Below are 144,179 nucleotides of genomic sequence, written 5' to 3'. Positions count from 1 at the left end.
ATAGAGCACAGCCTTGCAATTCCAAAGGTTATGGGTTTGATCCCTGCTGGAACCCACCCAACGGTAAAATGTATGTATACGCGCATGACGCTCAGTCTTTTGGATAAAAGCGTCCGCTAAATGGCACGTGAAATATATCACCTCGCTCCATCTCTCTTAGCTGTCTGTCTTTCTCCAGCCATAACCTTCCTATCATCTCAAAGAAAGGTGCACAAAACATCTCAGAACATCAGACACACACACACCACCACCAGCACACACACACAAACAACACATACACACCTAATCTGCTCTGTTTCCAACCCCCTTCTAATAAAGTACATTTCTGGAGCCTTGGATGTATGAGGCTAACATGATCGGATCCTGAGCGTCTGAGAGAAAGATCAAAAATGAATTGCTTCCTGTTTGTGTCTGTGAGACGACGATGCAACGACAAACCGAACCAAGTACAACAAACCCCCTCCCCTCCTTCTCCCTCCCCAGCGTTCTCTCCCTTACTGTTGCGGTTGTCGCTGACGACTTGGCATGTATATAAAGAGCAGTTTGGACCAAAGCAATTGTTTCCTTTCTAGTCAAGACAGGGGGGTATAGGCTATGACACTAAAGCTGCGTTTCACAGCATTTTCACATTATCAGAAACATTTGATGATGATGAATTGGTGACACAATTTTGTTTACTCAATGTCCCAAAAACAACTATTATTTACCAAATAGCCACAGATTAACTAGCTATTACAAATAGTGTATTCCTACCTAAATTTATGCCACTAAAAATGCTTGCAATCCTCTTTATGCTTTTGTGCAAATGTTTCTCAGCTATATATTCACTCAAAAGCATGAAGGCCCCCCCTTGACTTCCGATCCCATTAAGTATTCATTTTGTTATTGACAGGACATACTATGTACAGATTGGGAGACAGACATAGAGAGGGGTATAGAACATTGTTAAAGTAACTGACCAGTGTTTCCAGATTTCTATGAAATATGACCTAGTTACTTACAATATGAGTGAAATAGTTTCCTGTCCACGCAAGTAGACTGCTGATTGGCTAGCTCATCCTCCTCTAGACTGATGATTGGCCATCTCATCCTCCTCAGGGTGATTACATCATGTTCTATGAGGAAATTGCAAGCATTTTTTAAACGGTCTGTTTTTTTTCCTCCAATACATTTTTGGGCCACAAATACAAGCAGAGAACAAGTCAACAACATTATTTGGGATATGAGTAACCAAAATGTGAATTATTAAGAGTGAGAGTTACACTGGGCAGTTACTTTAAGGACACAGACAGTAAGCCAAGCAAGGGCTCGAACCCCTGTCACCAGGTGAACATATGTGGTACGAAGTCGGGAGCTTAGACGACCTAGGAAAATAATGGTATAATTAATACATAGAAAAAGGACAAAAACAAAAAGTTTCAATGAGTGATAAGGGATTTCATCCCTCACTTTTGGTAAAACCATCAGAATCAGACAGGTCCTGTTTAGGTCAAAGACAGGGTCAAAGCCACCAGCAACTTCGAATGTCACGGCCAGTGAATCCTGACTGTTTCTGCTCCGTTTATTAGCTGTGTGTGTGTGTGTGTGTGTGTGTGTGTGTGTGTGAAAAAAAAGAGAGAGTGTGTGTGTGTGGGTTGTGAAATGCTTTTACAATTGGATTAGGGCTGTGTTCCTTCTCTCCCTCTCTCTTTCTCTCTCTCTCTCTCAACAACAAGTGCTGGTGAGCGGGTCGCCAGCCTGTTGGGGAGGCAGTTTAATGGGCGACCGTTTGCCAACTGTTTCTTTGAGGGATGGCGGTGACGGCAGAGCCAGGATTTGGGAGGGAAGGACGGTGCCGACGGATCAGACACAGGGGGGACCAGCTCCATGTGAACAACAGCGCCCCTACTTCAAAAACAAGCACTGACTCTCTGCCACTACTGGCCACAGTCTACACACACAGACATACACACACAGGCAGGCGAGCGAGCATGTAGGCATGCACACATGGACAAGCATGCGCATCATTTTTTGGGGGCCAAGGTGTTATTTACTATTTTACGATGATAGTCCTGTATGACTCAGTTGGTAGAGCATGGCGTGGGTTCGATTCCCGGGGCTTTAGAAAAAAAGCATCTGCGAAATGGCATATATAGAGCTCCAAGAGAAATGCTTTTTTTTATCACAGCAACAGCACCTACCTTCACTATAACTAGGGTCACTAATTCTATACAATATCATGCTACTTTCACTATGACTCTTACTGCTACGCACCCCCCGTTGTGTGTGTGCACACAGACACACAACGCCTAAAAACAGAGGCTCCACTGCTGCAGACACCCTCTCCTCTCTGGGAATCCCTCCATACACCCCCCCCCCTCTCCCTTAATCCCTCCCTTCCTCTGAATTCACTGGCACTTCCAGAAAGCTCCGAGGCGCCAGTGGAGCGGGTCTCATCTCTGGGGAACAATAAAGCAGATCTTCATAAAAACTTCAAAAAGTCCTTGCCAAGTGTTTTATAGGTGCTTTAAAGGTTTATTGGCCCTGGGGAGAGAGAGCTGAGTGATGCAGTAATCTAAGCACCGCAGCCTGTTTTTCCACCCACTGCACTGCTGCTGCTAATGCTAATGCTAGCTGTGTGTGTGTGTGTGTGTGTGTGTGTGTGTGTGTGTGTGTGTGTGTGTGTGTGTGTGTGTGTGTGTGTGTGTGTGTGTGTGTGTGTGTGTGTGTGTGTGTGTGTGATGTACGGGGCTGAACTGGGGGAAACAGGTGATCACAGGATGAAGGAATGACATGGAATGAGAGGGTTTCTCGTCTGTCACTGGCACAACAGACACCCTCTCAAAACAAATGACATAATATATCAAATATATGACAGCATGTATTTACTGTCCTAAATGTTCATATCCTTCAATAGAAAGGATGTATTCATTTTATATTCCAAAGTGTGTGTGTGTATGTGCGTGTAAGGTCAATTATAAGGTAATCTGATCACTACACCCTTGGGCTGCTACCCTGAGGCAGGGGGTAGGGACCTTCATCAGGACATGCACACACACACACACACACACACACACACACACACACACACACACACACACACACACACACACACACACACACACACACACACACTAGAATGGCCCGGCAGCAGTTCTTCACAGGTGTCTGCCTCTGAATCCTCACTTTCGGATCCAGTAAACAGTGTAGAAAGAATATGATCACATTAATCTCCCAGATTATGTCTCTCTCATCACAGCCAAGTCTGGGGGGACAGAGACACTTCATGGCCCTTCATATTACTGGATTCAGCTATTTTATATATTGCCGACAATAAAAAAAAAAAGCCATGCAATCTACAAAGAGAAACATTTTGAGTAGAATGGCCTTCAGCTCAGTGACTAAATTGGAGAAAAGAAACCCAACTCAAACTTGTATCTCCAACAGACCGTTTCAAAAATGCTTGCTATTGCCACATAGAACATGATGTAATCACCCTGAGGAGGATGAGATGGCCAATCAGCAGTCTAGAGGAGGATGAGCTGGCCAATCAGCGGTTTACTTGCATGAATTGTTTTTAATGAGTGGTATATGCCTACACCATTCTGTTGTTAGGGTACGCCTACACAATTCCAACACAAACATAATAAAATAATGAAAGGAAACTATTTCAATCATATTGTAAATAATTATAGGTCAAATTTCATAGAAATCTGGAAACACTGTTACTTTAACAATATTCTGTACCCCTCTATACAGTGGGGGCAAAAAAGTATTTCTGTCATAGTTGAAGCAATTATTAGGAAATGGAAGACATACAAGACCACTGATAATCTCCCTCGATCTGGGGCTCCACACAAGATCTCACCCCGTGGGGTCAAAATGATCACAAGAACAGTGAGCAAAAATCCCAGAACCACACGGGGGGACCTAGTGAATGACCTGCAGAGAGCTGGGACCAAAGTAACAAAGCCTACATCAGTAACACACTACGCCGCCAGGGACTCAAATCCTGCAGTGCCAGACGTGTCCCCCTGCTTAAGCCAGTACATGTCCAAGCCCATCTGAAGTTTGCTAGAGAGCATTTGGATGATCCAGAAGAAGATTGGGAGAATGTCATATGGTCAGATGAAACCAAAATATAACTTTTTGGTTAAAACTCAACTCGTCGTGTTTGGAGGACAAAGAATGCTGAGTTGCATCCAAAGAACACCATACCTACTGTGGAGCATGGGGGTGGAAACATCATGCTTTGGGGCTGTTTTTCTGCAAAGGGACCAGGACGACAATCCGTGTAAAGGAAAGTATGAATGGGGCCATGTATCATGAGATTTTGAATGAAAACCTCCTTCCATCAGCAAGGGCATTGAAGATGACGTGGCTGTGTCTTTCAGCATGACAATGATCCCAAACACACCGCCCGGGCAACGAAGGAGTGGCTTCATAAGAAGCATTTCAAGGTCCTGGAGTGGCCTAGCTAATCTATAGATCTCAACCCCATAGAAAATCTTTGGACGGAGTTGAAAGTCCGTGTTTCCCAGCAACAGCCCCAAAACATCACTGCTCTAGAGGAGATCTGCATGGAGGAATGGGCCAAAATACCAGCAACAGTGTGTGAAAACCTTGTGAAGACTTACAGAAAACGTTTGACCTCTGTCATTGCCAATAAAGGGTATATAACAAAGTATTGAGATAAACTTTTGTTATTGACCAAATAATTATTTTCCACCATAATTTGCAAATTAATGTGATTTTCTGGATTTTTTTCTCTCATTTTATTTGTCATAGTTGAAGTGTACCTATGATGAAAATTACAGGCCTCTCTCATCTTTTTAAGTGGGGGAACTTGCACAATTGCTGGCTGACTTAATACTTTTTTGCCCCACTGTATCAGTCTCCCTATCTGTACCTACAGTATACAAAGTATGTGGACACTCCTTCAAATTAGTGGATTAGGCTATTTCAGCCACACCCGTTGCTGACAGGTGTATAATATGGAGCACACAGCCATACAATCTCCATAGACAAACATTGGCAGTAGAATGGCCTTACTGAAGAGCACAGTGACTTTCAACATGGCAGCTCGTCAAGTTCCTGCCGTGCTAGAGCTACCCCGGTCAATTGTTATTGTGAAGTTGAGTTCCAAACCGCCTCTGGAAGCAATGTCAGCACAAGAACTGTTCATCGGGAGCTTCATGAAAATGATTTTTTTGTCCGAGCAGTGGCACATAAGCCTAAGATCACCATGTACAACACCTAGCGTCGGCTGGAGTGGTGTAAAGCTCACCACCATTGGACTCTGGAGCAGTGGAAATTCATACTCTAGAGTGATCAATCACCCATCACTATCTGGCAGTCCGATGGATGAATCTTGGTTTGGCTGATGCCAGGTAAACGCTACCTGCCCCAATGTATAGTTCCAACTGTAAAGTTTGGTGGAGGAGGAATAATGGTCTGTGGCTGCTTTTCATGGTTTCGGGCTTGGCCCCTTAGTTCCAGTTTAGGTAAATCTGAACACTACAGCATACAATGACATTGTAGACAATTCTGCGCTTCCAATTTGGTGTCAACAGTTTGGGAAAGGCCTTTTCCTATTTCATTATGACAATGCCCCCGTACACAAAGCGATGTCTATACAGAAGTGGTTTGTCGAGACCAGTGTGGAAGAACGTGACTGACCTACACAGAGCCCTGACCTCAATTCCATCAAAAAACGTTGGGATTAATTGGAATGCTGACTTCGAGCCAGGCCTAATCGCCTCACATCAGTGCCCGACCTCACTAATGCCCTTGTGGCTGAATGGAAGCAAGTCCCCGGAGCAATGTTCCAACATGTAGTGGAAAGCCTTCCCAGAAGAGTGGAAGCATCAAAGGGGGGACCACGTCCCTATTAATGCCCATGATTTTGGAATGTCCTCATACTTGTTAATGTATTTGACGAGGCATTGCACCAGGGCTAAATCCACTCCCCTTCAATGTCTTTTATGAGTGTGAATTGCCACTATTCATGGACATTACTAAAACATTTTTTGAAAGTATTTCCAGATTTGTCACGGCCTAAAATTAGCAATGGTCTTCGCAGGCTTTCCAGGTTTAAAATGACGAGGTGTCAGAATTCCAGGACAATTCTTAAGTTACTGTCGATAAACGGTCAAAGAACTTATCTTAAAGATGCCGTGTGCTTGTGTGTGTGTGTGTGTGTGTGTGTTTCAAGTGTGTCATGCTGTGTGTGTGTGTGTGTGTGTGTGTGTGTGTGTGTGTGTGTGTGTGTGTGTGTGTGTGTGTGTGTGTGTGTGTGTGTGTGTGTGTGTGTGTGTGTGTGTGTGTGTGTAAAGGCATAAGGGTCTCTGTAAGCATGTGTATTTGCATGAATATATTAACGCTGAGTGTGTATGTGTATGAGGGTGATGTGTCCAGTTGCATATTAGTGTGTAGTATCTGTTGGTAGGGAAACATGCAGCTTTTTCTTTTCTCAGGGGGATGTAGAGAGTTTACAGTTGAAGTCTGATACATACACCTTAGCCAAATACATTTAAACTCAGATTTGTACAATTCCTGGCATTTAATCATAGTAAAAATGCCCTGTCTTAGGTCAGTTAGGATCACCACTTTATTTTAAGAATGTAAAATGTCAGAATAATAGTAGAGATAATTATGTATTTTAATGATTTATTTGAGCTTTTCTTTCTTTTTTCACATTCCCAATGGGTCAGAAGTTTACATACACCCAATTAGTATTTGGTAGCATTGCCTTTAAATTGTTTAACTTGGGTCAAATGTTTCGGGTAGCCTTCCATAAGCTTCCCACAATAAGTTGGGTGAATTTTCGCCTATTCGTCCTGACAGAGCTGGTGTAACACACTTTTTCAGTGCTGCCCACAAATTCTCTATAGGATTGAGGGTCAGGGCTTTGTGATGGCCACTCCAAATCCTTGACTTTGTTGTCCTTAAGCCATTTTGCCACAACTTTGAAAGTATGCTTTGGGTCATTGTCCATTTGGAAGACTCATTTGCGACCAGGCTTTAACTTCCTGACGGATGTCTTGAGATGTTGCTTCAATATATCCACATAATTTACCTCATGATGCCATCTATATTGTGAAGTGCACCAGTCCCTCCTGCAGCAAAACACCCCCACAACATGATGCTGCCACCCCCATGCTTCACGGTTGGGATGATGTTCTTCGGCTTCTAAGCCTCCCCCTTTTTCCTCCAAACATAATGATGGTCATTATGGCCAAACTGTTCTATTTTTGTTTCATCAGACCAGAGGACCTTTCTGTCCAAAAAGTATGATATTTTTCCACATGTGCAGTTGCAAACCGTAGTCTGGCTTTTTAATGGTGGTGTAAGAGGAGGATAAGTCGATATAGGACTCGTTATACTGTTGATGTAGATACTTTTGTACCTGTTTCCTCCAGCATCTTCACAAGGTCCTTTGCTGTTGTTCTGGGATTGATTTGCACTTTTCGCACCAAAGTACATTCATCTCTAGGAGACAGACCGCGTCTCCATACTGAGCAGTATGATGGCTGCGTAGTCCCATGGTGTTTATACTAGCGTACTATTGTTGAACGTGGTACCTTCAGGAGTTTGGACATTTCTCCCAAGGATTAAGCAGACTTGTGGTCTTGGCTGATTTCTTTTGATTTTCCCATGATGTCAAGCAAAGAGGCACTGAGTTTGAAGGTAAGCCCTGAAATACATCCACAGGTACACCTCCAATTGACCCAAATGATGTCAAATGATGTCAATCAGAAGCTTCTAAAGCCATGACATTATTTTCTGGAATTTTCCAAGCTGTTTAAAGGCACAGTCATTTTACTGTATGTACACTTCTGACCCACTGGAATTGTGATATATTATAAGTGATATAATCTGTTTGTAAACAATTGTTGGAAAAATGTATTGTGTCATGCACAAAGTAGATGTCCTTACCGACTTGCCAAAACTGAAGTTGGTTAATAGTTGTGGGGTGGTTGAAAAACGGTTTTTAATGACTCCATCCTAATTGTATTTAAGCTTCTGACTTCAACTGTATATGTATGTAGCCACCCTTTCCCTTGATGACAGCTTTGCACACTCTTGGCATTCTCTCAACCAGCTTTATGAGGTAGTCACCTGGAATCCATTTCAATTAAAAGGTGTCCCTTGTTAAAAGTTAATTTGTGGAATTTCTTTCCTTCTTAATGCGTTTGAGCCAATCAGTTGTGTTGTGACAAGGTAGGGGTGGCATACAGAAGATTGCCTTATTTGGTAAAAGACAAAGTCCATATTATGGCAAGAAAAGCTCAAATAAGCAAAGAGAAATGACAGTCCATCATTACTTTAACACATGAAGGTCAGTCAATCCAATTTTTTCAAGTGCAGTCACAAAAACCATCAGGATCTATGATGAAACTGACTCTCATGAGGACCGCCACAGGAAAGGAAGACCCAGAGTTACCTCTGCTGCAGAGGACAAGTTCATTAGAGTTACCAGCCTCAGACTGCAGCCCAAATAAATGTATCACAGAGTTCAAGTAACAGACACATCTCAACATCGAGGAGGAGACTGCGTGAATCAGGCCTTCATGGCCAAATTGCTGTGGAGAAACCACTACTGAAGGACACCAATAATAAGAAGAGACTTGCTTGGGCTAAGAAACACAAGTAATGGACATTAGACCGGTGGAAACCTGTCCTTTGGTGAGATGAGTCCAAATTTGCGATTTTTGGTTTCAACGGCTGTGTCTTTGTGAGACGCAGGAAAAAGTCAACGGATGATATCCACATGTGTGGTTCCCACCATGAAGCATGGAGGAGGAGGTGTGATGGTGCTTTGCTGGTGGCACTGTCCGTTATTTTATTTTTTATTCAAGGCATACTTAACCACCATGGCTACCACAAAATTCTGCAGCAATATGCCATCCCATCTGGTTTGTGCTTAGTGGCACCCCTCCAGGCTGCATAAGGGCTATTTGAAGTGCAGCATCAGATGTCCTGGCCTCCACAATCACCCGACCTCAACCCAATTGAGATGGTTTGGGTTGAGTTGGACCGCAGAGTGAAGGAAAAGTAACCAACAAGTGCACAGCATATGTGGGAAGTCCTTCAAGATGGTTGGAAAAGCATTCCTCATAAAGCTAGTTGAGAGAATGCCAAGAGTGTGCAAAGCTGTCATCAAGGCAATGGGTGGCTGCTTTGAAGAATCTAAGATTCATTTTGATTTGTTTAACACTTTTTTGGTTACTACATGATTCCATATGTGTTATTTTATAGTTTTGATGTCTACTGAATTCTACAATGTAGAAAATTGTAAAAAAATAAAGAAAAACCCCTGAATGTGTAGGTGTGTCCAAACTTTTGACTGGTAACGTATGTTTGTGTGTGTGCGCGAGTGTGTGTGTGCGCGCGCGTGTGCCTGCGTGCGTGTGGAAGGGGGGAGTGTGATGATAAGTTATTGCAGAAAATAAGCAGCAACATACGGTAGGTGTTAAATATGAATTATTCTTGTTCATGTAATGATATTCGATAATGAAGATAATAGATCAACTCATAACTAGGGCTGTGGGGCTCAGAACTACGCTGACCATATTACTGTCACACCGGCAGTCACAAGTCATGACTGTAGTCCATGTGGCCTTTGAGTCACGATAACTAGGCTTCTCCAAAACTCTGATGCTGCTGATGGTCATTAGTAGCCTACTAAACTTGCTAAAGACCAGTCGCTAATGGCCTGGTAATCAGCGCTCTATTGACTCTCCAATCACTCGGACATCAATGCAAATGCAATCAAAAATCTAATCAAACAGTTCATGAGAGCACTACCATTCAGCATTTGAGCTGAATAAAATGACTCGTTGCGCAGTGAGAGCCAGCTCCTCATAGCTGGTTGATGCATGAAATGAAATAAGTGTTCCTATAAACCCATGTTGCACAACATTCCTATAGGCTAAGCTATGCAATTGTGGGGGGAAACAGAGTTTTGTTTTTATTTGTATTTATTATGGAGCCGCATTAGCTGTTGCCAAGGGAGCTGCTACTCTTCCTGTGGTCACCAAAATGAAGGCAGTTATATACAATGAAAAAAATAACATTGCCCTCAGGCCACTACTCTGCTACCACATACAGTATCTACAACACAAAAGCCATGTGTGCGTGTATGCAAGTGTCTGTACCTGTGTTTTTTTTGTCTATGCACAGTTCCATAAGGGGTATTTGTATCTGTTTTTAAATAGGATTTTTCTGCTTGCATGAGTTACTTGATGTGGTATAGAGTTCCATGTAGTCATGGCTCTATGTAGTACTGTGCGCCTCCCATAGCCTGTTCTGGACTTTAGGACTGTGAAGAGACCTCTTCTGGCATGGGTGTCTGCTATTTTCTTTACTTTAGAACCAGAACCCCTAACAGATGCTAGGCAGGTAACTAGCTACTAGTCAGCTATCCACTGCTAGCGGTCATCAGCTAACCTGGTTCATAAATGACCAGCATGGTCAAATAATAATAATCACAGTAGTTGTCAAGGGTGCAACAGGTCATCACCTCAGGAGTAAATGTCAGTTGGCTTTTCATAGCCGATCATGAGAGTATCCCCACCACTTCTGCTGTCTCTAGAGAGTTGAAAACAGCAGGTCTGGGACAGGTAGCACGTCCGGTGAACAGGTCAGGGTTCCATAGCCGCAGGCAGAACAGTTGAGCAGCAGCACGGCCAGGTGGACTGGGGACAGCCAGGAGTCATCATGCCTGGTAGTCCTGAGGCATGGTCCTAGGGCTCAGGTCCCCCGAGAGAGAGAAAGAAAGAAAGAAAGAAAGAAAGAAAGAGAGAAAGAAAGAAAGAAAGAAAGAAAGAAAGAAAGAAAGAAAGAAAGAAAGGAGAGAGAGAAAGAAAGAAAATTAGAGAGAGCATAGTTAAATTCAAACAGGACACTGGAGAAATAATCCAGATATAACAGACTGACCTTAGCCCCGCAACACATAACTGCTGCAGCATAAACTTCTCAGCACTGGAGGCTGAGACAGAAGGGGTCAGGAGACACTGTGGCCCAATCCGATGATACCCCCAGACAGGGCCAATCAGGCAGGATATAACCCCACCCACTTTGCCAATGCACAGCCCCCACACCACTAGAGGGATATCTTCAACCACCAACTTACCATCCTGAGACAAGTCTGAGTATAGCCCACAAAGATCTCCGCCACGGCACAACTCAAGGGGGGGTGCCAACCCAGACAGAAAGACCACGTCAGTGACTCAAACCACTCAAGTGACGCACCCCTCCTAGGGATGGCATGAAAGAGCACCAGTAAGCCAGTTACTCAGCCCCTGTAATAGGGTTAGAGGCAGAGAATCCCAGTGGAGAGAGGGGAACAAACTAGGCAGAGACAGCATGGGCGGTTCGTTGCTCCAGTGCCTTTCCGTTCACCTTCACACTCTTGGGCCAGACTACACTCAATCATAGGACCCACTGAAGAGATGAGTCTTCAATAAAGACTTAAAGGTTGATACCGAGTCTACGTCTCTCACATGGGTAGGCAGACCATTCCATAAAAATTGAGCTCTATAGGAGAAAGCCCTGCCTCCAGCTGTTTGCTTAGAAATTCTAGGGGCAATTAAGAGGCCTGCGTCTTGTGACCGTAGCGTACATGTAGGTATGTATGGCAGGACCAAAAACGGAAAGATAGGTGGAAGCAAGCCCATGTAATGATTTGTAGGTTAGCAGTAAAACCTTGAAATTAGCCTTAACAGGAAGCCAGTGTAGGGAGGCTAGCACTGGAGTAATATGATCAAATTTTGGGGTTCTAGTCAGGATTCTAGCAGCCATATTTAGCACTAACTGAAATTTATTTAGTGCTTTATCCGGGTGGCCGGAAAGTAGAGCATTGCAGTAGTCTTACCTAGAAGAAACAAAACACAATTACTTTTTCTGCATCAATTTTGGACAGAAAATGTCTGATCTTTGTTACGCAGATTGAAAAAAGCTGTCCTTGAAATAATCTTGATATGTTCGTCAAAAGAGAGATCAGGATCCAGAGTAACGCCGAGGTCCTTCACAGTTTTATTTGAGACGACTGTACAACCATCAAGATTAATTGTCAGATTCAACAGAATATCTCATTGTTTTTGGGACCTAGAACAAGCATCTCTGTTTTTTTCTGAGTTTTAAAGTGGAAAGTTTGCAGCCATCCACTTCTTTATGTCTGAGAAACAGGCTTCCCACGAGGGCAATTTTTGGGCTTCACCATGTTTCATTGAAGTGTACAGCTGTGTGTCTGTAACCGTAAAAGCCTTGGTTTCATGCATGTTAACCTGCTTCATTATTTATGTATTACAAGTTGGAGAACAACTCCAATTTCATATGTCATTGAACATTTGTCTACGAATAAGTAAGAGTAAAAAAATGAATTAACTTCTTAGATTTGATGGAGACATTATACATCTTAGTACCTTATCAATTTATGATTTGTATCAATGCGGACGAGAGACCAGGTAGCAGGAACAGAGTATTTTTGCAGAGCAATGCAACGAAGCTGGATCATTCTGGCAATGATACCAGCTACATGCTGCAAAGACTCTTCGCCATTGTACATGGTGGCCCATTGTTTGGAGACTTCCTTTGAACATTCTAAAGCCCGCATGGGACATCCTTGCCATAATGCCTCTGACTTTCTGGTCTAACTCTTCATCTGACATATCAGAATAGCATTCCCTGACAGACATAGTGTTCTTTCATCCTTCTGTAAAAAAAAAAGCTAACCGTTACACTGTCATGAAATATGATTATACATCGACTATGAAACAAATAGGATGACATGGCCTGCTTATGAGTTGCCATGAAAGAAAGTTAGATTGATTCAACTGAAAATGGTGAGAACAAGCATTCAAAGCTAAATGTTTTTGGTTAGCTTGAGAATAATAATTGCATGATTAATCATTCTACGGTATGTATGTATCTATGTAATATAGTAGAATGTTATGAACCCGACACTGAATCGTAGGAGCTAACTACTAGCTATATAGAATTTGGACGGAAGAACGCCGAGTGCTGCTTACCTGAGATGCCATCATCACACTGTCCTTCTTCGTAGGTGTCCACTATGACTTCCTTTGTGTCAGAAAGAAAGGCTGAAGAGTATTGGTTGTAGCAAAAAGGACACTCAAAAAATGCCAAAATGGAGGGTGGTTGATAGCGAAATTAAATTGGAGTTTTGTTTTCAAATAATTTTTTGGTTCTCTAATATATTTTTGGGGAATAATACGTTTTGCGCTCTCTTCCAAAATATTTGATCGCCACATTTGTTTTTTACTTTAAAGCCTGATTTTTGGTTTCAGAACAATTATTTTTATTGAAAAAAAAGTTGTTTTCAGGAAAACTATTTTAGTTTGAAAATAAAAGTTTTGCTCTCGACAAAAAGACATCCATTTGTTGCAAGTTGGGCAGGGGCGCCAATAGCTGAACAATAGACTATTCAACCTTTACTAAGGAATATTCTAATAGCCAGGCTAGATGTGAAATCCCCCGTCCTATCACAGACCAGATTTGCCTTAATGACCAAGCACTGATTATGCTTTTGGGTCCCAATGCAAGTCTCTAACTGACAATGAATGGGCAATATAAACCAAATAATAAACTGATAATTGTGCACGACTTCAAATGAAACAAGCAGGGAGCAGGTTTCAAACCCTCAACCTTCATGCCAGAAGTCCAGCTCCTTATCGAGTGTGCACTAAGAGTATGCTCAAGCCGCTGAGTCGACAGTAGCCTGCTACTGCTGTAATAAAGTAATGGCTTTTGAAATAAGTTACCTTAAACGTTATGTTGCCTGAAAATGTGTTAGCTACACTGTCCTTACGAACCACATAGCATATCATTAAAGCAGTATGTACTGGTATGTTAGCTACCTACCTAACATTAGTAGTTATACATCAAACTTGACAGTATATTAACTATAGGCTAACTACCCATAGTTTATTGACTTGGTTATTCCCATCATTCTTAACTTAGCTAAATGGTATAGTCGTTGTGCGTACTCGGTGGACATTCGAGTGCTTTCATAAATTCACTCTGGCTATCTACTCTGATTTCAGAGCACTCTTGCCTGAGTGTAATAGAGCGCAGAATAATGAATTTACAAGCGCTCAACACCTGTTGAACATGTCCGGTGTCAGTAAACGTTGCCAAAAAAGCATAATTAAATTGTTTCCAGCAGCACAGTTACAATCACCAACGCTCTGGTTAACACAAAAACTGCATAACCTGCTCCATTAGGGCGGGTAAAATGGTCAGAGTGGTCTCATTTGTATCTGGAAGTAGCTAAAACTAAGCCAACGTGAGCTTGGGTGCTTATCTATCGTTGTAAGGCCAGAACGCTCAAATCAACCCTACTCCTCTGCCCAAACGTCCAGTGTGCGCTCCAAGAGCGAAGCGGTCTCAATTTACCCAGAGGGTTTTTTCGTTTCTCATGGAATAGAAACACCATAATATTAATACAAATTAATTAAGCAAGTAAAACGTTTTTCACACACCTACTCATTTCAGGATTTTTCTTTATTTTTACTATTTTATACATTCCACAGTGAAGACATCAGAACTATGAAATCAGTTAAGAACAAATTATTATTTACAAGGACAGCCTACTCCTTCCTCCCCATCGGGGAATTAAACCAAGGTCTCCCGTGTGCCTGCAATATGGAAGACTATCAAATGCTTCTCAAAGACTCCCTCTGGTGGTCAAACTAGCAATAACTTGCATTAACAGAAAAAATGGCTGACCATTAGATAACGTGCCAAAGAATGCTGCAGCCCACACTTTAACCTATTGAAGCTAGGGGGCACTATTTTTACGTTTGGAAAAATAACGTTCCCAAAGTAAACCGCCTATTTCTCAGGACCAGATGCTAGAATATGCATATAATTGACAGATTAGGATAGAAAACACTCTAAAGTTTCCAAAAACGGTCGAAATATTGTCTGTGAGTATTACAGAACTGATATTGCAGGCGAAACCCTGAGGAAAATCAAACCAGGAAGTGGCTTCTATTTTGAAAACTCCATGGTAGCGTCAAGAAGTTAAAGGAGGAACCACTGTAGGTAATCCTGTCTAACGCAGATTTTTCTTAAATGTATCGCGTAGTTGCTCTCCACCTTCTGGAGGACAGAGTTTTGAAATCAGTGGAATTTGAGGATGATAGCTAAGGATATGGAAAAAAACACCTGTCTCCGGATTACTTCTTCAAACTAAGGGCAACCATGGCATCTGACAGGAGATGTGTCCATCCTTGATGTATAAGGGTAAGATAGACTAGCTAGCTACATTTTCAGATATTAAACATTTCAAATTTTGACAAGAAGACGTTTCATTTCAAGTGAAAGTGCACTGTTAGCTAGCTAACGTTAGCTGGCTGGCTCACTCGCTAACATTACGTGTACGATCTTATTTTTCGTATGTCAGAGCCATTTGCTTGGCTAGTTATGTTAATGTTAGCTAGCTAACACTGAACCTGGTTGGTTAGCTATCTGCAGATTCATGCAGGGTAGTAACGTCTGAGTTGGGATTATGGTTCATTGTTTACCTACCTAGCAAGCTATGTCTTAACAAAAGACTCCACTATGCAAGTAAACATTTTGGGTGTGTTCATAAATTCAGTCTTGCCATCTACTCTGATTTCAGTGCACTCCCGTCTGAGTGTGCCAGAGCGCAGAATAACTGATGAATTTACGAACACTCAACATATGTTGAATATGGGCGGTGTCAGTAAACGTCGGTAAAAAAGCATTATATAATTGTTGCCAGCAGCAGAGTTACAGTCACCAACGCTCTGGATGACATGAAAACAGCCTAACCAGCTCTGCTAGGGCGAGAAAAAATTATCAGTGTGGGGTATTCTCTCATTTCTGTCTGGAAGTAGCTAGCAAGCTAGCCAATGTTAGCCAGTTATCTTGAGTGCTTGACTGCCGTTGTGAGGTCAGAACATTCGTATCAAACGTACTCATCGGTCAGACCGTCCAGTGTGTGTGTCACGGTTTTCTTCTATCTCCTCCTCTGACGAAGAGGTGTAAGCAAGGATCGGACCAAAATGCAGCGTGGTAATTTTCATACATGTTTAATAACGAATAAACACGAACAATACAAAACCAAGAAACGTAACACGAAAACCGAAACAGCCTATACTGGGGGGTGGGGGGTCCTGTCACGCCCTGGTCTAAGTATTTTGTGTTTTCTTTATTATTTTGGTCAGGCCAGGGTGTGACATGGGTTTATTTATGTGGTGTGTTCAGTCTTGTTTTTTTTTTAGGTATTGGGATTGTGGTATAGTGGGGTTTTCTAGAAAAGTCTATGGTTGCCTGAAGTGGTTCTCAATCAGAGGCAGGTGTTTAACGTTGTCTCTGATTGGGAACCATATTTAGGCAGCCATATTCTTTGAGTGTTTCGTGGGTGATTGTTCCTATCTCTGTGTTAGTTTGCACCAGCATAGGCTGTTTCGGTTTTTCACGTTGTTTGTTTTTTTATTATGTTCATGTTTGAGTTTTTCGTTTATTAAAGAACATGAACACCAACCAAGCCGCATTTTGGTCCGATCCTTGCTACACCTCTTCGTCAGAGGAGGAGTTCGAAGAAAACCGTGACAGTAAGCTCTGACTCCAAACACCCAGAAAAGGCTACTCTCCTCGATGTTATCCTCACAAATCATACTGATAGGCATCAGTCTGGTGTTTTCTGTAATGACCTTAGTCATCAATGTTTTACAGCCTGTGTTCCTAATGGCTGCTCAATGAAATGACCTGTCCTGATTAGGCGCTTGCTAAAAAACTTTAATGAGCAAGCCTTCCATGAACTGGCCTCTGTAAAATGGTATAGAATCAGCTTGATCCCCTCTGTTGAAGACACTTCTTATGGTATAAAGGACGTTTGCGTCCCCACTTGGGCAAAAACTGGGAAAATGCGGCGCGTCAAATATATTTTTTTTATATAAAAATCAAACTTTCCTTAAATCACACATGTAAGATATTCAATTAAAGCTACACTCGTTGTGAATCCAGCCAACATGTCAGATTTTTAAAAGGCTTTTCGGTGAAAGCATAAGAAGCTATTATCTGATGATAGCACAACAGTAAACAAAGGTAGCATATTTCAACCCTGCAGGCGCTACACAAAACACAGAAAAAAAAGAAGAAAAAAAACAAGCTTCTTTTGTTGGCACTCCAATATGTCCCACAAACATCACAATTGGTCCCTTTGTTCGATTAATTCCGTCCAAAATGACAATTTATTTGGTGCGTTTGATCCAGAAAAAAACAGCTTCCAAAATGCGCAAAGTCACCACAAAATATTTCAAAAGTTGACTATAGACTTTGCCAAAATATTTCAAACTACTTTTGTAATACAACTTTAGGTATTTTTAAACGTTAATAATCGATCAAATTGAATACGGGTCTGTGTTCAATACAGGAACACAACAAACCAAGCTACTATTCACGTCTTGCGCAACTCTCAACAGTGTTATGCCGTTCCTAGATGGCCTACTTCTTCATTGCACAAATCAATAACCTCAACCAAATTCCAAAGACTGGTGACATCCAGTGGAAGCGGTAGAAACTGAAAACAAGAAATAAGAAATATTGTTTGCCAACAAGAATTCACTGAACAGACAGAGAACTAAAAAAGAAATATCTGAACGGTTCGTCCTCTGGGTTTTGCCTGCTACATAAGTTATGTTATACTCACAGACATGAAACTTCAGAGTGTTTTCTATCCAAATCTACTAATATGTATATCTTATATTCTTGGCATGAGTAGCAGGAAGTTGATATTGGGCACGCTATTTATCCAAAAGTGAAAATGCTGCCCCCTATACCTTTAGAAGTTAACAAACAAGCCACCACAAAGAAAATTAGAATGAAATAGGTTCAGCCCCTGGTTCGACCGTGAACTTGCAGAGGTAATCCACCTCAAGAATTGCATTTGGCGAAAGGCTTCTAAAACTGTTTGAATGATGTCGGTGAGTTTAACTTCTTGCGACTATCAATCCTGGATCCAGGATTGTAATCATAGCCTCAAATTAATTAGCATAACGCAGCGGACATGAATCTTCCTACAAAATCTTCTTATTCATGAAAATCACAAATGAAATATATTGAGACACAGCTTAGCCTTTTGTTAATCACACTGCCATCTCAGATTTTCAAAATATGCTTTACAGCCAATGCTAGACACGCATTTGTGTAAGTTTATCATGGCATAATGCTATGCTAGGCTCTGCTGGCAGCAGGCAACATTTTCACGAAAATAAGAAAAGCAATCAAATTAAATAGTTTACCTTTGAAGAACTTCGGATGTTTTCACTCAGACGACTCTCAGTTAGATAGCAAATGTTCCTTTTTTCCAATAAGATTATTTTTGCAGGCGAAATAGCTCCCGTTTGTTCATCACGTTTGGCTGAGAAATCGACCGGAAAATGCGGTCACTACAACACCAAACTTTTTTCCAAATTTGCTCCATAATATCGACAGAAACATGGCAAACGTTGTTTAGAATCAATCCTCAAGGTGTTTTTCACATAACAGTTCGATAATATATCTGTCGGGACAATTGGTTTCTCATAAGAAGCGATTGGAAAAATGGCTACTTGTGTACTTTACGCAAGATTTGCTGCGGGAGCCATCATGTGACCACTTGCTAAATGTGGTCCCTTACGGCTATTCTTCAACATAAATGTGAAAAAGACGTCACAATGCTTTAGACACCTTGTGGAATACGTAGAAAATGTAAGCTCAGGCCTCTCGGGTGGCACAGTGGTTAAGGGCGCTGTACTGCAGCGCCAGCTGTGCCATCAGAGTCCCTGGGTTCGCGCCCAGGCTCTGTCGTAATTGGCCGTGACCGGGAGGTCTGTGGGGCGACGCACAATTGGCCTAGCGTTGCCCGGGTTAGGGAGGGCTTGGTCGGTAGGGGTGTCCTTGTCTCATCGCGCACCAGCAACTCCTGTGGCGGGCTGGGCGCAGTGTGCGCTAGCCAAGGTGGCCAGGTGCACTGTGTTTCCTCCGGCGCATTGGTGCGGCTGGCTTCCGGGTTGGATGCGCACTGTGTTAAGAAGCAGTGCGGCTTGGTTGGGTTGTGTATCGGAGGACGCATGAATTTCAACCTTCGTCTCTACTGAGCCCGTACGAGAGTTGTAGCGATGAGACAAGATAGTAGTTACTACAACAATTGCATACCACGAAATTGGGGAGAAAAAGGGGTAAAATTCAAAAAAAAAAAAAAAAAAAAAAAAAGTAAGCTCATTCGTAGCTCATTCACAGCCATATAAGGAGTCATTGGCACGAGGCGGTTTCAAAAAATGCGGCACTTCCTGATTGGATTTTTATCTGGGTTTCGCCTGTAACATCAGTTCTGTTGCACTCACAGACAATATCTTTGCAGTTTTGGAAACATCAGAGTGTTTTCTATCCAAAGCTGTCAATTATATGCATAGTCAAGCATCTTTTCGTGACAAAATATCTTGTTTAAAACAGGAATGTTTTTTATCCAAAAATGAAAATACTGCCCCCTAGTTACAAAAGGATTACAGAACTCATATGGCAGGCGAAACCTGAGAAAAATCCAACCAGGAAGTGGGACATCTGAGGTTGGTAGTTTATCAAAGCCTGGCCTACAGAATACACCTTAAGATACGGCTTCCACTAGATGTCAACCGTCTTTAGAAACATGAATGAGTATTCTACTATAACGGAGGGGCTCATGAGACCTCTTTGAGTTAGTGGTCTTTTCTGAAGACAATGGAATTCTCCGGTTGGAACATTATTGATGTTTTATGTTAAAAACATCCTAAAGATTGATTCCATACATTGTTTGCCATGTTTCTAAAGGACTGTAACGGAACTTTTCAAGTTATTGTCTGGATGAAGTGCCTGCGCCTCTTGAAGAGGGATTACTGGACTGAACAAATGGCTATTTGGACATAAATTATGGAACTTTATGGAACATATCAGTCATTTATTGTCGAACAGGGATCCTGGGAGTGCCTTCAGATGAAGATCATCAAAGGTAAGTGAATATTTATGGTGTTGTTTCTAACTTTGTTGATTCCAAGATGGTGGATATTGCTCTGGCTGTTTTGGGTTCTGAGCACCTTTCTCAGATTATGCTTTATCTGTAAAGTTTTTTTGAAATGTGACACAGCGGTTGCATTAAGGAGAAGTCTATCTTTATTTCTGTGAATAATATCTTTTATCAATGTTTATTATGAGTATTTCTGCAAAATCACTGGATGTTTTGGAATCAAAACATTACTGCACGTAAGGCGCCAATGTAAACTGAGATTTTTGGATATAAATATGCACATTATCAAACAAAACATACATGTATTGCGTAACATGATGTCCTTTGAGTGTCATCTGATGAAGATCATCAAAGGTTAGTGATTAATTTGATCTATATTTCTGATTTTTGTGACTCCAGCTTTGGCTGGAAAAATGGCTGTGTGTTTTTTCGACTTGGCTATGACCTAACATAATCATATGTTGTGCTTTAGCTGTAAAGCATTTCTGAAATCGAACATGATGGGTAGATGAACAAGATGTTTTTCTTTCACTTGCTGTATTGGAATTGTTAATGTGTGAAAGTGACATATTTCAAAAAAATATTTTTGAATTCCGCGCGCTGCCTTTTCAGCGGAATGTTGTCGAGCGCTAGAAAGGTTAAACGCTCTACAACAAAGCTTTCTTGGTGTCCAAACAAGCTTTCTCTGCCCTTAAACTTGTTCTGAACACCTCCAAAATAAAGGTCATGTAGTTTGGTAAGAAGAATTCCCCTCTCTCCACAAGTGTGTTTACTACCTCTGAGGGTTTAGAGTTTGAGGTAGTCACCTCATACAAGTACTTGGGAGTATGACTAGATGGTACACTGTCCTTCTATCAGCACATATTAAAGCTACAGGCTAAAGTTAAATCTAGACTTGATTTCCTCTATCATAATCGCTCCTCTTTCACCCCAACTGCCAAACTAACCCTGATTCAGATGACCATCCTACCCATGCTAGATTACGGAGACGTTTATAGATCTGCAGGTAAGGGTACTTTCAAGCGGCTAGATGTTCTTTACCATTCGGCCGTCAATGCTCCTTTTAGGACACATCACTGCACTCTATACTCCTCTGTAAACTGGTCATCTCTGTATACCGGTCGCTTATTTAAAAAACCCTCTTAGGCCTGACTCCCAGCTATCTGAGAGATTTACTGCAGCCCTCATCCTCCATATACAACACCCATTCTGCCAGTCACATTCTGTTAAAGGTCCCCAAAGCACACACATCCCTGGGTTGCTCATCTTCAGTTCGCTGCATCTAGCAACTGGAACGAGCTGCAACAAAATCTCAAACTGGACAGTTTAATATCAATCTCTTCATTGAAAGACTCAATCATGGACACTCTTACTGACAGTTGTGGCTGCGTTGCGTGATGTATTGTTCTATCTACCTTCTTGCCCTTTGTGCTGTTGTCTGTGCCCACTAATGTTTGTCCCATGTTTTGTGCTGCTACCATGTTGTGCCGCTGCCATGTTGTATTGCTACCACGTTGTTGTCATGTTGTGTTGCTGCCATGCTGTGTTGTTGTCTTATGTCTCTCTGTATGTAGTGTTGTGTTGTCTCTCTTGTCGTGATGTGTGTTTTGTCCTGTATTAATTAATTAAATTACATTTATTTTACATTCTAATCCGAGCCCCCGTCCCCGCAGGAGGCCTTTTGCCTTTTGGTAGTTCGTCATTGTAAATAAGAATTTGTTCTTAATTGACCTGCCTAGTTAAATAAAATCAAATCAATAAAATATACTGCGTTTTCAAAATACCCCTCCATATACTCTTCAAAATTCCCTGCGGAACCACGTCATGTGTTGTTACCATGTTGTGTTGCTACCATGTTGTTGTTTTGTTGTGTTGCTACCATGATGTGTTGTCATGTGTTGCTGCCTTGCTATCTTGCTATGTTGTTGTCTTAGGTCTCTCTTTATGTAGTGTTGTGTTGTCTCTCTTGTAGTGATGTGTGTTTTGTCCTATATTTTGACTTTATTTAAAAAAAAATGTATCCCCGCCCACATGCCCGCAGGAGGCTTTTTGCCTTTTGGTAGGCCGTCATTGTAAATAAGAATTTGATCTTAACTGACTTGCCTAGTTAAATATAGGTTAAATAACATAAAACAGGGTGTGAATGATGCTGAATGGGTGTAGACAACGAAGGGCTCTCCAGTAGCAGTTCCAAAACATTCAAAGGCCATTTCTCAAATGTGAGTTTACAAGTTTATCAATGTTCAAAGCAGAAATACTTTCCCTTTGTTCCGCAACTGTAGTTTATGACATACCATTTTGTAGCTCTACCTTGATCTATTGTAAAAAAAAACACAATTTCAAATTTTGCTAAATAAGACCAATTTGAGCCGGTCGCTCACATATGTAAAGACCAGATTAAATGAGAATCCTCTAATGGGTGAGAATATTATCAGTGCTTTTCAAAATGCGAATGAGAGACTGAAGACCGAAGAAGTGTGTGCAGCATGCGCAAGAAACAGAGCAGAGCCCTCGCCTTTCATTCAACGTTTTTCAAATCATCATTAGAGTTGCATCATGCAGCATTAGAATGCATTACAAATCAACTAAAATAAATCAAGCATATTGGAGGACCTGTTTCAAATGAACACTTTGTTTACTGCTCAATAGGTGCATGCAATATGGCAGAGCCAGATCAGGGCCTAACCCAAGGATGACTCTGAATATGCTATTCTGTTATTCTGAAATAGGCTATATTTTCTTCATATCATGTTTCTTTAGACCTGCCTAAAATAAATAATGGATTTATTGTGATGGTGTATACTATATTCAATGGATTGATTAGACTTTTTAAAATGTAGATGTTCCAAAAGGTCAGCATCAGTGGCTTGTAGGCTGTGCGTGGAAGTCTGGAGACGCTAAATGTGTTTACCAGTTAATTAACGGCCAATTACCGTGAGACCGGAAGTTATTTGCATGACAGTTACCAGCTGACAGAATGTCATGACCGCCACAGCCCTACTCATCATAATATGAGTACTCTTTTTCTACACACTCAAAATGACAATAACTCATTTTGATATCATTATGAGATGATACTGTCTGACATCAGAGGATGTCGTAACAATGCATTATAAATGCATCACAATACACATCAGCTTTAAGTAATGTGTTGCAGATGTTAGCACTATGACAGTTTGAAGGTCAAAATGCCAAAGCCATTCCCATAGGCTGAAATGCTAGTGGAGCTGCTTACCATTCCTTTTTCAGTGTCTGGCCAGCTCATAAGGATTAGACCGTTGCTATATAGCATATTTAAAAACAAGTGAGCTCTATTTGTCACTCATTCTCCTACATGTCAAGCCACTAGACTGGTCTTTGGTTGCGTATGCTCCTTAAAGTCGCTCCAGTTTCATTTCATGTGCTCTGCTGACATTTGGCAGGGCACCCGTTTTGTAACCGAAATTGGATTTCCTCATGTATGATCCTTCTGATTGGAACTGGTTTGCAAGTGGATGTCTTTATTAATACAAGATGCCCTTAAAACATCAAACATGCCTAGTCTGAAACATGGTTAGGTTTCTTGGAGAACACTGACGAAACTCGATGACATCTCGAACACTTTCAAAGGGTTAATCTCGAAGACATACTGTAAAACTTTTCCCTCTAAATTTACAGCATTATACTGGCACCACAGTTGCTAGCTTTTTACTGTAATTTTGCTTTACAGCAGAGATGCTGTAATATGTTTTACAGTACCCTTTTCCTTACTGTAATGACATATTACAGCATCCTGGATGTACATTTAAAGGGATGTTTTAATGTTTTACAGTAAGGTGTAACGGCTCTCGTCGAAAGGAGTGGACCAAAGCGCAGCGTGGAAAGTGTTCATGATATTTTATTTCCTAAAAAACACTCAAACAAAATAACCAAAGTGAAAACGAAAGTGAACAGTTCTGTCAGGTACAGACACTAAACAGAAAACAAGATCCCACAAAACCCAAAACGATAATGACAACTTATATGTGATCCCCAATCTGGTGCCAGGATAATGCTGCACATTTACAGTGAAATTCTACCTGAACTATAAATGTAAGAAAAACAATACTTGTATACCTAACATTTAAGTACTCAAATTGGTAACAACAATAAAATGAATTAACAACATAATTGACAAAATAAGTAACAAGAAGTTAACGCATATTGCAACACTAATGTAAAAACTATATTGTGTGCCTGTGTGTGTGGATAGTTTATGAAATCAATTGAGGCATTGAACAAATGGAAATTTGACAGCTAGATACACCTACAGTGGCTAGCGAAAGTATTCACCCCCCTTGGCATTTTTCCTATTTTGTTGCCTTACAACCTGGAATTAAAATTGATTTGTTTGGGGGGATTTGTATCATTTTATTTAGACAACATGCCTACCTGTCAGGCCCGGGTCTTAGTATTTTGTGTTTTCTTTATTATTTTGGGAAGGCCAGGGTGTGACATGGGTTTATTTATGTGGTGTGTTTTATCTTGGTTTTTTTGTAGGTATTGGGATTGTGTATTAGTAGGGTTATCTAGAAAAGTCTATGGTTGCCTGAAGTGGTTCTCAATCAGAGGCAGGTGTTTATCGTTGTCTCTGATTGGGAACCATATTTAGGCAGCCATATTCTTTGTGTGTTTCGTCGGTGATTGTTCCTGTCTCTGTGTTATCAAGAAATAAGACGAAAAACCTGAACTTGAGCGTGCATAACTATTCACCCCCTCAAAGTCATAACTTTATAGAGCCACATTCTGCAGCAATTACAGCTGCAAGTCTCTTGGGGTACGTCTATATAAGCTTTGGTAGATCTAGCCACTGGGATTTTAACCCATTCTTCAAGGCAAAACTGCTCCAGCTCCTTCAAGTTGGATGGGTTCTGCTGGTGTAGAGCAATCTTTAAGTCATACCACAGATTCTCAATTGTATTGAGGTCTGGGCTTTGACTAGGCCATTCCAAGAGATTTAAATGTTTCCCCTTAAACCACTTGAGTGTTGCTTAAGCAGTTTGCTTAGGGTCATTGTCCTGCTGGAAGGTGAACCTCCGTCCCAGTCTCAAATCTCTGGAAGACTGAAACAGGTTTCCATCAAGAATTTCCCTGTATTTAGTGCCATCCATCATTCCTTCAATTCTGACCTGTTTCCCAGTCCTTGCCGATGAAAAACATCCCCACAGCATGATGCTGCCACCGCCGTGATTCACTGTGGGGATGGGGTTCTCGGAGTGATGAGAGGTGTTGGGTTTGTGCCAGACATAGCGTTTACCTTGATGGCCAAAAAGCAACATTTTAGTCTCATCTCACCAGAGTACCTTCTTCCATATGTTTGGGGAGTCTCCCACATGCCCCTTGGCGAACACCAAACATGATTGCTTATTTCTTTCTTTAAGCAATGGCTTTTTTTCTGGCCACACTTCGGTAAAGCCCAGCTCTGTGGACTGTACGGCTTAAAGTGGTCCTATGGACAGATACTACAATCTCCGCTGTGGAGCTTTCCAGCTCCTTCAGGGTTATCTTTGGTCTCTTTGTTGCCTCTGATTAATGCCCTCCTTGCCTGGTCCGTGGGTTTTGGTGGGACGCCCTATATTGGCAGGTTTGTTGTGGTGCCATATTCTTTCCATGTTTTAATACTGGATTTAATGCTGCTCCGTGGGATGTTCAAAGTTTCTGATATTTTTTACAACCAAATCCTGACCTGTACCTCTCCACAACTTTGTCCCTGACCTGATTGGAGAGCTCATTGGTCTTCATGGTGTCGCTTGCTTGGTGGTGCCCCTTGCTTAGTGGTGTTGCAGACTCTGGGGCCTTTCAGAACAGGTGTATATATACTGAGATCATGTGACAGATCATGTGACACTTAGATTGCACACAAGAGGGCTTTATTTAACTAATTATGTGACTTCAGGAGGTAATTGGTTTCACCAGATCTTATTTAGGGGCTTCATAGCAAATGGGGTGAATACATGTGCACGCAACGATTTCCTTATAAAAAATATATATTTTTCATTTCACCTCACCAATTTGGACTATGTGTATATGCATTACATGAACTCCAAATAAAAATCAATTTAAATTAATGCAACAAAAAACACCATGGGGGATGAATACTTTTGCAAGGCGTTGTACTTCACACCCTAGCAAACTATTACTACATTGCTATATATCCTACACAATATCACAGATTATTTGACCAGAATCACAACATTTTCCCTTCTAGCTCTGCCACCAAATGTGGCAAAAGTTCAGCTAATATTTTAACATTATGGAAGAATGTTTTTTAAATTAAACAAATGGCGGGAGAGGCTATACAGACACTCCTGGCCTGCAAAACGATGACTCATATCACGCCAATGAGAGACAAGTGAACTGAATCACACAGGGTTGTGACAGCTAAGGAGGACACTCTGTCTCACTGTTTTTGACAATAATGCTCTCCCCATTGACTAGAATATATCACGGTGACATCTAGATTGCTACCAATATGAGTTATTTCTTGTGTAGGCTGCTACCTTCCTTGAAATACTATATAATCCTGGGAGGGGACAGCTGCCTGGTGACTGCACCTTAGGTCGACAGACACCTTGGTGCACTGGTCATTCGCATGGGCTTTAGCGGCTTGCGAGTACAGCCCACATCATGGTTTGTGTCAAATGCTGCCTGGCAAAAATATATTTTGAACTGCTAGAAACAAGCCATTTTCTCTGTGATAATGGTGGAAACATAATGGTCACGAATCTGCACTCAATGTATCTATGTAATCTATGGCACTGCGATACAGCCTATAATCTCAATGATTATTCTCTGGGTGATGTTTTTGTAGGTCATTTACGAGCAATTTAGAGCAGAACGAAATGGCTTTTGTCAACTAGAGCTAGCTGGCAAACGTTAATCAGCTAGCTAGGTTGGCTAAGGAAACATGCAGTAATTCAACGTTGGCTAGCAATACATATACTTATGAACAAGTCAAGGTACCTACCCAGCAGCAGCTGAAAATACACTTCCACTTCACAGCCGCTTCAAGAAGAGATTTACTGAAAGTAGTCTGAACTTCATGTGTCTCACCTGACACGATGAGGTTGGTGACTGAAACTGATTTGAATCTACAGTAGGCATAAGCTATTACTGTAAAGAAATACCGTATGTTCGAGTGATTTTTACAGGAGGCTTCCGAATTACAGTTAATAACAGTATTTTTCAGCATTTTACCCACAATGCAGTGCAATCTATGGAATGAACGCTGTAAAACACATGTATGTTGTTATACTGTGCCTCCTACAGTGTTTCTCTGTTGAAATTACAGTAAAGTCTTAAAGGGCAGAATGTGTTAAAAAGGACTGACATCACATAGAAAAAAGCCTCTCCAAACTTTGAGCATTGTGAACGTGCTCCCATGTCTACTTCTACAACCGTTCACAGTGATCTGTAAAAGAGAAACTCAAAAGGTTTTATTTGATAATATTAATTTATATATTGTTTTCATGACGTGATGCCTCCTTCATGACTGTGCCCAGTGGATCTGCCAAAGGGTCCTTGTAAAGACCCGGCTTTTCTTCTCCTTTGGCAGGTGAGGGACTTGCAAACCCCCTCACCCTCTGCCCTTTCACCCTTCAGAATTGACCTCTGACCTCTATATTGTTGACAGACCCAGTAAGTAGCCTGACGTCTAACATTAGATACATTTAGTACTGTTTTCTTTATGTCCAAGTATTTTTTTGCAGCCTGCCCTTGTAAAAACAGTTTTTAACAATCTGAATAAAAGATACATCTAAGCGCTAACACAAGAGTTCAAAACATCAGTAAAACCAAGACTTAAATAACACATTTTTTTATATGTAAACACACATTGTTTGTAGGGGAGGGTAAAGGAAACTAGAGAACCTGGCTCAGAGAACCCAACCACGTCTAAGGGAAGGTTCTAGGTCTAAACTTTTCTGGACCAACAATGTCAGAGTAAGTGCAGGCTATCATTCCAGACATCAGGGCACCATACTCAACCAGGGTCCTTCACACGGGGCTGAAATGCCTTCTGTTTGAACCCTTTCAAAGACCTTAGGAGTGCCTTGAAGGTTTTGCTACATTGGATTTCCACCAAATGAACACAAAGATGAGTGCTTGACTAAAACCAAATCCTGCAGCCACTGTGAGCTCAAAGAGCGTACTAGTATCACATTGAAGAGCAACTTGGCCATTACTATTTCCATTGGAGTACTTACAGTACTGTAATGACTAACAGACCACAAATTAGGTGACAAACACCTCTTACTGGTCAGATAACACAAAACACTGCACTGACTAACGGTTAGCACATAACTAGTATGGCACAGTCTTCAGAGGAATTCTGGAAGATGTACAATTGTCTCGAATTACAAAGAAACAAATGGGAAAAAAACTTTGCGGAAGTATTGCTTCTCTTTCTTTTGTTCCTGTTTGGGTTTCGTAAAAAAGTAAATACAAATCTGTTGTCTTTGCCTTTCTTATCGATAGCTGCGTTGGATGACATGATGGTTTGTTCAGGAGATGCCATGCACAAAGTATTTGTTCTTGCTCTCAGGAAGAAAAAGAAACACCAGAAAGTAAGTGCCAAGATCCCAAAGAAATAGCATCCCCCTTTCTCCCATCCCTCCCTCCCGAATGTAGCGCACCGGGCTGTGCATGCGCGCACCTCCCCACGGTAAGCACGGGGAGTTGGCTCAGGTCTATAACCTGACTCAGCCAATCTCACCGTGTGCCCCCCCCCCCCAAAAAAAAATGTGGGGGCTGCCTCTCGTGCATGCTTCATCGTGCCAACTCCTCGTATCTTCGCCGTTCCGCTTTTGCTGCTTCTATTTCCTCCTTTGGACAGCGATATTCTCCTTTGCCTTCCAGCATCTCCTCCCATGTTCACTCCTCCAGAAAACGCTGCTCGGTCTTTTTGTGGTGGGATCTTCTGTAACGATCGTCGTTGGTGGAATTAGACCAAGATGAAGCACGGGGTAGGTTAATCATATTCTTTACTGATAACCAGAAAACAAGAAAGAGAGAACCAAGGACATGTACAGCCTTGTAGGGCTCAACAGAAACAACACAAGGACAAGATCCCACAACATAGGTGGGGAAAAAAGGCTACCTAAGTATGATTACCAATCAGAGACAACGATGGCCAGCTGCCTCTGATTGGGAACCACACTCACATGTTTTACAGCGAAAATACAACATATTTATGTTAGACAACCAAATCAACAAAAAAAACACAGCCATTTTTCCCAGCCAAAGATAAAATCACAAAAGCAGGACTAGAGATAAAATGAATCAGTAACATTTTGAAAATCTTCATCAGATGACACTCATATGACATGTTACACAATACATTTTTGTTGTGTTCGATAATATGCATATTTATATCCAAAAATCTCGGGTTACATTGACGCCATGTTCAGAAATGCCTCCAAAATATCTGGACGAATTATAGAAAGCTACGCCAGATAACAGAAATACTCATCATAAACTATGACTAAAGATACATGTTCTACATATAATGAAAGATACACTGGTTCTTAATGCACCCGCTGTGTCAGATTTCTTTTTAAATATTACGAAAAAAGCCTACCATGCAATAATCTGAGACAGCGCTCAGACGTAAATATATTTCTCCGCCATGTTGGAGTCAACAGAAATACAAAATTACATCATAAATATTCCCTTACCTTTGATCTTTCATCAGAATGCAGTGCAAATGAGTCCTAGTTCCAGAATAAATTGTTTTTTTTTTCCATAATGTCCTATACTAGTGTCCAATTAGCTGCATTTGCTAGCACTCTCAGCTCACATGCCCAAAAGCTGACGCTGGTCCAGGAGAACTCGGACGAAAACTTCAAAAATATATATTCCAGGTCGAATAAACTGGTCGAACTAAGTAGAGAATCAATCTTCAGGATGTTATTTTCATATATATCCAATAACGTTCCAACCGGATCATACGTTGTCATCTGCAGCCAAATGGAACGATGGTGACATCAACAGACAAATACGCCACAGGGAAATTGCATTCTGCCAAGACCGTGACTATTTCCCCTCCCATTCGGTCAAAGTTCACACCAGAGGCTCCATTCCACATTCTACTGAATGAGGACATAGGAAGTAGGCATAGCAAGGCGTAGGAAGTGGTAACATATCCATATCTTATTTGGAAAGGAAGGGGTGATGACGTAAAATTTTACCCACATTCAGAATTTCACTTCCTGTTTGGAAGATTGCCTGCTCTGTTATACTCACAGACATAATTCAAACCATTTTAGAAACTTCAGTGTTTTCTATCCAATAGTAATAATAATATTCATATATTAGCAATCTAGGACAGAGTAGGATGCAGTTCACTATGGGCACGCAATTCATCCAAAGTGAAAATACTGCCCCCTATACCCAACAAGATTTATTAACAAAAACAAAAACAAATAAACAAACATAAAATTATTAACTAGGCTCTGTACAGTAGTTGGTCGGAAAAGAGAGACAAAGAGAGGGTGAAAAGGAGAGAAAATTCCAGTAGAAGTTCCAGTTCATCCTAGGTAGGGTGCCTACCTTTGGCTCATGTGAAACATTCGAAGTTCATGGTCCCACATTTCTAAAGGAGAAATTTCCCTCTAATAGTCCAGACCTAAATTCCATGATTGGGGGGACCACCCCAACCCCCTCCCCACCCCACCCCATAGTTTCAGACAGTAGTCGCCTGGCTGTACTGCAGTGCCAGGGGTGAGTACTCCTTGATGTGGACGCACAGCTTGCCCCGGAGCCAGGGGTTCTGTACCTCCTATCACTATTGAGCACCTGGAGACTAAATCCATATCAAGATATCAGGGTTATGGTTATATCAGCTAGGAATTCCATCTACCTGCATGTGCTCCTGGATCTGATGGTGTTTCTGCTTGGCAGCATGGAGCTCCGTCTCGGAGAAGGCCTCCCTCAGGGTCTGCTGGGACATGAGAAACTCCAGCTCCAGCAGGGCAGACACACGGCAGTACTGCCCTATAAAGCTGGGGCAGTAGGCATCAAAGTGAACTGTAGAGGGGACAGGATTGAAAAGCATACAAAAATAGTAAATAATTCACAGATAAAAATGCTAACACCTTTCCAAATGTCACCAGAACCGGCTGGTACCCCACTACGCATTGGAAGGGAGTGAGGTTAGTGGAGGAGTGGGAAAGCGAGTTCTGTGCGATCTCTGCCCAGGGCATGAACTCCGCCCACTCCCCCGGCCGGTCCTGGCAATAGGACCGCAGAAACCTGCCCATATCCTGGTTCACTCTCTTCCCCCGAACAAGGAGAAGGACCAACTTCGGCGGAAGTCGTGACACTGGATGTGGCTGGGGGTTATAGCATTTCTTTCACATGACCCATCAATTTATGACAAGTGTGTCTGGGTGAGCGTCATCTAATATTTATAAAATATTTTTATCTGGACACTTTCTGTTTACCTGGAATGTTTCCTTGTTGTAGGCTACTACCACTTTTAGTCTTAATCTTTACTACACTACTCACTGTTTAGCACATGACCTCACATGTGAATCCTTAAAGAGATGAGGGGCTGGTGGAGCTGGTTTAATAGGGTGTTAACAATGCTGAATGTGTGTACACAAAGGAGAGCTCTCCAGTATTCAAAGGCCCTTTTCTCAAAAGCGAGTTTTCAAGTTTATCAACTATCAAAGCAGAATTACTTTCCCATTGTTCCTCAAAAATGCAGTATGTGATATACCATTTTGTAGATCTGAGTCTCTAGTTTTATCCAATGTAAAAAGAAACAATTTCAAATTGTGCTACGTAAAACAAATTTGAGCCGGTCTGTCACAAATGCACTTTATGCAGTTGACTCCTGATCAGTGTACTTCAGATAAGTTTCACATAACTTTTTAATGACATTTAATTGCTTTGGGTTTAGTGCACACTGTCATAACAGTCTCAAGCATTCATTTGGAGTCAACTGCACAAACCATTTTAAGTCCCAATAGGCCAACTAACCTGAGGTCAACTGAAAGTACATAGTTGAATAAATAACAGTAATGGGAAAAAATAAGGAAATCCTACTAGACAGAGCAGTACTGACCCAGCTCAAAGACCTGCAGAGGCAAGGTGAGAAAGCCTGATCGGGGGGAGTAGGGGTAGAGGGGGGCAGCAGTAGCAGGAAAGGACACCTTGTCCCCAAACTCCAACACTTCCTGGGCATAGATACAGAATTCTTGTGCCTGGAAGAGGGGGACAGCATACTGAGTCCCAACTATGACATTATTGCCATGTAGTAGATGGATATACAGCATGGATGTAAGAAATTGATGGCTGGAAGGATGGTTAAAATGTATTACAACTTCAGTACAACTACAGATCTTTACTGTGGTCATCTTTGGGTGTTTCTGACATTTTATAATTGTTTTAAATGCTCAGGATCTACAATGCTTATCCAGTGATAATAAGCAATAGTTGATGGATGGATGGATGGATGGATGCGGACCTGGCTGACGGGGATGCTCATGTGGGTCATGAGGTCCTTGGCAGCACGGCGTAGGTCCTGTAGGAGACGGTGTGGAGCGCTCTGGACATCCTGGTCCATCTCCAGAGACTCCAAAGAACTGAGGGCCTGCAGCCACTGCCACTCCTACCTGACATGCACACGCACGCACACGCACACACACACACACACACACACACACACACACACACACACACACACACACACACACACACACACACACACACACACACACACACACACAAATGTATTACAGACAACAGCTAGTATTTCAATAACAATACTGTAACACGAAGTCAATAAATTCACTAATAAACCCAGATATCCAGCTACTTTAACTAGACACATTACAGTTGTTTCGTATCTTGGTGTGACAAAGGACGTTGTGGGCAGCTTTTGAGGCACCAGGGCTCTGCTCTGGTCCATGGCGCTACACAGCTTCAGGTAGCCCAGGTACAGTTCTGGGCAGAGGAGCTTCCTGCTCCGTCTGTGGTATGCCAGCTTCTCCTGAAATAATGACGGGAACCAGATGGGGAAGACATGAGACTGGGATTGCCTTTGATATTGTTGTTGCTTTGAGGATCGGGTTGTTTCCAGTCTATGGTATTTGGGGTTTTTAAGTTCATATTAAATAATAACCATATAATGCATTTCACTTTTGTTCAATTATATAATTTGTTCATATTTGGAATCATAAACTATATTTATACTGTATCCAATACATCAATGGAGTTGATCGTGACCGCCAGAACTCAAGCTCCAGCCATTGTTTTTGGAATAAAAACCCCAAACCAACATGCAGCGCAAACAAAGGAACATCAGATTGCTGGTATTAGGTTCACCAGAAACAAAAATGTACTCTAATTCATATTCAGAGAGCATTGGTAGTGACAAGCTGAATGTTTATTGGATTTTTTTATTTCTAGATTTTTTTGTGTTTGACATTTTACTGCATCGTTAGGAGCTAGGAAAATGAGCATTTCGCTGCAACATCTGCTAAACTGTGTACGCGAACACTGAACTTTTATTTGATTAGCCTTTCTGGATATGTACAGTAGGGCCTATTGCAATGAGCAGCGCACTAACACAAGGTGTTATCTATCTCTTGTTAAACAATCAAACCATGGTAAAATCACACTCACAGCTGATCTCAATTGCCTCCATCATTGGCCACCGATTTACCGGTCCCTAAAGCAGATGCTTGGGGGAACTTTTAGTTTTGATTGCTGCCAATATTTTTCAAGACCTCTGGTGGGTATTACCATCGGAACAAATGAATCTTGCTTTTTTAGCAGACTAAGGGCAATTTATCTATTTGACAATAATTCCGTACAATTGAATTTTTTTTGTTTGTTTGCCATCTAAAGTACCAATTTACCGGACACCTCTTCGTTTCCAATTCATGTAATCCATTAATTAAAACTTGTCTTTAACCTTTTCACGTGTGAGTTCCAAATATCTCTAACGGTCACCCCAGCGTGAGTTTATTTATGCACGTGATGTCAAAATGCACTCACTGTTCCCAAATGTGATTGTTAAGAAACAGGAGAGTTTCTCTACACTGTCCTCAAATCAAGGCACGCTGCCTGTTAATTATCTATAGACCATGTTTCAACTTGTCAATTTTTTTACATTTTCTAACAACAGTTTCAATTGAGATGTGTTCCACCTCATTAATTCACATAAGAAGTAGTCCATTTCAAATCAAGTCATATTTGTCACGTACACATATTTAGCAGATGCTATTGCTTGTGTAGCGAATTGTATGTTTGAGGCTTTACTGAGCTGGGGAAAAGCTTCACTCTTCAACGAGAGCCCAATCACTTCCTCAGTGTTTCCCCAGATCAAGAATGAAGACATTGCACATCTCTAGTCAGAACCGGCCCTGTACAGACTTTTCCCCACAGCGCATTTTCTCCCTGGCACCTGCATTGCCTTCATTGTTTTCCTTACAAATTGGACTTTGGACATGTATACATTCCTATCACAGTAAGTGGCTTATTTTCTGTATATCGTGTTGTCGTTTCTACTGTAGCACACAGTATGTATTTTTTTAAATTTTACCTTTATTTAACTAGGCAAGTCAGTTAAAAACAAATTCTTATTTACTATGGCGGCCTATCCCTGCCAAACCTTCCGTTTCCCCAAAAACAGAAGATGCTGAGCCAATTATGAGCCTGTAGACCGCCGTTGGTATTCCGAGTTGGATGTCCGGAAAAAAGAAAATCCCAGTCGGAGCTAGTTTTTATCCGAGTTCCCAGTTGTCTTGAACACACTGAAGTCAGAGATTTACGAGTTCCCAGTTGTTTTGAACACGGCATCAGATTGTAACGTTGGTATGTTAGGGTTGCCAGCTAAGACGCCCCTTTCCAGGGGTTTCATTTTTATTTAGTATATAAACTTCTCCTGTGTTTGCACCCCATTTATTGATAAATCCCCCATTATTTCCTGCATCATATGCCCCTATGATACCTTTCCCCATTTCTACCCCCATGGACTTCAACATCTCTACGGTTGGTGAGAGGCTAATGTCCCACCAGGCCATTATCCGGTGAAACTGCAGAGAGCTAACATTGTAAATAAACCATTTGTCATAGTAAACATTCTTGTAAATACATGTATCTTACATAATTTAAAAGATGAACATCTTATTAATCCAGCTGCTGTGTCAGATTTCAAAAAGGCTTTGCTGCGAAAGCAAACCATGCGATTTTCTGAGGACAGCTCCCTTACACACAAGTATTACTAGCATTTTCCAACCAAGCATTAGCGTCGGAAATAAAAGTCAGAAATAAAACTAAAATAAATCGCTTACCTTTGAAGATCTTGCTCTGGTGGCAATGCCAAGTGTCCTAACTACACAGTGAATGTTCATTTTGTTTGATAACATCCATTTTTATAGCCTAACACGAAACATTTGTAAACCGCTTGCGTCGTGATTTCCGTCTCATTTAACTTTGGACGAAGCGTTCGTGGTAATTACGCACACTAAACAAACATTTATCCAGTCATGGTTGGTTTCATTGCAATCCTCTGGTTGTTACTAACACAACCATACTTGATGGTTCTTTTCCCGGGACGTATTGACCAAAATAAACCGATTTGAAGACACCAATCAATGACCTCATTGCGCACCAATGGTAGGACCGGTCTATTGTTGATTGACTGTATTTTGGCCCAATAACCACTGATCATCTTGAAATCTAGCTTGGAAGATAGCCAATGAGCTGAGGAAAACGGCAATATGTAATGGTTATACATTTGAAGACCAGCATTTGTCATAAACTCTGGCGTAAAAGAGGTTCATTCGCAATTACAAATCCTACTTGATGGAGCCACGAGTGTTACGCGTAGCAGTACATAGTCAATAGCATTTTCAGAAAGTTTATAGATTTAAATTATGGCGAATAAATCAGGAAAAGCTAAAACAAAGTCTAGGTATACATATTTAACACAAATTATAGAGGAAATTAATAGAGAAAGCGAAACCGAGTAAATAGTTACCCTTGTTATTTTTTTATTGTTTTATATATATACTTTTGGTGTGTGTTAGAATAGCATTTATGTATTTTGTATATAGTTCTTTCCTTCAAAATGTATCACTGTACCAAATCGGCCACTTGGGTACATTTGGGTACATTTGTGTGGGACACCTGGGTGACTTCATGCTCAATGTCATGTAGCTCACTCATTTTTGAAGTTATCTGTCTAAAACTTTGCTCAGCTATTTCTGCCATCGTATGTCCTTCATTCAAATAATCTGCAGCATCCTATCTGTATGTTTGGCTGTTTTTGGTCATTTGAAAGATGATGCAGCAACAATAAAAAACAGAAAATGTATGTTTATTTCCTTGTATTTACTTCTACCAAATCTATTGTGTTATATTCCCCTACATTCAATCACATTTCCACAAAATTCAGAGGGTTTCCTTTCAAATGATACCAAGAATATGCATGTCCTTGCCTCTGGGCCTGAGCTACAGGCAGTTAGATTAGCGTATGTCTTCAGGCGGAAATTGAGAAGAAGGGGGGTGTGGGGGGGGCCCAAAGAAGCTAATACCCCCACAAACCCCCATAACATGGTTTCATCCCTGTTTAGCTTTCACACTATGGCTAGGCAGTAGGCTTGTATTTGGTGTGATGATCTGTGAGGTGATAAGATTTTATTTTCTTTGTGAAAAACTGTAAACGACTTGTCAAGTCATATGCTCCGGTTCTTGTATACACTGTAACAAGTACATCGAAGATTTGTTATATGCTGAAAAGTGGCTAAACTAAGTAAATATTTTTCAGAAAATGGGCGCAGCCATCTTTGATTTTGTTTATTTGCGTTTTATAGTGAAAGGCATTCTGGGATTAGGGAGTTTTCGCCAAGTCAAACATAAACAAACATCGCTAAAGAATTTACACATCTCCTTTCTAAACAATTTTGCATTTCTCCCTTATGTTCACCAGAGATTTGGTACATTGTAAACACGTCTAGCTGTTAAATTGCTAACTTATGTTGTTTTTTTGTCAGCCCAAACTGTTATTTAAACTGGTTTTGTCACATCTGCTTCACCTCTCTTGTGCTTGTCTCCAACCCCTCCAGGTTTCGGCCATTTTCCCCCATTATCCCCTGTGCATTTATACATGTGTTTTCTATTTGTCTGTTGCCAGTTTGTCTTGTCTCGTCAAGCCTACCAGCGTGTTATTCTGTACTTCTGCTCTCTTTAGTCCCTGTTTTCTAGTTCTTACGGTTTTGAACATTCTGCCTATCCTGACCCTGAGCCTGCCTGCCGTTCTGTACCTTACGGACTCTGCCCTGGATTACTGAGCTCTGCCTGCCCTTGATCTGTCGTTTTCCTGCCCCCTGTTTTGTAAAGAAACTTCTGTGATTCGAACTGTCTGCATCTGGGTCTTATCCTGAGTTCTGATAGGTTTATGGAAAGAGATGAGCTGTGGATGTGTTACTTGTCATGTTTGGATGAGGAAGTTCGCATTTATCTTTTACAATAAAAGGTGAAATTGAGGAACAAAGTTGTGGAGACCTTCATTTCCCATCAGTACAAAACATTGTTTAGGTGATTTTCAGAAAACGATGCTGTTAAAGATGCGTTTGTTGCATCATACGTTCTGTTGTTACTGTTCCAATCACATATTTGTGATCATACGCTACAAGGACCCCTCAACAACAATCACAAATACGTGATCGTACACGTCAAAGGGTTAAAAACAAAGTTGTCTTTAAAAATAATGGTAATGTCTTATCAAGATCTGGGGGAGTTATATTATCTACTAATATTTTTTTAAATCAAATGTAGTCTAATACATCTATTTCAAATAGCACATATTATATTATTTCGCCATTTGAGGTGAAACATTTAAATGAGATACAGGCTTACTACTTATATATTCTTATTATACTTGAAGTATTTTTACATTCACCAGTCTTATGGTTTCCGATACACCTGTCAATATTTCCTTGAGGGCGGGAGTAGAGAACCTAGTTGCAGCTGTCTAGTAGCATAATCACTTGATATGGTATCAGCAAGAGATCAACTGATATGCTGTTTTATTCTTGTGGGTTTTTGGTTGCAAACACATTTGTTTTAACATTCAGGTCCAGCGTTGACCTGCAGGTGCACGTTAAATTCTGCTTGTCCGTTGCAATTGACCCAATATGTCTGAAAGACTCCAATCTTCGAATTACTCTCATTTAAATGAATGGTGTTTCAGGGAATTTGAGCATAAGAGATTACGGGAGCTGTTTTGTTGGCATGGGTCCGTTGTCTATAGCATTTACATGTCTGCTGTGACTGTGAGTCAACTGGACTTGCTTGATAGACTACTTAGATACAAGTGACCAGTAGGTATGACAGGCAGGGAATTGCCATGTGTGTTTACAATGAAAATAATCACATGCAATGTGGTTAAGGGTAAATGTAAGGAACAGTTTAAACATTGCTATTTTGGTTTGGCATGAATGGAGCCTTATCCTCTGTGTATGCTGAAATGCAGTTACTGTAAGTACTGGCAGGAATCCAAATAGCTACAATTCATATTTTTTTATCACTATCCTCAGATTCAAACTCGATCCGAATTCAATCCAATTAGCTATTAGAAATGATTCCATTTTAGTCCCTGGGGATTATGCAATGCTTAAGGAAAAGGGTGTCAGTGTCCCTACAGTGTTAAGATACAAACACCAGTGATTGTAATGGGTTGGGACCGACATAGAGGGTGATGAGCAGCATGTCCAAAGCCGTGGGCTCCTTGGGGGACGATATTAGACTTTGATTGGCTCAAAATAAACTTGACCCAGCTCCTGAGTTCCCAGCATGCCCTGCAAAAACATCCCCAAAAATACACTTTCAAAGAAACATTAACTTTGATGGTTTCGACCAGAATCTGATGGTTCCAATTAATATTTGATGGTTCTGACCAATTTTCAAAAATATTTAATGGTGTTGGCTAAGAGTTGCTTGTTTCGATGAAGATTGGATGATTTTGACCACGTTATCAGTCGTAACCAGTCATAAACAACCATGAGTGTTTCTAAGGTGTTATTAAGGTGTTATGTCATGTTTATAACAGTATTGACGTGTAAGGAAGAACCTGGAGCTGGGAGATGGCCTGCAGCATCTTGAGGCGTGTCTGGAGGGTGCATGAGCAGAAGGACTGGGAGGGGCTGAGACACTGCTGCAGCCACGGAATCTCCTCCCATAGGTCGGACACCTGGGGATGGAGGATACACAATCACTTTCTTTTACGCTACAGAATTGACCAGTTATTAGAAAGTAAAGTATTACTGCAACTCGCTGTTGGCTGGGCTCCCTGCCTGTGCCATTAAACCCCTACAACTCATCCAGAACACCGCAGCCCGTCTGGTGTTCAACCTTCCCAAGTTCTCTCACGTCACCCCGCTCCTCCGCTCTCTCCACTGGCTTCCAGTTGAAGCTCACATCCGCTACAAGACCATGGTGCTTGCCTACGGAGCTGTGAGGGGAACGGCACCTCAGTACCTCCAGGCTCTGATCAGGCCCTACACCCAAACAAGGGCACTGCGTTCATCCACCTCTGGCCTGCTCGCCTCCCTACCACTGAGGAAGTACAGTTCCCGCTCAGCCCAGTCAAAACTGTTCGCTGCTCTGGCTCCCCAATGGTGGAACAAACTCCCTCACGACGCCAGGACAGCGGAGTCAATCACCACCTTCCGGAGACACCTGAAACCCCACCTCTTTAAGGAATACCTAGGATAGGATAAAGTAATCTTTCTCACCCCCCCCTTTAAAAGATTTAGATGCACTATTGTAAAGTGGCTGTTCCACTGGATGTCATAAGGTGAATGCACCAATTTGTAAGTCGCTCTGGATAAGAGCGTCTGCTAAATGACTTAAATGTAATGTAAATGTAAAGCGTCAAATGGTAATCGCACAGTAATAACTTATACTTGTTTATTTCTCCAGGACTCATTAAAACAAGTTGGTTGCCCAGACAGAGGTTGAGTTTATGAATTCCCGGTTTATTAATCCAACTCAACACAGACTACTGTTTGGCCGTAGCCCACGCCAAATAAATTAAGGATACCCATATATAAACAACCGTGACCATCTCTTATTAAGACCAGACGTAAGAGAGAGAACGGCTAAACATGGTCTGAAATTTGCGATGCTCCACCCCCCGCCACTCCACCAACCACTAGGATGCCCGGCACAAGAACATTCCAGGCATTCCCGTGGTTGGCAGACAGCAGGTTGACTGGCATGTCGAACACCACGAACACTGGGTAGTGGTAAGTACAACACAACCAACGAACAGCATAACACGTAACACACAGCTGTCTGTGCGGGTCTCAATACATAGAGGTGTAAAGGGAGATTGAACAGTGGTTATGTACCGTTTCAAGCTTTTGACAAATTTGCTGTTGGGCTGGAAGAGGTGGCGCAGGCTTTTGGATACAGTGTTTCCTCACATGTGGAGGGGCTTGCGCTGCTCTGGAAGGACGAGACATTCAAGACAATGATTCATAGAATACCAAGCCAAAGACACAGTAAGAATGTACAGTAAGAATCTATTTTCCTCGGTGCATCACTGTTAGGAATGGGATCCTGTTGTCCCACAATTTAGATGTATGTGGTGTGGCGGAATGTGTTGTTCTATTCAGGTTAAGTTGACACAGTCACTCACACTCTGCTGCAGATTATAGGGCCAGAGGGAACCAGTCATTCTCAGTGCATTCCCAAAGGGGGGCTGGATGTGTGAGTGTGTGTTTTTTTTGGTTTTATTATCCTTGTGGGGCCCAGAAGTGGGACATTTCAGAAATAAAATGCTATTTTAGGCGTAGGGGTTAGGGTTAGGTTTAAGGGTTAGGAGTTAGGTTTAGGGTTATTGGGTTTGGGGTTAAGGTTGGCATTAGGATTAAGGTTAGGATTAGGGTTAGGCTCAGGCCATTTAAGTCAATAAATGCCCTATTCAGGAGAAATTAACTCATTTTCTTTTCATGAGACGAGTCGAGGTGGAATAACACGAAAACGAGCTGCAGCTCAACTCGCCCCCCCACTAACCCCCCTTACCGCCCTGACACTGAGTAAGACAGACAGGTATAGCCGTCCGCTGGGGTGCCAGTGTTAGTCAGGGCCCCTTTCACAGTTTAATTAATAGTGTTTGGAGAAGGGGTGCCGGCAGGGCGGGGGGTGGGAGGGTGGTAGCAGACAGCGGTCCTGGAGGCCTGTAGAGGGACCGGGCTGCAGCCAGTCAGTGCTAATTTATACCCCTTAAACTAGCGTCAAGCCTCCGTCTCTACAAGAACAACAAACATGACCCGGTACAGACGATCTTGGCTACCGTGCATGAACTTGTGCTGCGTACTCTGGAAAAGCCTGGCCAGGGGACTGAATGCTGACTATTATATAGACTATTACTGATGACTATATGTCATGTTGCATTATATCATTATGCTATATGTGTATATAGTATACATTGCTACCCCTCTGACTACTATACATGACGTTACATTATGTCATTACACTATGTATATAGTATAATTATACACAGTATACTATATATATATGCACATACTGTACAACTACTACAATTACTATGGCATATGACATATACAGTATCATTGCACTATATAAACTATATAGTATAATTATACATAGTACACTATATATACAGTATCTGCATATATTATCTCCGACCGTTACACTATTGGGCTGAGCTGACTGACTGACTGACTGTTTGGTTGTGAAACTGGATTCACAACCAACAGTGAAAATCTTCTGTGTGATCTGGCCTTGACATTCATGGAGCCAATTTACTGTAAGGGGTATTTTAGAAAGAAATGCAAACCTGGGAGCCAGCTAATGGTGAAGCATTGAACAATATCCCCAAGAGATACTTGGCATTTTATATGCTCCTACTCCAAGTGAATGACCCATTATTCATTTTGGGAGAACGGCTGTCTCATGAAAAGATGGTGGCTCATTTCAGTGTGGCACACAGTATGACTCACATTTTCCCTATCCAGATTAATATAGCCCCAATCTAACCTTAACATCGAGCAGGATTCAGAACGGTCTGATCCAATATCAGTGTTGAGGTGAAAGAGAAGAGAAGATAGAGAGAATGTTTATACCATGGTACACACAGTGAAGGTGTGCCTCTTTAATGTGTCCCAGTAGCTGGTCTAGCGCCTCCCTCTGGAACCGCTGGCGAGGTGCACAGCCATTAATCTCCCTCCAACCTGCCGATACACATACATTTTTTAAATATAATTATGAACTTTATCAAACAAAGCATACATGTATTGTGTAACATGAAGTCCTATGAGTGTCATCTGATGAAGATCATCAAAGGTTAGTGATTCATTTTATCTCTATTTGTGCTTTTTGTGACTCCTCTCTTTTTTTCTTTTTCTGTGAGTTGGTGGTGACCTAACATAATCGTTTTAGGTGCTTTCGCTGTAAAGCCAATTTGAAATCGGACACTGTGGTGGGATAAACAACAAGATTACCTTTAAAACGGTATAAGATACATGTATGTTTGAGGAATTTTAAACATGAGATTTCTGTTGTTTTGAATTCGGAGCCCTGCACTTTCACTGGCTGATGTCATATCGATCCCGTTAACGAGATTGCAGCCCTAAGAAGTTTTTAAGACTAAAGGTGGTAGTAGCCTACAATAAGGAAAAATGAGACTTTATGCATTTTATTCCAAAATATATTTATAGAACAAAAAATGTACTTGAAAACAAAACTCCTATTTAATTTCGTTATCAACCACCCTCCATTTTGGCCATATTTTGAGTTTCAGTTCGGTTACAACCAATACTGTTTAGTCTTAATTTCCAACAAAAAGGAAGTCATAGTGGACACCTACGAAGAAGGACTGTGTGATGATGGCATCTCAGGTAAGCAGCACTGGGCGTTCTTCCATCCAACTTTTACAGAGCTAGTAGTTAGCTCCTACGATTCAGTGTCGGTACATAACATTGTACTATATTACATAGACATACATACCGTAGAATGATTAATCATGCAATTATTATTCTCAAGCTAACCAAAAACATTTAGCTTTGAATGCTTGTTCTCACCATTTTCAGTTGAATCAATCTAACTTTCTTTCATGGCAACTCATAAGCAGGCCATGTCCTATTTGTTTCATAGTCGATGTATAATCATATTTCATGACAGTGTAACGGTTAGCTTTTTTTTTTTACAGAAGGATGAAAGGACACTATGTCTGTCAGGGAATGCTATTCTGATATGTCGGATGAAGAGTTAGACCAGAAAGTCAGAGGCATTAAGGCAAGGATGCCCCATGCGGGCTTTAGAATGTTCAAACGAAGTCTCAGAGCAATGGACCATCATGTACAATGGCGAAGAGTCTTTGCAGCATGTAGCTGGTATCATTGCCAGAAAAACGTTCCTACACGCCCATGCCTTAGTTATCTTTGTTTTCTGTATTATTTTGGTTAGGACAGGGTGTGACATGGGGGATGTATGTGTTCTGTCTGGTCTAGGGTTTTTGTATGTTTGTTTGTATAGTGTTCACGTTATCGTCTTTTATTTAACATGTTGAACACGAACTACGCTGCATTTTGGTCTTCCTCTCCTTCGATGGAAGAAAAGCGTTACACTCGTCCACATTTATAAAAATCATAAATTGATAAGGTAGTAAGATGTATAGTGCCTCCATCAAATCTAAGTAGTTATTTTAACTTTTTTTATTCTTACTTATTCCAAGGCAAATTTTCAATGACATGAAATCGGAGTTCTTCATAACTGGTAATGCATAAATAATGAAGCAGATTAAACATTTCACCTTGAATTCCAATGTTTTTATCAAGATAAATAAAAAATACAATTATTTTGTATGCATTTTGCATATGTCCCATCACGTAATGAACAACTACAATATCAGTATGGTGTTAAGCTTTCTGGGCTGTGTTGACGTATCCTGAAAAAAACATCTGCTGCTTTAGATTGAACGGTCATATCTCAGTTATTATTTTCATATCTACAAAAAATAAGCTATTTTCTTTACTTTCAGAGTGCGAGCTGATCAAGGGGTCGAACATGTAGATGTTGCCAGATGTTCCCTGTCCGAGGAACAGGCCGTGGAAGATGTATTGCTGTCAGCGGTGTTCACATTAACCTCTTCAACCTATTGGGGCGCTATTTCATTATTGGATAAAAAAACGTGCCCGTTTTAAGCGCAATATTTTGTCACGAAAAGATGCTCGACTATGCATATAATTGACAGCTTTGGAAAGAAAACACTCTGACGTTTCCAAAACTGCAAAGATATTATCTGTGAGTGCCCCAGAACTGATGCTACAGGCGAAACCAAGATGAAACTTCAAACAGGAAATGAGCAGGATTTTTGAGGCTCTGTTTTTCATTGTCTCCTTATATGGCTGTGAAAGAGCCAGGAATGAGCCTGCCCTTTCTATCGTTTCTCCAAGTTGTCAGCAGCATTGTGACGTATTTGTAGGCATATCATTGGAAGATTGGCCATAAGAGACTACATTTACCAGGTGTCCGCCCGGTGTCCTTTGTTGAAATTGCTGCGTAATCTCCAAGCTGCTCGCATTCATCCATGTGATTGAGACAGAGAGGATACTAACAGGAACGATATACCATGAAGAGATATGTGAAAAACACCTTGAGAATTGATTCTAAACAACGTTTACCATGTTTCAGTCGATATTATGGAGTTAATGTGGAAAAAAGTTTGGCGTTTTGATGAACGAATTTTCGTTTTTTTTGGTAGCCAAACATGACGCAGAAAACGGACCGATTTCTCCTGCACAAATAATCTTTCAGGAAAAACTGAACATTTGCTATCTAACTGAGAGTCCCCTCATTGAAAACATCCGAAGCTCTTCAAAGGTAAATTATTTTATTTGAATGGTTTTGTGGTTTTTGTGAAAATGTTGCCTGCTGAATGCTAAACGCTAAATGCTAACGCTAGCTATCAATAGCTATCAATACTGTTACACAAATGCTTGTTTTGCTATGGTTGAGAAGCATATTTTTGAAAATCTGAGATGACAGTGTTAACACAATTTCATTTCATTTGCGATTTTCATGAATAGTTAACGTTGTGTTATGCTAATGAGCTTGCGGATAGATTTACACAAGCTTGAGGCTGTAGTCACGATCCCGGATCCGGGATGGCTCGACGCAAGAAGTTAAACTGTTCTGTGTTCTTTTTCTCTCTTCCCCTCTGCCTGTCTTGGTGTACATGGAACCTGTCTCACATGCACAGTCTGGAGGAAGAAGGATACCTTGACTTGTCAAATTCTATCCACCTCTTCTGTGCGGGATATGTGTTCAGATCTGTGGGCAGATTGGTAGCATTTCACAGAGAGTTGGAATAATCACCCGATAAGTACGGAGGCGAACCTGACGCCTCTCCAGCTGTGGCATATCGGAATGCTCCAAACACCTGTGTATATATATTTTTGCCTTAGCACTACACAGCTGATTCAAATGATCAAGTCATCATCAAGCTTCAAGTGGTATGTATGTCTAATAATGACATTATCTTCTATTGTTTGTCCTCATGTGTCTGTTTTTCAGCAAACAGTACTCTTTGGCCACTTAGTGTGGACACCAGGTGAGACCACACACACACAATAACTGTCTCTCTCCTTCACTTCATCCCTCTCCCAATTCTCCCAAAATCCTCTAGGTTATATCAGCTGTGTCGGTGAACCCCTCCCGCATCTGATCTGGCTGACACAGAGGACACAGCATGATCATAGGTGAGAGGTCAGGTCACCAGGAAGTATTATTAAAGAGATGCTTTACATTGAAATACAGATAGAGATGTAGTAGTCCCAGAGTTAATGAGCCACGGTCAGTTTTGAGTTTCACTTCCTGATGATTATGATGACTGACCGCGTTAGAATAAAAAAACAATGCCTAATCATGCTCTCTATCCATCTTCGGGCCAACCGGGGGCTGGTTAGGAGACACCGCTAGAGACAATGTGAGAGAATATTAGGGTAGCACTGTAATTCATGAATCATATGCTGCCTGCCTCTGTTTTGCCTCTTTCCCTTTCGGTCTTCTACACCTCTCTCCCCACCTTGTCTGTCTTACTCGTTTTATAATGCACACCATATGTGCATTTAAGTACAGATTGAACTTGTATTTATAATATAACATTACAATTTTCATAATTATAATGCATTATGTATTTATAACACCTGGATAATGAACCTCTTTCAAATAAAGCGTTTCAAATTCTCCACTGGTTAAGTATCTTGTTGAAAAACTATCCTGTGTCCTCAGATAAATGCAGATAAAGGGAGTTAGATATGCATAGTTTTCTTCTTCTGGATATGTGAATTACAAATCAGCCTTTACTTTAAATCATTTTTCTAGTCTATTGCATAGTTACAATGTGTAATCATTGATGTCCCAGGAGCAGGATTGGTAAACACTGTTGAAGTGTATAATTGTAATACATACATGCAGACACAGCATCATTCAAATAATGGAGTTTGATACACCTGGTATTGGATATGACTGAAAAATATTGTCTCCGAGATTTATACCTGAACCACACCTTTATTTGCCAAGGAAGAGTAGATGATCAGTGAATATATTCAATGTACAGGCTACAATGTGGGAATCTCATGCGTGGTAATAACTACATAACATGTATATAGGACTTGCGTCCTTGGCACAATAAAGTTATTATATTCTACTCAATCTATAGGCTTCATTAATGCCACTCAAAGTTTTGATACAACAACTTTGATAGCTGAGGTTCATAGATTGGTATGAATATTAGTTCAGAACCTAACGTTTTAGGGTCCAAACACAGATCGGCAACATACTGCTAGCTACAAATCCATAGGCATAAAGTAATTTTTATCCTCCACTACACAATAAGCAAGTAAATAGTTAGCTAGCTATGTTACTTCAGCTGCATTGGAAGGCAAGCTTACGTATTTGTACTTTTCAATTTGCAGTAAATGCTTTAGCTAGCTAGATTCTTTACATCCACTGTTTCACAAGACGACAGCCTGGTTTTCACAGAATTCCCTAAAACATTAAACAACATGAATTACAAATTCAATTTAGCTAGCTAATTGTAGCTAGTCAGAACATGCTAAATAGCGATTTTCGTAAAATAACTTTATGACAAAAAAATGCAATTTGTACATCAATTGTACATCTTTTGCTTGACTTATGACGTTATAACAACTTACATTTGGTGACACTTATGTTGTGTCAGCCATCTTTGCTGAAGAAAGTCACCAGGGACCGGTGACTCGCATCAAAATTCGTCATTGGAACCACTCGATATGATTGGTCATATAAAAACCTTGGGACCCAAATGCATAATGGGTGCTCTACCTCCCCCTTGTGGTTGTCTGGAGCAATGAAGCCATGATGCAGGGTACCTCTAAGTCCCTCTGTGTAAGCTCGCAACTTTTAAAGGAGGAACTACTGTATGTTATCCAAAGCGTTGGTGACTGCGACTGTGCTGTCAGATTCTCCCCTCATAAATTCAAAACGTGTCCCTCTCGGAGCGTTCAGAGCGCACACCAGACGCTCTGGCAGATGAGTAGGGTTGATCCGAACGTTCTGACTTCACAGCGGCCATCAAGCACCCAAGCTAACTGGCTAACATTGGCAAGCTTGTTAGATACTTCCAGACACATAATGAGAGAACACCCAACTCTGACCATTTTTCTTGCCCTAGCAGAGCTAGTTAGACTGTTTTCATGTCATCCAGAGCGTGACTAACTGTGCTGCTGGCAACAATTTAAACACGCTTTTTTGACAATGTTTACTGACACGGCCATATTGAACAGGTGTTGAGCATTCGAAAATGTGTCAGTTGTTCTGCGCTCTGACACACTCAGACGAGACTGGTCTGAAATCGGTGTTGATAGCCAGAGCGAATTTACCACCTATGTCAATCAACAGTTGTCTCGGTGACCTCATGAACATTCTATTGAAATGGTTACTTGCATAGTGGAGTCTTTTGTTAAGAAATGTAGATAGCTAGCTAGCTAAACAATGAAACATAATCCCAACTCATGATGTTACTACCCTGCATGAATCTGCAGGTAGCGAACCAACCAGGTTCAATGTTAACTAGCTAACAATAGGCTATAACTAGCAAAGCAAATCGGTCTGAGATACGAAACATATTACTACACAGATCATACACGTGATGTTAGTTAGCGAGCCAGCCAGCTAACATTAGCTAGCTAGCTAGCAGTTTGCTTTAACTGTAAATGAAAATGACTTTCTGACTAAATTTGAAATGTGTGATTTCTGAAAATGTAGCTCGCTAGACTATGTTACCCGTATACATGGATGGACACTTCTCCCTCTCTGTCACGAATGCCATGGTTGCCCTTAGTTTGAAGATGTAATCTGCAGACAGGTGTTTTCTCCATCTCTTTAGCTATCATACTCAAATTCCACTGATTTCAAAACCCGGTCCTCCAGAAAGTGGAGAGCAACAAACACTTATGCAGTTCTACTATGTGATATCTTTAAAAAAAAAGTCAGAAAGAATTACCTATAAATACCGACCAGCTCAAATAAAATGGCGCACGACATAGCAGGTGACCTTAATCATACATTCAATTAGATTGACAGATGCAGCAATAAAAGAGGCAAATTCAAGCAAATCCAAAGTGCAATCTAAAACGTGACAATTTGAGATTACTCCTCCCAACTCAAAAAGACTAGTCCTTTTTTCTCTCAAAGTGAAACAAGCTGTTCAAGAATTGACTACATTTTTATTTCCAAAAATGCTCTGAACAATTTACTGAAAATGCTCTGAACAATCATGCTTAACTATACCAACAGAAATTACACTTAGCGACAGAATATAGAGAATGAACAGAGCATCTTGAAGACCCGAAATGTATGAATTAAATACCTAAATTAAAAAAGAAAATCTTTACCAATACAAATGTAGACATAGAGAACAGTGAAAAGCCACCCCCCAATATAATTTGTGATTCTATTAAGGTGTACATTAGGGGAATGATCATCAAACTCTGCAAAAGTTCGATTTAAATTAGACGTTTTAATTAAAGAAAAATAAATCACTATTTTAGAAAAAGCACACAAAAAATGTTACAAGGTGAAGAAGAAAATAGCATTTCTGAACTGATTTTTTACTTTTGAAGAGAGCTAACATCTACAGGTTAAACTCAAATAAAGAAGAGTGAGTTCATGCAACTTATTATGTGACCTCTTAAGCACATTTTTACTCCTGAATGCATTTATGCTTACCATAACAATGGGGCTGAATACTTATTGACACAAGACATTTCAGCTTTTTATTTTTTATTCATTTGTAAAAATGCCGCTTGCAGAAAGAATTAGACAGGACCAAAAAATATATAAAATACTTAAGATGCTTAATAAGTAACAGGAAACAATATAAATATAATATAAATATACTTTTTCCCCATTAATCACCAAAATGAAAGCAGATCTAATTAAACGGAACATTATTTCCATGAATCTTATAGGTAGAATAAATCTCTTCAGAATCGCTTTACTCCCAAAGTTTTTACATTTATTCTGGGTAATCCCAATTAACCCACTGAAGACATTCTTTCAAAAAGAATATTCAATCATAACAGTCTTTATCTGGACAAATAAAAGGAAAAGGAAAGTTTTCCATCTTCCTAAATCAGAGGGTGGTTTTAACCTTCCAGTCTTTGAATTGTATAACTCGCCACCCAGGGCTTTTACTTGCAACATTTAGTTAAATGCAATAAAGAGGAACAATGGGTAGATACTGAAGAAGCGCATTCTCACCCACACAATCGTTTTAATTGTCTATTTTCTAAGCGCAAAGCTAAGAACATGAACAACTTTATAGTTAAAAATCACTATAACAATACGGAAGGAAATGAAACATATTCTAAAAGAACCAACATCACTCCCTAAAAACACAACCATATGGAAACATCATTTGATAGCTTTTCAGAATTCACCAATAAAATTGGTTTCTATGGATAACTAAAGACAGAGAAACCGTAAATGACTTGCTAACAGGAAATATATGTATTACTGACCAATGCAGATCTTTTCAAATACATGCAACTTAAAGACATTTCTATTTGAAATCTTTTGGACATCAGAGTAATCTTTGGAACCCAATTTGAGTCAGAAAAGAATGTACATGTCATAGGTAAGATATGCAAACCTTGCAGAGAGCCTATCCAACTGACAATCTCAGAGAAAAAAATATACCCGGAAAAAAATAAATGCAACATGCAACAATTTCAAAGAATTTCCTGAGTTACAGTTCATATAAGGAAATCAGTCAGTTGATATAAATTCATTAGGCCCTAATCTATGCATTTCATATAAATACATGGCGACGTGCATTATCATGCTGAAACATGAGGTGATGGCGGCGGATGACTGGCACGACAATGGGCCTCAGGATCTCGTCATGGTATCTCTGTGCTTTGAAATTGCCATTGATAAAATGCAATTGAGTTCGTTGTTTGTAGCTTATGCCTGCCCATACCATTACCCCACCGGTGCCATGGGGCACTCTGTTCACAACGTTGACATCAACAAACCGCTAGCCCACACAACAGCATACTGTCTGCAGTTGTGAGGCCGGGTGGACTTCCTCCCAAATTCTCAAAACGATGTTGGGGGCGGCTTATGGTAGATAAATGAATGTATTGTCCCCAGCACAAGGTGCACCTGTGTAATGATCATTCTGTTTAATCAGATTCTTGATATGTCACATTGTCAGGTGGATGGATTATCTTTGCAAAGAAAAAATGCTCACCAACAGGGATATTTCAGCTCAGGAAACATGGGACCAAAGCTTTACCTGTTGCGTTTATATTTTTGTTTAGTGTTCAAACTACTGGAACCAAGACTAAGAAATAACTGATATTGGCACAAGATGGAGAGAATGTTGGAACATAACTAACAAAGTTACAGTTAACGAAAGTGTACGCTTAATCCAGTATGAACTATTGTATTGAATTTATTATACAAGAGTGTCACGATCGTCTAAGGTGAAAACAGTGGACCGAGGTGCAGCGTGGGGAGCGTACATACTTCTTTATTGTAAGATGTCACCAACAAAACAATAAACATCAAACGAAACCGTGACGCCAACGTAGTGCTCACAGGCAACTATACATGGGCAACTATACATATGGACAACTACCCACAAAAAAAGGTACCTAAGTATGGTTCTCAATCAGACAACGATAGACAGCTGCCTCTGATTGAGAACCACACCCGGCCAAACACACAGACATACAAATCATAGAACAAGGAACATAGAATGCCCACCCTAGTCACACCCTGACCAAACCAAAATAGAGACATATTAAGCTCTCTACGGTCAGGGCGTGACAAAGAGACAAAATTCACAATTTTACAGCACAACGGCAGAGTCATGTCTGAAGTGTAAAGCTAACAATGACTGAATAATCCATGCCTCCTGGAATGCTATGAAGTCCAAAAGTTATGGGTGGAGTTAGAAATTTGGCTCTCAGAAGTATTACAATGTAAATGTACTTTTAATCCATCTGTCTGTAAATTTCAACACAAAAGCTAACGGGGATCCAAATAAATAAATACACCCCCCAACACACACACACACACACACACACACACACACACACACACACACACACACACACACACACACACACACACACACACACACACACACACACACACACTATACAGTCAAACACAGTACACATCCCATCCCCCCTCCCCCAGTCACACTGTATACACAGGGGTAAACAGGTTAGTATAGACTCTCCCTCTAAATAGAGAGAGCATGGCAGCAGTGTCCCGCAGAGGAGTAGAAGAAGGAGGGAGGACGATGTGCTGGTGATAAGACGGCAGCAACACGGGCGTCTTGGTTATCCCCCGTGGGCCCCTGGAGGCTGGGTGAAACACCGTGAGCTCTATTCCCGGAAAGGTTCCTGTCCTGACTGGACAACTAGCCTCTTTAATGGCCCCGGGCGGAGAGAGTGGTCCTCGTATAAGGGCCTCACTGTTGGGCCTTTACGGCCCCAGCTCTTACTGACATGCAAATATTTCCAGTGGTGGCCCAGATAGAAAACACAAACACGCAACCGTTGAAATTAGCTCGGAGGGAGGGGGAGAGAGGGGAGAGAGGGGAAGGAGGGGGGGAGGGGAAGGGAAAGCCCTGCAGTTTCTCTCTCTCTCTCTCACGCTTTCTCTCTCTTTCTCTCTCACGCTTTCTCTCTCTTTCTCTCTCAGTCATGTATACAGAGAGATATACAAACACTCACAAACATTCTGTACAGTGTACACACACTATACAGACTTGCACAGACAAATGCATACACTCATTGGTTTATGTCTGTATGTGTTTTAATATTTTTAACACGAGTACGGAAATAAAGAAACGTGCTTAAAATGAACACGAGCCCGCACACACAAACGTGCAGATAATCAATTACATATGTTACATATACAATAACGTATACATATTGAATGTGTTCTAAAAGCCAGAGTACAAACGGTCTATTCTCCAGTCATACACTGGAGTTACATCTCCCTCTCTTTCCTACCATGGACATTCAGGTCAGGTATTGAGAGACCTAAGAAAGTCAACACCAGTTGACGCACTGAGGTTTTTAGGCACACACTCTAAAACTCATCCCACACCTTGCCGTCAGGAATCCCACTCAGAATGTGGAAGCGACTGAGGGCCGGGTACATCTAAATAGCCTAAATGGGCTTCCTCTCCTTGTGTCCTTACTGAGAGAGAGAGAGATTAAGGGAATGAGAGAGAGGAGAGGAAGAGACAGAGCTCGAAAGAGAGTGTGCGAACGAAAAAAGGAGATGAAGGAGATAAAGGAAGAGAAACAGATATCGAAAGATCGAGAGAGAAGAAGAGAAATAGAGAGCTGTTCTGGCCACTCATCTCTTCAGCTGTTGACTTGGATGACTTCACACCACTGATCTCATTGGCCCAAACACACGGCTATGGTTACACACACTGACATCCGGCCTGGATGGGGGGTCCAGCTGCCAACCACCACCCACCCAATACCATGGAAGACGGAAAGTTGAAACAACGTTGGCATTGGAAATTCTGCTCAGAGGACACATTAGATGGTTCAATGAGAATGACACACACATTAATGGACACATATGCACGAACACACACACACACACACACACACACACACACACACACACACACACACACACACACACACACACACACACACACACACACACACACACACACACACACACACACACACACACACACAAAGGAGGGGATAGAGAGGTGGACTTACTGGAGGGGGAAGCGCAGGACAGGGTGGAGGTCTGGGCAGGGCCCCATCCCTTCATGTTGTAGGCAGAGACCTGGACATAGTAATATGTCCCCTGTCACAGAACAACACAAAGAGATGGCATTAGCACAATGCACTATGAAATACAATGTAATTAAATAAATTAAACTAAATTAATTAATAAAATGTTAACATTTTAATGGGTCTTTTTAATTATTACTTGAGTGTCTCTAATAGTGATAGAGTTGACAAATGAAATATTCTCTTTCATAGCATATACAGTGCGTTGGGTGGCAATGTTTGTCCCTGTATGTCTTATACTGTGTGTGTGTGTGCTTTGGTGTAACAAAGCCCAGCGGAAAAGCATTGTAGAGATTGTATTTAATATGCGTATGTGCTGCTTACTATCGAGTGCCTCCGCAGCTGACCATAACTCACTGAGGCCAGGCCCAACATCAGGTTTCCTTGACCCCTCGATGAACTACAGCTATTACAGCATGACCCAACAGCCACTTCCATTTCCATGTCTCTATGCATCCCTACGTGTCTGTGTTGCAGTGTGTATGTGTTTCTATCGCCATCTCTATGTGTGCAAGCGTCCCTATGTATCATGCATCCCAGTGTGTGTGGGAGGCTCCCATTCCATGTCTACAACAGCCTACCACCACAAGTAACACGACACATGGTCTTGCTGTGGAACCAGCCTGCCCTCCCCTTTTCAGCCAGATCAATCAGGCAGCCGCCAGCCACTTCCTGACCCCACGCTGACTGCTGTCATGTGACAGTGGCTCCCGGGTCATACTGCACTGTGCCAAGGGGCGGCATGGTGATAGGAGACACTCTTTTCACACCACTTCGATACAGCCATGACAGGAAGTGATTTTCTTGGCAGGTGAGTAGAGAATTTTCAAAATCAAATCAAATCCAATCAAATTTTAATGGTCACATACACGTGTTTAGTGTAATGCCGGTACAGCGAAATGCTTGTGCTTCTAGTTCCGTCAGTGCAGCAATATCTAACAAGTAATATCTAACAATATCACAACAAATACCTAATACACAAAAATCTATGTAAAACAATTGGATTTAAAATATATAAATATATGGATGAGCAATGTCAGAGCGGCATAGACTAGGACACAGTAGATAGAATGTGTAGAATACAGTGTAAACATATGAGATGATAATGCAAGAAATGTAAACATTATTAAAGTGACTAGTGCTATTATTTAAAATGACTAGTGATCCATTTATTAAGTGGCCAGAGATTTGATTCAGTATGTTGGCAGCAGCCTCTCTGTGTTAGTGAATGCTGTTTAACAGTCTGATGGCCTTGAGATAGAAGCTATTTTTCAGTCTCTCGGTTCCAGCTTTGATGCACCTGTACTGACCTCGCCTTCTGGATGATAGCGAGTTGAACAGGCAGTTACTCCTTGGTGATCTTTTTGGCATTCCTGTGACATCGGGTGCTGTAGGTGTCCTGGAGGGCAGGTAGTTTTCCCCCGGTGATGTGTTGTGCAGACCTCACTACCCTCTGGAGAGCCTCACGGTTGTGGGTGGTGCAGTTGCTGTATCAGGCGGTGATACAGCCCGACAAGATTCTCTCAATTGTGCATCTGTAAAGGTTTGTGAGTGCTTTTGGTGACAAGCCAAATTTCTTCAGCCTCCTGAGGTTGAAGAGGCGCTCAGGGTCCTGAAAAAGGGACGTTTCTTTTTTTGTCAAGTTTATTTTCAGATGTTATCGCAGGTGCAGTAAAACGCTTGTGTTTCTAGTTCCAACAGTGCGGTAATAATACCTAGCAATACAAAACAATACAAACAAAATCCACAAAGTAGAAAGAAAGAATATTAAGAATTATCGGAATGAGCAATGTCAGATTCTGGAAAGAAATATACATTGAGTATACAAAACATTAAGGACACCTTCATATTGAGTTGCGCCCCACCATTTGCCCTCATAGACTCTACAAGGCGTCGAAGGCGTTCCACAGGGATGCTGGCCTATGTTGACTACAATGCTTCCCACAGTTGTGTCCACTTGGCTGGATGCCATTTTCTTGACACTTGTTGAGCATGAAATCCCAGCAGCTTTTCAGTTATTCACACAAACCAGTGCATCTGGCACATACTACCATACCCAGTTCAAAGGCACGTAAATAGTTTGCCTTGCCCATTCAACTTCTGAATGGCACCCATACACACTCCCATGTCTCAATTGTCTCAAGGCTTAAATCTCCTCCCTCTACAAATCAAATTCAATCAAATCCCACTTTAACAGACCTTACCGAGAAATGCTTACTTTACAAGCCCTCAACCAACAATGCAGTTCAAGAAAGAATGAAGAAAATATTTACAAATGAAACTAAAGTAACCAATAATAAAAAGTAACACAATAAAATAAAAATAACGAGGGTATATACAGAGGGTGCTGGTACTGAGTCAAAGTGCAGGGATACAGGTTAGTCGAGGCAATTTGTACATGTAAGTAGGGGTAAAGTGACTATGCATAGATCATAAACAGCAAGGAGCAACAGTGTAAAACTGGGTCAATGTAAATAGTCCGGGTGACCATTTGATTAATTGTTCTGCAGTCTTATGGCTTGGGGATAGAAGTTGTTAAGGAGGCTTTTGGTCCTAGACTTGGCCCTCCGGTACCGCTTGCCAATAAAGAGGCTTGGACTCTTTATTGTCGACACGGAGCCCCGCAGATCCATCACGACTGGACTGCCGACGTGATCGCTCAACAGGCTATTCTGTTACGATGTCGGCGAAGAAACATCTACTAGCCCTGGCCCGCTAGCTTTTCTGAACGCTGTGTCCCCTGCTCGCCTAGTGTAGTAGTGACCCGCTCTGCCCATTCATCGCCATGTACCCGCTGTTGTCTTAGCTCTCCTGATCAACACCTGTGATTGCTGTATGCCTCTCTCTACTGTCAATATGCCTTGTCTACTGGTGTCTTCGCTAGTTCTTATTGTTTTATTTCACAGTAGAGCCTCATTCCTGCTCAAAATGCCTTAGATAGCTCTTTTGTCCCACCCCACACACATGCGGAGACCTCACCCGCCTTAACTGGTGCCTCCAAAGATGAAACCTTTCTCATCTTCACTTAACGCCTAGGTTTACCTCCACTGTACTCTCATCCTACCATACAATTGTCTGTACATTGTGCCCTGAATCTATTCTACCATGCCCAGAAATCTGCTCCTTTTATTCTCTGTTCCAAACACTAGACGACCAGTTCTTATAGCCTTTAGCCGTACCCTTGTCCTACTCCTCCTCTGTTCCTCTGGTGATGTAGAGGTTAGCCCAGGCCATGTAGCCCCCAGTTCCACTCCTATTCCCCAGGCGCTATCATGTGTTGACTTTCATGCATGTTAACATCAGAAGCCTCCTCCCTAAGTTTGTTTTATTCACTGCTTTAGCATCCTGATGTCCTAGCCGTGTCTGAATCCTGGCTTAGGAAGGCCACCAAAAATTCTGAAATTTCCATCCCCAACTACAACATTTTCCTCCAAGATAGAACTGCCAAAAGGGGTAGAGTTGCAATCTATTCCAGAGATAGCCTGCAGAGTTCTGTCCTACTATCCATATCTGTGCCCAAACAGTTCAAGCTTCTTCTTATAAAAATACACCTTTCCAGAAATAAGTCTCTCACTGTTGCCGCTTGTTATAGACTCTGCTCAGTCCCCAGCTGTGCCCTGGACACCATATGTGAATGAATTTCCCCCCGTTTAGCTTCAGAGTTTGTACTGTTAGGTGGCCTAAACTGGGATATGCTTAAATCAAATCAAATCAAATGTATTTATATAGCCCTTCGTACATCCGCTGATATCTCAAAGTGCTGTACAGAAACCCAGCCTAAAACCCCAAACAGCAAGCAATGCAGGTGTAGAAGCACGGTGCCTAGGAAAAACTCCCTAGAAAGGCCAAAACCTAGGAAGAAACCTAGAGAGGAACCCGGCTATGTGGGGTGACCAGTCCTCTTCTGGCTGTGCCAGGTGGAGATTATAACAGAACATGGGCAACATGTTCAAATGTTCATAAATGACCAGCATGGTCCAATAATAATAAGGCAGAACAGTTGAAACTGGAGCAGCAGCACGGCCAGGTGGACTGGAGACAGCAAGGAGTCATCATGTCAGGTAGTCCTGAGGCATGGTCCTAGGGCTCAGGTCTTCTGAGAGAGAGAGAAAGAAAGAGAGAAAGGGAGAATTAGAGAGAGCACACTTAAATTCACACAGGACACCGAATAGTACAGGCGAAGTACTCCAGATATAACAAACTGACCCTAGCCCCCCGACACATGAACTACTGCAGCATAAATACTGGAGGCAGAGACAGGAGGGGTCATGAGACACTGTGGCCCAATCCGAGAACACCCCCGGACAGGGCCAAACAGGAAGGATTATAACCCCACCCACTTTGCCAAAGCACAGCCCCCACACCACTAGAGGGATATCTTCAACCACCGATTTACCATCGTGAGACAAGGCCGAGTATAGCCCACAAAGATCTCCGCCACGGCACAACCCAAGGGGGGGGCGCCAACCCTGACAGGAAGATCACATCAGTGACTCAACCCACTCAAGTAACGCACCCCTCCCAGGGACAGTATGAAAGAGCCCCAGTAAGCCAGTGACTCAGCCCCTGTAATAGGGTTAGAGGCAGAGAATCCCAGTGGAAAGAGGGGAACCGGCCAGGCAGAGACAGCAAGGGCGGTTCGTTGCTCCAGAGCCTTTCCATTCACCTTCCCACTCCTGGGCCAGACTACACTCAATCATATGACCCACTGAAGAGATGAGTCTTCAGTAAAGACTTAAAGGTTGAGACCGAGTTTGCATCTCTTACATGGGTAGGCAGACCATTCCATAAAAATGGAGCTCTATAGGAGAAAGCCCTGCCTCCAGCTGTTTGCTTAGAAATTCTAGGGACAATTAGGAGGCCTGCATCTTGTGACCGTAGCGTACGTGTAGGTATGTATGGCAGGACCAAATCAGAGAGATAGGTAGGAGCAAGCCCATTTATGCTTTGTAGGTTAGCAGTAAAACCTTCAAATCAGCCCTTGCCTTGACAGGAAGCAAGTGTAGGGAGGCTAGCACTGGAGTAATATGATCAAATTTTGGGGTTCTAGTCAGGATTCTAGCAGCCGTATTTAGCACTAACTGAAGTTTATTTAGTGCTTAACACCCCGGCCGTCCTACAATCTAAGCTAGATGCCCTCAATCTCACACAAATTTTCAAGGAACCTACCAGGTACAACCCTAAATCCATAAACATGGGCACACTCATAGATATCATCCTACCCAACCTGCCCTCTGAATACACTTCTGCTGTCTTCAACCAGGATCTCAGCGATCACTGCCTCATTGCCTGCATCCATTATGGGTCAGCGGTCAAACGACCACCCCTCATCACTGTCAAACGCTCCCTAAAACTCTTCAGCAAGCAGGCCTTTCTAATCGACCTGGCCCGGGTATCCTGGAAATATTTGGACCTTATTCCGTCAGTAGAGGATGTCTGTTTATTCTTAAAAAAGTGCTTTCCTCACCATCTTAAATAAGCATGCCCCATTAAAAAAATGTAGAACTAAGAACAGATATAGCCCTTGGTTCACTCCAGACTTGACTGCCCTTGACCAGCACAAAAACATATTGCGGTGTACTGCATTAGCATCGAATAGCCCATGCAATATGCAACTTTTCAGGAAAGTTAGGAACCACTTTATACAGGCAGTTAGGAAAGCAAAGGCTAGCTTTCTCAAACATAAATTTGCATCCTGTAGCACAAACTCCAAAAAGTTCTGGGTTACTGTAAAGTCCATGGAGAATAAGAGCATCTCCTCCCAGCTGCCCACTGCACTGAGGCTAGGAAACACTGTCACCACCAATGAATCTACGATCATCGAGAATTTCAATAAGCATTTTTCTATGGCTGGCCATATTTTCCACCCAACCCGGTCAACAGATCTGCACCCCCCACAGCAATTTGCCCAAGTCTCCCCCATTTCCCCCACTTCACCCAAATCCAGATAGCTGCAAAATCTGGAGCCATACAAATCAGCAGTGCTAGACAATCTGGACCCTCTCTTTCTAAAATTATCTGCCCCAATTGTTGCAACCCCTATTACTAGCCTGTTCAACCTCTCTTTTGTATCGTCTGAGATCCCTGAAGATTGGAAAGCTGCCGCTGTCATCTCCCTCTTCAAAGGGGGAGACACTCTAGACCCAAACTGTTACAGACCTACTGTATATCTATCCTACCCTGCTTTTCTAAAGTCGTGGAAAGCCAAGTTAACAAACAGATCCCAGACCATTTCGAATCCCACCGTACCTTCTCCACTATGTAATCTGGTTTCCGAGCTGGTCATGGGTGCACATCAGCCACGCTCAAGGTCCTAAACGATATCATATCCGCCATCGATAAAAGACAATACTGTAGCTCCAACTCCAAAACGTTCTGGGACACTGTGAAGTACATGGAGAACAAGAGCACCTCCTCCCAGCTGCCCACTGCACTGAGGCCACCGATAAATCCATGATTATCGAAAACTTCAACAAGCATTTCTCAACGGCTGGCCATGCCTTCCGCCTGGCTACTCCAACCTCGGCCAACAGCTCCGCCCCCCCGCAGCTACTGGCCCAAGCCTCTCCAGGTTCTCCTTCACCCAAATCCAGATAGCAGATGTTCTGAAAGAGCTGCAAAACCTGGACCCGTACAAATCAGCTGGGCTTGACAATCTGGACCCTCTATTTCTGAAACTATCCGCCGCCATTGTTGCAACCCCTATTACCAGCCTGTTCAACCTCTCTTTCATATCGTCTGAGATCCCCAAGGATTGGAAAGCTGCCGCAGTCATCCCCCTCTTCAAAGGGGGAGACACCCTGGACCCAAACTGTTACAGACCTATATCCATCCTGCCCTGCCTATCTAAGGTCTTCGAAAGCCAAGTCAACAAACAGATCCCAGACCATCTCGAATCCCACCGTACCTTCTCCGCTGTGCAATCTGGTTTCCGAGCCAGTCACGGGTGCACCTCAGCCACGCTCAAGGTACTAAACGATATCATAACCGCCATCGATAAAAGGCAGTACTGTGCAGCCGTCTTCATCGACCTTGCCAAGGCTTTCCACCAACCTCTCTCATCATCACCCAGTGCCTGGGCTTACCTCCGCTGTACCCGCACCCCACCATACCCCTGTCTGCGCATTATGCCCTGAATATATTCTACCATGCCCAGAAACCTGCTCCTCTTATCCTCTGCCCCCAACGCTCTAGGCGACCAGTTTTGATAGCCTTTAGCCGCACCCTCATACTACTCCTTCTCTGTTCCGCGGGTGATGTGGAGGTAAACCCAGGCCCTGCATGCCCCCAGGTACCCTCATTTGTTGACTTCTGTGATCGAAAAAGTCTTGGTTTTATGCATGTCAACATCAGAAGCCTCCTCCCTAAGTTTGTTTTACTCACTGCTTTAGCACACTCTGCTAACCCTGATGTCCTTGCCGTGTCTGAATCCTGGCTCAGGAAGGCCACCAAAATTCAGAGATTTCCATACCCAACTATAACATCTTCCGTCAAGATAGAACTGCCAAAGGGGGCGGAGTCGCAGTCTACTGCAGAGATAGCCTGCAAAGTAATGTCATACTTTCCAGGTCCATACCCAAACAGTTTGAACTACTAATTTTGAAAATTACTCTCTCCAGAAACAAGTCTATCACTGTTGCCGCCTGCTACCGACCCCCGTCAGCTCCCAGCTGCGCCCTGGACACCATTTGTGAATTGATCGCCCCCATCTAGCTTCAGAGTTTGTTCTGTTAGGTGACCTAAACTGGGATATGCTTAACACCCCGGCAGTCCTACAATCTAAGCTAGATGCCCTCAATCTCACTCAAATCATCAAGGAACCCACCAGGTACAACCCTAACTCTGTAAACAAGGGCACCCTCATAGACGTCATCCTGACCAACTGGCCCTCCAAATATACCTCCGCTGTCTTCAACCAGGATCTCAGCGATCACTGCCTCATCGCCTGTATCCGCCACGGAGCCGCAGTCAAACGACCACCCCTCATCACTGTCAAACGCTCCCTAAAACACTTCTGTGAGCAGGCCTTTCTAATCGACCTGGCCCGTGTATCCTGGAAGGACATTGACCTCATCCCGTCAGTTGAGGATGCCTGGTCATTCTTTAAAAGTAACTTCCTCACCATTTTAGATAAGCATGCTCCGTTCAAAAAATGCAGAACCAAGAACAGATACAGCCCTTGGTTCACTCCAGACCTGACTGCCCTCGACCAGCACAAAAACATCCTGTGGCGGACTGCAATAGCATCGAATAGCCCCGTGATATGCAACTGTTCAGGGAAGTCAGGAACCAATACACGCAGTCAGTCAGGAAAGCTAAGGCCAGCTTCTTCAGGCAGAAGTTTGCATCCTGTAGCTCCAACTCCAAAAAGTTCTGGGACACTGTGAAGTCCATGGAGAACAAGAGCACCTCCTCCCAGCTGCCCACTGCACTGAGGCTAGGAAACACGGTCTCCACCGATAAATCCATGATTATCGAAAACTTCAATAAGCACTTCTCAACGGCTGGCCATGCCTTCCGCCTGGCTACTCCAACCTCGGCCAACAGCTCCGCCCCCCCGTAGTTCCTCACCCAAGCCTCTCCAGGTTCTCCTTTACCCAAATCCAGATAGCAGATGTTCTGAAAGAGCTGCAAAACCTTGACCCGTACAAATCAGCTGGGCTTGACAATCTGGACCCGCTATTTCTGAAACTATCTGCCGCCATTGTCGCAACCCCTATTACCAGCCTGTTCAACCTCTCTTTCATATCGTCTGAGATCCCCAAGGATTGGAAAGCTGCCGCAGTCATCCCCCTCTTCAAAGGGGGAGACACCCTGGACCCAAACTGCTATAGACCTATATCCATCCTGCCCTGCCTATCTAAGGTCTTCGAAAGCCAAGTCAACAAACAGGTCACTGACCATCTCGAATCCCACCGTACCTTCTCCGCTGTGCAATCTGGTTTCCAAGCCGGTCACGGGTGCACCTCAGCCACACTCAAGGTACTAAATGATATCATAACCGCCATCGATAAAAGACAGTACTGTGCAGCCGTCTTCATCGACCTCGCCAAGGCTTTCGACTCTGTCAATCACCAAATTCTTATCGGCAGACTCAACAGCCTCGGTTTTTCGGATGACTGCCTTGCCTGGTTCACCAATTACTTTGCAGACAGAGTTCAGTGTGTCAAATCGGAGGGCATGCTGTCCGGTCCTCTGGCAGTCTCTATGGGGGTGCCACAGGGTTCAATTCTCGGGCCGACTCTTTTCTCTGTATATATCAATGATGTTGCTCTTGCTGCGGGCGATTCCCTGATCCACCTCTACGCAGACGACACCATTCTATATACATTCGGCCCGTCATTGGACACTGTGCTATCCAACCTCCAAACGAGCTTCAATGCCATACAGCACTCCTTCCGTGGCCTCCAACTGCTCTTAAACGCGAGTAAAACCAAATGCATGCTTTTCAACCGATCGCTGCCTGCACCCGCATGCCCGACTAGCATCACCACCCTGGATGGTTCCAACCTTGAATATGTGGACATCTATAAGTACCTAGGTGTCTGGCTAGACTGCAAACTCTCCTTCCAGACTCACATCAAACATCTCCAATCAAAAATCAAATCCAGAGTCGGCTTTCTATTCCGCAACAAAGCCTCCTTCACCCACGCTGCCAAGCTTACCCTAGTAAAACTGACTATCCTACCGATCCTCGACTTCGGCGATGTCATCTACAAAATGGCTTCCAACACTCTACTCAGCAAACTGGATGCAGTCTATCACAGTGCCATCCGTTTTGTCACTAAAGCACCTTATACCACCCACCACTGCGACTTGTATGCTCTAGTCGGCTGGCCCTCACTACATATTCGTCGCCAGACCCACTGGCTCCAGGTCATCTACAAGTCCATGCTAGGTAAAGCTCCGCCTTATCTCAGTTCACTGGTCACGATGGCAACACCCATCCGTAGCACGCGCTCCAGCAGGTGTATCTCACTGATCATCCCTAAAGCCAACACCTCATTTGGCCGCCTTTCGTTCCAGTACTCTGCTGCCTGTGACTGGAACGAATTGCAAAAATCGCTGAAGTTGGAGACTTTTATCTCCCTCACCAACTTCAAACATCAGCTATCCGAGCAGCTAACCGATCGCTGCAGCTGTACATAGTCTATTGGTAAATAGCTCACCCTTTTCACCTACCTCATTCCCATACTGTTTTTATACTGTTTTTATTTATTTACTTTTCTGCTCTTTTGCACACCAATATCTCTACCTGTACATGCCCATCTGATCATTTATCACTCCAGTGTTAATCTGCAAAATTGTATTATTCGCCTACCTCCTCATGCCTTTTGCACACATTGTATATAGACTGCCCATTTTTTTTTTCTACTGTGTTATTGACTTGCTAATTGTTTACTCCATGTGTAACTCTGTGTTGTCTGTTCACACTGCTATGCTTTATCTTGGCCAGGTCGCAGTTGCAAATGAGAACTTGTTCTCAACTAGCCTACCTGGTTAAATAAAGGTGAAATAAAAAATAAAAAAATAAAAAAATATTCTTATCAGCAGATTCAGTAGCCTCGGTTTTTCGGATGACTGCCTTGCCTGGTTCACCAATTACTTTGCAGACAGAGTTCAGTGTGTCAAATCGGAGGGCATGCTGTCCGGTCCTCTGGCAGTCTCTATGGGGGTGCCACAGGGTTCAATTCTCGGGCCGACTCTTTTCTCTGTATATATCAATGATGTTGCTCTTGCTGCGGGCGATTCCCTGATCCACCTCTACGCAGACGACTCCATTCTATATACTTCCGGCCCGTCCTTGGACAAACGAGCTTCAATGCCATACAACACTCCTTCCGTGGCCTCCAACTGCTCTTAAACGCTAGTAAAACCAAATGCATGCTTTTCAACCGTTCGCTGCCTGCACCCGCACGCCTGACCAGCATCACCACCCTGGATGGTTCCGAACTTGAATATGTGGACATCTATAAGTACCTAGGTGTCTGGCTAGACTGTAAACTCTCCTTCCAGACTCACATTAAGCATCTCCAATCCGAAATTACATTTAGAATCGGCTTCCTATTTCGCTACAAAGCATCCTGCCAAACATACTCTCGGTAAACTGACTATCCCACCGATCCTTGACTTCGGCGATATCATTTACAAAATAGCCTCCAACACTCTACTCAGCAAATTGGATGTAGTATATCACAGTGCCATCCATTTTATCACCAAATCCCCATATACTACCCACTACTGCGACCTGTATGCTCTTGTTGGCTGGCCCTCGCTTCATATTCTTTGCCAAACCCAGTGGCCCCAGGTCATCTATAAGTCTTTGCTAGGTAAACCCAGCCTTATCTCAGCTCACTTGTCACCATAGCAGCACCCACCCATACCCATGTTCCAGCGGGTATATTTCACTGGTCATCCCCAAAGCCAACTCCTCCTTTGGCCGCCTTTCCTTACAGTGCTCTGCTGCCAATGACTGGAACGAATTGCAAAAATCACTGAAGCTGGAGACGTATATCTCCCTCACTAACTTTAAGCATCAGTTGTCAGAGCATTGCACCTGTACACAGCCCATCTGTAAATAGCCTACCCAACTACCTCATCTCCATACATAGAATGTATGCACACATGACTGTAAGTCGCTTTGGATAAAAGCGTCTGCTAAATGGCATATATTATTATTATTATTATTATTATTGACTGTACATTTGTTTATTCCATGTGTAACTCTGTGTTGTTTGTGTCGCACTGCTTTGCTTTGTCTTGGCCAGGTTGCAGTTGTAAATGAGAACTTGTTCTCAAATGGCCTACTTGGTTAAATAAATGTTAAATAAATACAAGAAATACGGTAGCAGAGAGAGCAGTCTATGACTTGGGTGAATGGACTCTTTGAAACTTTTGTTGGTCTTTCCTCTGACACCGCCTAGTATATAGGTCCTAGATGGCAGTCAGATCTACCCCAGTGATGTACTGGGCCATACGCACTACCCTCTGTAGCTCCTTATGGTCAAATGTCGAGCAGTTGCCATACCAGGCGGTGATGCAATCCATCAGGATGCTCTCGATGGGGCAGCTGTAGAATTTTTAGGATTTAAGTGGATTTAACAAGTGAAACCAATAAGGGATCATAGCTTTAACCTGGATCCATATGGTCAGTCTGTCATAGAAAGAGCAGGTGTCCTTAATGTTTGTATTCTCAGTGCATTCGGAAAGTATTGACTGAGACATTGTGACTTTTTGACATTCTGATGTGATGGGCCTGTGTGTACATATGTGTGCGCGTGTCAGTGTGTTCCGCCTCTCTGACTGAGGCATTGAACTTGGATGTCAAATTTTCTGGAAACAAAGTTATTTATTTGTCAAGAGTAGTAGGCTAAGGCCTAGTTCTCTGTGACATTTTAGAGACACATTTGCATACACGCACACGCACACTCACACTCATGAAGAAGTTTCACTTTCAAACACACACAGAGAGCACAAAGAAGGAAGAACATTGAGAGAGAATTGACTTTAACTGAGGAAAATAAGAAAAACAAGTTTAATAAATTAATTGGGACTGGAATGGACCAAAATAATGATTAAAAGGTTAAATATGTTAAATGGTGTTGTTTGAAAGCGTGTGGAAATGTACTGTGGAAGATGCTATTAAATGGGGGATTAAAGTAATGCAGTAAAATGGTTAACACTGTTCTAATGTTGTTTGCATTAAAGTATGATGCATATAGACAAGGTTTGTTAAGCCTGTAGGAGGTTGATAATGAAAGGTTATAATGCTGAAATGTTGTAATGATGGGGTGTTTAACTTGTTGGATATCTAAGAGGTAGTAAGTTAGGTTAGAGGGGGATTTTAATGGAGCTAAGTGGGGAACGATAATGTTTAAAAATGTATGTTTTAAAAGTTAAGGTTAATAAAGTACATTAATAATGCTGGAAGTTCCCTGGTCAGAGCTGCCAGGAGGAGACATCCTATCAAGGCGGGCATCCTGTGTAGGCGAGCGTCCTGCCTAGGCAAGGGAAAGGACCACTGAATGCGTCATCGGAGCAGGTGTCAGTCACGTTGGTCTAGCAGAAAATAGAATGGAGGGTATAAAAGAGCTATGGTTTTTGGAGAGGAGCACTCTCCTTGAGAAAGAAGAACCTGTCGACTGCTGGAAAAAAGTTTTTTTTGCTGTAGCTTTTAAACTTCAAATATCTTTAGATTTTTATTGCACTTATATTTAGATTTGTATCATACTCAGTTAAAGTAAAATTCGAGGAGGAATCTTTTGTGACGTGGTAAGGTTGGACCCAGGTGCAGAGAAGAGACAGGCGAGGAATTGGTGGTTAAGGATAAACATAATACTTTACTGAGAAACGGTAGCCGCAGGATCACAGTACACTCGAAAAAACAACAAACACTCAGTCTCGAAACCTCACTCAGGAAAGGAAAGCACACGGTAAACAATTCAAGCTTCTGCAAAGGAAACCAGAAAACATACCTATCTTAATATGCAGAGTAATAGGACACACCTGAGTGTCATTAATCAAATCTAATCAAATGTTATTAGTCACATGTGCCGAATACAACAGGTGTAGTGCTTACAGTGAAATTAATACCTTACAGTGAAATGCTTACTTACGAGCCCCTAAACAACAATGCAGTTTAAACAAAAATATGGGTGAGAATAAGACATAAAAGTAACAAGTAATTAAAGAGCAGCAGTAAAATAACAATAGCGAGACTATATATAAGGGGGGTGCCGATACAGAGTTAATGTGCGTGGGCACCGTTTAGTCGAGGTAGTATGTACATGTAGGTAGAGTTATTAAAGTGACTACTAATGTGCGTAGATGATAACAACAGAGAGTAGCAGTGGTGTAAAGAGGGGGATGGGCAATGCAAATAGTCTGGGTAGCCATTTGACTAGATGTTCACGAGTCTTATGCCTTGAGGGTAGAAGCTGTTTAGAAGCCTCTTGGACCTAGACTTGGCACTCCTGTACCGCTTGCCGTGCGGTAGCAGAGAGAGCAGTCTATGAATAGCGTGGCTGGAGTCTTTGACAAATTTTAGGGCCTTCCTCTGACACCACCTGGTATAGAGGTCCTGGATGGCAGGAAGCTTGGCCCCAGAGATGTACTGGGCCATTCGCACTACCCTCTGTAGTGCCTTGCGGTTGGAGGCGGAGCAGTTGCCGTACCAGACAGTGATGCAACCATGCTCTCGATGGTGCAGCTGTAGAACCTTTTGAGGATCTGAGGACCCATGCCAAATCTTTTCAGTCTCCTGAGGGGGAATAGGTTTTGTCATGCCCTATTCACGACTGTCTTGGTGTGCTTGGACCATGTTAGTTTGTTGGTGATGTCTCTAGGACTGTCTCTTCCGCCCTCTGGTGACAGGTGGAACCATGACATCCTTAAGGTTACCTCATTCATAGAGGTTTGGTAAAGTAGTTGTTAGAGTTTTAGACGCCATTTCAGGGACTGAACGTCCTGAGGGGGGAGCCAAAAAACTGTTTATAGTGTTGTAAAAGGTAAGAAACCATTTTTCTTGTTATTAAATATTGTGCTTCTCATAAAATTGTAATAGACAAAAAACTAACATTTTATTGGCGCAGCCCAACGGCTGTTTAGGTAAGGGCGCTGAAAGTGGTCTATCAATTTAATTTACTGTACATTTTTTTGCATATCATTTGATTTGTGATGTTGATTTGTGATTGATTGATTGATTGATCTGGGATTTTTTTATGCCTGTTTCTGGAATTCTGAATAAACATGCTTTATTGTTCTGAAACCCTGTGTCATCAAAGAGTCGTACAAGTACATGTTATGTTACTCTAGGTTTTCCGGAATAGACTTGATTGATTGAGGATTTTCGTAGCATCTCGTTAGATAGTCTATCAGAGACTCGAGTGGCTGGTATAAAGGAACCTAACCTGAGACCCAACTCTAGGTATGGAGTGCATTGATGGGGGTAGTAGGAGGAGAGATTCTGGGCTAACCCGGGAGAGAGCCTCTCATAGTGTTCTAAAGTTGAAGCTCTGGCCTGGATGATCCTGAAGAGGTGCCGGATTGCAGGGTAAAGGAGCATAGGCACTCAACTTCGGAGATAGCCTACTCTACTGTAAGGCTCGCACTGTTGAGTTTGAGGGACAGTCCCTAGCTGTATTTTAGCTCAGTAGTAAGGCAGAGCGGCATCTATCAGATCTGTAGGGATTAGGGTCAAGAGATAACGGAACTTCATTTGGGTGGACAGGGCCGAGTTGAGTCAGTTAATCCTGCAGGGGTGGTATTTTAGCTTGGACATATTGATAGAATAAGTTTATTTATTTAATTTTACCCTTATTTTAACAGGGAGTCATGCCTAGAGACCAATATCTATTTTATAGATGAGCCCAGTATACACATTAATACACATGAATATACACAATACACATCACTATACACATCAATATTCACATCAATACACGAAAAACAAAACACAATCATAGAAAACAAACACATTCTTCAGTAAAAAGATCCTCAATCAATTGCCAAAGAGGAACCAATTCATCCAATTTTAGAGAGCCTTGGAGATCATTCCACAAGTAAGTTACAAACATCTAAAAGCATATATACCTAACTCAGGGGTGATCGATTGGATCTCCACAGTTAGCCATCCATGAGACTGGGTCTGGTATCTCGCCCTCTTTGGGCTAGGAGGCAGTATTTTCAAGTCCGGACGAAAAGCATGCCCAAAGTAAACTGCCTGTTACTCAGGCCCAGAAGCTAGGATACGCATTTAATGGTAGATTTGGATAGAAAACACTAACATTTCTACAACTGTTGAAATTATGTCTGTGAGTATAACATAACTGATAAGGCAGGCGAAACCCCGAGGACAAACCATCCGCCCCCAAAATATTTTCAGTTTACCATTATTTTCAATGGCTAGTACTATAATTATAAGCCCAAATCCTTCCAAATGGCAGGGCTTCCACTAGATGTCAACAGTCTTTAGAAAGAGTTTCAGGCTGTTTTTTGGAAAAATTACCCAGAAATTGTAGTTTTTCTAGATGGCTCCCATTTTGGATGTAGTGTTTCCAAGCGCATGGAGGAAAGCGCGTTCTTTCTTGTTTATCTCCAGTAAAGACAATAACAATTCTCCGTCTTCAATTTTATCATTTACTTGCGTATTAGGATACATAATGTTTTATTATAAACGTTGTTTGACTTGTTTGGAAAAGTTTATTAGTAACGTTTGGGATTAATTTTGTATGCATTTTGATGTAGGGAAATTTAGTGGATTATTGACTGAAGCGCGCCAGCTAAACTGAGTTTTTATGGATGTAAAGGACATTATTGAACAAAAGGACCATTTGTGATGTAACTGGGACCTTTTGGAGTGCCAACAGAAGAAGATCATCAAAGGTAAGGCATTTTTTGTATCCCTATTTCTGATTTTCAAGTCACACCTCCCTGGTTGAAATATGTTTGACATGCATTTGTATGATGGGGCGCTGTCCTCAGATAATCGCATGGTTTGCTTTCGCCGTAAAGCCTTTTTGAAATCTGGTGGCTGGATTAACAAGAAGTTAAGCTTCATTTTTGATGTATTGCACTTGTGATTTTATGAAAGTTGAACATTTAGAATAATTTAATTTGAATTTTGTGCTCTGCAATTTCACCGGAAGTTGTCGAGATGTTCCGCTAGCAGAACGTCTAGCCGTAACAGGTTTTAATAATGAAGAAAGGTATGGTGGAAGTTTATGCAGGAGGGCTATTCACTGGTAGCTGGGGCGAAACAAAATCAGTGCTTTGGAATAGCCTTGGGTTGAGTTCAGTAGGTAGAAAACAGCGTAAAACGGGTAGGTGTCATCTAAACTTGTCCAATAAGAGCATAGAATTTTTGCCACGGAATTGAATTCTTCCATTGCAAAACGTTTTGGTACAGTGTGCCCTACTGGGCGAACATGACTCTGATGTTTGAGTATACTCACAGGTGTGAGGTCAGTAATGTTGCACTGCAGTAGTCTGGTGTCCTCTACTAGCGTCTCACCCAACAGAGGACTGTGGGAAGGGGAACTGCTCTACCTCACTGTGGAGCACACGCATTCACACACGCACGTGAATGCGAACGCACATACGCACACTCACAGTTACATTTGTGCATAGGGAATAAACTAAACTTTCCGTTGCGAGGTAGAATAGTAGAATAAACAAGGTGCAATTTCAAAATTTGGTCCTGTATCAACAGTTTTATCATGTTATCTTCTTATGGCTGCAGGGACAGTATTGAGTAGCTTGGATGAAAGGTGCCCAGAGTAAACTGCCTGCTCCTCAGTCCCAGTTGCTAATATATGTATAGTATTATTAGTATTGGATAGTTTCTAAAAGTTTCTAAAACTGTTTGAATGATGTCTGTGAGTATAACAGAACTCATATGGCAGGCAGAAACCTGAGATGAAATCCAAACAGGAAGAGGGAAATCTGAGGTTGGTCAATTTTCAACCCAGCCCCTATTGAATACACCTTGGGATATGGATAAAGTTGCACTAGATGTCAAAAGTCTTTAGAAACTCGAATGAGGCTTCTACTGTGTTGTGGAGCCGGATGGGAGCTCTTTGAGTCAGTGGTCTGGCAGAGAGCCAGGTCATATTCATGCGCATTTCACATGATAGCGACCAGCGTTCCATGGCTTCTCTACAGTCGTAGGAATTCTCCGGTTGGAACTTTATAGAAGATTTATGATAACAACATCATAAAGATTGATTCTATACTTAGTTTGACAAGTTTCTTTGACCTGTAATATAACTTTTTGAAGTTTTCGTCCGACATTCGTATGGACCTGCACGAGCGTTTGGATTTGTGTACTAAACACGCTAACAAAAGTAGCTACTTGGACATAAATAATGGACATTATCAAACAAATCAAGCATTTATTGTGGAACTAGGATTCCTGGGGGTGCATTCTGATGAAGATCGTCAAAGGTAAGGGAATATTTATAATGTGATTTCTGATTTCTGTTGACTCCAACATGGCGGATAATTGTATTTGTTTTCTGAGGGCCGTCTCAGATTATTGCATGGTTTGCTTTTTCCATAAAGTTTTTTTGAAATCTGACACAGCGGTTGCATTAACCTTTATAGCGCAGGCTCGACAACATTCCTCTGAAAAGGCAGTGCGCGAAATTAAAAAATATTTTCAGAAATATGTAACTTTCACACATTAACAAGTCCAATACAGCAAATGAAAGATAAACATCTTGTTAAAACCTTGACCTCGCCTACGGCCTGGGTGGACCAGGACGGAGAAACAAGCACACAGGAACTGTCCTGTTCGAAAGAACTCTCATTCTTGGGTGATTTGGTGACAGTTTACCACTTAGTTTGTGACAAACGCTCCTAACCTTGAAGAGGTTTGCCACACGTGGTGGAGGATGCGGGCAGACTAACATACCACTGGTTAGGTAGAAGGAAAAAATAAATAAATGTTCAGTTAGCACTCCAAAGGGGAGTCAGGTTTTTTTTTTTTTGTTGGCTTTGTTTGGTTAGGACAGTTTTTCAGGAAAATTTGTATGGAGGGAGCCATACAGGCCCTGTTACAAGCGGCGGTCGCCCAACAAGAGGCAACTAGAGCTCAACAAATAGTTAATCAGGATGCAATGCGAATGTATCAGGACACGTTACAGATCCAGCACCGCACCAACCAGCTGCTCATAGAAGAGCAAGAGAGAAACACCCGGGAGTTAAGAGAAGGCCTAAAGGGGCTAGCGGACCAAATTGGGGTTCAATTACCAGCTGCAAATACCCAGAGGAGGGCCAATCATTTTCTTCAAAAAATGACAGCGCAGGATGATGTGGAAGCATATCTTACCACCTTCGAAAGGACGGCAGAGAGGGAGAAGTGGCCGAAAGAAGAATGGGCAGGGCTTCTGGCACCATACCTGGCAGGGGACACTCAAAAAGCGTATTTCGACCTGGAGTTGAAAGATGCACAGGATTACGATAAACTAAAGGGGGAGATCCTGACTAGATTGCGAGTGACCGATACCGTGAGGGCACACCGCTTCCACCAGTGGTCCTACCGACCGGGACAACCCCCACGAACACAGATGTTCAAGCTGAACCTCAGCAAGACGGAGCTCCTCTTCCTCCCGGGGAAGGACTGCCCGTTCCATGATCTCGCCATCACGGTTGACAACTCCATTGTGTCCTCCTCCCAGAGCGCTAAGAACCTTGGCGTGATCCTGGACAACACCCTGACGTTCTCAACTAACATCAAGGCGGTGTCCCGTTCCTGTAGGTTCATGCTCTACAACATCCGCAGAGTACGACCCTGCCTCACACAGGAAGCGGCGCAGGTCCTAATCCAGGCACTTGTCATCTCCCGTCTTGATTACTGCAACTCGCTGTTGGCTGGGCTCCCTGCCTGTGCCATTAAACCCCTACAACTCATCCAGAACGCCGCAGCCCGTCTGGTGTTCAACCTTCCCAAGTTCTCTCACGTCACCCCGCTCCTCCGCTCTCTCCACTGGCTTCCAGTTGAAGCTCGCATCCGCTACAAGACCATGGTGCTTGCCTACGGAGCTGTGAGGGGAACGGCACCTCAGTACCTCCAGGCTCTGATCAGGCCCTACACCCAAACAAGGGCACTGCGTTCATCCACCTCTGGCCTGCTCGCCTCCCTACCACTGAGGAAGTACAGTTCCCGCTCAGCCCAGTCAAAACTGTTCGCTGCTCTGGCCCCCCAATGGTGGAACAAACGCCCTCACGACGCCAGGACAGCGGAGTCAATCACCACCTTCCGGAGACACCTGAAACCCCACCTCTTCATGGAATACCTAGGATAGGGTAAGTAAGGGTAAGTAATCCTTCTCACCCCCCTTCTCCCCCAAAAAAAAAAAAGATTTAGATGCAAGTGGCTGTTCCACTGGATGTCATAAGGTGTATGCACCAATTTGTAAGTCGCTCTGGATAAGAGCGTCTGCTAAATGACTTAAATGTAAATGTAAAATGTAAATGTTCGACTTGATTCACCTGGCACGGAAATGGTTGCGACCAGAGACCCGGTCATCCGCCGAGATTGTCGAGACCATCGTACTCAACCAGTTTCAGCGAGGTCTACCCCAAGAAGTGAGACGATGGATTGGCCAGAACGAGGTACTTTCCGCCGACCATCTCGTGGGCCTGGTTGAACGGTATTGTACGGCAAGAACAGCTGGAGTGGTCGAAGAGTCACATAGTGAGTGGTCTAGCCCAATTGTGATGGTCTCCAAGCCCGATGGGTCTTTGCGGTTCTGTAACGACTTTCGGAAGGTAAATAAAATCTCGAAGTCTGATGCCTACCCCATGCCCCGAGTAGATGACCTACTGGAGAAAATTAGTCATGCTCGGTACATTACGACCCTTGATCTGACAAAAGGGTACTGGCAAATTCCTCTGACCCCCAGGGCCAAAGAAAAGACAGCCTTTACAACACCTGACGGTTTGTTTCAATACACCGTCATGCCATTCGGCTTACACGGGGCCCCAGCCACCTTTCAATGGCTCATGGACAAAGTCCTAAAACTGCACAAAGCATATGCCGCAGCTTATTTAGATGACGTGGGGATCTACAGCCCAGATTGGGGATCCCACTTACCCCGGGTACAGGCAGTGTTAGATGCCCTTAGAAAGGCAGGGCTCACGGCAAACCCTGCCAAGTGTTATGTGGGGTTAGAGGAAACAGAGTATCTGGGATACACTGTGGGAAGAGGGTTAATCAAACCCCAACATAAGAAGGTGAAGGCAATTAGAGAATGGCCGAAACCAGTAAATAAGAAGCAGGTCCGAGCCTTCCTAGGGCTGACCGGTTACTACCGGAAGTTCATCCCAAATTATGCCACAGTGGCCGCCCCACTTACCGACATGACTAGAGCCAGAGGGCCAAACATGGTCAAATGGGATGAAAGGGCCACCAAAGCATTTAGGACATTACAGGAGGCTCTCTGCTGTAACCCAGTGCTGGTGGTACCAGACTTTGAGAAAGAGTTTGTGGTTCATTCGGATGCCTCAGAGGTCGGCTTGGGAGCAGTGCTGTCCCAAGAGGTAGAAGGGGTGGAACACCCCATCCTGTTTTTAAGCAGGAAGCTGGAACCACGGGAAACCAACTACTCAGTCGTTGAGAAAGAGGCGCTGGCAGTAAAGTGGGCTCTAGAAAGGCTGAAGTACTACCTGCTGGGGCGCCACTTCACCCTCATCAGTGACCATGCCCCACTCACCTGGATGCATAGGGCTGAAGAGAAGAACGCTTGGGTGATGCGGTGGTTTTTGAGTCTCCAACCGTTTCATTTTGACTTAAAACACAGAGCAGGGAAGGAAATGGGAAACGTGGATGGCTTATCCCGCATGCATGCATATTTTGCTGCGGTAGCCCGACCTAGGGGGTCGGATCCAGGGGGAGAGATATGTGGCAAAGAAGGGGGTCGAGTGATATGTGGCAGATATGTGAAAGCAGAACTAATAAACGGGCTCTGCCCGATCACTAAATTGGCCACCCCTGTCAGAACTACAGATCACAAAATGGCAGACCGCCAAAACTACAAGTCCCAGAAGCAAGGGGAACCCTCAGAAGGTGGAGCCGACTCACAGATAAAGGGTCAAGAAAAACCAGGAAGAGGAAGAGAGAGTGCTGGAAGGAGCTATGAACAATAGAGAAAGAGACTATAGAGATTGGCTGGATTTACCGTGTATGAGCTGGATTGTTTTGGACTTACCTGTTGGCGTTTGGACCTGGACCTACCGAGAACCCGATTCGTGTACCGAACCCTGCTATCCTTGACGTCGCCTACGGCCTGGGTGGACCAGGACGGAGAAACAAACACACAGGTACTGTCCTGTTCGAAAGAACTCTCATTCTTGGGTGATTTGGTGACAGTTTACCACTTAGTTTGTGACAAACGCTCCTAACCTTGAAGAGGTTTGCCACAATATATGTATATATATATATATATATATACACACACAACAATGGCCGGAGTTGAATGGAACACCTTAGTGACTGTTCCCTCTGCTCTATACAATCAATACATATCTGTTTATTTTATGTGATGATAAAAGGCTCATACAATACAAATATTTTTTTTATGTTTTCTTTCACAGTGATAGCGACTCCGACTGGGAGACCCCGGTGCCAAGCTGCCCCCTCTACCTGTACCCCCAGTGGTGTTCATATGCCACAGTTCATTACTGCAGGCATGACTGTGCCTCAGGGCCAAAAGGGCACAGCATGGAGGCGTTGTTGTGTTCTGTGTCGCATGAAATGCACCACTTGTTCAGTTTGCCTCTGCTTTACATCAGAAAGAGACTGCTATGGGACATGGCACAGGCAGCAAAATATTATGACGAGGACTTCCAAGGGGTGTGTACTGTTTTTTTTTTTATATTTATTTTCTAATATTTTTTAAAACATTTTGTGTGTGTGTGTGTGTTAATTGCTTTTTGATATGTTGTATATAGTTATTTGCACTTCTGTATATAGTTATAGGTCATTTCACCAATTCGGCCACTTGGGTACATTTGGGCAACTTGTGTGGGACACCTGGGTGACTTCATGCTAAATGTCATGTAGCTCACCCATTCCTGAAGTTGTCAGTCTCAAACTTTGCACACCTACAGTTGCCTACAGTATCTCCAGCATCCTATCTGACTGTGTGGCTATTCTAGTACATGTGAAAGATGATACTACAACAATAAAAAACAGAAAACGTATGCTCTTTCTTTCTCTTTTCTTCCACCAGATCTACTGTGTTATATTCTCCTACATTCAATTAACATTTCCACAAACTTCAGAATGTTTCCATTCAAATGATACCTAGAATATGCATATCCTTGCCTCTGGGGCTGAGCTACAGGCAGTTAGATTTGGGTATGTCTTCAGGCGGAAATTGAGAACAAAGGGTTGCAGCCATATTAATCTACCCATTGTGTCCAATTTCAAAAATGCTTTACAGCGAAACCAGCACATATGATTATGTTAGGTCATAGCCAAGTCGAAAAAACACAGCCATTTGTCCAGCCAAAATAGGAGTCACAAAAAGCAGAAATATAGATCAAATGAATCACTAAATGTTGATGATCTTCATCAGATGACACTCATAGGACATCATGTTACACAATACATGTATGTTTTGTTCGATAATGTGCCTATTTATATAAAGAAATCTCAGTTTACATTGGCGCCTTACGTGCAGTAATGTTTTAATTCCAAAACAGGTGATTTTGCAGAAATACTCATAATAAACATTGATAAAAGATAAAAGTGTTATTCACAGAATTAAAAATAGACTTCTCCTTAATGCAACTGCTGTGTCAGATTTTTTTTTAAACTGTACGGAAAAAGCATAATCTGAGAATGGCGCTCAGAACCCAAAAGGAATATCAGTGGGACTGTTGAGCTAACGTAGGCTAATGTGGTTAGCATGAGGTTGTAAGTAACAAGAAATTTCCCAGGACATAGACATATCAGATATGGGCAGGAAGTTTATATTCTTGTTAATCTAACTGCACTTTGCAATTTACAGTAGCTATCACAGTGAAATAATATGCTATTGTTAGAGTGCACAGTTATGATCTTGCAAATGTATTAATAAACCAATTAGGCACATTTGGGAAGTCTTGATACAACATTTTGAACAGAAATGCAATGCTTCATTGGATCAGTCTAATTTACACACACTGCTGCCATCTAGTGGCCAAAATCTAAGTTGCGCCTAGATTCCTAAATCATATATTGGCCTTTCTCTTGCGTTTCAAAGATGATTTTTTTTCTTGTATTATCTTTTACCAGATCTAATGTGTTATATTGTCCTACAATCATTTCACATTTCCACAAACTTCAAAGTGTTTCCTTTCAAATGATATCAAGAATATGCATATCCTTGCTTCAGGTCCTGGGTATGGCATTTTAGGCGAAAATTGAAACAAAGGGTCCAATCCTTAAGAGGTTTTAAAGGAGAACACGCTACACACACTCATATAAGAAGCACACCCACACACATAGGCCTACACACTCATACACACACGCATGTACTGTATGCATACATACACCAGGGAGGACGGTTATGTTCATGAGCATGGCCTTATTTCTATTACAGCATATTGGATGATTGTCATTCATATTCCATTCACCCAGTTCAAAGTAACATCGATAGGTTTAGCCTTCTACATGATACAAAAATGTTTCCTATACCCATCATGAGGTTTCTACAACTTCGCCTGTGAATGAAAGCTTACAATGTAGGTGCACACATGTCAAGAAAAACATGTGAGGTGACAGACATGGACAGACACTGACACATTCAATATCGCACACTCTGGGCTGCATCTATCTGATCTAGGATGTAATCATCCAACAGTTGCAAACAAGAGTTTCCGCTGGACACATTCGGGTATGTTTATCCCTGTTTTCTTCCTTTTGCTTCCGTTTAAGAAACGTTGTCCAACAGAATTGACCCCTGATCACACGTAAACACAGTCCACTAACATAGCAGCCACATTCCTTCTTGCATCTACACACTTTCTTCTCACCTTTTCCCTTCACTTGTGGACTTCAATGCACAACACATCAGCTGTATGTGTCCAAGTGAAAAAAAAACTTTCCAAGCCAAACCATATCATAACCGCTACTCACAGCCTACATTGTTGTCACCATATTAGCTAAATTAACGCCATAGTCAACATAGCTAATATAACTAACGCGTTAGTAAACCCGCTACAATCATGCAGTAACGTTACTTACAGTGTACAGTCAGTAAGGAGTTTAGCACCGGTCCCTGGTGGCAATAAATTAGTTAAACCAAACACTTACCTTGACGTTGAAGAGTTCCAGTGTTGTGTTGGATAATCATAGCCAGCTAGCTAACATAGCATCCCTCTGTTTGAGCAGGGTGTTTGAGTAGGCTAAACTAGATATCTGCATTTGCTAGCTAAGTAAGTGAAAGTGAAAATAAATGATGAAATATCTCTCTCTCTCTTTCTTTCTCTCTTTCTCTCTCTCTTGCTTCTCCTTCATTTTTGAAGAAATTAATTTGTTAAAAACTGTTCAACTATTATCTTTCTCTCTTTTTGAGTCAACAACTCAGTACTAGATTAATTCTCTGATCCTTTGATTGGGTGGACAACATGTCAGTTCATGCTGCAAGAGCTCTGATAGGTTGGAGGACATTCTCCGGAAGTTGTCATAATTACCGTGTAAGTCTATGGAAGGGGTGGAACCATGAGCCTCCTAGGTTTTGTATTGACGGAAGGTAGCTGTCCTCCGGTTACACCATGGTACAGAGTGCTGTTGAGGCTACTGTAGACCTTCATTGGAAAAAAGTATGCTTTCATCAATTATTTGGTGATATGTCAATATATTTATATATATATTATTTATTTTTTTAATTAATTCACTGAGGAGGATGGTCCTCCCTTCCTCCTCTGAGGAGCCTCCACTGACACACACACACACACACACACACACACACACACACACACACACACACACACACACACACACACACACACACACACACACACACACACACACACACACACACACACACACACACACACACACACACACACACACACACACATACGCACAAACACACATGCTTGTGCGTACACACTACAAACACCTACATGCACACACACACGCACACCCCCGCTCTGTCCCAGCCATCACAACGTGGAACCCATTATCAGCTCAACCCAGACAGAATGCCATCAAAAAAAAGAACAGAACATTTGAAATCAAGGAAATGCTGGACACACACACACACACACACACACACGTACACACACACGTACACACACACACACAGTATATTTTACAATTAAGTTGCACAAGGTAGTGACCCTAGGTGTGTACTATGTGTGTTTTGGGTCTGCATGTGTGTGTGTGTGTGTATCTACTGACTGGTATGCTCAAAGCCCGTCTACATGCGTCTGAAGAGCCGGTGCCTCCACTCGCAGGCTTTGAGTTGCCTCTCATGGTCCGACGCCTCCCGCTCCCCGGGGCCCTCGGTACGCACCTGGGACTGTAGGTCCCCCATGCGCTCCTCTGCCTCATGGACCAATGTGGCCAGGTGCACAGCCCTCAAGGCTCACGACTGCTGGGCACAACAACAGTTGTAATTTATATTAAGACTAGAATCGCCGAGGTGATCAACACATTACTTTATCAGCCATGCTCGTTGAAATTAAATTATAACTTTTGGGGGAATAAAGAGTGCAGATATCCTTTTTTTCATTTCTTCAACATATTGTTCTTCCCTCAGAAAACGAGACCCAATAGATGTGCTCAAAACACACAACTCTTTAATTCGAAGAAACCTCCTGTTTTCCCATCACCCACTTGGATAACACTCTAGTCTTTTTAATGTCTTTGTTTGTCAGAGGCACTAACGCAAATTCCCAATAAAAGCCCATTTAACTGCGGAGTCACCCTTTAACCTCTTGAGTGTAGGGGACAGTATTTTGATGTTTGGATGAAAAACGTACCCAAATGAAACTGCCTATTTCTCAGGCCCAGAATCTAGAATATTCGGAGGCTTCTAGATCACAGGCGGCAGAACGGCCTTATGAAGATGACTAATATCGCATCAAGATGACTAACAACACCGCCTGAGCACCATTGTGTTTTTCGTCTCACTTTCTTTTTTCTCTCTCTGCCAACTTTGGGAATGTGCTGTTGTTTTGTGTGTGGTGAGAGGTTGGTTGTTCTGCTGGTTGTGATTGCTGTGGCAACTGACCTGAATAAGACTCACATTTACCTAGATTTTATCAGCAATGCAGAGAATAATATTTTGTTTCTTTAAAAAAAAAGAACCACCAATCAAGGATACAGACAGCTCAAGAGGTATGCTTAGATATGAAGAAAAATAAGATTTTTTTTTTTACATATAATTAAGCAAAATTATTATGGCTCTAGATTGCAGGAAAAAGCTGTTTCATGTGTTTGAAATATGCTAAATTCTCCATCTTCCAGAAACCCCCCCCACAGCCATCCTCATGTACTTCGTGCCCCCTTAGATTTTTGGGGTGGATGACAGCCCTGTGCATGTCTCAGTATGTCTCAGTGTTTTGTCCCTTTCTTGTACCATCTGAGCAACACAGGACCACTATGACTCTATGCCTGTCTATGAATGCCTATATCTGTCTCCCTCTGTTTCTCTCTGTACAGTATGTCTCTCTGACGTCTCTGTCCCTGTCTGTCTCAGGGAGCCACAGACAGACTCTGTGAAGTATCCTACAGCAGAATCAATGGCTTCCTATCAAAGCCCAACGAAAACCATGCATTGTCTTTGATCTCAATTCTCCTCCGATGGAGTTTAATTACAATGTTCTTATAAAAACGCTGACACTGTATACTGACTAGGGCTGATGGGAGATACCTTTATCTCGCTCTCGCTCTCCCTCTCTTTCTATTTCCCTCTCCTGTGGTATTTGGGCTCTGGAGAGCAATCAAAGAGCAAACTCCAGTAAACACCACTTTCCCTCAAGTGTTTTCAATTTGGTGATACCTTTATAAAATGTCTGGACAGGTTCTGGAAAGGGAGTGCAAACATAAATAGTCTGGGAGAGCTCGGTGAGGCCTAATCGTTAGCAGAGAGTGAGACGGCGGAGGCTGCTAGATCACAGGCGGCAGAACGGCCTTATGAAGATGACGAATATCGCATCAAGATGACTAACAACACCCCCTGAGCACCATTGAGTTTTTCGTCTTTCTTTCTTTCTTTCTTTCTTCTCTCTCTGCCAACTTTGACATACTCTGTAGTGTGGGAACGTGCTGTTGTTTGGTTCGTGGTGAGAGGTTGGTTGTCCTGCTGGTTGTGGTTGCCGTGGCAACTGCTCTGGTTGCCGTGGCGGTGGGTACAGTTGCCGCGAGGATGGCCATGCTTGCCAGAGTTAGAATGAAGTCACTTTTAGACACTGATCGAAAGTCAGTTTTGCGGGCCTCCCGAGTGGCGCAGCAGTCTAAGGCACTGCATCGCATTGCTAGAGGCGTCACTACAGCCCCGGGTTTGATGCCGAGTTGTAACACAACCGGCCATGATTGGGAGTCCCATAGAGCGAGGCACAATTGGCCCAGCGTCGTCCAGGTTAGGGAAGGGTTTGGCTGAGGGGGGTCTTTACTTGGCTCATTGCGCTCTAGCGACTCCTTGTGGCAGGCTGGGTGCCTGCAGGCTGACCTCGGTCACAAGTCGAACGGTGTTTCCTCCGACACATTGGTGCGGCTGGCTTCCGGGTTAAGCAGGCGGGTGTTAAGAAGCTCGGTTTGGCGGGTCATGTTTCGGAGGATGCATGACTCGACCTTCGCCTCCCGAGCCCACTGGGGAGTTGCAGCAATTAGACAAATTGGGGAGAAAATTAAATTTTGTGTTTTACAGGGGAGGGTAAGCTTATCCTAAATCAGTACCAGAAGTGCAACTTCTACTCATACTATGGTTTATGATGGAACATGCTCCATATTTTCTTCAATAAACAACTGTTATGATCCTATAAGCTAAGGAGCGGGCGTGCAAGTGGGCACACAGACAGACAGAAAGTCAGTCAGTCAGAACAAACACAGCCAGACAGAAAGACAGACAGATAGCCAGTCAGCCAACCAACCAGCAAACCAGAACAGGTACCCACAGTGGGGGCTTTCCTTGGCTCCGGCGTGGAGCAGCAGCCTCTCCATGGGTATGGTGTTGGTCATGACGGCCATGTCCAGGGGCAGCAGGCCCTCACTGTTTGGGATGTTGAGGTCCATCTCCTGGTGCTCCACCGCCTCGAACAGAACCGTGTTGCTCTGGAACTAACACACTTAAACACATGTTTAAAGAGATACTTCAGGATGTTGGCAATCAAGCCCTTTAACTCGTGGATTCCATTTTTATATCTGTGTGCAATTTGAAGGAATTTTTTAACCAGCGTTAGCACAATGACTGGAAGTCTATGGTAACTGCTAGCATGCTAGTATATACCATAGACTTTCAGTCATTGTGCTAACGCTAGTAAACATTGGCTTGCAAAACTAACTCTAACTTATATCATACTGGATGCAGAGATATAACAAATGGTATCCATGAGTTCATCTGACTAATTGACAAAATCCTGAAATATCCCTTTAATGAGACTTTGGTGTTAGGGGCTGTGTTGAGCATGTCTTGAGCCTGTGTTGTGTCAGTGTTGAGCCTGTGTTGTGTCAGTGTTGAGCCTGTGTTGTGTCAGTGTTGAGCCTGTGTTGTGTCTTTGTTTAGTCTGTGTTGTGTCTGTTGAGCCTGTGTCTCGCTTGTATCTCACCTGTGTTTAAACCTGTATTGACTGTGTGTTGAGCCTGTGTCCCTCACCATGGTGGACTCGCGGAGTTGCTCCTTGTCACACCGTCCTGACACCACACTGTCCTCCAGGTCAGGCAGGTTGCCCGCAAGGAAACTCTCCGACAAGTTCCTGTAGAGGCGTTAGGCAGCGCTCGGGGATGACAGGCTGTTGGACTTGTTCCGGGTGGGAAGAGGGTGAGGCTTTCGCATCTCTCGCTGGGTCATCTTGGCTGAATCCTCCCTGTGGGGAGAAAGCGGTGCATCGATGCAGGGGAGGGTCGAAAGTGGCTTTTGGTGAGTATTAGTATCAATCATTATATCAGTCATAGTATGGTATTTTAGCAGACACCTTTATCCAAGGTGACTCAGAGTATATTTTGGCAACTATAGTATATTCAGTATTTGTGGACCATGAGGGAATCAAATCCATAAGCCCGGTGTTGCTTGGACTTACCCACTGAGCCACTGGAACCAAAGGGGGAATGGGGTGAGTATTATTGTACTTCTGCTATTTTTGAATCACTAGCACTGTGGTTACCAACACTTTTGAAGAATGCACCAAACATTGCCTACAGTATGTTTGGTGGGCCACATGTTTGACGCTTCTGCCTTGGATGTTGTTATAATGAACAGTACCTTGCTTGTTAACGTCTTCAAAATGTCTTGTTTAGAATGTCCTTAACATGGAGGCTCTGACGAAGACTAAGAAAACACATTAGATCCTACACCAGCTATAGAATGAATGCACTATTTTTGAAGTGACATACCTCTTTGTTTATGTGTTATGAGGTAGGGCCAAGAGTTTTTCTTAACCAAATGACCAGGCAAGGAAACACTCTGGGCCTTAATAATGGACTATAAGGTTATAACTTGGACCTGAAGTTTTTCCTGGTCAGCTGGTCAGGACAAACTCCTGGTCCCGGCCCTGACACGTTTTCTTAATTCCATGCCAATGTGCCGGCAAACCAGGTGGGTATCGCAATGGCATAATTTCTAAGTAATTATGATAGTTAACATATGAGTCATCATTGGCACTGCCATCGCTGTTCCTCTGCCAGTCCTGCCCTCTCAACCTGACACCTCTTTCTCATGAGAGGCTGAGATGAGCTCATTCCTTCTCATTCCTTCCTATCTTGGCATCTGAGGCATGACAGATATGCTGCCCTCTCCACTCTGCCACAGGAACAATGTGAATGACTGGGGAGCTTGGGCTGTGATGCTATCACACGCGCTGACGGAAATGTCAATTGGATGCCGAGGCGGTGGTGGCGCATTCCGTAACCCGATCCCACATAAGATAGATGAAGGAAGAAAGATAGAAAGTGTGAAAAAATAAAGAAACACCTCCTTCGGCCGCCTTTCCTTCCAGTTCTCTGCTGCCAATGACTGGAATGAATTGCAAAAAATCACTGAACTAACTTTAAACATCAGTTGTCAGAGCAGCTTACCGATCGCTGCAGCTGTACACAGCCCATCTGTAAATAGCCCATCCATCCAACTTCCTGCCTCATCCACATATTTGTTTTTGTTTTTATGCTCTTTTGCACACCAGTACTTCTACTTGCACATCCTCATCTGCACATATATCACTCCAGTGTAAATTGCTAAATTGTAATTACTTCCCTTACCTCCTTACTTCATTTGCACGCATTGTATACAGACTTTTCTATTGATTTATTGACTGTACGTTTGTTTATCCCATGTGTAACTAACTCTCTGTTGTGGTTTCTGTCACACTGCTTTGCTTTATCTTGGCCGCAGGTCGCAGTTGTGAATGAGAACTTGTTCTCCACTGGCCTACCTGGCTAAATAAAGGTGAAATCAAATTAAAAGAAAGAAATGAAAGAAAAAAGAAAGAAAGAGCCTCGCTATGATTAGTCAATAGTGAATCACCTATTGCATGTGTGTGTGTCATGGACCAAAGCCTATGGTGAAATCAGTGTACAGAGTCCATTTCCAACGCTCGTCCGATGTTTATGAGTGTTAACAGGGAATAGAGAATTAATAGAGAATTTAAATGAGTTATAGTGTATCTGTAAGCAGGATTAGCACAGACACGCGCGGGCACACACACCAAACAACAGCTGACAGTGGCATCAGAGCCCACATATCTCCAAGATAAAGGCTACAGTCGTTGGAGCCATCAACCCCTTTCACAGGCAGGGCGACACACCAAACAACAGCTGACAGTGGCGTCAGAGCCCACATATCTCCAAGATAAAGGCTACAGTCGTTGGAGCCATCAACCCCTTTCACAGGCAGGGCGACACACCAAACAACAGCTGACAGTGGTGTCAGAGCCCACATATCTCCAAGATAAAGGCTACAGTCGTTGGAGCCATCAACCCCTTTCACAGGCAGGGCGACACACCAAACAACAGCTGACAGTGGCGTCAGAGCCCACATATCTCCAAGATAAAGGCTACAGTCGTTGGAGCCATCAACCCCTTTTCACAGGCAGGGCGACACACCAAAATACACCCATCACTTCCCCATTCTCTCCCTCTCTCCTCTCCCTCAGTAAATGTTCTGTCCCATAATAGAGGCCCTTATTTTAGGCTGCCTCGTGTTCCCTGTGCAAGCCTATTCCAGGGGCAGATAAACGACGCAGGTATTTGGGATAATTTTTCCATGGGGCCTGAGGCACAGATAAAACAGAGATATATTTGTAATGTTCTGAGTATCCATTTCAAAGAGGCAGTAGGATAGGAATTTCCAGCAGGCTTATTGCTGTTTGTTGTCTGATTTCTACTTGTCAGCCACCAGAAGAGGCACGTCACTCTTTGACGACATTAGCGTGGGGCGGTGGCGAGGGGTTGGTGGCGGTGACTTTCAAAGTTCAACGGATGCCACTGCCCGCCACGTAGGTACGCGACTAGTCCAAAAGTCACTCATCAATGACAGTCACTGATTCCCCCAGTGATTCCATACTGTCCCCGACACCAGGTAGAGAAATAGGGAAAGAGAGAAAGGGAAATGGAGAGGAAAGCAGGAAGAGAGAAAGTTTAAGAGCGGGGGGGGGTTAAGAGTTTGAGCTTTGAGAGACAGTGATAGGTGAGGGCAAGAATGAGAGTGAAAGAAAGAGAGAGAGAGAGATTGAGAAGGATAGTGAGAGCAAATGAACGAGAGAGCACACTATAGCCACGCAGCATTGAAAGCCACAACATTCGAACACGACACCTCTCAACACCCAATTTGTCAAAGTTAGGGATAAGGGAACATAATTACTTTGGAGAACAAAGAAGAACTCTGACCTAAGTCGGTCCGCTTCTGGTAAAGACCAGCACCCAGCAGAGACACAGAGGTGCTGAAAATCCCCATGAACAACAGAACAATGACAGATCTAGGACATACTGGAGATGATCAAATATATATATACTGATATAGTCCATCAGGACTGGAATCCAACATGGCTAAGGCACCTATCAGTGACACCCAGCACACATTAGAAAACTCTTCATCTGGGGAATGTTACAAGAGGGTAGAACATACGCTGTATAAGCCTTCATCAGGTATATTACACACACACCCCATTCCAGCCTTATAACACACAGCGAGCAGGAAACAGTCCTGGTGGGAACAAAGCCCTACCAGAATCCTGGGTTCATGCTTGGCCCCTCACCAAGCCCACATCAAATAGCACAGTTACAGCCCCACCACCGACACTCACACACAATGTACATGCTCTCCCATCCTCCCCTCTCCTCTACCACCTCTCTCTTTCTCTCTGATCCTCCCACCCTCCCCTCTCCACTACCACCTCTCTCTTTCTCTCCCATCCTCCCCTCTCTCCCTCTCCCCTACCACCTCTCTCTTTCTCTCCCATCCTCCCCTCTCCTCTACCACCTCTCTCTTTCTCTCCCATCCTCCCCTCTCCTCTCCTCTACCACCTCTCTCTTTCTCTCCCATCCTCCCCTCTCTCCCTCTCCCCTACCACCTCTCTCTTTCTCTCCCATCCTCCCCTCTCTCTCTCCTCTACCACATCTCTCTTTCTCTCCCATCATCCCCTCTCCCCCTCTCCCCTACCACCTCTCTCTCTCTCCCATCCTCCCCTCTCTCCCTCTCCCCTACCACCTCTCTCTTTCTCTCCCACCCTCCCCTCTCCTCTACTACCTCTCTCTTTCGCTCCCATCCTCCCCTCTCTCTCTCCTCTACCACCTCTCTTTCTCTCCCTTCCTCCCCTCTCTCCCTCTCCCCTACCACCTCTCTCTTTCTCTCCCATCCTCCCCTCTCTCTCTACCACCTCTCTCTTTCTCTCCCATCCTCCCCTCTCTCCCTCTCCCCTACCACCTCTCTCTTTCTCTCCCATCCTCCCCTCTCTCCCTCTCCTCTACCACCTCTCTCTTTCTCTCCCACCCTCCCCTCTCTCCCTCTCTTCTACCACCTCTCTCTTTCTTTCCCATCTTCCACTCTCTCCCTCTCCTCCACCACCTCTCCCTTTCTCTCCCATCCTCCCCTCTCTCCCTCTCCCCTACCACCTCTCTCTTTCTCTCCCATCCTCCCCTCTCTCCCTCTCCTCTACCACCTCTCCATTTCTCTCCCACCCTCCCCTCTCTCCCTCTCCTCTACCACCTCTCCCTTTCTCTCCCATCCTCCCCTCTCTCTTTCTCCCCTACCACGTCTCTCTTTCTCTCCCATCCTCCCCTATTTCTCCCTCTCACTCACTCATTTCTGCATGTCTTCTTCCCTCTTTGACTGCCCTCTCCTTGCCTCCGCTCTTTCTCGCTTTCTGACTCCCCTTACTCCCTCCCTCCCTTGTGTATGTGTGTGTGTGCATATCCCTGTGTGTGTGTTTGTGCTTCTGTGCCTATGTGTGCGAAAACATGCGTGTGTGCCGCTGTGCGGGTGTGTGTTTGTGTATGCGTGTGTGTGTGCGTCTGTGCCAGTGGAGGCTCCTCAGAGGAGGAACGGGAGGACAGTGAATTTCATAAAAATAAAACATTTAAATAACTATACTCACATATCACCAAATAATTGATTAAGCATACTTTATTTGCAATGAAGGTATACAGTAGCCTCAACAGCACTCTGTATGGTGGCATCATGGTGTAGCTGGAGGACAGATTGACTTCAATATAAAACCTACTGTATGACAACTTCCATATGACGTCCTCCAACCTATCAGAGCTCTTGTAGCATGAACTGACATGTTGTCCACCCAATCAGGGGATCAGAGAATTAGTCTAGTACTGAAAGCATAAGCTACAGCTAGCTAGCACTGCAGTGCATAACATGTGGTGAGTAGTTGATGCAAAGTGAAAGAAAGAGAATAGTTGAACAGTTTTGAACAAATTCATTTATTCCAAAATGAAGAAGAGAGATAAAGAGTGAGATTGTCATTTTTTTTCACGTTCAGTTTCACTTACTTAGCTAACAAATGCAGCTATCTAGTTTAGCCTACACAAACACTGCTCAAACAGAGGGATGCTATGTTAGCTAGCTGGCTATGACAGAGGGATGCTATGTTAGCTAGCTGGCTATAACAGAGGGATGCTATGTTAGCTAGCTGGCTATGACAGAGGGATGCTATGTTAGCTAGCTGGCTATAACAGAGGGATGCTATGTTAGCGAGCTGGATATAACAGAGGGATGCTATGTTAGCTAGCTGGCTATGACAGAGGGATGCTATATTAGCTAGCTGGCTATAACAGAGGGATGATATGTCAGCTAGCTGGCTATGACTATCCAACACAACACTGGAACTCTTCCAAGTCAAGGTAAGCTTTTGGTTTAACTAATTTATTGCCACCAGGGACCGGTGCTAAACTCCTTACTGACTGTACACTGTAAGTAACGTTACTGCCTGATTGTAGCGGGCTTACTAATGTGTTAGTTCTATGAGCTATGTTGACTATGACGTTACTTAAGCTAATATGGTGACAACAATGTAGGCTGTGTGTAGTGGTTATGATATGTTTTGGAAATGTTTTTTTTTTCCTTGGTCACATTCATATGCTTCAATGCCATACAACACTCCTTATGTGGCCTCCAACTGCTCTTAAATAATATTAAAACCAAATGCATGCTTTTCAACCGTTCACTGCCTGCACCCGCACGCCTGACTAGCATCACCACCCTGGATGGTTCCGACCTAGAATATGTGGACATAAGTACCTAGGTGTCTGGCTAGACTGTAAACTCTCCTTCCAGACTAATATCAAACATCTCCAATCTAAAATCAAATCTAGAGTCGGCTTTCTATTCCGCAACAAAGCCTCCTTCACTCACGCCGCCAAATTTACCCTAGTAAAACTGACTATCCTACCGATCCTCGACTTCGGCATTGTCATCTACAAAATAGCTTCCAACACTCTACTCAGCTAACTGGATGCAGTTTATCACAGTGCCATCTGTTTTGTTACTAAAGCACCTTATACCACCCACCACTGCGACCTGTATGCTCTAGTCGGCTGGCCCTCGCTACATATTCGTCGCCAGACCCACTGGCTCCAGGTCATCTACAAGTCCATGCTAGGTAAAGCTCCGTCTTATCACAGTTCACTGGTCACGATGGCAACACCCACCCGTAGCACGCGCTCCAGCAGGTGTAACTCACTGATCATCCCTAAAGCCAACACCTCATTTGGCCGCCTTTCGTTCCAGTTCTCTGCTGCCTGTGACTGGAATGAATTGCAAAAATCACTGAAGTTGGAGACTTTTATCTCCCTCACCAATTTCAAACATCTGCTATCTGAGCTGCTAACCGATCGCTGCAGCTGTATATAGTCTATCGGTAAATAGCCCACCCAATTTTACCTACCTCATCCCCATACTGTTTTATTTATTTACTTTTCTGCTCTTTTGCACACCAATATCTCTACCTGTACATGACCATCTCATCATTTATCACTCCATTGTTAATCTACAAAATTTTAATTATTCGCCTACCTCCTCATGCCTTTTGCACACAATGTATATAGACTCTCTTTTCTTTCTACTGTGTTATTGACTTGTTAATTGTTTACTCCATGTGAAACTCTGTTGTCTGTTCACACTGCTATGCTTTATCTTGGCCAGGTCGCAGTTGCAAATGAGAACTTGTTCTCAACTAGCCTACCTGGTTAAATAAAGGTGAAACAAAATCAAATCAAATAAAAATATGATGTCCACAAGTGAAGGGAAAAGGTGAGAGGAGGAGCGCGCATAGATGTGAGAATGAAAACAACGTGGCTGATGTGAAAGTGAACTGTGTTTACGCGTGTATTCATTTCACCGATTCTGTTGAAAACCGTTTCTTAAACGGAAGCAAAAGGAAGAAAACAGGGATAAACATACCTGAATTTGTCCAAAAGTAATTATTGTTTTCAACTTTTTGACTCGTCATCATGGTATTGAATGTGCCACTGTCTGTCCATGTGTCACTGTCTGTCGCCTCCAATTTTCTCTCGACCTGTTTGCACCTACATTGTAAACATTCATTCATAGGCTAGGGTGTAGCAACCTCATGATGGTTCTCGGGAAAATGTGAGTATTATGTAGTAACTTAAACCTATTGCTTTTACAATGAACTGGGTGAATGGAATATGAATGACAGTCAGATAAGGCCATGCTCATGAAATTGGTTTTTATCCTCCTTCATCTTAAACGGCACCGACTGCCACTTCTCTGTGCATATGTGTGTGTGTGCGCCCGTGCGTTTGTGTGTGTCGTGCTCCCAGGCTGGACCCTCCACACCAGGCCAGTCTGCCGCCACAGGACTACATAAATCTCTACTAGGCCGTATAGCAGCAGGGTGCGCTGGGGTTGGTTGTGCGTGTAGAGGGCAGGACAACTCCTCTTCCCCCTCAGGAGGCTGAAAAGATTTGTCATGGGCCCTCAGATCCTCAAAAAGTTCTATAGCTGCACTATTGAGAGCATCTTGACTGGTTGCATCACCGCTTGGTATGTTAACTGTTTGGCATCTGACCGCAAGGCCCTACAGAGGTTAATGTGGCCCAGTACATCTCTCGGACCCAACTCCCTGGAGTCCAGGACCTCTATACCAGGCAGTGTCAGAGAAATCCCTGGAGCGTCAAGTCTGGGATCTTAAGGCTCCTGAACAACCTCTACCCTCAAGACATAAGACTGCAAAAACGTTAACCAAATAGCTACCCGGACTATTGGATTCGACCATTTTTGCACTAACTCTTTTTGACTCTATTCTCACACTGGACTACCCACACACTCACACAAAGTGCATTCGGAAAGTCTTTAGGCACCTTGACTTTTTCCACATTTTGTCACATTACAGTCCAATTCTAAAATGGATTAAATTGTTTTTTTTTTCTCATCCATCTACACAAAATAACCCGTAATGACAAAGCAAAAACATTTTTTTTCACATTTTTGCAAATTTATTTAGAAAACAAAACAATTATCACATTTAAAATACACATCACATTTACATACGTTTTCAAACCTTTTACTGAGTACTTTGTTGAAGCGCCTTTGGCAGTGATTACAGCCTAGAGTCGTCTTGGGTATGACGCTACAAGCTTGGCACACCTGTATTTGGGGAGTTTCTCCCAATCTTCTCTGCAGATGCTCTCAAGCTTTGTCAAGCTGGATGGGGAGCGTCACTGCACAGCTATTTCAAGTCTCTCCAGAGATGTTTGATCGGGTTCAAGTCCGGGCTCTACATGTGCCACTCAAGGACATTCAGAGACTTGTCCCGAAGCCATTCTTGCATTGTCTTGGCCGTGTGTTTAGGGTCATTGTCCTGTTGGAAGGTGATGCTGCCACCATCATGCTCCCCCGTAGGGATGGTGCCAGGTTTCCTCTAAAGTGGCGCTAGGCATTCAGGCCAAAGAGCTCAATCTTGGTTTCATCAGACCAGAATCTTATTTCTCATGGTCTGAGAATCCTTTAGATGCCTTTTGGCAAACTCCAAGCAGGCTGTCATGTGCATTTTACTGAGGAGTGGCTTCCATCTGACCACTCTAACATAAAGGCCTGATTAAAGTGCTGCAGAGATGGTTGTCCTTCTGGAAGGTTCTCCCATCTCCACAGAGGAACTCTAGAGCTCTGTCGGTGTGACTATCTGGTTCTTGGTCACCTCCCTGACCAAGGCCCTTCTCCCCCGATTGTTCAGTTTGGCCTGGCTGCCAGCTCTAGGAAGAGTCTTGGTGGTTCCAAACTTCTTCCATTTAAGAATGATGGAGGCCACTGTGCTCTTGGGGACCTTCTATGCTGCAGACATGTTTTGGTACCCTTCCTCAGATCTGTGCCTTGACAGAATCCTGTCCCGGAGCTCTATAGACAATCTCTTTTAATCTCATGGCTTGGTTTTGCTCTGACATGCACTGTCATCTGTTGGACCTTATATGTGTGTGCCTTTCCAAATCATGTCAAATCAGTTGAATTTACCACAGGTGGACTCTCAATATAGTTGTAGAAACATCTCAAGGATGGTCAATGGAAACAGGAGGAACCTGAGCTCAAATTCGAATCTCACTGCAAAGGGTCTGAATACTTTGTCATTGTGTGTGGTGTTGTGTGTTGATTGATGAGGAACATATTTCATTTGATCCGTTTTAGAATAAGTCTGTAATATAACAAAATGTGTAAAAAGGAAGGTCTCTGAATACTTTCAGAAGGCGCTGTACATGACACTCCAACACACACTCCACACACACACACACACACACACACACACACACACACACACACACACACACACACACACACACACACACACACACACACACACACACACACACACACACACACACACACACACACACACACACACACACACACTCACTCACACTCACTCACACATAGGCAGAGTATCACCGCACACACACTTACACACTCATCACATACATTGCTGCTACTGTTTATTGCCTAGTCACTTTAACCCATAGTGTGTCTACCTCAAGTCGGTATTGGTATCACATTTACTCTATATAGCCAAGCTGTCATTGCTCATTGGGTATTATAATGTGGTGTTCGTTTTTTATTTGGTTAGAGGTAACGTTTATAATGATCATTGTTTTCATTTCACGGAAGGTGAAGTGTTGTGTGTTCGCAGGTGCGCGTGTGCGCGAGAGCGAGATGCATAGTGAGGCAGAGAGACAGAGATGCATGAGGCAGACGGACAGTACTGACAGAGAGGGGTGAAGGGCAAGGTAGAGACAGCCAGAAAGAGTGTGTGAGAGAGCCAGAAAGATAGCAAGAGAGACAGAGAGAGAAAGATTGAAAGAGAGAGAGAGGGGCAAGGGGATGTGTGGACTCTGCTGGCTGACTCGAAACGTGGCTTGTTAGAAGGGAATTCTGAAATCTGATTCTTGGCACCAGACAGACTGGAGGCAGGCAGGCTGGACAGGGATATGAGGGAGGGAGAAGGGGGGCAGTGTTACTAGGATTCACATAGTTCCCCCCTCTTATCTGCTTATAGGCAAAGACGGAGCCACAACAACCTTCTGACCCACAACCACAGACAAGGGGTTGGCATGGGAACACAACAAACTGCAGACAAAACACGCACACACATACACACAGACCGGCACACACACACAGACCGGCACACACACACACACACACACACACACACACACACACACACACACACACACACACACACACACACACACACACACACACACACACACACACATATCCTCTCATCAGAGAGGATATTCTGTTGGATAAAGTGCAGAAAACATGGAGCAGCTCATTAGAGATTTAACAAAGATAAAAACAACTATGTAATCTTAGATAAGATCTTATAGATGGACAGATATAATTCATGAGATGAGTTGTAGACCTTAACGCCATGATCAATGGAATGGGTGGTGAAGGGATGCATCTTCAGGACTGCCACCGTGCATAGAGACTGGGACCAGTCTGTGTCATTATAGGTGTCATTACTGGACCAGTCTGTGTCATTATATTATGTGAAATAGCAAGATTCTATCCTGTATTTGAGCGTTATCCTGAAATTAGATTTACACCAAAAATTAAAGCAAGTGTCTGTGGATGGTGTTGGACCATCTGACATGACAAGAACATGGGACAGTTTGATGGAAAATCTTTAAATAAAAGTTCAAATCCAGGCATGTCACATGATTGCACAAAACACAGGGCCCAAGCATGAAGTCAAACTGATCCAGGATCAGCTTCACCAGTTGTCCACCCCCAGCTTGGCAGCATTCGTACAGGAGCAAACCAGAGAGAAAGAGAGAGAAGGGGTTAGTGGTGATGACACAAACGACATGGCCAATACTTAGACTAGGACCTTTTAACACTAGGTAAGAATCTCTCTCTCTCTCTCTTTCTCTCTCTTTCTCTATTTCTCTCCACCTTGGGAAAAGGCCCAAATAGCCCACACTCCTCTGTATGTTTAACTTTTGAAGGGCCCTGCTGAGCAGAGCAAGGCCTGCCACCTGTTCAGCATGTGTGTGTGTGTGTGTGTGTGTGTGTGTGTGTGTGTGTGTGTGTGTGTGTGTGTGTGTGTGTGTGTGTGTGTGTGTGTGTGTGTGTGTGTGTGTGTGTGTGTGTGTGTGTGTTGGGGGTAGGTAAATCTCCCTAATTTTGATGAACAGAGACAGCAGTGAGTCGCCATGGGGATGTGCGATTGAGCGTTCTCAGGAGGGGGGGTGACAAGGTGGGATTTGGGTTGTCTCCACTCGCACCCAACACACACAAACACACACACACACACACACATACTCAAACCCGCACCCCTAAACCCCACTGATCATCAACTGTTCCCAGTCAGACAACGGTCTCTATCTCTCCTCTTGGTGATGGCTTGGTGACACCGCTTGGTGACGGCTTGGTGACACGGCTTGGTGACACGGCTTGGTGACACGGCTTGGTGACGGTTTGGTGACACGGCATCTCTGGCGGCGACCGGGGCCTAGCCTGGGTGGCTCCAGGGCTCCTGTGTGTGTTAGTCTGATATGTGTGTGTGACACACCAAAGGGGTCTCGCCTGGATCTCCCTCTGTCTCCCCTCAGTCCGCCATATGCCAGCCACCTAGGGGGGGCCGACCCCAGCCATTGACTTGAATGGCGACCGCCACCAGTTGGCGGATTCTCACACGGAGCCCGGGCGCCGACGCTGGTGTCCCACAGCCGTAACTCTGAGAATAAACACTTAGTGAGGGTCCCACGCGGGCCCCATGACTCCACCAGAGACTACCGTCTACCTTCCCTAATGTCTTGTGGCTCCTGTCTCCGTCAGGCTCCCCAAAAGCCCCCAATGTAAAGTCTGAGGCCCTGCCATCCACAGTCAAATAAATAAGGAGGTGTTGGAGTGTTATTGTACTGGATTTCTGGAGGAAATGAAAGACAAACTGGAATAGACACCCTCCCTGGAGTGGAAGCACACACACACACATGGGGGAGTGTGTGGGCGCACATGCATGCAGATAGGCAGGCAGGCAGGCAGGCAGGCAGGCAGGCAGGCAGGCAGGCAGGCAGGCAGGCAGGCAGGCAGGGAGACACACAAATGCAGGGAGGCCCGCACACATGCACAAACCACAGGAGGTTGGTGGCAACTTAATTGGGGAGGACGGGCTCATGGTAATGACTGGAGAGGAATTAGTGGAATGGTATCAAATACATCAAACTCATGGTTTCCAGGTATTTTATGCCATTCCCTTCGCCCTGTTCCGGGCCATTATTATGAGCCGCCCTCCCCTCAGCAGCCTCCTGTGGCACGCAGGCACACATACATACACACAGTGAGAAAATCCAGTAGGTGTGAGAGGGTAGAAAGGAAAGGGGGTATTGAGATAGAATATAGAAAGGAGGGAGGGAGAGAGGGCAACTCAAGGGAAGCAGGGGAAAGATTGGAGAGGGAGGAATAGGAGGAGGGCGAGAACAAAGGGATCAGAACGTAGGGGCAATTGGGTTAGAGTGATGGATAGAAAGAGAGAAAGAGGTAAGGAGGGAGTTGAGGATGGTAGAGGGAGACACAGGGGAGGGGTAGACTAATTAGTTCAGTAGTACAATGTACAATGTCCATACTTGGACATATTATGTCCAGAGCTGCAGGTATAGTTTCCCAGAGGCTCAGATCTAGGACTGCTTTACATGGTTTTGAGTTGGAATGAAAGGGAGGGAGCAAAGACTTAAGAGGGTAGACGTCACGTCACTGTAATGGCTTACCAGTCCGATTTGGTATAGCCAACCAGGACCTATGGGAAAAGATCTCACCCTCAGAGCCTCCAGAGGCATGCCATAAGCCTTGCGGTGGTGGGCAGAGAGCCTTGTGGCTTCACTTGTCCAGCCTCTTGGACAAGGGAAAATCTGAATTCCTTCGATGCTCCTATCACGCCAAAATAACTGTTTCGGCCTTCTGTTGCCACCATGGTGCGAACTGCGGTAATTCTAATTGCTCCGTAGGTCTGAGTACCATGGCAGCCAGGTTTACCCCACCGTGGCAGCCTGGTTTACCCCTCCACGAGCCAAGGCTTCGCACCAGGGAGAGGGCTGCAAGCTGGCACAAAGGTTTTGCTTAATGCGAAACCCTCAGCTATGCAGCAGGCTACGAACCCACAGTTTGTCTCTCCCAGAGGCCGACAATGGGTGGAGTGGTCCTTCGCTGCGACTGCATCAAGTGCATCCCACTCACCTGACTCCCCTGAAGGGAAGCCCGACCTAGAGTTACGTCCCGAGAGAGGGGGGCCCACTCGACCCCCGTTCCACAGCTCTCCCCTCTTTCACAAGCAGCCGAGTCAGGAAGACAAATGGACAGTTGCCTATTTAGCCGATCTCGGCCTGCCATATCGGCTTCGACAATAACAAAGTCCAAAGTGTGTCTCCAAGTCTTTAGCCCTGTCTTGGGTCTTGTTTATTGTGCTTGAGGCAGTTTCACAGCATGGAGAAAAAAGATATCTGCTTCACTCACTCTCCACAAAGCGAGTGATTGGGCTGAATGGACTGTCAGTTCAACATTTGTGACTACAGTTTGCCCCAGAGTTCTCCAAGGTACACTGTTACCCGACCCCTTCTTCATGACTAAGGTCAGTGGCAATTACAATTGTGTAGCCTTTTAGCTCATGTCTTTCCACCTGTCGCCCTTCACTTAAAGGGAAGAAGAGTGTCTCCACTGTTTGTGTCCAGTACATGCTTTGTGCATCTACTTGGATAGACCGAGAGTATGTCGAAAGAGTGACCAATTCTTAATTTCCTGGGCGCCCCCCAACTCTTCGTTTCCTCTCTCATCAACTTCGACCCAATTAAATAGTTGAGGCCAATATACTGCCTTATAATTGCAAGGGTTTGCAAACCTCTGAGGGATTGAAGGCTCATTCCACCAGATGCATGGCTACCTCTTGGGCACTGTTTAAGGTCATCTGTTGGCAAGAGATGGCGATGCTGCATGTTGGGCCACCCCTCATACATTTCGGAGGTTTTAACGGCTGGATGTCACTGCACCTTTGTTGGCACACACTGTCCTCAGTGTCTCCGAGGGGTGATGTTGTTGGGAATAGTCTGGCTTCAGAGAGCATGCCTGGGTTACGAGGGTGGTCTATATCTCCCTTATGTAAGATAGAAACAATATATTGGAAATAGAACTTGCTTTTTCACTGCACGCAAGAGCGCAAGGAAGAGAGGCATGCTTGAGAATGACCAGAGGAAGACAGGCATGCTTGAGAATGACCAGAGGAAGAGAGGCATGCTTGAGAATGACCAGAGGAAGAGAGGCATGCTTGAGAATGACCAGAGGAAGAGAGGCATGCTTGAGAATGACCAGAGGAAGACAGGCATGCTTGAGAATGACCAGAGGAAGACAGGCATGCTTGAGAATGACCAGAGGAAGAGAGGCATGCTTGAGAATGACCAGAGGAAGAGAGGCATGCTTGAGAATGACCAGAGGAAGAGAGGCATGCTTGAGAATGACCAGAGGAAGACAGGCATGCTTGAGAATGACCAGAGGAAGAGAGGCATGCTTGAGAATGACCAGAGGAAGAGAGGCATGCTTGAGAATGACCAGAGGAAGAGAGAGTGGCTCACCTCATTCAGGACTTGACCTGTCTTTCTCCAACAGAAGCTGTGATTGATACTTCAATAAGATAATAATAATTTAAGATAATAATAATTTTCTAGAGCGAATCCCCAAGTGAGATATCTCACTCATATTATCATAGAGCCGGGGTTACCCAAGAAACCCTACATTTTTCATGCAAGAGCAATTTTATTATACAACAATAAAACCCAATTCTATAACAATGCAACAACTTTATCACAAAGCCAGATGTATGTCTAGAACCCATCTTAAGTAGGTCTAAGAGAGCCATTACTGTACTTTCTAACTCCCTCATTTGCTCTGAGGAGTAGAAGAAAGAAAAGGAAAGGAATATTAAAACAAATTAGAATCAAATGAGCAGGCCAGTGCTCCATCCAAAACAGCTTTACACTTGGGCCCCTCGAGCATCGTCCTGAATTTACCTAGACTTTGACTTGAGCCGTGCCCTCTTTTATCCCGTTTGTGCACAGTTCAGAGGGATTAGCGCTTGGCATTAGCCTCTCCCTAACAAAATGCTAACCATCCCAATGCGTGTGTGCGTATGCATGTGCATGTTTTTTAAGAGAGTGAGAGGGAGAGTGTGGGCTGGAAAGAAACTGTGTGTGTATGTAAATATATAGGGTGAGTAGAAGGGAGTCTGTTTCACTTCTGACATCCAAGTAAAGTGAGTGAGCTGTCAACAGGGAGGCATCCCAGAAGACAGAGTGGCACAGGGGCCTCGCTTATTAATATTGCATAGAAACTATTCTAAAATACTACTTATGACCGGAATTTAGAATGTACGTGTACATAGAATTTTGTACTTGATCAAAACAATCCTATGATTGTCATACGCAAGCCAGTAAATCACCATTGATAAATACCAGATCCTTTCAGCCTCAGTGCTCGTGCACGACCATGGCTATTTGCATTACAAAACTCCCCTAATTAATCATATATGGTCAAAATCCCTTCAAAGCCCGTGGGGAACATACAAAGCCATACCATGGTATACAATGGCACAACCAAAAAAAGCTAAAAAGAAGTGTCAAAGGTCGAGAACAACCCAAAGGTTTCATTTGGCTCAGTTGTGGCTTGACCAGTTCAAATGAAAACATGGCTACAGAGAGACGACCATTAGAAATATTGAAGTCGCATTAGCAATGGCAAAATATACTTTTAAAAAAGTAAGCAACTCTCACCAATAAGCCATCCATCCTCAAGAGCTCCCACATATAGGCCAACATTCTGTAGAGTGAATGAGTCGTGCGTTTCACCGGGCCACCGCGACACCACATTGAGCAGTGACTTTTGCTCATCACATAACCTATCACCTGCACATTAAGTGAGTGGAAGCCTTTTCTGTTCACATAGTTGAACACATTTTGGATGGTGCTTATATGGTGATGTGGGTGCCTTCTATTGCTCCGTTCGTATTTGGGAATCCATTGATAGCAAATAAAGCCATCTTGACTTTAACATGCTATGTGATGGTGTATGGAAATTGAATGTAACTGTTCATTTAGCTGATGATTGCACCCAAAACGTCGGCTCATTGAGGGCCGTGAGATGCCGATCAGCAAGCTCCCGTGAAAAGTGCCCATTGCCAAAAACCTGAGGGTGGATAGCACTTGGATGTACACCAGAATGGCATGTGTTTTAAATCCTTGCAAAAATCCTATAAGATTCTGGGAAACGATATCAGATGAGACAATCTGTACTTTCTACAAAAAGGTCCCACCTGTCTCTAGAAATGTGGTCTCTACGAAATTCAGTTTGTGCCAAGTCTTCCAACAGAGCAAGATCAGCCATCTCTCGTTTGATTTCCCATTATCTCAGTCTTTTATAGTATTTTAACAATGTTCTAACTTTCAGGCGTGCCTCTAATTTAACAAATTACTCTACTGGATTATTAACGTTACAAATGCACTTGTGTTCAAATTACAGTCCTGTCAGAAATTCCTATCCCTTGACTTATTCCATATTTTGTTGCGTTACAGCCTACATTCAAAATGTATTACATATATTGTTTGTCATCCATCTACACAATAATGAAAAAAAGTTTAAATAATTTTTTGACATTTAAAAAAGATCTAATTTAAATAATGATTCACACCCTTGAATCAATACATGTTAGAAATCACCTTTGGCAGCGATTACAGCTGAGAGTCTTTCTGGGTACGTTTCTAAGAGCTTTGCACACCTGGATTGTACAACATTTGCACATTATTCTTTAACAAATTCTTCAAGTTTTATAAAGTTGTTTGTTGATCATTGCTAGACAGCCATTTTCAAGTCATTTTTTTTCAAGCTGATTTACGCCACTCGGGAACATTCAATGTTGTCTTGGTGAGCAACTCCAGTGCATATTTGGCCATGTGATTTGGGTTTATTGTCCTGCTGAAAGGTGAATGTGTCTCCCAGTGTCTGTTGGAAAGCAGACTGAACCAGATTTTCCTCTAGGATTTTGCCTGTGCTTAGCTCTATTCCGTTTCTTTTTATCCCCCCATAAAACTCCTTAGTACTTGCCGATGTCAAGCATACACATAACATGATGAGGGACTACCAAGCTTAAAATATGGAGAGTGGTACTCAGTGATGTGTTGGATTTGCCCCAAACATAACGCTTTGCATTCAGGACATCAAGTCAATTTCTTTGTCACATTTATTGCAGATGTACTTCAGTGCCTTATTGCAAACATGGTGCTCGTTTTGGAATATTGCTTTCTGAACCGGCTTTCTTCTTTCCTGTCATTTAAATCAAATTTCATTTGTCACATGCGCCTAAAATACAACAGTTAAAGACTTTACAGTGAAATGCCCTTAACCAACATTGCAGTTTTAAGAAAATCCCCAAAAATATACAGGGGGTACCGGTACAGAGTCAATGTGTCAATGTGCTGGGGGCACCGGTGTCGAGGTAATTATGTACATGGCGGTAGAGGAGTTATTATTAAAGCGGCTATGCATAGATATTAACAGAGAGTAGCAGCAGTGTGTGTGTGTGTGTGGTGGGGGGGATCTGGGTAGCCATTTGATTAGCTGTTCAGGAGTCTTATGGCTTGGGGGTAGAAGCTGTTTAGAGGCCTCTTGGATCTAGACTAGGTGCTCTGGTACCGCTTGCCGTAGCAGTGAGAATTAGGGTTAGGGTGGCTGGAGTCTGACAATTTTTAGGGCCTTCCTCTGACACTGCCTGGTACAGAGGTGCTGGATGGCAGGAAGCTTGGCCCCGGTGATGTACTGAGCAGTACGTACTACCCTCTGCAGTGCCTTGCAGTCATAGACCGAGCAGTTGCCATACCAGGCAGTGATGAAAATCATCAGGATGCTCTCGATGCTGCAGCTGTAAAACCTTTGGAGGATCTGAGGAGAGGACCCATGACCCAATAGGTTAGAATTGTGGAGTAACTACAAGGTTGTTGATCCATCGTCAGTTTTCTCTTATCACAGACATTAAACTCTTTAACTGTTTTAAAGTCACCATTGGCCTCATTGTGAAATCCCTGAGCGGTTTCCTTCCTCTCCGGCAACTGAGTTAGGAAGGATGCCTGTATCATTCTAGTGATTGGGTGTAATGATACACCATCCAAAGTGTAATTAATAACTTCACCATGCTCAAAGAGATATTTAATAGGTACCTTTATTAGCAAGGCATTGGAAAACCTCCCTGGTCTTTGTGGTTGAATTTGTGTTTGAAATGCACTGCTTGACTGGGGGATCTTATAGATATTTGTATATGTGGGGTACCCGAGATGAGGTAGTCATAAAATAAATCATGTTAAACACTATTATTGCACACAGAGTGAGTCCATGTGACTTGTTACATTTTTTTACACCTGAACTTCTTTAGGCTTGTATCAAGACCTTTCAGCTTTTCGTTTTCTATTAATCTTTTTAAATTCAGAAAAACATAATTCCACTTTGAGATTATGAGTTATTGTGTGTAGGCCAGTGATACAACATGTCAATTTAAGACATACATTTATTCACACAAGACTTTGAACCAGCCATAAAGCATGGCACACATCCCCAACTCACAAATACAATGTTTGAATAAGCACCACACTCTTACACATACTGTATATCAAAGTCAATTCACTGTTTCTCAGTGTGCATGATGATCCCATTGTTTCAGATTAAAGTTAATTGAAACGATACTGTAACATGTCTTTACTCTTACACATGCAATATGTCAGTAAGTCGTTTCACTCTAACTACCATTGTGCATGATCTGGGGGATCTGCTGGTGATTAAAGTTGAGGGTGCCGTTTTATCATTGCTTTGAATCAATGAACAGTTTGGTTTTATGAACCAACTAGGGACAATTCAACCAACACAGTCTGGGAGAACACATCCCACTGCTGCCACCAGTTCACATTTCACCATTAGAATTGAATGTTGTTTTATCACCTACACCTCTCACAGTCTGAGCATGGGATAAACTTTCAAGTGACATGTTTTACGTGCAATGAGATTCGGTTTGACATCCGAGTGTTATGGACATTTCAAACTTTGAAGTACTTCTGTATAGACGTCAGAGTAAAGTGGGAACGTTCCCAGAACATTAGCTAAGAATCCCACTCCCAAGTTCTGGTTATGGTTGTATCTAACATTAGGATGAGAACATTCTAATGTTGGTCAGAAAATATACATTTTTCTAATGTTGGTCAGAAAATATACATTTTTCTAATGTTGGTAACAAAATAATTATTTTCTTTAAAAAAAAATAAGTTTAAATGAAATATCCTTGTAATTTTATCCTATCTGGAGCAACAACCACAGAACATTCCCCAAAAGATCTCATTAGGTTCATAGGTAAAACCAACATGTACTAGTTATGTTTTGTGAAAGTTCTGTGAAAGTTCCCAGAACACTCGTTAGGTTGTGGCAAATGTTCTCAAACCACACAAACTGTCTTGCTTTCTTTCTTCACGTTGACAAATACTGACTGTATACGTCGCATATCTGTGTTTTCTAAGCACATTCAAGATATTAAGCTTTATTGAGTCCAGATATGTTTCTCTTGGCTGGTTCTTTACTATGTTTTTGGATATGCTGACAATAAGGACGATTTCTGATGCATTTGTGAGTTTTCAGCACATAATTTGACAAATATGAAATCTATATTTTTCTTTCATATAAAGAATTGTTGGATTCCCTCCAGATATCATACATGGTATGGCCGGATAATGACTCATTAGATATCCTGAAATAGGCCTATGTGGACATCTTATTTTCTCTATATAATGACAAATACTGACTGTAGGCCTACCTAGTATATTTTCTCAGCACATACAATGCATATGCTCTTGACTGATGTCCATATTAGGATCTTGATATGCATTTTGGACCATTTGTGATGCTTATTTGAGTTTTGAGGACATGCTCAATAATTTGAGAAATATTAACATCTGCTAACCATGTGTATGTGACAAATACATTTGGATTTGATTTGATTTGGGAAGGGTACCAAAACCTTTCTGCAGCATTGAAGGTTCCCAAGCACACAGTGGCCTCCATCATTCTTATATGGAACAAGTTTGGAACCACCAAGACTCTTCCTAGAGCTGGCCGCCCGGCCAAAGTGAGCAATCGGCAAATTACAATTACAAGTTAACTTAGTTTAAAAAAGCACACCTTATTCTTAAATATGACACCACATTCATGTCAATAGGAAAAACACTAATTTGGTCTTCCATTGTTAAAAGACACACTATCAAAACACTCAACACAACAACAAAAAACATATGACCAGAGGACAATATTCAGAAAGTATTTCAAAGCCCACACAAAGTAGGCTATTTGATTGACCACGGTTATTACTTCTGTAACAATGTAAAAATGCAAACATCTACAGTTGAAGTCGGAAGTTTACATACACTTAGGTTAGAGTCATTAAAAATCGTTTTTCAACCACTCCACACATTTTTTGTTAACCAAACTATAGTTTTGGCAAGTCGGTAAGGACATCTACTAAGTCATTTTTCCAACAACTGTTTACAGACAGATTATTTCACTTATAATTCACTGTATCACAAATCCAGTGGGTCAGAAGTTAACATACACTACGTTGACCCCAGAAAAAAATTGTAGACCTTCACAAGTCTGGTTCATCCTTGGGAACAATTTCCAAATGCTTGAAGGTACCATGTTCATCTGTACAAACAATAGTACGCAAGTATAAACACCATGGGTACCACGCAGCCATCATACCGCACAGGAAGGAGACGCGTTTGGTCTCCTGGGGAATAACTTATTTTGGATGCGAAAAGTGCAAATCAATCCCAGAACAACAGCAAAGGACCTTGTGAAGATGCTGGAGGAAACAGGTACAAAAGTATCTATATCCACAGTTAAATGAGTCCTACATCGACATAACCTGAAAGGCCCCTCAGCAAGGGAGAAGCCACTGCTCCAAATCCGCCATACAAAAGCCAGACTGCGGTTTGAAACTGCACATGGGGACAAAGATCGTACTTTTTGGAGAAATGTCCTCTGGTCTGATGAAACAAAAATAGAACTATTTGGCCATAATGACCATCGTTATGTTTGGAGGAAAAAGGGGGAGGGTTGCAACTCAAAGAACACCATCCCATGTTGTGGGAGTGCATTGCTGCAGGAGGGACTGGTGCACTTCACAAAATAGATGGCTTTTGAGGGAGGGAAAATTATGTGGACATATTGAAGCAACATCTCAAGACATCAGAAGTTAAAGCTTGGTCACAAATGGGTCTTCCAAATGGACAATGACCCCAAAAATACTTCCAAAGTATGGCAAAATGGCTTAAAAGACAACAAGGTCAAGATATTGGAGTGGTCATCACAAAGCCCTGACATCAATCCTATAGAAAATTTGTGGGCAGAACTGAAAAAGCGTGTGCGAGCAAGGAGGCCTACAAACCTGACTCAGTTACACCAGCTCTCTCAGGAGGAATGGGCCAAAATTCCCCCAACTTATTGTGGGAAGCTTGTGGAAGGCTACACGAAACGTTTGACCCAAGTGAAACAATTTAAAGGCAATGCTACCAAAAACTTCTGACGTACTCGGCATGTGATGAAAGAAATAAATGCTGAAATAAATAATTTCTCACTACTATTATTCTGACATTTCACATTCTTAAAATAAAGTGGTTATCCTAACTAACCTATAACAGGGAATTTTTACGAGGATTACATTTCAGCAATTGTGAAAAACGTAGTTTAAATGTATTTGAGTAAGGTGTATGTAAACTTCCGACTTCAACTGCATTCAGAGACTTTCAAAATGTAGATAACCTTCCGTAGTAAGATTTAGCACAGACCAAGCCTCAAACAAAATGTAGATAACCTTCCGTACTAAGATTTAGCACAGACCAAGCCTCAGACAAAATGTAGATAACCTTCCATAGTAAGATTTAGCACAGACCAAGCCTCAGACAAAATGTAGATAACCTTCCGTATTAAGATTTAGCACAGACCAAGCCTCAAACAAAAAGTAGAAATAGTAGCCTACTTTGACAGCAATTCAGTGAATACAAACAGATACAGAGAGAAGATACAAAATACAATTTTAAAAAGTACACAGATTTGTAGGACAAATTCATATTTCACACTGCCAGTTTGCATTTAGCCTAAAACGTTTTGATGGAACATCTGGAAGCAGGATGCAAAGTGGCACAGAACACGTAGAGCACCTACAGTAAGTCCAATCCGGATGCACACAACACACCCTCACTTGCTCCCCTTTAAACTTCGCCAGAGAATGGCCTGCTTTCAAATTTATGAGAAACAACGGTCCACACCACCTGGTTCCATGCTATTGGGCCCTCGCTTCCCGCCACTGTAAATCACAAAGTGAATGCACAAGCTGCATTTTGAATGCCTTTAGGGACCTGCGGCTTCTGGGAAGTGGCCTTTCCAGGGTCCTCCACATTGGTCTACTGACGCCGCCCTCAGGGTATCATACATAGGTAGCAATATGCCATGCAACCACTTTGAGCAGCTATGTTGGTACATGCACTTTTTGGATCCAAATTCAACAAATAAGACAGACAAATTGCACAACGTAAGCTGTGTGGTACAATTGTGAATGGTGAGACTTGGGGCAGATGCACTCCATGGAAACAAAGGCTCCCCTCCCTCTTCCTCCTCTCCCTCTTCCTCCTCTCCATGTTCCTCTCCCTCCACTCTACTCTTCACACTCCTCTTCCTCAATCTCTCCACTCTCCTCTCGCTCCACTCCCCCCTCCTCTTTCTCCTTGCTCCACATCTCTATCCCACCAATCATCTCTAACTCCTCTTCCTCCCCGTCTTCTGCTGCTGAGCCCTGACTCTCCACATCACTTCCCTCACTTTCACTGACCTAGAGGAACAGAGTAACAGAGAGAGAGTGAGGAACAGAGAAACAAATAGGATACAATTGTGGTCAGGATCATAATCTCTCTCTCTCTCCCTGTCTCTCTTTCACTCACACATACTCTCTCTCTCTCCCGTTGTCTATTTTTCTCAGGCGTACACATAGGCACACCTCTTGGGTTCCATAATAATTTGTGTTTTACAGTTACAACACCCTATCACGGGTTGTTAATATGACTAGGATAATGCCTTTGGCTGCTGCAATGCAATGAAAGAACGTTGTAAAAACAACTATAGAACAGGAGAATGCATACGGAGGAAGTCTATAAAATAATTGCCTCAACATTTCTATGGTGTGATTTTGGCTATAGGCTACTCTGAAGCAAAGTAAGACATGCCTCTTAATGTGAAGTAAAAGCATTCAGGTTTCAAACAATTAAGGAACAGGGAAAAACCTTCTCAATTAAATGTTAACTAGCTACAAAGTAGCTTATGCTTACCTGGCAGAATTTAATGATTATTTGCATAAATCCATTGGGCATATGTTATGCCATCTCCCATCTCGTGTTCTACAGAAACACTGCTAACCTAATAACAATGCTAGGTGTCTGCCACTTGAATTAACTTGTTATGGCTGGGGGCAGTATTGAGTAGCTTGGATGAATAAGGTGCCCAGAGTAAACTGTCTGCTACTCAGGCCCAGTTGCTAATATATGCATATTATTAGTATATTTGGATATTAAACACTGTGAAGTTTCAAAAAACTATTTGAATGATGTCTGTGAGTACAACAGAACTCATATGGCAGGCAAAAAGAAGAAATCCAACCAGAAAGTGGGAAATCTGAGGTTTTTCATTTTTCCACCCATTCCCTATCAAATGCACAGTGTCTATGGGGTCAAATTGCACTTCCTAAGGCTTCCACTAGATGTCAACAGTCTTTAGAACCTTATTTGATGCTTCTACTGTGAAGTGGCGGCGATTGAGAGGGGAATGAGTTGTCATGCCCTGGCCATAGAGAGGCTTTTATTCTCTATTTTGGTTAGGCCAGGATTTGACTAGGGTGGGCATTCTATGTTCAGTTTCTATGTTTTGTATTTCTTTGTTGTTTGTCCGGGTGTGGTTCTCAATTAGAGACAGCTGTCTATCGTTGTCTCTGATTGAGAACCATACTTACGTAGCTTTTCCCCACAGTTGTTTTCTGTTTTGTGTGTCTACACCAGATAGAACTGTTTAGTTTGTGCCGCTTTGATAATTCTTGTTCTAGTGTTCGGTTATAATAAAAATCATGGACACGTACCACGCTGAACCTTGGTCCTCAGTTTCTTCCACTAACAGCCGTTACAGAGGTCTGCCAGAGAGTCACGAGCTGGCCACGCGTGTTCACGTGAGAGTTAGCTTGAGTTCCATTGTATTTCTGAAGACAAAGGAATTCTCCAGTTGGAACATTATTGAAGATTTATGTTAAAAACATCCTAAAGATTGATTCTATACTTCGTTTGACATGTTTCTACGTACTGTAATGGAACTTTTGGACTTTTCGTCTGCTCCTAGTGATCGCGCGTCATGAAAATGGATTACTGGGCTAAACGCGTGAACAAAAATAAGGTATTTGGACATAAATGATGGACATTATCGAACAAAACTAACATTTATATTGGAAATTGGATTCCTGGGAGTGCATTCTGATGAAGATCGTCAAAGGTAAGTGAATATTTATAATGCTATTTCTGACTTCTGTTGACTACACAACATGGCGGATATCTGTTTGGGTTGTTTTGGTCTCTGAGCACCGAACTCAGATTATTGCATGGTGTGCTTTTTCGGTAAAGCTTTTTTGAAATCTGACACAGCGGTTGCATTAAGGAGAAGTGTATCTATAATACCGTGCATAATAGTTGTATCTTTTATCAATGTTTATTATGAGTATTTCTGTAACTTGATGTGGCTCTCTGCAAAATCACTGGATGTTTTGGAACTACTGAACATAACGCGCCAATGTATACTGAGAGCTTTTTATAGAAATATGAACTTTATTGAACAAAACATACATGTATTGTGTAACATAGTGATTCATTTCTCTATTTCTGCTTTTTGTGACTCCTCTCTTTGGCTGGAAAAATGCCCGTGTTTTTCTGTGACTTGGCTTTGACCTAACATAATCGTTTGGTTTGCTTTCGTCGTAAAGCCTTTTTGAAATCGGACACTGTGGTGGGATTAACAAGAAGTGTATCTTTAAAATGGTGTGAATAACTTGTATGTTTGAGGAATTTTAATTATGGGATTTCTGTTTTGAATTTGGCACCCTGCACTTTCACTTTCACCCGTTAGCGGGATCTCAGCCCAAAGAGGTTTTAAAGGGTAGCTACACAAAAATACAAATCTTAGATTTTCGAAGACCTCAAAAGTGGTCTCCTGATGTGACATAACTATTGTTATGGACTTTTAACATCCAATGTTGTTATTTTTACAATTAAAAAGTGTGACTTTGAGAGCGAAAACCTGGAATGAAATGGAAAAAATATGAAACCTGTGAATTTCTGACTCAAACCTCAAACCTCAAACCTGAGTTGACAGACTAATTGATCTGTTTCAATAGTTAGAGTTTGGTAATTCAGAGTGTATGTTTCTCATAGAATTTTTCACACAGGGCACCTTTCATTCACCAGGCGGGCCCTTTGAGTAATTTTTGGGCAAAACGTTTGTATCTCCAGGCACCACTGGTCATAGACAACATCGACCAGAAAGTCTTAAAAGGTATACAAAAAATACATCAAAATGCAATAATATTGAAGACCCCTGACAACTAATATTAACACTTATATTTGGTTTTGGTTTGACTGGTACTTGCTGGAACGAAAAATATGGCGCTGTACAATGTGATGGTCGGCAGTACAGTACTGGTCTAAATCTCTGAATCCCCACAGGACATGAGGAAGGAGTTGGCTGTCCTTGTAAATAAGAATTTGTTCTTAACTGACATGCCTAGTTAAATAAAGTTTACACTAAGAGCATAACATTTCTGCACCCTAAGATTCCAATTCTTGTCTAACCAATACCGGAATGGACATTAAGTGAAAATAAAGATCTCGTTGATTTATCAAGACCAGTCCCCATGCTTGCCTCAGAGCAGCATGAAACGGTGCCAAAATAGTTGTCGGCTTTTGCTTCTAACTTTTATATGCTCTTTAACTTCTTATGGTATAGGGGACGCTTGTGTCCCACTTGGAGAAAAAAAACAGGGAAAATGCAGCGTGGCAAATTCAAATCATGATATAAAATCAAACATTCATTAAATCACACATGTAAGACACTCAATTAAAGCTACACTCGTTTGGAATCCAGCCAACATGTCAGACTTTAAAAATATTTTCGGCGAAAGCATTATGAAACTATTATCTGATGATAGCACTATGTCAATAAAGAGGGTAACATATTTCAAACCTGCAGGCGCTACACAAAACGCTGAAATAAAATATAAAACATGCATTACCTTTGACGAGCTTCTTTTGTTGGCACTCCAATATGTCCCATAAACATCACAATTGGTCAATTTTTAAAAAATTAATTCCGTCCATTTATACCCAAAATGTCAATGTATAAAGCGCTTTTGATCCAGAAAAAAACAGCTTACAAAAACAGAATGTCACTACAAAACATTTCAAAAGTTGCCTATAAACTTTGCCCAAATATTTCAAACTACTTTTGTAATACAACTTTAGGTATTTTTAAACGTTAATAATCGATCAAATTGTAGACAGGGCAATCTGTATTCAATACAGCAAGTAAACAAACCATGCTCCTTTTTACGTCCTGCGCAACTTTCAATAGGGTAACCTTGTTCCAGGATGTGCTTCTTCTTCTTTGCACAAATGAATAACCTCAAAGTGGCTGTTCCACTGGATGTCATAAGGTGTATGCACCAATTTGTAAGTCGCTCTGGATAAGAGCGTCTGCTAAATGACTTAAATGTAAAATGTAAATGTAACCAAATTCCAAAGACTGGTGACATCCAGTGGAAGTGGTAGGAACTGTAATATGGTCCCTATAAAATATCCCTTGGCAAAGACAACAGAGGGAACGGTCAGAGGCAAAAAAGAAAAACAAATCTGAACAGTTAGTCCTCTGGGTTTTGCCTGCTGCATAAGTTATGTTATAGTCATAGACATGATTGAAACAGTTTTAGAAACTTCAGAGTGTTTCTATCCACATCTACTAATCATATGCATATCATATATATATTAAACATTCATGAACATACAAGTATCTTATATCGGTTAAATTTACAATAGGGTTTACAGCGAAAGCCTACCATGCGATTGTTTGAGGACGGCGGCCCCTATCAACATTTTTCAACCAACACAGGCTTCAGAAAATCACAAATAGCGAGTAGATAATCACTTACTTTTTCAAAATCTTCCTCTGTTTGCAATCCCAAGGGTCCCAGCTACAACATGCACGGTTGTAGCTGGGACTCTTTTGGGATTCTTTATATCCCAAAAAGTCTGTTTAGTTGGCGCCATCGATTTCAGTAATCCACTCGTTCAACATGCAGACAAAGGAATCCAAAATTCTACCGTTAAACTTTTTTTAAATCAAGTCAAACTACATTTAATCCTCAGGTACCCTAAAATGTAATTAAACTATAATATTTCATGCAGAAAGAAAGTAAAATTAGCAAGTGTGCGTACTCTTCATCGCTCGCCCACAGACTGATTTCCAACTGTGACTCACTGTAACAAGACTCTAAATTCTTCCTCATTTTGGAAGAAACACGCCTGAAACCGTGATCAAAGACTGCTGACATCTAGTGGAAGCCGTGGAATTGCATAGCTTTCCATTGTAATAGCATGGGATCTAAAAAAATAAACTCAGGTTGGTTTGTCTTTGGATTTGCTCCTACCATATCAATTGTGTTATAGTCTCATGAATTATTAGGAAAATAGGAACCTAGCCTAGCTAACAAGTTTTAAAAAGTAACAATATTTTTGAGATTTCGTTTTCATTTAACCTCGAGTGAGCGAGGAAAAAGTTCATTCTTGAACACGGGGTGAGACATTCTCACTCATTTGTAAATAAAGCCAGTTTGTTATTTAGAATGATTTATAACTGGAGAAACCGAACATCATTATTATTTAGCAGACATCACTTGCTTATATTAAGTCAACACATATCTTAATTAAGAACTGAACATTTTTCTGTCTCTGTGCTTGTTTCAGAGCAGCGTGAAACGGACCACAGCGGGAAGGCTATGTATTCTGTGCCCACTCCTGGTATCTCTCATCCGTTACACATCCTTGGAATAGCAGAACAGCATAACGGTCCAGGCGGTCCTTGCTGTGCCTGGTGAGCAGTTGATCAGGTTCTGTTGTCAGAAGAGGAATGGAAATGTTAGGGTGAACCGAAGACCTGACGAACCCGCCACATATGTTGACTCTACCTGTCAGAGGTGGAGTTCCAGAGCTCACAGGTGTGCCTGGCACGGATTGTGACCCCATCTCGATCCTCACCCTTTTCAATCCGTGAGTGAGTCAATGATTCCAATGATTCGTCTGACAAACAAAGAACTTTGCTTCCTGCAGGCCCAGGCATGGATCAAAGCTGGCGAGACATTCAATAACGCCATCTTCACAGACGAATCAACCTTGGCCCTTGAGCAATTTGCTACAGAATTGCTACAGAAAAAGATCCTAGCTGTTAAGCCTCATAGCCCACCTCAGCAAGTTAAATGGTTTTATATTGGTCTCGGCTCTGAAGAAATAGACTCCAATCAAGCCCTCTTGTTGTTTTTAAAGTCAAATTCAAATTAAGATTATTGTTGAAATGAATTGCTCTACTGGTGTAGGTTTTCTCCATCTGTTGGTGTGCATCACTTGCATAACAAGTGCGTATCGCTCATGTCGCACATCAAATTGAAACATATTGTCATTCTCTGCCGAGTAACGTTATTGTATTTGGCGCGGAGAAAGTGTCCACTTTAGGCCAGGGATTGTAGGTCTGTTGAGGAATAGCTCTAGTGTAAATCTCTGTAATATGGATATCTTCCATTAAGAGTTCTAGCATGATTTTCCCAGAAGATTGTAGCCTACCCCTATAGAAATATAACAACTAGGAGGGCAGTTTCTAATTAGCAAAGCTGGTCTCATGAATTGCAAAGAGTTATGGGATATTAGAACTCCGTTGTCTTAACCTTGTAATCTTCAACCTACACTTTAACTAGCTGGCTAGATGCTTTTTGTCTTTTTCCTGGCATTAGCTTAAATTGCAATTTTATTTCACCAACCTTATGATCTGCTTCAGACCGCTTGCGTTCTGCCTAAGGAGCGTAGCTACAATGCTTGAGCTGGTCCCATGGTTGATTCAGAGCGATAGACCCTCTGCATTATTATGGCTCCATTGTCTTAACCTTCCCATCTCAAAGCATGGGTACACTCAAAATGTCTGACAGTTAGTGGATTCTCCTCAGAAGACAGTGAACTTAATAAAAATAGTGAAACATTAAAGGTATCCTTTTTAGATATATATATATTTTCCAGAACATTAACGGTGTAGGTAGATAAGTGTGCAGGTATATGTGGAAAGATAGACACAACTTATTTGTTGCAAGTTGGGGAAGGGAGGGGTGGTTCACACCTAGCTCAAGTTGGGAAGGGGGGGTTTCACACCTAGCTCGGCTATTAAACAATTAATACATTTGGGCACAGACGATAGCGTGCTGGACTTCGGGCTAAAATGTTGAGGGTTGAAACCTGCTCCCTGCTTGTTTCATTACATTATTATGCCGGTATCAGAGCAAATAGCCTGGATTGTTACTCCCATCTCGTACCTCGCTCTCTTCCATGCATCATTCAGCATGCTTGTGGGCATGCTGGCAGGATGTACTGTTTTTATTTCTGTATATATGAATTACAAAGCATCCTTTACTTAAATAGTTACAATGTGTAATCATTGATGTCCCAGGAGCAGGAGTGGTAAACACTGTTGAAGTGTATAATTGTAATACATACATGCAGACACAGCATCATTCAAAGAATTGAGTTTGATACACCTGGTATTAGATATGACAGGATAAAATTAGCTAAATAGCGATTTTCTTAATTAACTTTATGATGAAAAAATATGAACAATCGTTTGTCTCTACATTAACTAATATATTACTCTCAATTGTACATTTTTTTTGCATGACTCGTTATGATGTTATAACTACTTACATTTGCTTCCACTGTAATGTTTTGTCAGCCATCTTTGCTGAAGAAAGTCACCAGGGACGGGTGGCTCGCATCAAATTTGTCATTGGACCCACTCAATATGATTGGTCATATAAAAACCTTGGTACCCAAATGCAAAATGAGTGCTCTAACTCCCCCTTGTGGTGGTCTGGAGAAATGAAGACTACCTAGCTAACTACCTAGCTCATAATACTGGCCAAATTAGCTATGTTGTTCCTTGCATGTGATTGGTTGTGGTCTTGGGGGTTGCACACAGCCTGAGAGACATAGTTGCCTGTCAGGCATCGTTCAGGGCTTAAATGCCCCACATTTTGATCAACGCAGCCACAGGGCTCCTTGATGAGGTGGTTATTGTGCATCTAAACAAATTAATGGATGGTGTGTGGTACTTTTTATTATCTCGTGATCAACACAGCTTTTATTATTTAGTGATCATGAGATACAAAAAAGATGTGATCGACGTAATGAGGGAATATTTTATATTCCGTAATGAGGGAATATTTTCCTCTCTGGATCTGGGACACCAGGTGGGTGCAATTAATCATCAGAAAACCAACAGGCTACGAACCTCGTAGGCCAGGGTAACCCTCTCGTCGGCTTCATCTGAAGGTCCCCTGGTACCAGTTGAAAAAATGTATAGAAATATATGTGGAGACTGTTAAGTGACAAAAATAAGGGGTTAAATACATGTAAAACAAATCTTTCTTATATCTCTCAGAAATAGGATAGACACTTCCTTTCTGTTGTTCCATGTAGTGAATCTGTTATTCAATGTTTCATCAAATCATTTTTAATCAAAGCATTTGGTTTATGCTTCAAGGGCTCTTAAAATTCAAAATAAAATAGTAAAATGAACCTTGGTGTTACCTTTTTAAAACCTCTACAGGATTGGTGTCCCCCCCCTATCGTTGGCTAATGTTTTTAGCATGAGGTTGTAAGTAACATGAACATTTCCCAGTACATAGACATATCTGATATCTGCAGAAAGCTTAAATTCTTGTTAATAATATCTTGTTGAGGATAGGGGGCAGTATTTTCACTTTGGATGAATTGCGTGCCCATAGTGAACTGCATCAAACTCTGTCCTAGATTGCTAATATATGCATATTATTATTACTATTGGATAGAAAACACTCTGAAGTTTCTAAAACTTTGACGTCATCGCCCCCTCTTTTCCCAACAAGATATGGATCTGAAAGCTCTTCCTATGCCTTCCACTAGATGTCCTCATTCAGTAGAAAGTGGAATGAAGCATTTGCTGTGAACTTTGACCTAATGGGAGGGCAAATAGTCAGTGTCCCGACAGAATGCCATTTTTCTGTGGCACATTTCTCTGTGGGTGCTACCGCTGTTCCATTTGGCTGCAGCTGAAAACGTATGATGCGGTTGGAACGTTATTGGATATATATGTTAATAACATCCTGAAGATTGATTCTCTACTTAGTTTGACCCTTTTATTCGACCTGGAATATATCTTTTGGAAGTTTTCGTGCTAGTTATCTTGGACCAGCAGTCAGTTTTTGGGCACGTGAGCTGAAAGTGATAGCAAATGCAGCTACTTGGACACTAGTATTGGACATTATGGAACAAAACAACGATTTATTGTGGAACTATGACTCCTTGCACTACATTCTGATGAAAGATCATCAAAGGTAAGGGAATATTTATGTTGTAATTTCGTATTTCTGTTGACTCCAACATGGCGGAGAAATACTGTTATGTCTGAGCGCCGTCTCAGATTATTGCAATGTTAGGCTTTTTCCATAACGTTTTTAAAAATTCTGACACAGGAGTTGCATTAAGAACCAGTGTATCTTTAATTATATGTAGAACATGTATTTTTAGTCAAAGTTTATGATGAGTATTTCTGTTATCTGGCGTAGCTTTCTATAATACCTCCGGATTTTTGGAGGAATTTCTGAACATGGCGTCAATGTAAACCGAGATTTGTGTATATAAAAATGCATATTATCGAACAAAACATAAATGTACTGTGTAACATGTCATCTGATGAAGATTTTCAAAAGGTTAGTGATTCATTTTATCTCTAATCCTGCTTTTGTGATTGTATCTTTGGCTGGAAAAAATGGCTGTGTTTTTCTTTTGATTTGGTGGTGGTCTAACATAAATATATGTTGTGTTTTCGCTGTAAAACATTTAAAAAATCTGACATGATGGGTAGATGAACAAGATGTTTATCTTTCATTTGAGGTGTTGGACTTGTTAATGTGTGAAAGTAAAATATTTCTAAAGAATATTTTTGAATTCCCTGCACCACCTTTTCAGCTGAACTGGGGGGGTGGAGTTCATTTGGGCACTCATGATAATAGATTTTTAACAGATGTGCAATGTCTCATTGGATCAGTCTAAAACTTTGCACATACACTGCTGCCATAGAGTGGCCAAATCTAAATTGTGCCTGGGCTGGAATAAAACATTATGCCTTTCTCTTGCATTTTAAAGGTTGATGGTACAAAAAAATAAAAAGGTATTTGTATTATCTTTTACCAGATCTATTGTGTTATATTCTCCTATATTAATTTCACATTTCACACGTTTCCTTTCTAATGATATCAAGAATATGCATATCCTTGCTTCAGGTTAGATGTGGATATGACATTTTAGGCAAAAAAAAATAAAAAAGGGACGGATCCATAAGAGGTTCCCAGAACTTATGGGCGTTGTCTGTGATGTTGCAAGAATGTTCTTGTGAACATTGCACAGAACATTTACACAATGTTACATAATGTTCCACAATTTCCCAATAAGTCCATTTTTATTTATTTTTAGTTCATAGCATATTGTTTTAGGTTTAACAGAATATTCCATTGATGTTCACGCAATTTACATTTTACCTGGTCTTGGAGATTCTCAGAACATTTAAAAAACATTGAGCCAATGTTATACTGACCTCAGACTGGGGCGAAGGTACACCTTCCAACAGGACAACGACCCTAAGAACACAGCCAAGACAATGCAGAATTGGCTTCAGGACGACTCTCAATTTCTTTGAGTGGCCCAGCCAGAGCTTGGACTTGAACACAATTTAATATCTCTTGAGAGACCTGAAAATAACTGTGCAGCGACACTCCCCATCCAAGCTGAAAGAACTTGAAAGGATCTGCAGAGAAGAATGGGAGAAACTCAAGATGACTCGAGGCTGTAATTGCTGCCAAAGGTTCTTCAACAAAGTACTGAGTTTGAATACTTATGTAAATGTGATATGTATTTATTTATTTTGCTAAAAACCTATTTTTGCTTTGTCATAATGGGGTACTGTGTGTAGATTGACGAGGGGGGGAAACGATTTAATCAATTTTAGAATAAGGCTGTAACAAAATGTGGAAAAAGTCATGGGGTCTGAATACCTTCCAAATGCACTGTAAATAACCCACAGAAATACTGGTACCTGGGTTATTCATCATCACTTCACCCATCCACTTTATATTCTGAGTACTTCTGGGCCCCTATTTACAAGGCATCCAATACTATGAGTGCTGAGTTAGGATCACATTTGCTTTTTAGATCATAAAAAATGACACAGGGTGGGACCATAATCAAGCATTTCAAACAATGTTTTATTTTTTTTTACAGTTAGTCTAAATTCTGCATTTCTGACTGGATCTATAAGTCTCTCAACATACTTACAACATATGAATGTCCTGTGCCACCTAACTTAAACATTGAATGAATGTCATCACAACTGATCATGTTTTGTGTTTTGGGAACCTAGCTCTTGTAATGTACCCACACTGTTCCCACAGCCTAATTAAATGTTCTGGTAACCTTCAAATAAATGAAATGTGTTCTAGGAATGTTCTTGTAACATCAGGCAAATGTTTTTTTATAAAGCATTCTATAATCATCAGCACGACTGGACAATTTTTGTTTTATGAGAACATTTGCCCGCGACCTAACAAATGTTCTAGGAACGTTCAGAGAACCAATTTTGGTTTGCTGGGTTTCCTCTCTGGGTATATTGCAGGGAAATGTTCTCGGAAATGGCAGTGCTGGATCGGATTCTGGGCTTCAGCTCCTATTGTACTCAGGGGTTTGGCATTGGGCTGGAACAGCCTCTCCCTCCTCTGAGTGAATATAGAAGTAAGTCCTTATTAACACTGATATACTGGAACGAGACCAGTGTCCCTTTATAGCCTCAACTGTACAGTCACCGGTGATAAAGTATGATCCATGAGGCTGTCTTCTCTTTGATATGTCCGTATCATCCATATCTTTTGTATTCTGGGTTAAAGATGCACATCTGATACTGCCTTGAAATATAAACGGCATACAGGACCATTTTGTAATCAATATCCCCTTACCCACAATATACTATATCTTCAGTATTCTAGGTCGAGATGGATCTGTGGAGGTCTGGAACTGATTGAATGCACCCGTAGATAACTGTTAACCACCCAGCCATTTTGAATCGGCCCTCAAGAATGATGGTTTCCTGATAAAACACTTCAATAAGTTGTTTTCATATAGCCAGCCATAGTCATAACCCTTCTCTACCTCTGCCTCACCCGTCTCCCCTCTCCCTCCCTCATCTAAGAGTCCCCCGAGACCCCATTTACTGTGATTAACAATAACGCAGCCATTATCTTTTATCATCACATTCTCCCAGGACTCTGCCAGTGCTCCGACACTTTGATAAAGCTGCTAAACATATTTAAACCGTTTGCTTGTTTTCTTGGCTCACGACGCCCATAAAGGCTGCGTTAGCGTTTCCGTACAAAATGTACACATAAATGGCCTGTAAACAGACGATAATGCTGAAATTGCCTGAAACTGTTTAATTGTGGAGGATTTGAATAGCTTGCCTACAGATAATATATAATAATAATAATAATAATAATAATAATAATATATGCCATTTAGCTGACGCTTTTATCCAAAGCGACTTACAGTCATGTGTGCATACATTCAACGTATGGGTGGTCCCGGGAATCGAACCCACTACCCTGGCGTTACAAGCGCCATGCTCTACCAACTGAGCCACAGAAGGACCAACCTTGCTGTGGGATGTAAGTGTAGTCTTACATTACAGTGTATGGGCCAAGCTTGAGAAGCAGGTTTGTGCTGTAATCAATATAACCAAACCTTAAGTAGTCTAGTCATTAAATAAATATCATATTCATCCCAGTACAATGTCAGTGATGTCACATGTTGATAAGTAGTACCTTATCCTTAGCAGTGTGATTGGAGATTATTTGAAGAATTGTCAAATTCTACAGTCCAGAAAGTGCCAGATGTGAACAATTCCATATATGTGAGTGCTTAAAGGGTTAAAGGGGCACATGCAGTCAAAAACGTGATTTACCTGTGTTTTGTATATATTTCCACACTACAAAGTTACTTTACTGTAATAGCTGTTTGAAAAGACTGCCTTAAATGTCAGATTGTTTGCCTAGGTGGGAGGTTTTGGACTGCCTGGTGCTGTCACCAGGCAGTGCAAAGGCGGTATAAGTTAATAGACCAATAACAAAGAGAGTTTGCCATCCTCTCTGCCAATAACAGCTAGTTTTCAGGTTATACATCCCTCCCATTATGCTCATTCGATTAGGACCCTCTCTCAGACAGCAAAATTCGTGCTTGAGAAATTGCAATTAGCTGAGAAGCAATTTTTGTTTGGAACCTTTTACACTGAACAAAAATATAAACACAACATGTAAAGTGTGAGTCCCATGTTTCATGAGCTGAAATAAAAGATACCATAAATATACGCACCAAAATATTATTTCTCTCAAATTGTGTGCAAAAATGTGTTTACATCCCTTTTAGTGAGCATTTCTCCTTTGCCAAGATAATCCATCCACCTGACAGGTGTGGCATATCAAGAAGCTGATTAAATAGCATGATCATTACACAGGTGCACCTTGTGTTGGGGAAAATAAAAGGCCACTCTCAAATGTGCAGTTTTGTCACACAGCAAAATGCCACAAATGTCTAAAGGTCTAAAGTTCTGAGGGAGCATGCAATTGGCATGCTGACTGCAGGAATGTCCACCAGAGCTCTTTCCAGAGAATTTCATGTTCATTTATCAACCATAAGCCGCCTCCAATGTCGTTGTAAGAATGTGTCCGTATGTCCAACTGGCCTCAACCGCATGTCACGTTTAACCATGCCAGTCCAGGACCTCCACATCTGGCTTCATCACATGTGGGATCGTCTGATACCAGCAACTCAGACAGCTAATGAAACTGTGGGTTTGCACAACCAAATAATTTCTGCACAAAACTGTCAGAAACTGTCTCAGGGAAGCTCATCTGCATGCTCGTCGTCCTCACCGGGGTCTTGACTTGACTGCAGCTCGGCATCGTAACTGACATTAGTGGGTAAATACTCACCTTTCATGGCCACTGGCATGCTGGAGAAGTGTGCTCTTCACAGACAAATCGCGGTTTCAACTGTACCGGGCAGATGGCGTCACGTGGGCGAGTGGTTTTCTATTGTCAGCGTTGTGAACAGAGTGTCCCATGGTAGTGGTGGGGTTATGGTACGGGCAAGCATAAGCTACAGACAATGAGCACGATTGCATTTTATTGATGGCAATTTTTATGCACAAATATACCGTCACGAGATAGTGAGACCCATTGTCATGCCATTCAATCTGCCTCCATCACCTCATGTTTCAACATGATAATGCACGGCCCCATGTTGCAAGGATCTGTACACAATTCCTGGAAGATGAAAATGTCCCAGTTCTTCCATGGCCTGCATACTCACCAGACTTGTCACCCATTGAGCAGGTTTGGGATGCTCTGGATTGAATGTGTACGACAGCGTGTTCCAGTTCCCTCCAATATCAAGCAACTTCGCAAAATAAGGAGGAGTGGGACACAACATTCCACAGGCCACAGTCAACAGCCTGATCAACTCTTTGCGATGGAGATGTGTCGCGCTGCATCACACCAAATACTGACTGGTTTTCTGATCCAAGCCCCTAACTTTCTTTAAGGTATCTGTGACCAACAGAGGCATCTCTGTATTCCCAGTCATGTGAAATCCATAGATTAGGGCCCAATTAATTGATTTCAACTGGCTGCTTTCCTTATGAATTGTAACTCAGTAGAATCTTTGAAATTGTTTCATGTTGCGTTTTATATTTTTGTTCATTGCATTTGAAAACAGTCACAGTAAGGTACTTAATGTTAGCCAAAAATGATATTAAGATATAAAAGCTGCATTGGACCTTTAAAGGATATTTTCAACAGATGCTACTACGTCACATATCTCTCCTGTTCTGCCGAGGATGACTGTGCATTCCAGAGTGGCTATGTTTTTGATCCTACAGAGCCGGACTGACCTCGTTTCACCTACAGTAGCATGACTCAGCTGTAACCTTGAACGTCTCCTGTCGGGGTCTCGTGTTTATGATGTCACAAAAGTCAGTCAGTCATGTTTTTTTACAGTCACTCTCCTATAGAAAGCTGTAGGCTATTAGGCTATTCAAGCTGTAGGCTATTAAAGCCCGTCCTTGTAAATGAGTGTGTCCAATCTACCCACTGTGTTTCAATGAGAACAGACCACATCAATCAGGGGCTGAACTTTAGAGTCCAGGTCCCTGTGCCCTATGTGCTACTTCAGGGAACAAGGCACAGTAAAGGACCTCACACCACACCAGCACTAACAAACTTAACACCAGCCCTGCATTTGAAGACCACACATCCAGACCTCTAGTCATAGACCACATGTGAGACCTCATGAAATCTCATAGCAGACCACACCGTAGACCTCACACCTGTCACTCAGCCACCAGACACTCATCCCGTTCATACAGTCCAAGATGAAGCGGCTCCACTGGAGCTGACTGGCCTGGCGCTCCTCAACGAATCCCAGACACAGAGACAGAAAAGGACCCCAACCTTACAACTACCTTCCCACACCAAACCCACCCAGAGTGCTCCAACACAGATCTATTTCCCTCACTTCTGAAACATGACTGTAACATTTTCACACCAATGACTCCAATCACTCCCACTAAGATCTGAGAAATCGGATCCCATCGCTGCCACTAATTTACATTTCACCATTAAAATTATCTGTTTTCTCAAACAACTCTCACAGTATGTGTCTCTTCACAATAGTTTTGATGAAAATAAGGCAGTTTACATCTATGCTCCAAGAACCACCTTCCCTCATATCCTTTCTTTCATTTTCACAGATCTAAGAGGACTTTACTTTTGAGAAAGACATGGTGGAGACCAACAGAGTTATTTAATCTCTTAGTGGTTATGGAGACAAGGACAGGGTGAAAATAAGTATTCCAACACAAGCCATGTTTGGTGTCCAGTAATCATATGGTCCTTACCAGTCCAGACTGAGAGAGCGTCTCCTGTAGGATGGAGGTCTGTCCAGCGTAGTGTTCTCAGGTTTGGCCTGCCGCTCTTTCAGGGACAGCCTGTGAGTGAATTTGGAGAAGCTCGACTCTGGCCTGGGGTAAGGGAACATATGGAGTCAATACTTCATCAAAAAAGTCATCAACAGATGCAGTATAAATCTCTAATGTTATAGTTATTCTCGAGGGACTCGTTTTCTGAGAAAGCAGCGCTTTCTCACTCACTGTTGGGAAAAATAAACAGTGACAACGTTTCACCCAGAGGTCTTCATCTCTATATATTAGGTTGGCAGTGTCGCAGCTCCCCCCCTCTGTCTAAATTTTAAAAACGGGAAACGTAATATTTCTTCCCGTTCAGCCAAAGTTAATTTGATGAGATTCAGCTTTGGTAATATTAGTGTGGTAACAGCATGGGGATTCATCAGTACATAAACCTCTACGGGATTGGTGTCCCCCCTGCCCCCGTCGGTTGTGCTATGCTAACGTAGGCTAGTGTGATTAGCATGAGTTTGTAAGTAACAAAAACAATTTCCCAGGACATTGACATATCTGCAGAAAGCTTAAATTCTTATTCATCTAACTGCACCGTCCAATTTACAGTAGCTACTACAGTGAGAAAATACCATGCTATTGTTTGAGGAGAGTGCAGTTATGAACTTGAAAATGTATTAATAAACCAATTAGGCACATTTGGGCAGTCTTGAACAGAAATGCAATTGTTCATTAAATCAGTCTGAAACTTTGCACATACACTGCTGAAATCTATAGTGGCCAAAATCGAAATTGCGCCTAACCTGGAATAGTATATTACGTTCTTTCTCTTGCATTTCAAATAATGATGGATGAACATGCATATCCTTGCTTGAGCTACAGGCAGCTAGATTTGGGTATGTCATTTTAGGTGAAAATTGAAAAAAAATGGTCCTATCCTTAATTAAGAGGTTTTTAACAGCATTTTGGCATCACAGAGCTAAATGTAATAGTTTAGCTGAGAATTACAAAGACCTTTTCAATATTCAGTTTTGTAATAAATAACTCAGATTTATTCATACATTAAGATGTTGAGTGATCTTTATTTATCCCTATTTGATTGATAATTGATATAATGTCAGTAAAGCACGTACTAAGCCTAAAAAGCAGATATCATTCTTAGGAGATATATCAGAACTCAGGCACCATTGACACCAAAGTCAATAAAATACCATTTCTAATTGAGTCATGCTAATTGACTCATGCTATTACAACTACTACTATTTCCCATTGACAATCTCTATGGTGTTCTTCAACTTAAAACAATAGACCATAGACCCCCCGACAAGTTGCATCACGCCTTTCCTCGTGCCACATGTCACACACCTTATCTAACACTAACCCATTTGTTTCCATTTTAATATGAACATCACACTGCTCGTGACTCACACACATAACCAGATCACCTCTTGACCTTGTGCCGAAAAAATGTTTTGGTCTCCGTTGTGAGCTTTTTTTGAGACACGGGCTGCTGAGGCACACTCCAGAGCTCAATGACATATCAAAGGTGGTTTACACTCTTTATGTGACTAGGTGAGACTTTACATGGGAACATCCATCAGGCTACCGCGTCTTTAACATAACAGACAGTAGCTGTGACCATTTAGCCTACTAAAGTCACGATTAGGGCTAGGTATTTCTCCTGCGAATGTGACCTTATCTGGATCCAGGAAAAACTCCTGGCCCTTTAGTCATGACAGCTGACTCACTTGATCATCTTGATGGTGCCCTCCAGGACACCTACACCACCCGATGTCACAGGAAGGCCATAAAGATCATCAAGGACAACAACCACCCGAGCCATTGCCCGTTCACCCCGCTATCATCCAGAAGGCGAGGTCAGTACAGGTGCATCAAAGCTGGGACAGAGAGACTGAAAAACAGCTTCTATCTCAAGGCCATCAGACTGTTAAACAGCCACCACTAACATTGAGTGGCTGCTGCCAACTCCAGCCACTTTAATAATGGGAATTGATGTAAAATATATCACTAGCCACTTTAAACAATGTTACTTAATATACTGTTTACATACCCTACATTATTCATCTCATATGTCTATGTATATACTGTACTCTATATCATCTACTGCATCTTTATGTAATACATGTATCACTAGCCACTTTGAACTATGCCACTTTGTTTACATACTCATCTCATATGTATATACTGTACTCGATACCATCTACTGCATCTTGCCTATGCCGCTCTATACCATCACTCATTCGTATATCTTTATGTACATATTATTTATCCCTTTACACTTGTGTGTATAAGGTAGTAGTTTTGGAATTGTTAGTTAGCTTACTTGTTGGTTATTACTGCATTGTCGGAACTAGAAGCACAAGCATTTCGCTACACTCACATTAACATCTGCTAACCATGTGTATGTGACAAATAAAATTTGATTTGATATAAAAGTATCCAATTCCACCTTGGTAACATATTAGCTTTTTATCATAAACTCAAGTTGTAGACTTCATGAAACAAAGTATAAGTCATTCTAGGCAAGCAGTCTGTTTCCACTAAGATAGGTTGAAAGTTATTTGAATTTCCTGTCAAGATCCATCATACCCCATGAGCTCAATCTGATATGAAACGTACGTGAACAAAATATCAAACTGGATCAAGATATTTGTCATAATAATAAACTGGTGTTGGGCATGCTTCAGCTTGAAAGAAGAAAAAAAAAGTCACTGAGATATTTATAATAGATTTTCCTTGTGTGTTGTGTTTCAAATGGGTCACAAGGTTCGAGTTGAATTGCAAATTATGTATTTACAGTGCATTTGGAAAGTTTTCAGACCTTGTCTTTTTCCACATTTTGTTACGTTACAGCCTTATTCTAAAATTGATTGAATTGTTTATTTACCATCATCAATCTGCATACAATACTACATAATGACAAAGCAAAATCAGGTTTTATACATTTTTGAGAATTATTTACAAATTAAAAACTGAAATATCACATTTACATGAGACACTTTACTCAGTACTTTGTTGAAGCACCTTTGGCAGCGATTACATTTATTTAACCTTTATTTAATTAATAGCACACATAATACTCGCATTCGGCAACATCCGGTGAAATTGGAGCACACCGAATTCAATTTACAAAATCGTAATTTTAAACATTCATCAACATACATCTTACATCATTTAAAAGCTTAACTTCTTGTTAATCCAACCGCGTTGTCAGATTTCAAAAAGGCTTCACTGCGAAAGCCTACCATGTGATTATCTGAGTACAGCGCCCCACATCAAAATACTTTTTGAACCAGCACCGGCTTAACAAAAATCACAAATAGCGATAAAATAAATACTTTACCTATGAAGATCTTCTTCTGTTTGCAATCCCAAGGGTCCCAGCTACACAATGAATGTTTGTGTTGTTCGAGAAAGTAATTCTTTATATCCCAAAAAGTCTGTTTAGTTGGCGCCATTGATTTGAGTAATCCACTCCTTCAACATTCACACAAAGGAATCCAAAAAGCTACCGGTAAAGCTTCGTCCAAACAAGTCAAACAATGTTTCTAATCAATCTTCAGGTACCCTCATATGTAAATAAACTATAATATTTCAGAAGGAAAGAACGGTGTTCAATAGAAAAGGAAAATAACGAAGAGCGCGCCCTCGTTCACGCACGGCAAAAGCCTACCTTTCCTGATGAGAAGACCTTGGATAAACTACAACTACTTGTCGTTTTTCAAGAAACAAGCCTGAAACACTGCATAAAGACTGCTGACATGTGGTGGAAGACAAAGGAATGGCAATCTGGGAGCTATTGTTTGTATATCCCATTGGCTTGCATTGAAAAGGCCTGTGACCTCCAAAAAAAACAATTTCCGGATGAATTTTTCTCAGAATTTCACCTGAAATATATGTTCAGTTATAACAGTTTTAGAAACTTCAGAGTGTTTTCTATCCAATGCTACCAATATATACATCTCCTAGCTTCTGGGCCTGAGTAACAGGCAGTTTACTTTGGGCACGTCAGTCATCTGGAAATTCAGGATACTGCCACCTAGCCTTAAGATTAATTAGGCAAGCCAGTTAAGAACAAATTCTTATTTACAAAGGCCGCCTACCCCAGCCAAACCTGGACAACGCTGGGCCAATTGTACATCGCCCTATGGAACTCCCAATCACGGCCGGTTATGATACAGCCTGGGATCGAACCAGGGTCTGTAGTGACGCTTCTAGCACTGTAGTGACGCTTCTAGAAGCACACGCTTCTAACTTCCGCGATGCATAACTCCAGGTCTTTTTCGATGCTTTTGACTGTTTTTGCTGTGTTGATGTTGATGGGCATTACCTTTGTCTTGCTGCAGTTGACAACTAGGCCAACTTGCTGTCCAAAGGTCTGAAGTCTGACAGTTGTGTCTTGTAGATTTTGGTGTGTGGGTGATAAAGGAGCCAGGTTATCAGTAAAAGTGTTTTTGTTTGGCATACGTTTTAAGTAAAAAATTGGAGTATCAGCACAATTCCATTATTGTGGAATTGCCCTCATCATCATTGCACTTTGACCTTACTTGGAGCTGTAGGCTGGAGCCTGTTACTGGAGACTATAGGTAAGACCGATTAGAATTGTAATATCAAGGTTTATGCAATTAGCTTCCATTCAAAACCAAATGTTGATTTAACAGAGTTGCTAGTGCTTTTGTTTAGCTTGGTAGAGGTATGAAGATCATAGAGTACAAATACCAGTTGAACACCAGCATTATTCCTTGGTTATGAGTAACACTTCTCTATACTGGAACGATTGGTCGTTTCGAGGAAACTTCTACCTACGCCATTAGTCAGAAAAACAAGATGGAGATGGGGGTTTGTTGCTTTGTTTTATTTCAATCTCAGCCCAATCTCATGTGTCTGAACTGAGCTCTGATACAACACACATGCGCACACACATACACGCGTCAATTATTCTTATTATGATGGAACTCCCCTCTCTTGTTCGATCCAGGAACATATCCTAAAGTGTTTCATTAGCCAAACAAAAAGGCTTTCAATGCTCCAATCATAAAGACCAGGGCCAAGCTATGAACATATCTAATTAAACCTTCCTCAAAGAAAGGCTTGTTTTCCATGCATGTGTCCCAAATGGCACCCTATTCCCTATATATTACGCTACTTTTGACCAAGGCCCATACGGCACTGATCAAAAGTAGTGCACTATGTAGGGAATAGACTGCCATTTGGGATGCAAGTCCATCTCTCTCTCCTTCCAAACCAATGTCTGGAATCTTTAGATGTACATTGGTTTCTCAACATGGCTGAGGATGCCTCTTTTATTTCACTTGGACGCGGCCGAGAAAAGGCCAATAAAATATAGCATATTTTCGAGCTAACAAGCAGAATAATATTTCCCTAATAATTCAATAAATCAATGACTGAACCCTGCCGTGGACAGTGTGAATTGGAGTGACATTGAAGGGATGTGTGTCATCAGTAGGGGGGTGAGTTGTTACAGTTGAAGACACATAGACGGTATTAGGTGGCTGTGTTGCCCATTGTCACTACATGACACCTGCCTTGTTGAAGATGAAATGGAATGCTGCCCAGCTCTGCTATAACCCTATTAGCCTGAAGCTTATGACAACACCACAAACAGATTGAGAGCCGTCTCCTTGATGTGTCACTGTTACAACCTGTTTCATGGGGGACTAGTTTCATTTCACTCAGTGGAATGTACAGTTAGGGCTGTTGCAGTGACCGTATTACCTTCACACAGGCACCCTTGAGTCATGCCCACAGTCAAATTCCAAGTGACCATTGAGTCACGGAAATTTCCTCCTGAATTGGGCTGATGTGTTGGAAGTACCCAACTTCCTAATGACTGTCAGGTTGCTAATGGCCTGGTACTCAGCACTCTATTGAAGTAATAATGCACGAGTGTGTGTGGTATATTGGCCACATACCTCAAATCCCCGAGGTGCCTTATTGCTATTATAAACTGGTTACAAACGTAATTAGAGCTCTAAAAATACATGTTTTGTCATATATACAGTCTGATATACCACGGCTGTCAGTCAATCAGCATTCCGGGCTCAAACAACCCAGTTTATAATATCCCTTTAATCAATCTGACATCAATGGAAATGTTATCAAAATCACATAAAACACTTATCATCAAAACATTTTCATGCTTTTAAAACTCAAAGTGATGCTACATTGTTTGACCTCACTGTGATCGATCAATTTGAAAAAAGTTCAACAACAGGTTGAAACTGAGTGGAAAACATTGTGGATCTTGTTTCAAAGCCAAACACAATGAAATGGTGCCATTGTGCCATTATACATTAAAGCCTTTTATGAATACTGGACGGACTGGTTACCTTTTGCCTTTGAGTGTGGACTGTATTATTATGAATACTGGATGGACTGGTTACCTTTGAGTGTGGACTGTATTATTATGAATACTGGATGGACTGGTTACCTTTTGCCTTTGAGTGTGGGCTGTATTATTATGAATACTGGATGGACTGGTTACCTTTTGCCTTTGAGTGTGGACTGTATTATTATGAATAATGGATGGACTGGTTACCTTTGATGGTGTGGACTGTATTATTATGAATACTGGATAGACTGGTTACCTTTGAGTGTGGACTGTATTATTATGAATACTGGATGGACTGGTTACCTTTGAGTGTGGACTGTATTATTATGAATACTGGATGGACTGGTTACCTTTTGCCTTTGAGTGTGGACTGTATTATTATGAATACTGGATGGACTGATTACCTTTGAGTATGGACTGTATTATTATGAATACTGGATGGACTGGTTACCTTTGAGCGTGGACTGTATTATTATGAATACTGGATGGACTGGTTACCTTTGAGTGTGGACTGTATTATTATGAATATTGGATGGACTGGTTACCTTTGAGCGTGGACTGTATTATTATGAATACTGGATGGACTGGTTACCTTTTGCCTTTGAGTGTGGACTGTATTATTATGAATACTGGATGGACTGATTACCTTTGAGTGTGGACTGTATTATTATGAATACTGGATGGACTGGTTACCTTTGAGTGTGGACTGTATTATTATGAATACTGGATGGACTGGTTACCTTTTGCCTTTGAGTGTGGACTGTATTATTATGAATACTGGATGGACTGGTTACCTTTGAGTGTGGACTGTATTATTATGAATACTGGATGGACTGGTTACCTTTTGCCTTTGAGTGTGGGCTGTATTATTATGAATACTGGATGGACTGGTTACCTTTGAGTGTGGACTGTATTATTATGAATACTGGATGGACTGATTACCTTTGAGTATGGACTGTATTATTATGAATACTGGATGGACTGGTTACCTTTGAGCGTGGACTGTATTATTATGAATACTGGATGGACTGGTTACCTTTGAGTGTGGACTGTATTATTATGAATAATGGATGGACTGGTTACCTTTTTCTTTGAGTGTGGAGCTTAGTGTGGACTGTATTATTATGAAAACTGGATGGACTGGTTACCTTTTGCCTTTGAGTGTGGACTGTATTATTATGAATACTGGATGGACTGGTTACCTTTTGCCTTTGAGTGTGGACTGTATTATTATGAATAATGGATGGACTGGTTACCTTTGAGTGTGGACTGTATTATTATGAATACTGGATGGACTGGTTACCTTTGAGCGTGGACTGTATTATTATGAATACTGGATGGACTGGTTACCTTTTGCCTTTGAGTGTGGACTGTATTATTATGAATACTGGATGGACTGATTACCTTTGAGTGTGGACTGTATTATTATGAATACTGGATGGACTGGTTACCTTTGAGTGTGGACTGTATTATTATGAATACTGGATGGACTGATTACCTTTGAGTATGGACTGTATTATTATGAATACTGGATGGACTGGTTACCTTTTGCCTTTGAGTGTGGGCTGTATTATTATGAATACTGGATGGACTGGTTACCTTTGAGTGTGGACTGTATTATTATGAATACTGGATGGACTGATTACCTTTGAGTATGGACTGTATTATTATGAATACTGGATGGACTGGTTACCTTTTGCCTTTGAGTGTGGGCTGTATTATTATGAATACTGGATGGACTGGTTACCTTTTGCCTTTGAGTATGGACTGCATTATTATGAATACTGGATGGACTGGTTACCTTTTGCTCCTCTCCAAATGTTATATGCAGCCTGGGGGAGAACGTATAGGCCTAGGCCAGGAATCATCAACTCTATTTCAACTCTATCTATATTTCTTTGGAACATATTTCCAAAATTCTAATCACTTGGAGCAGATTTTCTGTGTTTTTACTATATTTATGTCGAGCAATTATAAAAAATATAAACTCTGTTGGAAAAATTCTCACCAGCGTTAAAGCCCCTTGCCTAGCCGATGCTGTTGGTTCATTGATTGTGCAGGGCAGCTTACAGAGTACAGTTAGCCTATAATTACAGTGAATTTGTATTTGATTATGAATAGCCTAGTAATAGGCCATTCTTTATATTTTAATAATTAATAGGCTGACACGTTAACTTTTTGCTACAGTATATGATGTTGGCCACTAAAAGAGCATAATCCCAGCTTTCTATTGCTACTAGCCTATTTTTAGTTCTCATGAGCTCAAACTAAGCATATTACTCATCGGTAAAACTTGAGTAGCCTACCCAGTATGAGTGAAAACGGAACCGCTGGAAAGATAGGGTAGTTGAGCGCATACAGATTTTTCTTACCCATTTGATAATGTCCCATTCTAAATATAAACTAATTTCACATATTAGTAAACACAAGATTAAATTGAGAATATCATCACTTTTTATTTATTTTTAAATATATATCCGTTATAGGATCTTTAACCTCTTCAAACTATGGGGGCGCTATGTCATTATTGGATAAAAAAACGTGCCCGTTTTAAGTGCAATATTTTGTCACGAAAAGATGCTCGACTATGCATATAATTGGCAGCTTTGGAAAGAAAACACTCTGATGTTTCCAAAACTGCAAAGATATTATCTGTGAGTGCCCCAGAACTGATGCAACAGGCAAAACCAAGATGAAACTTCAAACAGGAAATGAGCAGGATTTTTGACGTTCTGTTTTTCATTGTCTCCTTATATGGCTGTGAAAACGCCACGAATTAGCCTGCCCTTTCTATCGTTTCTCCAAGTTGTCTGCAGCATTGTGACGTATTTGTAGGCATATCATTGGAAGATTGGACATAAGATTTACCAGGGGTCCGCCCGGTGTCCTTTGTTGAAATTGTTGCGTAATCTCCAAGCTGCTCACATTCATCCATGTGATTGAGACAGAGGACACTTCCAGGAATGATATATCATGAAGAGATATGTGAAAAACACATTGAGGATTGATTCTAAACAACGTTTACCATGTTTCAGTCGATATTATGGAGTTAATGTGGAAGAAAGTTTGGCGTTTGGATGAATGAATTTTCTTTTTTTTTTTTGGTAGCCAAACATGACGCAGAAAACGGACCGATTTCTTCTGCACAAATAATCTTTCAGGAAAACTGAACATTTGCTATCTAACTGAGAGTCTCCTCATTGAAAACATCCGAAGTTCTTCAAAGATACATTATTTATTGAATGTTTTTGCTGGTTTTTGTGAAAATGTTGCCTGCTAATGCTAACGCTAAATGCTAATGCTAAATGCTAGTTTGCTATGGTTGAGAAGCATATTTTTGAAAAACTGAGATGACAGTGTTGTTAACAAAAGGCTAAGCTTGAGAGCTAGCATATTGATTTCATTTAATTTGCGATTTTCATGAATAGTTAACGTTGCGTTATGGTAATGGACTTGAGGCTGTCGTCATGATCCCGGATCCGGGTTGGCTCGACGCAAGAAGTTAATGACTTCTGAGAGTCAGGACACCCGTTTATCGTCTCATCCGAAACACGGCACCCTACACAGTGCAGTGTCCCCAATCACTGCCCTGCGGCATTGGGATATTTTTTTAGACCAAAGGAAAGAGTGCCTCCTACTGGTCTTCCAACACCACTTCCAGCAGTATCTGGTCTCCCATCCAGGGACTGACCAGAACCAACCCTGCTTATCTTCAGAAGCAAGCCAGCAGTGGTATGCAGGGTGGTATGCTACTTGATTAGAGAACAACATGTGCAGCCTCAGGCAAGGAACAGAGCACAGGATTTTATGGAGACTTCATCCAAATCATCAAATCAAATGTTATTTGTCACATGTGCTGAATATAAAAGGTGTAGAACTTACCATGAAATGCTTACTTACAAGCCCTTAATAACATGTTTCACTAGATCAATCTCAAACTTTGCACACACGCTGCTGCCATCTAGTGTCCAAAATCTAAATTGCACCTAAACGGCAATAATACGTTATGGGCTTTCTCTTGCATTTCAAAGATGATTAAAAAAACAACTTGTTTTTTGGGTTTGTATTATCTTTTATCAGATCCAATGTGTGAAGAGGGCAGGACAATGCCTATTCTCACTCAGGAGACTGAAAATATTTGGCATAGGTCCTCAAATTGTCAAAAAGTTCTACAGCTGCATCATCGAGAGCCATCACTGGTTGCATCACTGCTTGGTATGGCAACTGATTGGCATCTGACTGCAGAGGCTGTACAGAGGGTAGTGTGCATCCACAGATGGCCCAGTACAACACTGGGCCAAGCTTCCTGCCATCTAGGACCTCTATACCAGGTGGTGTCAGAGGAAGGTGTCACGTCCTGACCGTAGTTCCTTTTTTATGTCTCTATTTTAGTTTGGTCAGGGCGTGAGTTGGGGTGGGCATTCTATGTTTTGTATTCCTATGTGTTTGGCCTGGTATGGTTCCCAATCAGAGGCAGCTGTCTATCGTTGTCTCTGATTGAGAACCATACTTAGGCAGCCTGTTTTCCCACTATGGGTTGTGGGTAGTTAATTTCTGTTTAGTGTTTTTGTTGCACCTTACAGAACTGTTTCGTTTTTGTCGTGTTTTCTCGTTTGTTATTTTTGTGTTCGGTTTAATAAATTAACATGAACACTTACCACGTTGCGCATTGGTCCGATCCATCCTATTTCTCATCAGAAGAAGAAGAAGTTTGTTACAGAACTACCCACCACAAAAGGACCAAGCAGGGTGGAATGGACTCCTGGACATGGGAGGAAATCTTGGATAGCCGTCCAAAAGCGGAGCTGGAGGCAGCTAAAGTGGAGCGGCGACACTACGAGGAACTGGCTCGAGGTATCGTGCACGAGAGGCAGCCCCAGAATTTTATTTGGGGAGGCACACGGGGAGATTGGCAAAGTCAGGTAGGAGACCTGAGCCAACTCCCCATGCTTACTGTGGCGAGAGAGTGACTGGGCAGGCACAGTGTTATGCGATGAGGCGCACAGTGTCCCCAGTGTGCACTCATAGACCGGTGCACTACATCGCAGCTCCGCGAATCGGCCGGGCTAGAGTGGGCATCGAGCCAGGAGCTATGAAGCCGGCTCAGCGCATCTGGACTCCAGTGCGTCTCCTTGGCCCGGGTTATATGGCACCGGCCCTACGCACGGTGTCCCCGGTTCGCCAGCACAGCGCAGTGTGGTCTGTTCCAACCCGCCGCACTTGCCGGGCTACAGGGGATATCCAGCCAGGACAGGTTGTGCAGGCTCGTTGCTCGAGACCTCCAGTGCGCCTCCATGGCTCAGTGCATCCGGTGCCTCGGGCCAAGGAGGAGGGCTCCTATAGGTCTCCCCAGCTCTGTGTCTTCTCCCTTCAGAGTCTCCCGTCTGTCCGGAGCTGCCAGAGCTGCCCGTCTGTCCAGAGCTGCCAGAGCCGCCCGTCAGTCAGGAGCTGCCAGAGCCGCCCCAGATCCGCCCGTCAGTCAGGAGCTGCCAGAGCCGCCCGTCAGTCAGGAGCTGCCAGAGCCGCCCGTCAGTCAGGAGCTGCCAGAGCCGCCCGTCAGTCAGGAGCTGCCAGAGCCGCCCGTCAGTCAGGAGCTGCCAGAGCCGCCCGTCTGTCCGGAGCTGCCAGAGCCGCCTGTCTTTCCGGAGCTGCCAGATCCGCCCTTCACTACGGAGCTGCCAGAGTCGCTCTATACTCCGGCGCTGCCAGAGTCTCCCGCCTGTCCAGCACTGCCAGAGTCTCCCGCCTGTCCGGTGCTGCCAGAGTCTCCCGCCTGTCCGGCGCTGCCAGAGTCTCCCGTCTATTAGGGGCCGGGGTCTGTGGGCCAAGACTAAGGTGGAGTGGGGTCCACGTCCCGAGCCAGAGCCGCCACTGCGGACAGATGCCCACCCAGACCCTCCCCTATGGGTTTTGGTTTTGCGGCCGGAGTCCGCACCTTTGGGGGTACTGTGACGTCCTGACCTTAGTTCCTTTTTTATGTCTCTACTTTAGTTTGGTCAGGGTGTGAGTTGGGGTGGGCATTCTATGTTTTGTTCGATGTTTTGTATTTTTATGTGTTTGTCCTGGTATGGTTCCCAATCAGAGACAGCTGCCAATCGTTGTCTCTGATTAAGAACCATACTTAGGTAGCCTGTTTTCCCTCTATAGGTTGTGGGTAGTCATTTTCTGTTTAGTGTTTTTGTTGCACCTTACAGAACTGTTTCGTTTTTGTCGTGTTTTCTCCTTTGTTATTTTTGTGTTCGGTTTAATAAATTAACGTGACCACTTACCACGCTGCTGCGCATTGGTCCGATCCATCCTATTCCTCGTCAGACGAAGAAGTTCGTTACAGAAGGCCCTAAAAATTGTCAAAGACTCCAGCCACCCAAGCCATAGACTGTTCTCTTGGCGACTGCACAGCGAGAGGTACCGGAGTGCCAAGTTTAGGTCCAAAAGGCTCTTTAACAGCTTTTACCCCCAAGCCATAAGACTGCTGAACATTTGGATACCCAGACTATTTGCATGACATGCTTTTTTACGCTGCTGCTACTCGCTGTTTATGATCTATGCATAGTCACTTTACTCCTACTTCCTGTACATGTACATAGTACATCAATTACTTCAACTAACCTGTACCCCTCCACATTGACTCTGTACCGGTACCCCATGTATATAAAGCCTCATTGTTATTTTATGGTGTTACTTATTTTTTTTCATTCGTTTATTAGATTTTTTTATTCATTTTTTTTAGCAAATATTTTCTCACTTAAAAAATCTCAGCATTTTTGGTTTTTGCCTAAAATGACACCCAAATATAACTGCCTGTATCTCAGTACCTGAAGCAAGGATATGGATATTGTTAATATCATTTGAAAAGAAACCTTTTGTTTGTGGAAATGTGAATTTAATGTATACGAATACAACACATTAGATCTGATAAAAGATAATACAAACCCAAAAAACAAGTTGTTTTTTTAATCATCTTTGAAATGCAAGAGAAAGCCCATAACGTATTATTGCCGTTTAGGTGCAATTTAGATTTTGGACACTAGATGGCAGCAGCGTGTGTGCAAAGTTTGAGATTGATCTAGTGAAACATGTTATTAAGGGCTTGTAAGTAAGCATTTCATGGTAAGTTCTACACCTTTTATATTCAGCACATGTGACAAATAACATTTGATTTGATGATTTGGATGAAGTCTCCATAAAATCCTATGCTCTGTTCCTTGCCTGAGGCTGCACTTGTTGTTCTCTAATCAAGTAGCATACCACTGTGCATAGAACTTTTTGACAATTTGAGGACCTATGCCAAATATTTTCAGTCTCCTGAGTGAGAATAGGCATTGTCCTGCCCTCTTCACGACTGTCTTGGTGTGTTTGGACCATGATAGTTTGTTAGTGATGTGGACACCAAGGAACTTGAAGCTCTCAACCCGCTCCACTATAGCCCAATTGATGTAAATGGGGGCGTGCTCAGCCCTCCTTTCCCTGTAGTCCGCAAAATGGATTTATTGTGCTGGTGTATATTAAATGGATTTACTCCATTTTCTTTTAATGTAGATGTTCCACAGGCAGTACATCGGTGGTTTGTATGCGTGGAGGCCTAATTAATGATCAATTACCGTGAGATCTGCAATTATTTGCCTGACAGTTACAGTTTGACAAAATTTCACCATTGTGAAACAGGGGTAATACTCACACTCATAAATATACTGTGTGTGTGTGTCATCTCTCTATTCAACAGACACCATCAAGCCTCCATCATCCTCACAATCACTCCTTCGCATCCCCCTTTTCCCATAACAGGCGATTACAGAAAATCCCATGGAGCATAAAATGCATATTTTCCTCAGTTCCTTCTCTCCCCTCTATTCTCGCTCGCTTCCCTCTGCGCTTTTTTTGACATCATTCCCCCTTCTCTCCCTTTTGAAGTGTGGTCGGGTGACTCAGTTTGCAGAGGCAGATAAATAATGGATAAATGATGGATCGGGAGTCAAATTAGAGGTGGAGAGCACCAGGCCAGGGGCCCATTAGAGCAAACAAAAGGGTAAAACGAACATGTAGTGTATTGTGTTGTGTTGAATGATGCAAGCAACAACTTTGCTAAATAAAAGTATAATTATTACCATACAGAGAATTAGAAAAATAAATAGGCTACCCTCTGCCTATTGGCTCCTTTGCAAATCCAGGCCTGTCTCCAAAACCGAACACCAGGGTCAGATTAAACACCAGACTAATACTGCTACAATTTACCATCACAAATGCCCAAAATGTCACAATCAAATTCCAACATTCTCCAGCATATTATACATTGTAACAAATACAACAAGGGCCTTAGAAAACAACAGCTGCCCCCTTTTAGAGCAGAGGGAGAACAAAGTGAACCCACCCAAAAACCTAGGGGCCTCCACAGTTTCCCTGTATGCTTGTCTGTCTGCACTGGCTTAAGGACTCCTTGGCTGGAGGAGTGAGAGAATGGGAGGTGAAGGAGGGATGGAGAGGGGGAGTATGGTTTGAAGGAGTGATTGAGAGGAGGAGAGTATGTGTGTGCTCCCTGTCTGCCTCCCGCCTGGCTTACCGGCTAGTTGGCTTAACTGAGTAAAGGAGGGAGCGAAGGGGTAACAGTGGAGGGATGGAGAAGAGGGTGTGTGTGTGTGTGTGTGTGTGTGTGTGTGTGTGTGTGTGTGTGTGTGTGTGTGTGTGTGTGTGTGTGTGTGTGTGTGTGTGTGTGTGTGTGTGTGTGTGTGTGTGTGTGTGTGTGTGTGTGTGTGTGTGTGTGTGTGTGTGTGTGTGTGTGTGAGAGAGAGAGAGGGGGAGGGCTTGCGGAGGCCCTCTGGTATGCTGTTTACGGGCTGAGCGTGGCTCCCACACTGCAGCAGGCAGGCAGGCAGACAGGACACCCCACATTTCCCAAGCCCACAATTGAGACCGGCGTCAAGATTCCAATCAGGGTTGAGTCTGCAGACTGCAGGGATTATTTGTGCTGGAAGAGGGAGAGGGAGGCTGGAGGAAAACGAGGAGAAGAGTGTATGTGTGTTTGGTTTGACTATCCTTGTGGGGACCAGAATCCTCACAAGGAGAGTAAAACAAGGACAATTCTGACAAGTGGGGAAATTTCACCGGTCCCCACAAGGAAAAATACAATTTTAGGCTTAGGGGTTAGGTTTAGGGTAACAATTACGGTTAGGGGTTTGGGGTTAAGGTTAGGGTTAGGTTAAGGATTAGGGTTAGATGTTAGGGAAAATAGGATTTGGAATGGGAATCAATTGTTTGGTCCCCACAAGGATAATAAAACAAATTGTGTGTGTGTGTGTGTTTGTGTAAGGGGTGAGAAGGGGGGGATCTTGGAATTGCATTCACACCAAAGCAAAGATATTAACATCTCATATACTGTGAGTCTATAGGGAAATGAACAGCTTACTCGGTTGTTTAACAGGCGTGCGTGTACTTGAGCAGAGTCTGATTCTTTGGACAACGTGCACCTTTCGGTAAACCCAACCCTAGCCCTAACAAAAAGCACATGGTTAACAGCTGTTTTTACCATTTCAAAATAGCCTAGAATCCCATAGTTATTACCTCTAAACAAATAAGTTTTGAGGCAATTCTAATGAGGATGCAATGTTGTTTGGTTAATTGTTTGAACAGTCGCTGAAATCAAATGTAGTTATCAATGCAAAATAGGCTACTTACTTGATGCTATAGATCAAATCAAATTTGTCACATGCGCCGAACAGAGCAGGTGTAACAATTACCGTGAAATGCTTACTTAAGAAAATGTAGTTAAGAAAAGATTTACTAAATAAAATAAAGTAAAAAATGAAAAACAATAAAATAACAATAACGAGGCTATATACAGAGGGTAATGGTACCGAGTCAATGTGGAGGCTATATACAAGGGGTAATGGTACCGAGTCAATGTGGAGGCTATATACAGAGGGTAATGGTACCGAGTCAATGTGGAGGCTATATACAGAGGGTAATGGTACCGAGTCAATGCGGAGGCTATATACAGAGGGTAATGGTACCGAGTCAATGTGGAGGCTATATACAGGGGGTAATGGTATCTAAAACTGGTTAAATCATGGCTGTGACTATAACATAACGTGTGTTTCATCGAAAAGCGCAAGAAAAACTGATCACTGAAAACTGGAAAATATATCAATGCGCCACTTGCATGTATTGTCTATTGGAAAGCAAATTTCCGACCATGATTTGAAGACGTGGAGCTATTGAATACACATCGCCCCGTGATCAATTTGATAGATTATTAACGTTTACTAATACCTAAAGTTGGATTACAAAAGTATTTCGAAGTGTTTTGTGAAAGTTTATCGTCGACTTTTTTCATTTTAAAAAATGACGTTGCGTTTTAAAACAGTTTTAAAACAGTGTTTTTCCTGGATCACACACTCTTCATAGATCGATATTTAGGGTATATATGGACCGATTTAATCGAAAAAAATACCCAATAGTGATGTTTATGGGACATCTAGGAGTGCCAACAAAGAAGATTGTCAAAGGTAATGAATGTTTTATATTTTATTTCTGCGTTTTGTGTAGCGCCGGCTATGCTAATTATTTTGTTTACGTGCCCTTCAGGTATTTCGGGGTGTTGCATGCTATCAGATAATAGCTTCTCATGCTTTCGCCGAAAAGCATTTTGAAAATCTGACTTGTAAGCTGGATTCACAATGAGTGTAGCTTTAATTCAGTACCCTGCATGTGTGTTTTAATGAACGTTTGAGTTTTAACGAGTGCTATCAGCATTTAGCGTAGCCCATTTGCATTTCCAGATGGCTAGATGGGACGCATTCGTGTCGGGTCGACGTAAGAGGTTAATGCTAGTTAGTGCTAGTTTGACCACGAGAGCATTTGAAGCCTTCAATATTGGCTGCACAAGAGAATTTCAAACCTTTTTTTGTAATAACATAGTATATGGGATTGATTTTAAGAAATTTGGCTTAATAAATTAGATTAATATTATGGTGTTTCTATTCCCCCAAAAATGAACGGAAAATATGGCTCTGTACAACGTGACGGTCGGAGGTAGGTCACAGTACTAAGAGCATAACATTTCCACACCCTAATTGTAGTCTGACCAATACCCAAATGGAGCTTCAGTGAAAATAAAAATCTAATTGATTTAACAAGACCAGACCCCATGCTTGTCTCAGAGCAGCGCCAAATGGTGCTGAAATAGTTGACCACATCGGGTAGGCTATTGCTTCAAATCCTATTGCTTCTATCTTCAATATGCTTTTAAAATAAATAAGACCTACACCACTTTTAACAGCACACTACTCAACACTAGTGAGACTCAAGTCGCGTACGGTAGGCATACAGTATATCGCAAAAAAAAAAATCAATGACGTGACTCCCAGCCAATAATTAGATTTAGAGAATTGGAGGACTCTAAATTAATATCTAAAGGATATTTTTGTTAGGGCAAATCTGATCAGTGAGAAAAAGTAAGGGGATTATATATGAATATACATTTATTAATAATAATAATAATCGCTTTGTTTAAAAAATAATGATATTTTGGAGATATAACGTAAAGTGAGCGAGAAAAAGGCCATTCTTGAACATGGGGTGAGATTTGTAAATAAAGCCAGTTTGTTATTTAGAATGATTTATTTCTGTTTTTAGAGGGAGAGACATTAAAGCCCCCCGTCACCTCATGGGTCTTCCAGTTGTGGCCGGCACGGTACAACCAACATCTGTAGCAATATAGTTTATTTTATTTTTATTTTTTTTACCCCTTTTTCGTGGTATCCAATTGTTTTAGTAGCTACTATCTTGTCTCATCACTACAACTCCCATACGGGCTCGGGAGAGAGGAAGGTTGAAAGTCATGTGTCCTCCGACAACCCAACCAAGCTGCACTGCTTCTTAACACAGCCAACCGGAGGAGGAAACACGTGCACCTGGCAACCTTGGTTAGCGCACACTGCGCCCGATGAGACAAGGACATCCCTACCTGCCAAGCCCTCCCTAACCCGGACTACACTAGGCCAATTGTGCGTCGCCCCACGGACGCAGGGCCTGGGCACGAACCTGATGGCACAGCTGCGCCCTTAACCACTGCGCCACCCGGAAGACCCTATATTCTATTTTCTAACATTAGGATATGTAGTTTCTATGTTGCATGTATTAACAGATGTTTTTGGTAGGCAATACATAGGCTACTGTAAAATAAATGTTATTTTTTTCTTTTTTTTTGGAGGGTGGATCAGATTAATATTGCGGAAAGAATGTTGCTTCCAATGTAATTGGATATAATCTGTAGCAAAATAGTTTGCAATGCAGTGTCTTAGACCCCTGCGCCAATAGGGTACTGTTCTCTAGTTGGGAGTAGGCAAAATAATCCTAACATTTCCACACCCTAACTATAGTCTACGTTTCTTTTAGAATAAAAACCTTGGTGTAACAACAGTTTTAGTAAGTAATACTGAAGAGTAGTAACAAAAAAATAAGTGTATTTTTTCTGTGTGTGTGCATGAGAGGAATAGTAATTCTTATGCTATTGTTCTAAATTCAATCACCGTCTTCATCCTCAACATTCAGTTCAATGAAATTCAATTTTGAAGTCGTGCACAATTATCAGTTTCTATTTGGTTTATGTCGCCCAGAAATTGGGACCCAAAAGCATAATCAGTGCTCTAACTCCCCCTTGCGCTGGTCTGGAGCAATGAAGTGGTGACGCAGGGTACTGTATGAAACCACAGCATAATCACAAAGCTTTTAGTTGAGCATCCACTGTAGGGGTGAAGTGACTATGCATAGATATTAAACAGTGATTTGCAGCAGCGTAAAAAAAGGGGGAGGGGGACAATGGAAATAGTCCAGGTAGCCATTTGATTAGCTGTTCAGGAGGCTTATGGCTTGGGGGTAAAAGCTGTTAAGAAGTATTTTGGACTTAGACTTGGCCCTCCAGTACTGCTTGCCATGCGGTAGCAGAGAGAACACTCTGACTAGGGTGGCTGGAGTCCTTGGCTATTTTTAGGGCCTTCCTCTGACACTGCCTGGTATAGAGGTCCTGGATGGCAGGAAGCTTGGCCCCGGTGATGTACTGGGCCCTACGATTATTTACGTTTGACTGTATTAAAGTCCACTGCCACCAGGAGCGTCGCCTCTGGATGAGCATTTTCTTTTTTGCTTATGGCTTTATACAGCTCGTTGTGTGTGATCTTAGTGCCAGCATCGGTTTGTGGTGATAAATAGACAGCTACCGAAAATAAAGATGAAATATATATTTGTAAATAGTGTGGTGTACAGCTTATCATGAGATACTCTACCTCAGGCATGCAAAACCTTGAGACTTCCTTAATATTTGATTTTGCGCACCAGCGCAAATTGACAAATAGACACAGACTACCAATCCTTGTCTTACCGGAGGCACCTGTTCTGTCCTGTCGATGCACAGAAAAACCAGCCAACTGTATATTATCCATGTCGTCGCTCAGCCACGACTCAGTGTAACATAAGATACTACAGTTTTAATGTCCCGTTGGTAGGAGAGTCTTGAACAGAGCTCATCCAGTTTATTCTCCAATGATTGCACGTTGGCCAATAGGATGGATGGTAGAGGCGGGTTACAAGGCACCCGGACCTGCGTCCTCTGTACCAGTGTATGTTCTTCATGCGAAAACTGGGATTTGGGCCTGGTCGCGTATCTGGGGTAAATCCTTCGCGTCTGACTTGTTAAAGAAAAAGTATTTGTCGAGTTCGAGGTGAGTTATCGCTGTTCTGATATCCAGAAGTTATTTTCGGTCATAAGAGACAATGGCAGAAACATTATGTACAAAATAAATGACAAACAACTTGAAAAAACACAAAATAGCACAATTGGTTAGTTAGGAGCCTGTAAAACGGAAGCCATCTCCTCCTGCGTCATTCTTTTGGCATTTATACTTTATACTTTCATCACTTTTGTTTTCACAGATTTATAGCAAAACTGGTGCTTATTTTTTTTTAACCATTTGAATTGATAGGTGTACAGCTAATTATTTTGTGAAACAACTTAGTGCCAAAAGAGAAAGAGGACCAAAATACACTTTTCTGGTTCCATTTCAAACAAGCAAGTTTGGTGGCAAACTACAGATTCATTGTTTACACAACACTGTCCCCAATGCAGCACAAGGACTAATCCGTTCCGTTTCAACATTTCAGTGGGGCAAATCTGCATTAAAAGCTCCATAGGCTGGCCTACGTACTACAGGAAGCCATCCATTTTGTGACAAAAATGACTTTCAAGTTCTGGGTTCCGTTCCGTTTTGTTACGACACGTAAAGTCTGCTGAGCCTTTAAGGCAGGTAAACGGTAAGCAAAGACGCACGCAGCCAAACTCATATGTCAGTGTGTATTTTCATGTGTGTGTTCATGCGTGAGTGTTCAGAGAGTCATCAATGTTTGATTCCAGACATAACTGAAAGGCTGAATTCACGTGTGTGACCTAATCTGTTAGGTGTGTGAGGAAGGCAGGCTGGTCACTAGAAATAGACTGCGATTTTAGACATTTGAAAAGGTCCAGAAGACTTCGGTATATGCCTTACTCGGTGCAAAAAAACAACAACGAAATCAGCACTGGGCACGAAGTCACGAGGCTTGAAGTAAGAGCGCTCTGCTTAGACCACTGCGCTAAAGAACTTCACAATGATCTAGCAGCAGTGAGAATACTATGAATAAGGATTATACCTAGCAAGTCGTTTTATATTATTTTGTTTTAAGCCTTCCCCAAACCATATCCCTAACCTTAACCACCACATAATGCCTAAATTGTTAACCTTTGAGTTGTTTCTGTTTTAACCCTGTGACCACAGAAGTAACCCTGTGACCACGCGGAATTAATCATTCATAATATATCGAATTTCGAAGGGAAACTATGAGATCTTGTTGGAGAAACGGCCTGTCAAGTGCATAGAAGTGCTTATGGCGGTCGCCTCCCTAATCCTCTCATGAAGAGCGATCATTTTTCAGCAGACATACACACACACACACACACACACACACACACGCTTGCAGTGCTGGGGATGTGGGTTTGATTCCCACGGGGAACCAGTATGGGAAAGAAATCTACAATGTATGCACTTACGACAAGTAAGTCGCTCTGGATAAGAGTGTCTGCCAAATGACTCAAATGTAAACACTTTCTTAACCTATGAGACTCTTTCAGAGAGTAGGGTGTTTCCTTAGTCCACCTCCCGATTTCTCTTCATCGCCCACCTCTTTCTTATTGCTGGGCTCTTGGCCCTTGTGTGTGTGCGCGTGTGTGTGTGTGTGTTTGCGTCTACTTTTCAGAGGGACAGAATGGAAAAGGCCATTCTTCATAGAACCCCCCCCCCTATAAAAACACACAAAACTAAGTGCGCACACACAATTATGGCCGGGTGCCTTCTCATAATAATCTGTGTCTCTGCTTGCGAAGCGCTTTGGCGTCCTCGCTCGTGCTTGGGAAGTTGTGGACCATCAGAGCTGCACTGCAGCCAAACCCACATCAAAGACTGCCGCTGCAAGGCAGTACACAAGCCCCACTCACACTCACACACATACACACATGACAATGACACACTACACAGACATTACAGCCCGCCTGCCTTTCACACACAAACACACACACAGAAACCCTGGGAACCAGCTATCTCCCTGGCCTGCCTGTTCCTTCCACAGGCCCTATTCTAAATAATCCAATATATATATTTGCACAGAATTTTTAAAACCCAATGTTTTTTTAGAACAATATTTCGGCAGACAGGGGAACCTTCAGACCCCAAGTCTAACTCTCGCTCTCGCTCTCCTCTTACTCTCCCATTTCCCAGCAATGCCTTGGAGGCGCATTCCAATTGACAAAAGGGAGCCTGGGAATGAAACGGCAGACCACCTAAACCTTGTGGCTGGCTCTGGGGCTGGGACCTGGGCTAGGGGCTAGGCTCTGGGACCGGGGCTGAGCTCTAGGACTGGGACCTGGGCTTGGGGCTAGGCTCTGGTGCTGGGGCTGAGCTCTGGACTGAGCTCTAGGGCTGGGCTCTAGGGCTGGGCTCTGCGGGCTGGGTCCTGGGCTCTGGGTCAGGGGCTGAGCTCTGGGGCTGGGCTCTAGGGCTGGGCTCTGGGGCTGGGCTCTGGGGCTGGGCTCTGGGGCTGGGCTCTGGGGGGACTCTAGGGCTGGGCTCTAGGGCTGGGTGGGGCTGAGCGGGCTGGGGGCTGGGCTCTGGGGCTGGGCTCTGGGGCTGAGCTCTGGGGCTCTAGGGCTCTGGGGCTGGGCTCTAGGGCTGGGCTCTGCGGGCTGGGTCCTGGGCTCT

At 42.5% G+C, this 144,179-nt stretch overlaps 1 pseudogene; it reads right to left on the bottom strand.

Moving 5' to 3' along the window:
• Positions 1–32,082: 32,082 nt before the first annotated feature.
• Positions 32,083–82,919, bottom strand: LOC118357764 (ankyrin repeat and fibronectin type-III domain-containing protein 1-like; annotated as a pseudogene).
• Between the last annotated feature and the right edge of the window lie 61,260 nt (positions 82,920–144,179).

The sequence above is a fragment of the Oncorhynchus keta genome, chromosome 24 (genome assembly GCF_023373465.1).
Source record: "Oncorhynchus keta strain PuntledgeMale-10-30-2019 chromosome 24, Oket_V2, whole genome shotgun sequence".
In the NCBI taxonomy this organism is placed as follows: domain Eukaryota; kingdom Metazoa; phylum Chordata; class Actinopteri; order Salmoniformes; family Salmonidae; genus Oncorhynchus; species Oncorhynchus keta.
The sequence above is the reverse complement of the archived record's forward strand: the minus strand, read 5'-3'. Positions and strand labels throughout refer to the sequence as shown.